The sequence below is a fragment of the Beta vulgaris genome, chromosome 8 (assembly GCF_026745355.1).
Source record: "Beta vulgaris subsp. vulgaris cultivar EL10 chromosome 8, EL10.2, whole genome shotgun sequence".
Lineage (NCBI taxonomy): Eukaryota > Viridiplantae > Streptophyta > Magnoliopsida > Caryophyllales > Amaranthaceae > Beta > Beta vulgaris.
This window is the reverse complement of record NC_079209.1, coordinates 60095300-60216900: the sequence shown is the minus strand read 5'-3', so window position 1 is coordinate 60216900 and position 121601 is coordinate 60095300. Positions and strand designations below refer to the sequence as shown.

The 121601-nt window shown below is 34.6% G+C and overlaps 10 protein-coding genes across 33 annotated transcripts; 5 read left to right on the top strand and 5 right to left on the bottom strand.

Annotated features, from left to right (window-relative positions):
* Nucleotides 1–20837: 20837 nt before the first annotated feature.
* On the bottom strand, nucleotides 20838–29603 carry LOC104902311 (pentatricopeptide repeat-containing protein At4g18975, chloroplastic). 2 transcript variants are annotated; one of them, XM_010690041.4, is made up of 8 exons: nucleotides 29468–29603; nucleotides 28696–28739; nucleotides 28525–28602; nucleotides 27639–27752; nucleotides 26673–26816; nucleotides 25973–26185; nucleotides 22769–22970; nucleotides 20838–21785 (listed from the first exon to the last, which is right to left on the bottom strand). In XM_010690041.4, the coding sequence occupies exons 2-8, from the start codon at nucleotides 28720–28722 to the stop codon at nucleotides 21748–21750; spliced, it is 816 nt and encodes a 271-aa protein (XP_010688343.2). In that variant the 5' UTR covers nucleotides 28723–28739; nucleotides 29468–29603; the 3' UTR covers nucleotides 20838–21747. The 2 variants fall into 2 exon arrangements, with proteins under 2 accessions (XP_010688343.2, XP_048490862.1); XM_048634905.2 differs by lacking the exon at nucleotides 26673–26816.
* Nucleotides 29604–31733: 2130 nt separating this feature from the next.
* On the top strand, nucleotides 31734–33113 carry LOC104902310 (probable 3-hydroxyisobutyrate dehydrogenase-like 1, mitochondrial). The gene has a single exon (XM_010690040.4). It carries the CDS (start codon nucleotides 31805–31807, stop codon nucleotides 32840–32842), a length of 1038 nt encoding a protein of 345 aa, XP_010688342.2. The 5' UTR covers nucleotides 31734–31804; the 3' UTR covers nucleotides 32843–33113.
* A 785-nt stretch (nucleotides 33114–33898) lies between these two features.
* Nucleotides 33899–42332, bottom strand: LOC104902309 (hexokinase-1). Its single transcript, XM_010690039.4, has 9 exons — nucleotides 41627–42332; nucleotides 38806–38956; nucleotides 38542–38724; nucleotides 38024–38098; nucleotides 37711–37866; nucleotides 37376–37474; nucleotides 37167–37297; nucleotides 34958–35039; nucleotides 33899–34728 (listed from the first exon to the last, which is right to left on the bottom strand). The coding sequence occupies exons 1-9, from the start codon at nucleotides 41896–41898 to the stop codon at nucleotides 34381–34383; spliced, it is 1497 nt and encodes a 498-aa protein (XP_010688341.2). The 5' UTR covers nucleotides 41899–42332; the 3' UTR covers nucleotides 33899–34380.
* An 11117-nt stretch (nucleotides 42333–53449) lies between these two features.
* Nucleotides 53450–55623, top strand: LOC104902305 (hypothetical protein). Its single transcript, XM_048634532.2, has one exon. The coding sequence runs from the start codon at nucleotides 53723–53725 to the stop codon at nucleotides 55379–55381; it is 1659 nt and encodes a 552-aa protein (XP_048490489.1). The 5' UTR covers nucleotides 53450–53722; the 3' UTR covers nucleotides 55382–55623.
* A 12738-nt stretch (nucleotides 55624–68361) lies between these two features.
* Nucleotides 68362–81064, top strand: LOC104902303 (hypothetical protein). Its single transcript, XM_010690037.3, has 14 exons — nucleotides 68362–68742; nucleotides 70779–70834; nucleotides 70940–71114; nucleotides 71459–71560; nucleotides 71954–72025; nucleotides 73479–73595; nucleotides 73760–73837; nucleotides 74809–74871; nucleotides 74944–75040; nucleotides 76364–76442; nucleotides 76533–76744; nucleotides 78125–78270; nucleotides 79499–79621; nucleotides 80551–81064. The coding sequence occupies exons 1-14, from the start codon at nucleotides 68656–68658 to the stop codon at nucleotides 80701–80703; spliced, it is 1560 nt and encodes a 519-aa protein (XP_010688339.2). The 5' UTR covers nucleotides 68362–68655; the 3' UTR covers nucleotides 80704–81064.
* A 7139-nt stretch (nucleotides 81065–88203) lies between these two features.
* On the bottom strand, nucleotides 88204–91120 carry LOC104902302 (cytochrome B5-like protein). Its single transcript, XM_010690036.4, has 5 exons — nucleotides 90815–91120; nucleotides 90658–90704; nucleotides 90147–90224; nucleotides 89926–90017; nucleotides 88204–88685 (listed from the first exon to the last, which is right to left on the bottom strand). Exons 1-5 carry the CDS (start codon nucleotides 90894–90896, stop codon nucleotides 88619–88621), a joined length of 366 nt encoding a protein of 121 aa, XP_010688338.2. The 5' UTR covers nucleotides 90897–91120; the 3' UTR covers nucleotides 88204–88618.
* A 1590-nt stretch (nucleotides 91121–92710) lies between these two features.
* On the bottom strand, nucleotides 92711–97101 carry LOC104902301 (F-box protein CPR1). 7 transcript variants are annotated; one of them, XR_007268811.2, is made up of 3 exons: nucleotides 94445–97101; nucleotides 93317–93875; nucleotides 92711–93115 (listed from the first exon to the last, which is right to left on the bottom strand). XR_007268811.2 is itself a non-coding variant. In XM_010690035.4 (2 exons), the coding sequence occupies exon 1, from the start codon at nucleotides 97049–97051 to the stop codon at nucleotides 95804–95806; it is 1248 nt and encodes a 415-aa protein (XP_010688337.2). In that variant the 5' UTR covers nucleotides 97052–97101; the 3' UTR covers nucleotides 92711–93115; nucleotides 95788–95803. The 7 variants fall into 7 exon arrangements, 1 of the variants encoding a protein (XP_010688337.2); XR_007268810.2 differs by having other exon boundaries at nucleotides 93317–95701; nucleotides 95788–97101; XR_791360.4 differs by having other exon boundaries at nucleotides 93317–94754; nucleotides 95788–97101.
* A 2948-nt stretch (nucleotides 97102–100049) lies between these two features.
* LOC104902299 (phosphatidylinositol N-acetylglucosaminyltransferase subunit P) lies at nucleotides 100050–109985 on the bottom strand. Of its 16 annotated transcripts, none has more exons than XM_048634237.2 (10): nucleotides 109834–109984; nucleotides 108903–109011; nucleotides 108642–108738; nucleotides 106509–106584; nucleotides 103643–103779; nucleotides 102556–102762; nucleotides 102273–102345; nucleotides 101229–101347; nucleotides 100994–101121; nucleotides 100050–100179 (listed from the first exon to the last, which is right to left on the bottom strand). In XM_048634237.2, exons 6-9 carry the CDS (start codon nucleotides 102740–102742, stop codon nucleotides 100997–100999), a joined length of 504 nt encoding a protein of 167 aa, XP_048490194.1. In that variant the 5' UTR covers nucleotides 102743–102762; nucleotides 103643–103779; nucleotides 106509–106584; nucleotides 108642–108738; nucleotides 108903–109011; nucleotides 109834–109984; the 3' UTR covers nucleotides 100050–100179; nucleotides 100994–100996. The 16 variants fall into 16 exon arrangements, with proteins under 16 accessions (XP_048490194.1, XP_048490195.1, XP_048490192.1 ...); XM_048634238.1 differs by having other exon boundaries at nucleotides 100174–100192; XM_048634235.1 differs by lacking the exon at nucleotides 100050–100179 and adding an exon at nucleotides 100217–100910.
* On the top strand, nucleotides 105312–112794 carry LOC104902300 (hypothetical protein). The gene is made up of 5 exons (XM_010690033.4): nucleotides 105312–106214; nucleotides 107435–107559; nucleotides 107693–107859; nucleotides 110866–110950; nucleotides 112415–112794. Exons 1-5 carry the CDS (start codon nucleotides 105630–105632, stop codon nucleotides 112575–112577), a joined length of 1125 nt encoding a protein of 374 aa, XP_010688335.2. The 5' UTR covers nucleotides 105312–105629; the 3' UTR covers nucleotides 112578–112794.
* A 687-nt stretch (nucleotides 112795–113481) lies between these two features.
* On the top strand, nucleotides 113482–121131 carry LOC104902298 (hypothetical protein). Of its 2 annotated transcripts, XM_010690025.4 has the most exons (7): nucleotides 113483–113821; nucleotides 114927–115084; nucleotides 115626–116322; nucleotides 118023–118117; nucleotides 119404–119512; nucleotides 120325–120384; nucleotides 120531–121131. In XM_010690025.4, the coding sequence occupies exons 1-7, from the start codon at nucleotides 113545–113547 to the stop codon at nucleotides 120695–120697; spliced, it is 1563 nt and encodes a 520-aa protein (XP_010688327.2). In that variant the 5' UTR covers nucleotides 113483–113544; the 3' UTR covers nucleotides 120698–121131. The 2 variants fall into 2 exon arrangements, with proteins under 2 accessions (XP_048490510.1, XP_010688327.2); XM_048634553.2 differs by lacking the exon at nucleotides 119404–119512 and having other exon boundaries at nucleotides 113482–113821; nucleotides 120531–120671.
* The last annotated feature ends 470 nt before the right edge of the window (nucleotides 121132–121601 follow it).

Below are 121601 nucleotides of genomic sequence, written 5' to 3'. Positions count from 1 at the left end.
GGTGCGGAATCAGAAATATATTTTAGAAGGGACAAAAAATATAATTTGTATTTTTTAAAGGGGGTTAAATATAAAAATTAATTTATTTCATTTAAAAAATTTACATTTTCAACCTTAATTTTTAAGGGAATTCAGAAGTTGGTCGGGGCCGGGACTCCCGCCGGTCCATGTGATGTTCCGCCACAATCTGATCAATTAACCTTATTCGGTAACAAGGTTAGTTATGTGTCCCTAAGTACCTTATTAAAGAACATGAACCTATGCTTCTGACTAACCTTATTAAGTGTTCTTTACTAATTAAATTATCATGGAGTATGACTCTGTAGCCCTAAGTACCTCGTCAGAGAGCATAATGCTGTCCGCCCGTAACCTATATTCGGTAGATGATTTCGTTTGGTGATGGAGGATGTATGAGTATTCGTGATGAAATATTCTAGGAAAATACGTCAAGTACTCCTTACTCAATAAACCACTTCGTTCAATAGATCTTTTTTCAAAAAAAATGTTGATTAATATACGTTTTCAAAGATATCTTTTTTCTCTTGATAGATAAGTTGAAATCCTATTACAAAAATAGGAAAAGATGGCGGCTTGGAATCTCTCTTACAAGAGGTGAAACTCGATCCTAAAATATGAGGAATCAAAGATCATATCGATATTATTAGGCCGGCTATCACATGATCGATCGATGTTCTTTCAAACACTTCTTATTTACTATAACTACGTCTTTTCTGATTTTTTTGCTTCTTTTGTAACCCAAAAAAGTGTCATCATATATTTAAGGGAAAAGTTATATGCAGCCCTAAGGGCTGTATATAATAAGAAGCTAAAAATGAAAATAAGTTGCATTAAATGATCATTTATTACATCGATTGATGCAAAAAATTTCCATAAATTCACAACTTATTTCTATTTTAAGTTATTTATGTCTTATATGAAACCCTAAGGGCTGCATATATATAGCATAAACGTATTTTTAAAGTCATCTATTGCTTTTGGCTCTAGACTATAAATTAGGCCCAACAGAATTAACTGAAAATCGGCAAGAGGTATAACATATAGTACTTAGTACATATTTGGTTCAACAATTTTCTCATGGACAGTTGAAAATTCTCATGAAATCAGTACATTTCAGCTATAAATAACTCAGCTAGTTCAATGATGAACTAAAGTTGTTTGTAAAAAAAGAAGAGAGAGAATTTGAGAGAGGAAAAAGATCAAAGAGAAGAATATTATTAAATGAATTAAATTAATCAATACAAGCTAATCATATCTTTATATATACACATAGAGAAAGCAAGAAACTGAATAACATAATGTAAGAATATATTAGAGTTTGATATGCCGATGTGTCACTAATGTTGTTGTCATTAGCTGACTGTATAAGGAGTGTAGTAGGAAAATCAATAAGTTTAACATCCCCCTCAAGCTTGGCAAGGTTGGAAACATGTCAATCTTGGGTAGTAATTGCTGAAACCGTGCAGAAGGTAGGACTTTAGTAAATACACCAGCTAGCTGTTGACCAGTAGGCAAGTAGGTAAGCTCAAGTGACCCTTTCATGACTTTTTCACTTGTAAAATGACAATCTATGTCAATATGCTTAGTTCGTTCATGGAATACTGGATTCATTGCTATATGTAGTGCTAATTGATTGTCACAATTAAGGGTGACATGAGTGAGATCAAGCACTTGCAATTTAATGAGCAATCTAACCATCCAGGTAGCCTCTGCAGCACTGGCCATGGCTCTATGTTCTGCTATAGAGGATGACCTGGAGATGGTAGCTTGTTTCTTACTCTTCCAACTAATTGGAGAATCATCCAACGTTAAAATTGTAGCCTAATAAAGATCTCCTTGAAGAATCAGGACAGGAAGTCCAATCAGACAATGCTTGAAGCTTGAGTGTAGGTGAGCACCTTTAACAAGATGCATTGACCAAGTGTTTAAGAAACATATATAAGAAAGAACATGATGGAGTGCATCCATGTGAGGTTGTATAGGGCTTTGCATGAACTAGCTTAACACTTATACTGAATAAGAACGATCAGGCCTTGTGTGAGTAAGAAAGTTTAACTTTCCATCAAGGCTCCTGTATGAACTAGGATCAGATATAAGGTCTCTTGTAGATGCAGATAACTTATGATTCAAAGGAAGTGGTGTGATAGCAGGCTTGAATTTTGTAACACCAAAAGTTGAAATAAGTTCCCTAGAGAATTTCTTTTGTGTCATAGTGATCCCCTCGGGAAGGTAACTAATTTCCAAACCAAGAAAGAAAATAAGCTCACCAAGATCTGCTTTAATGCTAAAGGTTGCATCAAGGTATTGTTTGAGAGAACTACTACTGGAGAGATCATTGCCTGTGATGATCATATCATCAACATACACAACATCAATGGTATTGAGAAAACCATTTTATTTGATGATGAGGCTATAATCATTATTGGACTGAGTAAATCTATTAAAAAAGAGTGCTTCAACCAACTTTGCAAATTTTTGTCTTAATGCTTGTTTGAGTCCATATAGGGACTTTTTAAGCTTGCAAACCTGATTTATAAGATTAGGAATGCCTTCAAGTAACTTCATGTAAACTTCTTCATGGAGATCTCCACGAAGAAAAGCATTGTTTACATCTAGTTAGAAGATTTTCTGACTTTTGTAGGCTGCCAAAGCAAGGATGCATCTAATTGTAGGCATCTCGATTAGAGCTTAGAAAGTTTCCATGTAATCAATGACATATTTTAATTTGGTTGTATCCCTTGGCTACCAACCTAGCCTTGTACCTTCGAATTTGTCCATCAGCTTTTAATTAGATCTTGAAAACCCATTTGGACCCAATAGGCTTCTTACCTTGTGGTAAATCAACAACATCCTATGTATCGTTAACATCCAAAGCACTAAGTTATTTGGTCATAGCTTCTATCTAGAGTGGATCGGAAGTTGCTTCAGCATATGTAGTAGGTTCAATAAGGTTAGAAAAGTGTGTAATAAGAGCTTGAGAAGTGTGAGTAAGAGAAGAGAAAAAAACAAGGTTGCACCAGTGAGCAACAGATCTAGGTATTATAGACAAAACCATGCATCCAAGCAGGAGGTTTAGTAGATTTAGACGAGTGTGTTGGTAGAGGTGGAGATGTAAGAGAGGGTAATGTGGTAGTATTTGAAGGATCGTGAGAAGATACAAGAGATGTATTTAAAGGAGTAGAAGAAGGTACAAGAGATGATTGTGGTGAGAATGTATCAAGGATAGAAATAAAAGAAGGGGAAGAAATGTGTGTAGTGTTCGAAGAGGCAGGTTGTATGTGGTGAATCAGGAGAAGAAGTATCAGTTAACTCAAAAGGATCATAAACGATATGATCACTATTATTGGTAGGGAGAAAGAATTGAAATGGAGGTGTAGAAGAAGAAGAATCCATATGATATAGAAAATGTTGTTCATGAAAACCAACATCCCTAGAAACATAGATTTTATGAGTGTAAGGATTGTATACTTTAATTTGTAGGTTTTTTGGTTGGATGGATAACCTATAAACACACATGTTTCCGCCCTTAGATCCAGCTTTGTTCTCCCAGCTTTATAGGTAGAAACATAGCATTAACTACCAATACTCTGAAATGAGAAACATCAGGCCGAGCAACATTGTATAGTTTCTAATAAGGCGAGACATGGTTGAGCACATATAATGGCATTATGCTGATAATATGTGTGCCTGTAAGCACACATTGTCCCCACAATGAGACTGGCTGTTAAGATTAAAAATATAGAGCACTAGCACATTCCAAGAGATGCCTATGTTTTTTTTCAACTAGGCCATTCTGTTAAGGTGTGTGTGGGCAACTCTTCTGATGTAATACGCCTTTAGAATGATAGAACTTCAATACATCACCTTCCACAATAATTCCTTAGCATTGTCACTTCTAATAGTGTTAAGAATGCAAGAGAATCGATTTTTTACATAAGCCACAAAATGAATCAGAATAGGAATAACATCGGACATAGGTTTGATGAAATGAACACAAGTGTACATCTGGTGAAATCATCCACAATAGTGAGGAAAAATTTGCACCCAATGATAGTAGCATGTTTATATGCTCCCCAAATATTAATATGTAGCAACTGAAATGGTATATCACTTTTAAAAATACTAAAAGAGAAAAAACTATGTCTACATTGCTTAGCTTTAGGACAAATTTGGCATATACAATCCATGTCATGCTTAACATTCATATCAGGAAAACCATGTTAAAGCTGACTAAAACGAAGATGACACATTCTCAAGTGCCATAATTTGGCATTATTATCAATAGTAACATAAGCAGAAGCATTATTTATATGCATATCATTAGTTTCAGCAGAGATAGAAGATTGAGAACTAGATGATTGAATGTCAGTATAGTATAGTCCATTATGAAGTTTACCAAGAAGAATTGGTGTTGTCATGGAAAGGCCCTGTAGGAGACAAGAGTCAAGTGTAAACTTCTTAGCACAGGACATATCAGCACAAATCTTGGGCACAAAGATCAAATTAAACTGAAATCCGGGAACATAGAGAACATTTTTCAGAGTGATTTGTTCATTCAACTTTACTGTCCTAATGTGAGTGATAAGATCTTTGTTGCCATCAAGGATGGTAATATGTGTGTTGTTAGATTCAACCAACACCTTGTACTTAGAAAATAATGAAATATCATAAAATATATGATATGAGGCTCCATTATCCACAATCCATTCATAATTCAAAGAATAAAGCAAGAAAAGCTTACTAGCAAATAAGGTTGTAGATGCAGGTGTAGTGGTCTTATGATCACCCAGCAGAGTCAACAAGTGTTGATATTGTTCCACTGAAATAGAAGAAGAAATCTATTTAGCAGTAGGAACTAAATTTGTCTGAACAGCAACAACCTTCTTGTAAGGCTTCCAGTCTACAGATGAACCATGAATTTTGAAGCATCTATGAGATATGGCCTGTCACCTTACAATGAGTGTAATTATAATGAGATCCTCTCTTGTTGCCTGAGTTATTACCAGAACCTCCTCCAGGCTGAAATTTGTAAGGATTATTGAATCTCTTGTTAGCAGCTAAGGCCATCAATTCATTATTCTAATTATTGAGTATAGTCAGATCCTTGTGTTTTTTCTCTTGAAGCAAAAGTCTATACATATGCCCGTGGGATAGGAGGTAGTTTATCCATCATCAAGATGTTTGTTCTGACTTGCTGAAATACTTCTTTCAACTTCATAAGTAAATGAACAAGTCTTTGATCTTGCTATATTTCCAGAAATTGTTTCATAAGATTGCAAGAACACTGTCCACATTCACAATAAGGAATAGGCACAACTTCATCAAGTTGATCCCAAAGGACCTTCATTTTAGTGAAGAATGATGAAACATCATCATTTTCTTGACTCAAATTAGCAAGTTCCGGTTGAAGAGAGTAGAGTTGTGCCACTGAATAGTGACCAAATCTTTATTCAATATCTGGCCATATAGCTCTTGTTATAGGTATGTGTAACACACTTTTCACCATATTAGGTCCTAGAGACTTCAAGATCCATCCACAGACCATGTTATTTGCACGATCCCAAGCCTTTGCTTCTTTCTTATCACTAGGCTTATGTAAAGTTCCATCAACGAATCTCATTCTATTTTTAGAAGAAAATCCAATGATCATCATTCTTTTCCAATCAGTGTAACCTTCTCTATCAAAAATTGTAGTGACTAATTGCTGAGAAGTATTATCAGCGGGATGAAGAAAATAAACAAAAAATGGATTCCGAGTGAGTTCAAGTGTACTAGATGATGACATTTCAAGATGAATTTTGTGTAGATTTAAGAAATTTTCAAATGAATTAATTACAACACTCAATTGTGAATTGATAGCATCAACAATATATAATTAATCAAGCAGAAAATTGATCAATTCAAAAAAATTCATAGAAAAAAGTAGTTAGAGTTTTGGATTTGCATAAACTTTCACATAAGAATAATTTACTTCTTAGACCAATAGAATTCAAATAAAATTAAAGAAGATCTAACCTCATAACAGTAGATTTCAAAGAAATTTAGAGAAAGAAATACGACCAGAATTCAGAAATTGAATTTTAGAAAAGATTCAGATAAATTTCAGCAGCAAACCAGAAATTCTTCAGGTAATGTATGATTTACTTCACGAACATATGAATCGCAGAATTAATTAAGCAAAACCTGCTCTGATACCATGAAATCAATACATTTCAGCTATAAACTCAACTAGTTCAATAAGGAACTAAAGTTGTTTGTAAGAAAAGACGAGAGAGAATTTGAGAAAGAAAAAAGATCAGAGAAGAATACTATGGAATGAATTAAATTAATTAATATAAGCTAATTATCTCTTTATATATACAGAAAGAGAAAGCAAGAAACTGAATAACCTAATGTAAGAATCTGTTGAAGTTTGTTATATTGATGTGTCACTAATGCTGATGTGATTAGCCAACTGTATAAGGTGTGTAGTAGGAGAATCGGTAAGTTTAGCAACAACATCATAGCATTCTTGTGGTGGATTATTTGAAGCGCAAGACTTAAGACATTTCAACACTATTATAGAATAATATCCATTTTTAGCTTTTATGAAACTACCAAGAGGTTTTGATCCAAATTTATAGTAGACGTATGAGCTAAGGCAATATGGTGCCAGACTACCAGTGCCTCTTCCAATTTGTATTATTTATTATTACCTATGCCTCTTTAATTTGGTATTTAAATGGTACTATCTGAGTATTATTGGTACCGTAATTGTATTACCTGATCGAGTACCAATCAAAGGAGGTATAGATATGAAAATATCAAAATTGTTCATGATAAAGTCTTTTAGAAATTCCAGTAGTTCGTTACCAACACTTTCTCGTAGAAGTAATATTTAAGCTTAATTTAAGCCACTAAAATAATATGTACAACCCACTCCAACCTTCCAAGTTCCAACCTCAATCAATGACATTTGAAGGACAAAGGGGAAAAAAGCATTTTCGTCAATTGGACTGAAAAATATGGTACATCATATGTAAGAGTCATATAACCTAAAGTACAATATATATATGTAGAGTATCTAATTATAAATTTGATTGATGTGAAGGCCTCCCAGGTGTTAATATACAAGAAGCACCTTTGTAGCAAAGAAATATGTAAGCTTTGCAATTGGGTTGTTAGTGAGGTGGATCCCACTTTTTGTCCTAGATTTAAAGATTTACTTTATTGGTGATGGGCAGCATGCAGCACTTTGCTCGTAATAGCATGAGCAAAGCCCTAAAGAGAAAAGCCACATGAATACAAGAAGTTGGGAACCAGCTCTGTGGATGAGTATAGAGTGCCATAACTTATTATTGTTATAAGAAAGTCATAACTTAAAATTATTTTAATAACTTTCAAGTTCATTTTATGGTACAAGTATGGAGGACAAGAAATTCTAGTTAGTTAGCTAAACATATTATTGTAAGTAAGATTTCTAGGTAAAATAATTGTGTCTATATATTAGACATGTTGTGGCATATATATAGAACTAACTAGTTCTTCATTCGAATAAGACTTTGCATTTACATTGAAAAGAGATTGTTCTTACTTAGCTTCCCTATATATGTTTGCTTGTTCTTTTCTATTTTCACTACCTGGCTATGATGATATTTATTTTGTGTTAATGCATGCATGAGTATATTATATAAAACATTGTTAGTTCATGATTAAAGCTACAATGGTTCGAATGATGTCACTACAATACATATATATAAACAGTGGAGACTCCATAAAGTGCATGAAACAATCAATTACATTAGATGTGAAACTTATGGTTACTTAACTACGTATATATATTAATGGCTGACATGATTTAGTTGCCGAAGACTCTATATTGGCACCATTTAGACCATATTCTTTTGGGTTGAACTAAACTAAATTAAATTGAAGTAAATTTATGAGAGTAAAGTAGTTTAACTGAATTGAATTGATCTGAGTTGCTGTATCGAACTAAACTAAACTGAATTTTGCCCATATTGTACTATTTATTTTCAAAGAAACAACTACAGATTATGCTTTTAATGTTTTCTTAATCATGTGTATATTTATCGAACCACCTATAATATGATATTTCTATATTCAGTTTTCCTTCATTTATTAATATTTGCCAAAAAGGATGAAACTAAAGCAATTAGCATACAAGGTGTGACTTGGAGGTCATTATTTGTAATGCAACTTGAGCAAGTCTTAAGAAATTATATATATAACATATGACCATGCTAGATGTTGACTAATTGATACACAGAGCTTTGCTTTGTTTCCTATAATAATGCAAGATGTGTTAGATGTTTGATAGATGCATAGTCTCTTTAAACCAACTAGCTATAGCATCTTATTTCATTATATTCCTAACTCTTTATGGGGTCCATCAAACATTATTATTTGAGAGATGATAATATATATTAATTAGTTAATAATAATGTTTATATATTAATATATTCAATCTCGCTCCTATCAAATTAAAGCTGTCTCTAAGTATATGAAAACAACTTAGATTTATGTTTCATCACTTCGCACTTTGCATGCATGGATCATCATCTCTTCTAAGGAACCAAATACAAATATCCCAACAAAAATATTACTCCCTCCTTCTCATAATATAGTGCTTAATTACTTTATTTTTTGTGGGTCAAACTGTAAAATCTTTGACTGAATATTCTGATATATATATATATATATATATATATAGTAATGTGGAATCTTGTTAGATTGGTCTCAGTAGTTTCATCATATCAACTTTTTATATTTTTTATTAATACGAAATTGAAGATATTAAAGGTCAAATTTACGTCTTGAAGATCGTGTAAAAAAGAAACAAGCACTATATTATAAGACGGAGGGAGTACTAAATTAAATATGTAAATGAAAAGTTAAAAATAACAAGTAAAATAAGTTTTATCTAGTTAATGGGACACGTGTAAGCACCCCAAGGAGTTTGTAGAGAATCTTATATAGGTGACTTTATTTACTTGGGATCTCTTGTTGACAAATCAAAATGCTTTGGAATTCAACTTCTTATATATTCTCTACATTCGACTAACCTAAAAAGCAGAAGAATACAAAAAAGGCCTAAAATTGTAATGGGTTACCATTTTTGGTCAGACAGACTCCTCTTTTACAAGTCAGAATTAATCTTTTGATTCAGCTTAGTGCAAGATGTATATTGAGAAAGTGCTTATTAGAGTTCAGCTTTCTCTAACAATCTTAAAATACTAGCTTATGTGCCAATCACTATCTTATTGTGTTATTATTCCTTCCCCCCCTAAACTAACATTTAATTATGTGATTTATATACTTATATTCCATTCTTCCATAAATAATAGTCATGTATTTTGTTTTAGCAAAAAAGTTACAAAAAAGCATGTTTCATGAATTTTTTTGTATAAGGTGAAAAGCTTATCAAGTTTCTTAACGGTGAGTGTGAGTGTGACTACTTAATTTAAGACATAGGGATCTCAAAACATCGTTTTGTAAAAATATGTCATATATTCTCTTTTGTAAAGTGTGTGTAAATATAACAACTATTTGTGAATGGAGGGGAAGTTAATTACGTGTGTCGTCTGATAATTAGTTGTTGGGTGTATGTTGGCGGTTTATTGGGTTGGTGTAGCGAGTTATTTGTATTGACTATTCATGTGGGTCGTGTGACTATTGATATTTACATACTATGTGTTTGGTAAAATCAGTTGACCACTTTTATGCAAATATATGCTAATTTTGAAAGGAAAAGCCTAAAACTAATATTAAAAAGTTATGTAAGATCGATCGTTGATGCAAATACATTATCATGATTCATGAACATTTAAATATGCCATTGCTTACCAATTATTACAATTGAATTACCTGAACATACAACTTTTTACCATAGGGTTGTTTTGAATATGTTTTCAACCTTTTGGTTAATCGATATTACAATATACTTTTTCAGTTTTAAAATATTTGACGCACTTCTTTAAGCATGTTGTCAATGCATAACTTTAACTATTAATATCTTTAATTTCCTACATGTAAATATTATAAAAAGATGATATTATGAAAGCATGTATCGAGACGAATCTAATACCACATGATTATTATTTTTCCTTACGTAAGAATTACAAAACACGATCAAAAGAGAGTGTGTGAATAATGTAAAAGTCAAACCGTGTCGTCTATTTTGAGACAGAGGTATAGTATAAAGTAGATGTTCATCTTGGTGTTCCAAATTACGTGTTGTATAACTTGTATACATAAACAATTGGCATCTTTTTATTTAGAGGAACACAGGAGATGGCTCTTTTAGTGACCAAAGGGCGATGCATGTCAGGTATGTATTACTTCAACATGTATTCACGTCCCTTTAATATAAGTAGTAATACTTTTGTAAGAAAAAAGATGATAATTGACAGGAGCACTCTAGAAACTTAGCTTGTTTATATGGTTCATCAAGTATATGATATTATTCTGTCAAAAAAAAAAAAGTATATGATGTTTATTAAGGTACTAATAGGAGAACCACATTCTGCATGTTATAGATGGTCGAATGTATATAATTATATATTTTGCATAGAAATGTAACACTTATGAGGGGAAAAATCTTTATATAGTTAGTGACTAATCTATTCACGTATAATAATTAAACTTTATCAACACTTAGTGTAATTGAACTCTAGTAACATAAAGTCTTTTAAATATTTTATTTTATGTGGGTTGATAATCACCCACCTGATCGATAAATAAAGGAATCTTCTTTATGAATACTCTTTTCTCTCATATAACCTTTTGGTTGAGTTCTGCCTTTAATTTAATGTTACAAGTTCAAATCTCAACCCCTTCCACCCTCCTCCTTTTTTAGTGGAATATATAGCAGCACGTATGAGGAAAGCGGTACCTGCATCCGAACTTCAAGCTTAATGGATGCATCTTAGTCATCATTAGTGTGTTTAAATAAATAATAAATAAATAAATAAAAGGCTTTCTTTTTAGAAGACTCTACTAAAAGCAAAACGTTGCAACTTGCAAGTATCGTGAAACGTTCCAAAATACATTGCAAGACATATTACGTATCATCAGTGTATTAAGTTTACACATATTTTTTATTAGTTTATACATATATATTTTATATCATCCTACAACTGATAATAATTATGCACAAACTATTATAAATTATACACATAAACTGAACTCAACAAAATCCCAATAACTAAAATTGTTTCAGCCAAGTTTTTCAAAAAAATTAATAGCCTCACATCTTTTTTTTAAAAAAAAAGGGGTAATTCATCCATAACAGTGCCATACATCATAAGTTTGTAAGTGGCAACAAATATAGGTATTAGAATTTCGTATCACAACACGCTTTCTCTCATATCAGGTCTTTTTCATCAAGACATATAACTCAATCTCACCCGTCATTGCTCAAGACAAATGGCTTTTAAACTATACACGTAACAACTAGTTTTTTCTTCATAAAATATATATGTACGAGCTAATAAAACTCTTGTTACTGTTAATTTATTTCTATTTAATTATATTAGCATTAAGTTTGTACTCCAATTTTTAATTAATACAAATTTTCTCGACGAAAGAACAAAGGCATGTGAAATATATCAAAGGTCCAAATGTAGCAAGCCGATGGAATCGTCTACAATTCTCTCTCCTACATGACTACAGCTCATCCCCCATATCCCCAACTTACTAGTTACTACATACTACACATATTCGGCAAAAAAAGTGCTACAATCTCTTAAACCTTTTTCGCAAAGCAAATGCTACAATTGATTATACAATACGTATCAAAATTCTTTCATATTAATCATTCATTATTGCGTGATCCATCTCAATTCCTTTATGTATCAAATTTTTCATTTCGTTTTCGAGATTCATTACAGCTGTGTTTGGTGCATAAATGTACGTAAATTATACCTTCTTGACTATGGTCAAACAGCTCATCATTTGAGGGAATTTATGTATGCAAAAATATAGGGGAGAACAAAGTGCATATTCACAAATCACAATACTGTACTTCTTCTATTTTTTTAAAATATTTGCAATATCTATAAGTGGTTGATGTATTAAGGAGGAGGAGAAAAAAGAGTAAAATATGGTCTATGTGTTTAAATAATAAATAAATAAAGATAACTTTATGGAACAAAGAGGGCAGGAAAGTCGATAATTTAATTTCTCAATAATAATCCTGTGTTTATGGTTATATACCTGAGAAAATGGTATTACATATTAATCATTTTTCATTAATTGTAATTGCTAAAAAAGTTGTTTTTGAACCAAGTAATATTTTTAGTGTCTAGACAGACATAAAGTCCTATTTTTTAAAAACTTATTTTCATTCATCTTTTACTAAAACTAGAATTGGAATAGGTTTTCAATGAGAGAAAAAAACAATTTGTTTAAGGGAACTTATGTCATTCTAGTTTAAAAAACCTTATTTCGTTTACAAAAAATGGTTATTAGAACAACATTTTCAAGTATATAACAAAAAATATAGTGTTACCATTGATAATTAAAATTGGTTAACCTATTATATATCGAAAATTCGAAAATTTAGGGTTATCATTAAGAATTTTTAAAGAGTTTATTATATATCAAAATGCTAACGAGTGCCCCTAGAACGATGGATAAGGAACCTATATGTGTATCAAATACCTTTCAGAAAAAATGTATATCAAATATATATATGGGTGATGAATCTACATAAAATCTTATATTACTGAAAAAGGTGAATGAATTAGACCATCAGGCCATCAATATAGACTCAAAGAGATATTAATTGTTGCAATTTTTGGATAGTCTGTATATTTTTGGATGTTCCATTTTTGTTATATTCACTATTTGTTCAATTAGATTATATATATATATATATATATATATATATATATATATATATATATTGGACAAATTTATTCTACACCCGATCTTATTATTAAACCCTAGTTCTCACATTCTTTACCTGATTGCTCATATGATGAGCACATTATGAAAGAGAATGTGAAATGGTGTAAAATTAAACGTGTGTGTAAGATAACTGTATTTCTTTGAATTTTTGTAAAAGCGGTACCATTATCTATTTTTTTATATCGTTTAAAAAGTGTCTATTTAATATTAATATATATATATATATTATATATATATTATATATATATATATATATATATATATTTTATAGTTTTATGTGCAAAAATATCATTGTAACTTTTGTAAGTATCTCATAAATAAAAGTAACTTCCCATACCATTGAATGTGGAGCATGACAACCAATAATGTAACACATATATATTGTCATATATTGGTGTCCCATCAATGTGACAACAAAAGTTCAGTTATCAATTAAGATATTCCACAAGCCATCTGGATCATCATGAAGACTTAAAATTTTCTTGAAAATCTTCAAATGAGATTTTAATAAAATCACAAATTCACCAAAGTGGTCAATCCTGTATTAAAGCAGTGCAGATAAGTCAACTATTTGTACTACTGTAGTAGCCCCAAAACCAAAGCAAAGAGTTTTTCAGTTTTTGGTGTTTGAATAAGTTGAAAAAGGGATCAATCATGCAGGTGAATTTTCAAGATTAAGGATGATAAAAAAAAGATTAAGCCACTAAGAAAGCTTGTGAAATCATGAGAGTTGGATTTTGGTAGGATTTGGGGGGTCAAGTTACTAGCAATTTACAAGAGTCTAAATGTCTTCATTAATGTTGGAGAAGATCAACTTAGGTGGTAGAGCAAAAGATCTGTGGGCTAAAAACTTGTATCCACAATTACAACAACTTTATTATAAAATGAGGTGTACTGATCATGTATTAAAGCAAAGATCCTCTTAATTATGCAATTGCCTCCATCATTACAACATCTTTGTTGAATCGACTAATGAAAGTATTAACCTAGGAAAAACTTACGTCATTCCTAAATTTTAAGACCAGATTTATGCAAATTAGTTTGTTTTTAAATAGCTGTTCACCTATTGTAGTCTGAAATGAGTTTCGTCCCTAAATTTTTAGTTAACTAAGTAAGAAGTAAAGGAAAAATCTCCATATCAACTAAGAATACAAAAGTGTGCCTCAAAACATTATTGTAACAAAAATTTAGTTGGCTGAAATTAGTCATTTAAAGTTTGAAAAAAAAAAGATGAAAACATTTTGAGTTTTAATTTTTGTGGAAAATATATTATAGTGAATATTCATTTTTAAATTTCACTTTGCCTAATTTTATGAATATGGACAACATACATCAAAATACTCGATTAATTGGCCTACAATATAATCTCTACAATAATCTAAATATGCAAATTTCATCTTCACAAAAATTAAAAACGAAGTAATAAAGATGTTTAATCGTTTTAACCAGGTTCATTGTGAAAATTAGAGAATTACCAAAGACTATAGATCTTCTTAATGATGTGCAATATATTCTAGTTGTGTCAAATTTCAAAGTTACCTTACTTTTGATTGCGTTTTGAAAACTTTACAAATGTTAGTAAAGATGTACCTCTTGTGATAGATGGATTCAGCCAAAAAAAAAAAAAAAAAACCCTCTAAAGTACTTTTTGTTGGTCTTTTAGGGAAAAAAATGTCAAGATGTAATATTGCAATTTCTAGTAGCAATAATAATGATTTTATAATGTATTTTTGTGAAGAACATTACCTATCAATAGGTTGTCATTATTGATGGTAACACTTGTGCATTTCCAAATATCGCTCTTTCTTCAAATCTATTCCTAATTACTTTAGAATCAATTTTGTGTCGTGATGGATATTGTGATCAAAAAATATTTTGAAATGAAGTTTCCTTTCCGTGGATATAGAAACATGAAACTCTCCTCACATATTTGTATATAAATTTATTATCATTCTAATCATTTTTAACCTTATAGCGAACTATAATTCTTAAAGGTCCATCAAAATCTCTTATTTTTCGAAAATTCTTATTTTATAGTCTAGATTAAGTCCAAATAAAAAGTGACGACTAGCATTGCTATTGTAAATCGTTTCCAAAATATAGAATCTCGTTAAGAACTTAAAATCGAACTATAATTATAATAAACATATTGCACTACTAGGATGTGCTCTATGATTTTATTATCTTTAAATGACAAATGGTCTATTTTATTAATACCAAAACTTTGTTAATATTATTGTTCTTTAACTCACTTTATACCAAATCCTTGATAGATTGCGAATGTACTAAATAAACCTATAATTATTTCAACTTGTTTAGTACTTCATTACCTCATAAATGATGTTATGAATCAAAGTAATTAAACTAATACAAACTTTTTCCCTTGATTTACTGTTAACTTGACACTCGTAAACCTTAATCAAAAGTAAAACTTAGGACTAGCTTCTTAGTACATATACTAATTAGTTTTTAATTAATGCGCCGTTGTAATGGTGTTGATACCATTCCATCATATTATGTCTCTTAAAATTAGAGCTTTAAGTATTAATCAAGGGACACCATGTTGTTTTAATTAAATGAATTTTGTTCTAATCTTTGTACGGATGCACCAACATTCTGGAAAAGTAAGGTTTTACGATGAATATTTTGTACATTTTGCATAAAAATTATTGTCATAATGTCATCAACTTTTTCACAAGAATTATTTTTATAAATTGAGTAAAGGAAGGATGAAAGGAAAGGAATGTTGCACAGTAACAGTATAGGTAGCCAGGGTGGTACAGTCTAATTTCATAGTTATAATTGAACCTTGTGAAATATGGGAAAAGAGATCAGAGATAGCATTGTTTTTGTGTAGACCATTTGTGTCTGTATGAAGTGTTAATAAGTCGTTATTGAGTTATTGACCCTTGCATTAACCTAAGAGAAGTGAATTGTGAGATTTAGGGCGTGTTCAGGAACAGTCTTTTTCGTTCGGTACGTTTTAAAGGTTTTGTCGAGGTTATCTTTTATAAAATTGAAATGTTATGTCTTTTTTTTTGGTGAACAATGGAACTAAACAAACTTAAATAGTGTTGTTATAATCCGAGATGTAAGCATTCGTGCAAAAACTAGAAGGATGGGAAAACGGCTAGTTACATTCATGCATTTATCTAATCTACGCGCTTCTTTAGCTAATGTGCCTGCAGTCTTGTTATACTTTCTTGGGGTATGCATAATCTCCACTTCGTGGATTCTTCAGAAAAGTTCCTTGCACTCATTTACATTAGGTCTTTGGTAAAGTATTCTTTTAAAGTCTTATGCAGTTGTGCTAGTATTGTGAAAATTTCAAAACAGAAATTAACTTTCGAGTAAATGTACTTGCTATTTTACTAATGTTTTTTTTTATCCATATGAATCCCAAAAGCAGTAAAAAGTATAAAAAGGGGGAGGGGAGATCCAATTCGAACTTGTGACCTATTGATCAACACATTTATAGCTACCACAACAACTATTTTTATCTATCAAGCTCATAATGTAAGGGGAAGAAAAGATTATATTTAGTATCAAAGATTGATTTCTCACATGTCACACAATCAATCAGAATAAATCTATGAGGCACCTTCGAATGGAGCTTGGTGAAATTCTGCAAGAGGATATCTAAACTTCTCAAGTGTGGCGTTGCCACGCATGATTTACTACTAGGATTTTATTTTTTTTTTTGTTTTTTACAATAAATTGCTTGGATCAAATTTTGCAGTTTTTCCTTCTACGATATCTCGACGTGACATGAGCATAAAAGAGGTTCAAGAATCATATTTTAGTTTGCTTTTGACATCTTTGTTTCTCTCTTATGAATTACAATCCTAACTTCTCAATAGCACTAGCAAGTCTCCTATTTTCGATCTCTCACGCACCTTGTTGTTTGTATTTGTGCCTACTAATTAACGATTTAAAAACCCCGTTTATATATAAATTGTAGCATTTTGAAACAAAATTCCTTTATAAGGTAGTTTTTCATAATTTTTGTCTTGTATAAGGTAGTTTTTTCACCAAAGATTATTATTCTAATGGGTAGTTTTTTAAAATTACAATCATGATTTTCTTAATATACAACCCTTATATGATAGATAGTAATTACGTACATATGATATAGAGGACATATTAGAAAATAAATACAACACATACGCAATTTTAAATGTTTTTAGCCCGTGGCATTGCACAGGTTCAAAACTACGATACTAGATTAGAAAAGTAAAGTATTATTGATGTAATCAAAGGTATTATTTCTAAGGCACAAACGTCAAACCGGCCTATACCATACATCCAACCTAAGGCTACAATTTTTGCTTAATCTTTTGCTCATTTAGATCTTTACAAATGAGAAATGAGCAAAGAAATTAAATACCCTTTAAATGTACAATATAATTACGTATAATATATAAATTGCATCAATAGTTTAGCAAAATAAATTATTATTACACCTAATTTATTTACAAAATTTTATTAATAGAATCAGAACCTCCTTTTTTTAGTTGGCTGGTTGGTAAAGTTTAAAAATTGGAAAATATGCCTAGTCAGTTCTGACATTGTTTTACCAAAATTGTGTTTCATGAAAGAGTATCTTATTCCAAGATGCCAAAACAACTAAAAGTAAATTTATGCGACCTCAAAAAGTGCAGCAATAATCTTATCGTTAGCTTCCCTTTTTGAGATCTGATTATAACTTGACCTGTGTCCATCAGACAAGACAATAGAACATTAACATTAACAATAAATAATAATGTAATTAATATTGCCTTAATCAAATGAGAAATGCTTAGTGGTGGGGTGTGGGAGAATCATTACTTGATCCTTAAAAGTGATTCTATTAGTTTACCATTTCTGATCTTAAGGCTTAAGCGTGTGCTTTAAGAATGTTTATATTGCTAAAGTATACCTTTTGTTTTCCGCTAAACATGGTGGGGTTTATTCGGATACGAGTGTTCAAGTATCCAACTCGGCTATTTTGTAGAAGAAAAGTAAATTTTTAGTTTAACATGAAGTATCAGAGTAAAGTGTCGTCTTGAACACGACACGACATCCCGTTTTTGAGGTAAACGATAATGTCGGGGTAACACTGATTTATAGACTTTAAGTGTGGAAACCATCTAAGTTAATTGACAAAGTCTTGTGGTGGTGGTGGTACCCGAGACCTGATAAATCGAATAATCTTGACGATATCATTGTGCTTAGTCGTTCATTTACTTAAAAAAAAAATACTAGACTTTTATTAATGACTAAGTATTGGGTGAGACGATTTTACGATTAATATATTTTAAAATGTTAAAAATATTATACTTAATAAAAAAATATGTAAAAAGTCAACTAATCTTATGATATTTTATTGTAAAATGGATATAAACAGTTATTTTAGCTATGTACACCATCACAAACTATCACAATTAAAAAAAGGAAAAATTGTCAAGAATAAGTCAACCTTTGCGTTGACCGCTTTTAACAAGTCAACCTTCATTTATTCCAGTAGCAAGTAAAGCTTGTACATGAATTAGCTTTTAACAAGTTTTTTTACTTATGACCTGAACAACCCCTACAATTTTGTTCAGTTTTAACAGGTGTGTATTCTAGAACTCATTAAATTGTTCTCTAGAACATATTTGCACTACTTGAATTTTATGAAAGTTCCGTGAGAAACTTAAAACTGAACAAAATTGTAGGGGTTGTTCAGGTCATAAGTAAAAAAACTCGTTAAAAGCTAATTCATGTACAAGCTTTACTTGCTACTGAAATAAATGAAGGTTGACTTGTCAAAAGCGGTCAACGCAAAGGTTGACTTATTCTTGACAATTTTTCCTTAAAAAAATGAACATACTTAATCCATGAAGATGTTTTTTATAATAATTGTAGCATATTCCTTTCATCCTTTCTCCATTACTCATTATAATTGTAGGTTGAATATCTCTTAATCTTTATTTCATTGGTTTTCATTTTTTTTCGGCTTCAATAGCAACATTCTTCCCGTCCAAAATAACGGTATTCTGTGGACACAAATATAATAATGTGGACACTTAAAACATGATTAAAAATTGGTTGAGATGGTAATTGTGTGATGTTATAATAGCAAACGGTCACGGATTCAAATCTTTTTGCAAGCTAATTTTACTTTTGTTAGTCGACATAGCAAAAAATATTCACTGTATTCAAAAAGTGGTATGTTCCCTTCTTAATATTGAACTTGAATAGTTGCCTAATTGAGGTTGAGGTGGTGGAGTAGTAGTATTGCTTCCCATATGTTATCCATAAGGTATAGGGATCAAACTTCACATGACTCATTTGAGTAACTTTCCATGTCCCCCCCTCAAGTGAGTCCCTTTCATCTTACCCAAAAAAAATGTTTAATTGTAATCTAAAATTAGGCATTTTTTTTGGGTAAGATGAAAGGGACTCACTTGAGGGGGGGACATGGAAAGTTACTCAAATGAGTCATGTGAAGTTTGATCCCTATACCTTATGGATAACATATCAGAAGCAATACTACTACTCCACCACCTCAACAGTGCTTTGGTTCATTTCTCGTGAAACCCAACAGTGCTTCGAAATAAACGTAAATGCATCCACGTATTCGTTCTAAGCCACATGACTTCTTTCCAATGACCTTCCATGCACCTAGGAGGCATCCTGTGGCATTCGGAGCTCGGGTTTCGATTAGTTCGAAAGCGTGTATAATAACCTTCAATTTTGGTTCTTTTTGAGACATTTTAGGACTTCTCCGGGCCTGGTTATATTTTCTCCCGAAACATTCCTAGGAGTGCCGAGGTGACTTGTAATGTGGTGCGGGTGCTTCGCACAATTTGCATTGCCTCGAAAAGCCTATGAACACCCCATTTGTTCATTTCTCGTGAAATCCGTAATTACCTCGAAATGAACATAAAGGCATCCACATATTCGTTCTAAGTCACATGACTCCTTTCCAATGACCTCCCATGTCCCTAGGAGGCATCCAGTGGCGTTCGAATCTCGGACCCCGAGAAAGTCCGAAACCATGTATTATAACCTTCAATTTTGGCTGTTTTTGCAATATTTTTGGACTTCTCCGGACCTGGTCATATTTTCTCCCGAAACATTCGTAGGAGTACCGATGTGACTTGTAACGTTGCACGGGTGCTTGGCACATTTGTGTTGCCTCGAAAAAGTCTTTGAACACTCCATTTCTTCATTTCTCACGAAACCCAAAATTTAGGATTAAATGACTATAGTTGGATAGAAATCTATAATAGTTTTGTTTATTACCAACATAAGATGTATATAATAGGGCATAGACTATAGAGTTAGATAAGAAATTTTTAGTTGGGAAATTATCATTTTGTGACTGAAGATCATTGAGGCAGGAAACTCGCTGGTCTTTCAAAGAAATTTTGTCCTCTCGAGTTTCGGAAATGGGAAACGTGATCTTCATGAGAGTTTTCATGTTAAATAATTTTTAGATTTTTAATATTTATTGATTTACACATCCTTACTTCCACTTCTGTAGTTTTGTAAGTGAGGTATTCTTTTTTCATAATGCAAAGCGATGGCCTGTAGGTTTATTTTTACCAAGAGGGTTGATTCTCGAGTGGCTTCTTATTGTATTGTGTCTTTTGCAAGATGGTAATTTAAATTATTACTGTGGACAATTAAAGCATGATTAAAAGTTGGTTAAGATGGTAATTGTGTCATGTTATAATAGCAAGAGGTCATAGGTTCAAATTTTATTGCAAGCTAATTTTACTTTTGTTAATCAACATGACTTATGTACATATTGGACAATTCTAGTGGAGTAACAGAGATGACACATTGCGTGTACACATTGTCATACACGTCTTTAATGTGTTTGTATAGATATACCGTATACGAGTGAAAGCTAATAATTGAAGTTTACAATATTTAACTACAAAAATCAAATTTTCCTCAATTCAAATGTAATTATAATAAAGGATACAACATGATTTTACCTAACACTAAAAACTTAAAGTTAACCCTAAGATTCAAATCTTAGGAACTGCCCTAACACCCATGGTGCACTTCCATAAAGCTAACACCAGACCTTCTACCCTTACATCTAGTAGAAGAAAATGTTAGTCATCAGCTAGTCCCGACCATCAACCCGGAACCTATCAATATGATAAGAAAATACTACTTCCTCCGTTTCGTTTTAAATGCAACAAATGAATATTTTATATCTCATAAATAATACCCATTTATTGCATTTAAAACGAAACGGAAGAAGTACTAATTTACCATTATGCTAATTGAAGAACTAGTGATTAAGATGTCATGTTCCTAAATATATAATCAATAAACTTTATTTCATTGTATCTTTTTGCTATATCTTTGATTACTTCAAGACTTTTTCCCCATTGTTGTTATCTTGATTCTGGTATAACCAATAATAACATAGTAGCTAAATCCTTTGCTTAACATAGAGAAACAAATTCATGGCTTGCAGAACTTTCCTCATTTTGCTCAGTGTTCTAATTTTGTAAGAAATATGTATAATGTATGAGTCTTGAATATGAGTTCCAGATTCATGGCTTGCAGCAGGATCAAGTTCGACAGGTGTTCAAGAAGGCAGATAGAAAACTCCCGGTCCACATCTTAGCCACTTTGGCTTCCTCCATTTCTGAATAAACCCTTTTCATAGCAATGCCCAGCATGTGTTCGAATTCTAGATCCCCGGTTCGGAACACTCCGAACACTGAACCTGACTTTTAACATTGAACATCAAGCTCACTCCTTTCTGCATTCAAAGATAAGAAACATCTTGAGGTGTAATGGGATCATAGGTATTAGCGACGAGATTCATGCTTTCAGACTTTTGGCAAGATTGCTCCTAGTTCCTGCAAAAATAACATACACAATTATAGTCTACAGAGTAGTAGTACAATTGTAGGCTGAATTCTCTTCTGTCCAACTCAAGCATGGTGTCTTTCTGGTCTCCAAAAACATTACAGTAAGTACAGAACAGTAGTGTGCGACACAATAAAATTATTGTGCGTCACCTAATACATAAGCAATGTCGAACCTAACCATAAACGGTAAGAACTATAGTGTAATGAGCTGAAATCTGAGACTAGTAAATAGTGGAAGATGATGATTTTCATTACTAGAAGAGAATTACAGAAAATGAAGAAGGTTGCCAAGTATTTGAGTGACTTAACACTCTCCCAAAGCTAACAACTAAAATATTCTCCAATATTTTCATCGTATCTCTTCCTCTCACTAATCTGTTCTATATATAGCTAACTTACTTGCTTTCTCTCTAAGCTAAAACTAATTACATTGTACTCCCCATATTACCCCTAAACCCGATGCATAGCACATAGCTGTTAAATTAAACCTGTCAATTCACAGATTCAAGAACTTGAACTTAATTAACCTTCTCAGAGAAGAAACTTCTAGAGGCACTTTCTGGATTAAACTTTCTAGTTCTTGTTGAGTCTTCTTCAAGCATAAAAGCATTTAAGATCAATGGCTTCTATTATCCACCTCAAAACAGCCTTGGAAGCTTTCACTATTTTTGCTACATGATGAATTTGCTTTTGTTGGTTAACCTTTTAGAAGTTGTACTTTTCTAAAATCAGGTTTTAAAACATCATCAATGACATTTTGGTTGTGGAAGCATAAAACTAATAGTTTCTGATTTCTCATTTAACATATTTGGTACTACATCTTACAGCATTTTAGAGACTCAAAAAAATATCCTCTCTTTGTCATCTAGGTCCAACTCCCTTCTTTCTTTTTTTCCTAATGCAATGGAGTAACCACCTTGGTCTGGGTAATATAGTCATGCTGCATAGACATGAGATATAAGAGGCATCACCTGAAGTTTCCTTCTTTCTGGACTTGACTCTATTTGATTTCTTTTTGGACTCTTCATCAGTCTTGCTCAGAAGAGCAGCATACTTTTCCAATATCCTCTCTTTGTCATCCACCAAGCCCAACAATTCATATGCATCTGCCACTTTCTGCACTATTGACTTCTCTGGAGGTTTACGATCAAAAGCCTCGAGGCTTTTAAAGAGCTGCAATGATTTAAAAAATTACACATTAGGCCAGCATGACACAACAACTACATAACACATTAGTAGGAATGCATATATACATAATTCAACATGGCACAGACTGCTATTATCTCATTCTTTAGATTCTTCTTAGCAATTGCTGTCACCAGATAATCAGGTGTCGCATTCAGTCTCTCGACCAGGTGAAATTCTGCTTTATGTGACATTTAATTCTGTCTAATGTCTATTGAGAGTAGATACACATCCACCTATATATTATGTTCATTTCACACAATCAAATTCATATTTAAGTTCATCCATATTATGGCATACGAGATTGAGCTTAAAACTGATAAGAATCCAAGTAGCAAAGCAGACCATGGTTGCGCCTAGAAAGCTCAATCATTCGGAGTTAGGGCATGCTTGAATTAAAGGAAATGTATTGAGGGGATAATGGAGGCAAAATGAAGAAAATGAAGTTTAATTTAGGTGGTGTTGGAAGAGATGATATAGATAATGCAAGAGGAGAGAGATGAAAAGGGGAACTATTATCCTCTTATTAGGAGTAATGCATTACCGTAGGAGGAAGATGAGTTAATACCCCCATAATAAGGGTATTCATCCTCCCCCCCCCCTCCTCTTTGCACAATTAATACCTTATCACATCTACGACCACCTCTATCTACCTTCATGTTCTTTATTTTTTATTCTATTAACCCCTTAATACATTACCGCCCCTTAAATGTCTAGTGAAAGAAGCAACAAGTTGTAAATTCACAATTTAGGGAAAGAAGAGAAGAGATCTATCCATTAAAGCAACATAATGACCAATAATAATTCCATCCCCCCTTCAACTTTCTGGCTTCTTTCATCATTAATTCGCTTTGAGAGTAGGAACCACAAAAAATCATCTGTCATCAACTAGTTCAAATTATTGGCTATATGTAAGTTGCGTTAAAGAAACACATGCGTTGACTAGGATACCAGATCTATGCTTGGGATTCGTCATTTCTGTCCCCGTAAATTCTCTATTAAAGGTAAAGGCTAGCTGATAGTTTATAATGCTAAAGACTATAACTTTACATAAGGGCCGATAGCTAAACTATTCTAAATTAGCTAAAGAGGTCTTAGACATAAGATGGTGAATGAGAAGCTAAAATCAGCAGTCAAGGAGAAAAGAGCATGCTACTTAGTCTTGGAGAAATGTAGGATGAAATATTGCAAAATGTAATGAAGCTACGATGAAGGCGAAATAGGTATCCTACAGTCTAACTGTATATCTAGAGATAAACGACAAAGTAGACTAGAGGGGATGGTGAAAGAGAGCTCTACAAGATAACTATAAGAAGACAAGTGTAGAGCAACGATCTTCCTATGGTTTAGACTTAAGAGTGAGAAGGATTAAAACAAAAGGATGCTGGTTAAGGACAGAAAGATCAAGAATAGATGGTGCAAATAACTGACAAAGAGGAAGTGCTTTGGGAAGCACAATATAATTCTGTTATAGGGATTGCTTGGAGAATCAAAGAAGAAAATTAGTTACAGAAATGGACGAGGCTAAAAAGATGGACACAATCAAGAATGACGAATAAATTATCAGAAGATGGTGATGATTTTTATTGATTAACAGATAAAAACAGCAGAAAACTGAGGACATCTATCAAGCATTCGAGAGCCTTGGCTCTTGAGTGTCTCCCACAGTTAAAACTTTTAACTATATTCTGCATATATTTTCCTTCCTAGTTCCCTCTGTTTATACTACTTTATAGTACTCAAAATCCCAGATCCACCTTTCTCTTACTAACTTTCTTCACTGTATGATGAGACATTATGCTGCCACGATAACCATCATGATCCCTTATATAACTCTTATGTATAATTGTACACTTCAAATTTACTTAAAGAACTTGGGTTTTTTTGGCCATAAATACCTTTTAGAACAAATTTTTCTGACAAAGCACCTTTAATTTTTTATTTTGTGAGAAAGTACCTTTTGGGACCCCAACTTGCTTGATGAGAAGGAGAAGGATGAGGATAGGACAAAATTTCTTGCCCATTATATGGCTTGGGGAGGAGAATCAGGTGTACAAAGGAGACGATCAAGGACAAGAAAATTACTTTATTCTTTGATGTTGGTGATTTGGGTTGGCAATCACAGAGCATTTAATGAATAGGGAGTAAAAATTGGGGAACAAGATGAGAGACAGAGATGAAGAAGACCAGGCTAGAAGATGAAGTTGGGCATGGAGATAGAAAGAATCTGAGAAGAAAACAGGCGGAAGGCCAAAGAAGAGGAACAAAAGGAGATGAGATAGAGAGATAGTGCATGTAAAAGAAAAAATTATGCACTTCCCGCAAGAGAGGAAGAGAGGTCAACTACCTGATTCTTGACTTCATGGCATCTCTTCATTTACTATTCTTCCCAGTTGTTAACTTGTTATCTTCAAAAGCTCGGAGAAGATGGACTCACCCGGGGGTTTGAAGTATCAGTCTCTTTTAGATTAGAAAAGAAGAGATATAAATTCCAGGTATTACCCAAATTACAATGATTTTGTATCACACGATATTCAGATTCTAGAGGAATGAGCTGACCATACTACACGATAGCTGGTAAGTCTTGACAAGTGCCCAATGACACTAACAGGCAATTGTCCTTAAATGAAAGACATATAACAAAATCAATGGAAGCAAGCTTGTGAGCACAGATTGTCCAGTGACAAGTAAATTTCGGGGAAGCAAATTTCAAGGCACCTGGCTGGATAACTTGGTGATAGATGAATAGCTTTTACAGTTTCCATACTTAAGAACATTTATTTTATCCAGTGATTTAGGACAAAGATTTATCAAATATTATTACGGAGAGAAAGAGTGAAAATGAGAGTAAGAGTGAGGATGAGAGGAAAAAAATCCATACTTAAGAACATCTATTTTGTCCAGTTATTTAGGACGAAAATATATCAAATATTATAACACAGAGAAAGATTGAGAGTGAGAGTGAGAGTGAGAGAGAATAAGGTAAGTACCTTAACAAGGCGGTCCAACATATTATTTCGATGATAAACTGAAATCATGAGATGGCATGCTTGCCAAGGCACTGAATGTAGATTATTACCAATCTTCTTCATCCAAATTCTATGAGCTTCCTCAGCTCTATGGTCCATATCCAAAGCCCGTATCAGCTGCTGGTATGATCCAAGTGTGTTGCCTTGACCTTTGCTTAACATCCATTTTATGACCTTAGAACACAAATATAAATATATATAATTATTATTTATTAAGCCAAGATTACACTGCCAACAATGCTAGTCTTGGAAACTGTCTCAGCCTCCTAAGACAAACATACTTTGCTAGCTAATCTTTCAATGTTGCATCAAATCAGCAATGGCACAATGAAACAGAGAGAAGGGATGTTGATGACATCATATATAAACCAGAAGTAATTTCAAAATCTAGTATGATGTCCACTGAGTTTCATATTCCAACGGATTATCATATCTAGACCACATTGTTAGTCTGTTACTCTATTAGACGACAACGAATACTGAAATGCGTGTAGAAATATCTAGTCTTCTTTACATTGCTTCAAACAAATAATTTACTATTTGCTGAAAAGACATCAAATTTTTAGGATTCCGTATATAGCTAAATCCTTCCAAATTCTCCTCTTCCAGGCCCAGGAGACCTGAATAATCACAGCAACAGAAATGCAAATATTTCCAGTACCTGCACAACTCTATGCCATTGTTGCTGCTTTTCTAGAGCCAGCAAGACGTTCTTAAGTGCGGCAATCGGAAAGTTCTGCTCCCATGCTACCCAAGCATCAAGTGTGCCATAAACAGCATCTTTACTATCTTCCATATCAAAAAGCTGCAAGCCCGACCAAATTCAGCTAAAGTATTAATACTATTATAGGTCAAATATCTATCCTAAACTTTAAGTACTAGAGTATCCACAAAAGTAAATAAGAAATGGACAATATCTTGATATAACAATCAGAAGATCAAATAGGCGCATGGAAGGACATACAATAAGCCTATGCATATCCTGCATACGTGATACTGTCCTCAAAACAATACATTGAGTAAAAAAATATAATTAAAACCTAGTAGCTGATGAAGTGATAAATTATAATTGAATCATGTACAGTAGCTTAAATGCCGCTCATTAGCTATATTTATTAGAATTGGGTATCAGTGTCAGATAGAGGTACATATAAGTGTTCGGAACTCCCAAGGGTCAATTTTCACATTTTCAGCACTTTTAATATATCTATAGTCCAACATATTCCTCTCGTTTACTTCAGGTCTAGCAATTCTATTGCAGCGCGAGTTTGCTTTAGACTTTGGGGAAAGGCCGACGGAGATAAGAAAGAAGAACAAATAACTATATGCATCTATATCATTCACATAGCAGAACTAAATCCTTGAAAAAGCTGTGTTACTACAACACATTCATTAACCTTAGGTGTTGCATGTCCTGTTGTGTCTGACACGACATGACACTTGGATACTTCATTACCCAGAAACTTGACATTTTTCTACAAAATGGCATATAGCCCAACACCCGGACGCCCAAATCCGAGTAGACAATTATCCGAGTCTGAGTAACATAGAAGAAAATTACAGCTCACTTTTCTAGCAGTTCATGCAAATATCCAATAGAATGGAGTAATCAACATAACAAACTTACTGCCGTAATCAGAAGATTGATCTTCTCTTTTCTTGTAATCTTCTGTCCTACAAGAAAGTTATGCTCGTTGCCGTTGTCTTTCCCAGCGTCAATACATGTTACCTGGCTTCGGCCCTAGAAAACAATGCAATAATTATTCCAAACAGCGAAAACTTTCACAAAGATATAAGGAGACTAGTCACTCAATACTAGAAAACAGTAAACAGAGGTAATCATCAAATAATGGAAAAACACAATAAAGGGAATTCCAAAACTCAGTGCATGAGGCTCCAGCATAAAAATTGGTACAAAAATCAATCTAGAAGAACTTTGCCCATGGATATATATATATAGATTGACAACAAAATGCGTTCTCCGGGATTTATATAAAAATAAGGAAAAAAGCATTACTCCTTCAAACATTTGTGTAGCATTTGCAAGTGACACTATGTATCCATTTTATGTAAAAAACGGATTTCAGACAAATAACTTCCCATAACTTTTTTAAGCAAACAAAAAGCTTCCTTGATATCATTTTTAGGTGGGAAGAGCTATAAAGCTATGATCCTTGCAGGCCAACTAAGCCGAGGAGGACAAACATGGTACATCCTGCACCTTCCCTAGATAAGAAGAATAGCAAAATATAGAAGATAGAACTATAGTGGCAAACAGGGCATTCGGATCTGGTTCAGGTTGAGCCCCTTCAGAAAATGTTTTCTTAGAGGGTTTCTCCAATAATGTTGCATTAATTTGCCCTAGCTAGACTGCTAGAGATATGATTGAATATTTGTATACATTTATACCTCCCCAGACCTTAAACATCAGAATCCATACTAAGGTGGTTGCTACTTGTAATCCCAAGGAACTCTAGACCCGGAAAAGAAAAGATATAGAAATTGCAATATACCTCAGCTTGGGGTATTGTACTGAAGCACAATTTTGGGGTTTGACGTCTAGCCATCCCAAGCTGCGAGCTATGCCGTAGCTAGAAGAAAGCACAAATTTCAGATTTCTAAATGAATTCTCTCAACAAAAAAAAAAACATTATTGTAATGATTTAAGATTGTTATATACTTACCACATATCGAGCTGCTGACCGCAACATTAATTTTTCAGCAATTCCTGTAAAGGGAAGTGAGAAGGTACTTCAATGAATGGTTTATAATACAATAACTACAATAATTATTACAGAAGTTATATAATCTCCAGTTCTTAATTTCTTATCGAACTAATCACAAAGAAACAAATTTTATCAAAGATTATATACATCAACAGACTAAAATTTGACCAAATATTCCCACCATTTACAAAATTCCCAACAAAATGATTCAACTACATTACAAAAGCTTCAGCTAGTTGATGCACCAAATAATAGCTCATGCATAATTCAAGTTAGCTCAAAAAAGGGGAACATAGATTGATTCATCTTCTGATATCAATTAACAGTTTAGCACAGTAAACATGGCATAAATTGAAAACTCCTACTACAGTCAAATTTCACCTTCAACCTTAGAACATGGAATACTAACACCAATTACCAAATTAATACCAAACTTTGAATTAATTTACACATTCAAAGCTCAAAAGTTTGCACATTCATATCAAAATTAATGCATATAAAAGCCAAATAACACCAAATTTTCACGTTAATGTCAAAATTCAAATTACATAACACTTTGAAACTCAAAAATGAAGTGTAAGCTCAAAACTTGCATAAAAGATATGAATTGGACTCAGATTCAAGCCTTCTTCGAGTCTAATTCAATAACTTTAATCATGATTCAGACAATCCACAATATTTTTCAGCAATTTTTACAAAAAAAAAATCAACAAAAAAAATTAGGGCTTACAGTAATCGAAAGAGAGAAGAGAGACAAAATGCGTCGTTGGCCGGCAGAGCAGACGGTCGCCGGTGGAGTAGAACAGAGAGATATTGGCAAGGCTGCAAGCTGGTCACAATCTCAAATGCATATTAGGCCTAATTAGGGTGCGTTCTGTTCAACTTAAAAAATTAAGTTTCAGGTCCAATAAGTTCAGATAAGTTCAGATAAGTTCAGATAAGTTGCAATAAGGTCTAATAAGTGCAATAAGTTCCAATAAGGTCTAATAAGGTCCAATAAGTTCCAATCAGGTGCAATAAGTTCCAATCAGGTCTAATAAGGTTCAATAAGTTCCAATCAGGTCCAATAAGGTCCAATAAGGTCCAAATAGTCAATGTTTAATAAACATTTGTATTATTGTCCACTATTTTGTTATTCATAATAACATAATCCGCTAATATCACTATTAGCGGATTATGTTATTATTAGAATTATAATTAAAGTACCACAATGATTATATAGTATTATACTTGTATTAGTGTCTATTATTTTATTATTTATTTGTATTATGTCTATTATTTATTATTTATTTGTATTATGTCTATTATTTTATTATTCATATTACTATTAGCTGATTATGTTATTATTAGAATTTTTTATTAAAGTACCACAATGTATAGTATTATACTTGTATTATTGTCTATTATTTGATTATTCATATTGCTATTGAATAATATTATAATCATGGTCAAATAATTAAGGTTAACAATAATAATAATAATAATAATAATAATAATAATAATTACATAATAATAATTAAGGTTAACAATAATAATAATGATTATTAATTTTTTGATTTTCTACTAGTGTTTTATAAAATTAAAACAACACTATTAGATATATTAGTGATGAAAGTTATGTATAGGCAAATATATAAATAGTAATTTTTTTGTTAAATTAATTATCATAAGAGATAATTAATAATCATTATTTTTAAAGGACGAATTATAATAATTATTATTCCATAAAAAATTTTGAGGGGTATATTACGTTAGTGGTAATATTTATGTTATTCATGGTCAATGTTTTTGTCTAATAAGGTCAAATAAGTTTCAATCAGGTTCAATAAGGTCTAATAAGTTTCAATCAGGTCTAATAAGTTTCAATCAGGGTCAATAAGTTCCAATAAGGTTCAATAAGGTCAATCAGGTTCAATCAGGTCCAATAAGTTCCAATCAGGTTCAATCAGGTCCAATAAGTTGAATCAGGTGCAATCAGGTCCAATCAGGTTTAATAAGTTCCAATAAGTTCAGTTCAGGTTCAATAAGTTCAGTTCAGATAAGTTCCAATAAGTTCAGGTCCAATAAGTTGAATAGAACGCACCCTTAGTAATTAGGGGTGTTTCAAGGTTGGTCTGGTTGGTCGAAGGCGAGTTATTTTTAATTGTTATAGTTCGTCTTAGGGTTGTTTATGAGTCAAGTCGAGCTTTGTCTGAATTGAGGTTTGACTAAATGTTAAACGAGTCGAGCGTGAACGATTTACGAAACTCATTATCACTCTCCTAGTTTTTATATATTTTCTTTGTTTTTTTTTTCTTTTTAAGATTTTTAGATTTTGTGTTTGCAATGAAATAATTAACTTCTTATTGTGTAATATTTAGATTAAATATATTTATGCATATACAAATAATTTAGTATTTTTTTATATAAAAGAATAATTAAGTATGTTCACGAGCTTTCGAGCTTGAGTTTTGCGTGACTCTGCTTGGCTCGTTAAGGTCTTGAGTCGAGTCTGAATCAGAGTCGAGCTACCACAAACGGAGTTTTGAGTTTTGACTGAGTTTACAAATTGGGCGTGTTCGACACAAGCTTTTCAAGTAGCTTTTAGTGTCTTGACTTGGTCAAAACACTAATTAGAAAAAATAAGACTATTTGGCAAGGTAGTGGTGTAAGTAACTTTTAGTGGTACAAGTAGTGTTTTAATAGTGTTTGTCAAAAACTACAATTTGTAGTTTTTGGATAGCTTTTAGTGGTGTATAAATTATATGTTAAAGTTTTATTTGAGTTTTGAACTAGTTATTCTTAAACAACTACTTTAACAGCTTCTTTTACCGAACATCAATATTTTATACCGCTACTTGGACAGCTAACAGCTAACAGCTACCAGCACAGCTAACAGCTACTCTCACAGCTAAAAGCTACCACCACAGCTATTGTTGCCGAACACGTCCAATGACCGGTCATTTACCTCACTTCAATAGTCAATCCTAACTATTACGCCAAGACATCGTTGGTACAGTACAACTCTTATGTAATCTTGTGGCACGGAGATGACCCCTACTAGGCTTCTATGAGAACTTAAGATAAGATGCTACGATACTCACGACGCCTACTCAACAAATTCTCTCTCCTCCCCAAACCCACCCACCAAACATTCTCTCTCCTCAAAAAAACCCACACCATGTCCACCACCACCACCACAACCACCACCACAACAATCAACCCAATAAGCCCATCAACCACCAAAGTGGGCTGGATCGGAACCGGAGTAATGGGCCGATCCATGTGCGCCCACATCTTAAAAGCAGGCTACAAACTCACCGTCTTCAACCGAACCCTTTCCAAAGCCCAACCTTTACTAGACCAAGGAGCCCAACTCGCTAACTCTCCTGCCGAAGTCGCTTCTCAATCCGACGTCGTTTTCACCATGGTCTCTTTTCCATCTGACGTCAAATCAGTCACTGACTCCATACTCTCTCTCCTACGACCAGGTGGTATTCTCGTTGACATGACAACTTCTGACCCCACTTTAGCTGTCTCAATTTCATCATTAGCTTCTGCTAAATCTTGTTATTCAGTTGATGCACCTGTGTCAGGTGGCGATCGTGGTGCGCGCACAGCTTGTTTATCGATTTTTGCAGGTGGGGACCCTGATATAATCCAAGCTTTATCCGCTCTGTTATCCTTAATGGGGACCACCCATTATATGGGTGGTCCCGGAAAGGGACAGTTTGCGAAGCTTGGGAATCAAATATGTATCGCTTCGACGATGGTGGGGTTGGTGGAAGGGATGATTTACGCGCATAAGGCGCAGTTGGATGTGGAGATGTTTTTGGATGCGATATCGGGTGGTGCTGCAGGGAGTAAGAGCTTGGAGTTGTATGGTGGGAGGATATTGAAGAGGGATTTTGAAGCTGGGTTTTATGTTGATCATTTTGTTAAGGATTTGGGGATTTGTTTGAGAGAATGTGAGAAAATGGGGATTTGTTTGCCTGGGTTGGGGTTAGCTCATCAATTGTATTTATCACTTAAGGCTTATGGTGAAGGTGGGTTGGGTACTCAAGCTCTTGTTTTAGCACTTGAGAGGCTTAATAATGTTTCTTTAGACTCCAAAGCCGCTGCCTAGATGGTGTACGCGCTTGTACGTAGAGTGTGCGCACATGTGCATGGTTAATAAGCTAAATGAACATATGTACATCTTTATTAGTACATGTTTATTGGTATTAATTTTTGTGTTCATAATCTAGCACTTGAGAGGCGTAATAATGTTTCTTTAGACTCCAACACTGCTTAGATGGTGTACACGTTTGTGTTTGTACGTAGAGTATAGTGCGCGCATGTAGATGCTTTCAAATTTGTGTAATGCATGAGCTAGAAATAAAGATTGCTTTAAACTGAACTATATGATGGGATAATGTCTATAATGGAATTGTTCTACATGATGTATGAATCTTATTTTCAAAAGGATTGAGTTTGGTTTAATGTTGCCAAGGCGTAGGAAGTTTAGTTCTTCAAACATTTCTTCTAACGGATGTCGTCAAATCTCTATTGAAATTGAGCTTTTTGTACATGATTTGATCATGTTAAAATTTCTATTGAAATTGAGCTTTTTGTACATGGTTTGATCATGTTGAATGAAACCTAAGGTATTTCGTTTTGCTCGGGTTTATCGAACATCGTTGTGCTCCTCCTCGACCGAGGCTTGACAATTCTCGGCATCGACACTTGTTATAGGAACCAGGAAACAACATATCAAGAAGTGCTTACACATAAGAGCCGCCTCCTCCAACAAACACGAGGATATCCATGCTAATCGAGGCGTACCAATCTACTTTACGCTTTCCTCCATCGGACAGAAGAGACTTCACATTTAACTCGATCTATTAGCTAATACTTATATGGCAAAAGCTGATGGACGTCCCAGGGCATCCGTTAGCGGAACCGTACTTATATATACATAGCCTCTTCCACTTCAAAGAAAACCAAAAAAAAGAGAGCTAATATACCCTCTTAGAAGATATGATCACTTTACAGTTTACATATAGTTGGTTCATTCCTCCCATAAATCCATCCAACATATTTCTACACTGCTTTAGGTGCTTTAATTCAAGAGTTGGTTATTCTTTTTGTTTCTTTTTATTGTTCCTGTCAATATCTACATCTATCCAATCAATAATAAGAATCAAACAACAAAGATTAACTTCTTTCTTTTATTCCACCTAATTTTCCAAGACACAATAAAGTAGATCAAAGCTGACTAGAAAAGCCCAGCAAATATCAATAGGGAAGCAAGAGCAGTTTCCTGCCAAATTACAGCTACAGAGAAAATTGACACAGATCTAATCCCCTCCCTCATTGCACCATAGCCAAGGATGAAATTTTTCCGGCCAATATATTCTCGAACATCTAACCTGATTTGGAATATACAACCCGTTTTTAAAAACGGGCGGAACAGCAGAGCTCCATGCCATTTTCCCATGTAGCTAGCTGAGCCCCGTTTTGCCAGATTTATTCTTCACAGGGGCAGCAAAGTCTAAAAAAATTCTTTTGGCAAGATCTCTTGAGGATCTAAGAGCTCAAGAAAAGTATTATGAAGCAAAAGTTATACAAAATTGAGGATATTAAGATCTTTTGTGGCTTTTTTTCATACCTAAAACTGCCCCTTCAAGATTCTTCTTCCTCAAGATACTGAGAATGCGATGCTGCTAGGAGAGCAGCCCCGATGCCTGATCCATCATTTGAGTGCTCGACTACGATGGTGTCAGCGATTTCATCACCTAGTAATTCCTTCAAAGAGTCCTCCATGCACTCTCGGAACTTGGCGTAGTGTTCAAACAACCCTCCATCTAATGCAATCACAGACTTCTGATTCTCACCTTGCTTCAATGCGTCTTTCCCTAGTTTCTTAATAATGCCCAAGATCCCGGCTGCAGAAAGGCAGGCCCCACGAGAAGCGATAATGTCACATATGTCAACTATAACCTTTCTCACTTTCAATGATGTATTTGGTATCTGGAAAATATTGGAGAAGAAGCATTATTGAATATTATGGCATGTGGTTATCTGGTAACAGATGCAATATTTCAATTTTCATCAATCATGGCTCAAAAAAAAAAACATCACTAATGGGACCCTGGCAGATGAGTGTCACTCTTGCAATCGAGTTAATGATAAAATTTCCAAGCATATAAAAGAAGGAAACAAGGTCAAGGAAATGCAGATAGTAGCAGAAGTGCATTACCCCTAAGACATCCTTCAGTTTGCTAGCAACAACTTTGAGATCAGGTGATGTGTCATGGTGCATGGCAGACATGTCTGGTGTCCTGCCAAAATAACAAAACCAATCAGTAATTAGTGCTCAAATATACCACATGAAGCGGGAGAAATGAAGGTAAGCTTCCCCAGCAAGATTGGAATCAAGATGATGTTAGAAACTCAAACACAATGTTCAATCTTCAAAACCCTTGTAACTAGGCGTCCTCCTCCCACTTTTTGTCGATAAAACAATTCCACATGGAAACCTAGAATGTAGTTAACTATATCACAATGTTACAACTTACAAGGCTACAATTGCCTCTAAAGAAAATGTGAAGCAGTTATCACATACCGGAAAGCAATATGTTTACTTATGAAGTGTATCCTAAAGAGTAACACAATGTTATTATCGTAAATTGCCAAAGAAAACTCAACAAAAAACTCCTGCCTCCCGCTTTAGATCTAAGGAGTCTGACGCTTGCTGAATTACCAAACAAATAACTGCTCAACCTTGAATGACGTACAACAATATGAGGGAAGACTGGAACTACGAAATTTGAATAGAAACTAGATGTAGAACATCTAATTTTGATAAGAGCATGTATTAAGGAACATGAAAGTGTCTATAGACACTAAGAAAGATTCACTTAACACTCACCCAGACTCTTACACATTAATCTCCTGCCAGACAACATTTATTTTTTAGCTCCACGAAATTTCAAAGATCACTCCCTCAGTTTATCTCTCTTCGCTCTCTTCCCTTTACCCTCCCCCTATACCCCTAGGACTTCATTATATTCAAGTATTTCTATATCTATGTCATGTCAATGGTATGGCCCCCTACACAAGTGTTGGGTCAACAATCTTTGGACTGTGGCAACCATTCTCAAGAATTATCTACCCAAATTATCGGAAAGTCTTTCCTAATATAAAATTCGTTAATGATACTCCCTAAAGACACATTTCATCATAACACATGGATTTCACGGTCATGAAAAAAACTTAGGAAGGTATTGCAATCCCGAAGATATTGTGTTCCATAGAAAGTTAAAGAACCGTTTTGGTTTACAATAACTATGCAAGATGTAGAGCTTTACATGGGGGATTATCTAAGCCATATTCCTCATTTTGAGGGATATAGAACTTCTCGAGAAGATTTTTCCTGTATTTTTATCAACCAAACAATTCTCCATTTTATAATTTCGTGGAAGTACAACTTATTGTGCTCCCTGTCAGCCAAATGACAACTACATCTTACTCAATCCCAAAAAGAAGGTAAAAACTTCTATAATCCTAACCTAATGCTACAGGTTTCTATTATAGTATTATATAATTGAAATCGGTTGTCCCAGATTTGAATAACAGATGTAAGTCTCCTTTGTCATTATTTTCAAAGATGAACCAACAATATTGAATGGAGGGAGTATAATTGTCTTTCTTCTAAGTTAAGACCTTAGAAATGTGAGGATGCCCAAGTTACAGACAGCAAGGAAAAGAATCATAAGAGAGAAAAATCATTGAGGAACATTCCAGGTCGACAAAAACATTAATGGAATCATGTCAAGTCAACTTGCCATGTTATCACCCGATAAGGACGAATGAGGACTGAATTACTGCCGCCAAAATGTTCTTGCCTTGTAACAAAAAGGAGATGTGGGAAGAGAAAGAGAGAGACAGAGTCAATATTCAGCACTTTCGGCAGTTTTCCTTGGAAATTAATGGTTGGAGTTTAGAGTCTAGTGCTACGTACTAGAAAGGCTTGGTAAATTTTCAGATGTTATAAAGCATTGTGTTGGATAGCTTAGTATTTATGATTACGAGTTATGACTATTACGCAAACAATGATAAGCCACAAGACTTCCATACATATGCAGTATGCACAACCTACAAAACTTGTCTAGTCCATCCACTAGTATATACTAAATACTCCCTCCATATTTTTCATATTGTTCCACTTTGACTTTCACCTTTGCCAATGCAAATTTTCTCATAAATATCTTTGACTATCAATAAGTAAAAAGTTGTAAGAAGTTGATATTTTGTAAATATACGTTGATACAACTCCAATAACATTTTTAGTCTATATAAGAGAAATATTAGGTGAGAGTATGTGAATAGTGGTAAAGTCAAAGAGAAGCAACAAAAATAACATGAGTATTAAGATACTAACCCTAACACAAGTATAGAGCACACACCTTAAGATGAATGGAGTTTTCAGTTTTGGTGGGACTGTATCACCAAAGAAACTGGCTTCTTCTGCCATCTTACACAAGACTCTACGCACCATCTCCCCCAAGTACATTCCAGATATCATTTTCTCATAGATCTGCAACAAAAAGTGGTTACTGGTTGCAGTTCAAAAATCAAAAGTTGTAACTGAACATAATGATAACAGAAATTTCACCTGTTCACCAGGATTCAAACTTTCTTCATCTAGCGCAATATCATATTCTGTCAAGGGCAAGTGCGATGAACGGAAATTGCCCCACTCCATGTTAATAACCTAAAGCAAAAACATATTAATGTGCCTGAAATCTTTATTCGGGAACCTCCTAAAGTTCCAACTAAACAATTGAAGTCATGAGCCTTTATGAAGTCAATAATACACAGATGTCTTTATAATTAACAGTACAGATTTCTTGTGAGAGCATTTGAGAGCAAAAGAGAAATGAAGAGAGGAAAACAGGAAAAAAGATGAGAAATTTGGATGTTGGAGAACAAAATTAAAGGATAGCTTACCATCTCCCCTGATCTGGGCAAAGGACCATGCCACTTAGGAATTGCACTAGCACGTTCTACATAAGCTGCATTTGTTCCAGTACCCAATATGACAGCAGCAATTACATTTCCTTTAGTATACCTACCTCCAGCTAAGGTTCCAACTGTATCATTGACCTGCTCATTGAAGAAGGTAAACATGCCGCAAGTATACAGTAAGGTTAGAACATCTAGTGAGAGTAATAAGTAATACAAATATTGTCAGCTCAGTCATCAGTACCCAACTGTAAGATACAATTTAAAGATTACCGAAAATCTCAACCAAGAAACTTACCAAAGCTGTCACACGCATATCTACACCCTTTCTTTTCATGGCCTTGGTCAATTCGGCCACCACGTCTTCACCAACCTATATATTATCACCCACGAAGGAGGAATAAGCAACATAGACATGAAGAAACAACATATACTTCGCTCTTACTAAATTAATGGTCTAAGACTTTAATTAATGGTTTAAAGTCTGAAATACTCTAACGCTCATTGCTCCCTCCACACTGAGTGACTTCAATTCTAATTTGGCTTATCCCTCTTTCAACTGTCATACTAGATTACAGGTCTAAGTAGATTAACAAGTTGACCACCTTAACCTCCAATTTTGCTTCAAAAGAAAATTTGAATAATTTACTAGTAATAGTGAATGTAGTCAGCACAAAGAAGTCAATAAGGACAATCATTATGGAACAGATAGTGTCATGTCTTCTGTCTTTCGCAAATCGCAACTAACAACTGAAGAACACACAACCATTGAGGATTGTAAAAGAAAATGGAGCGTGCGAGAAGTGAGAGACTAACTGTATCTTCTATGCTGAAGCCTTTGGTCCACCTTATAAGAGTCCCTGATGCAATTGATGTCTGTTTAACTGGGAAAGAGAAGGTAAATCCCAGCTCTCTCTGTCTATTTGGTTCAGGATGAAGACCTTCACCTTCCGTTGCGACAAATTTAGCAAGTGCAGCAGCTATGTAATCAAACAGTTCCTGGAAACATATTCACACACTTCAAAAAGAAATATCAGAGTAGACATGGTTAAACAGATTCTGTGAGCCAAATCAACTTACTTCCGACGTCCCAACCATCAACTCGGGTGGAATTGACACTTCGTCAAATTCTTGTTGAACAACACCTTTTTCTTTGCCACCCAATTTCACTCGTAGTACTCGAAAGTTGGTGCCACCAAGGTCTAATGCATAGAATAATCCATGTTCATCCCTAGCATAGGAAGACCAAAAATTAGACCATGTCTTGGCCAAGCACTATAATAAGTAGAAACAACACATGAAAACACGTATCCAGTCTAGTTGTTAAATCAAACTTAAACCAAAAGGAACTAGTAAACCAGATATTCCTGGACTAGGATAAAAATAAACTGCATAAACTTGCACAAAGTGGACCCAGTTGAAAGCAAAATTCTATAAATGGCATTTGAATCTAGCAACTGAACTGTCGAACGAAGAACAACCATTCCTGGACTCTGGTTGGAAACAATCATTCTAGTAGTACTTGCCTTCAGAATGTCAACAGTTTGTACTTTCCATGTTTCTCATGCGAAAATGAATGGAATTCATTACTATTTCGCAAGAGAAAATCGTGCACCAAAAAGCAACTATCCCTATAATTCCATGGGATGTATATGATGAGGTATGCAGCAGATAATCTGCGATAGCATGGAGAATTACTTAAGATCTACACGTACCCTCAAATCCCAATCATTCTAACCTGTGGTTGAATCTACCTACTAATCTATTTTCATAAATGTTTCCCTTTAGAAAGGTTTTCCTCTCTATTGAGCGATATACAAACTGTTCTTAGCCACCACATAGAAAGGAACCTCCCCATTGCTTTACAATAATACTCCATGTTAACTTCTGCATCACAATCTAGGAGGAAGCTATCCTTTTGCTTCAAATTGATACTCCATCTTCAATTCCAACCACTCTCTTAAGACCCTCATTATCAACTGATCAATTCCTCTAGTTGACACCCATACCTTCCACTTAAACAATTTTAAGGCTGTAATTGTAGATTGCCATAAACACTATTGATTCAGGCACAGGCTACAGTAACAAGACTAGCAAGATAGTCCCTCCATTCCTTTATACGTGTATTTTCTTAACATATGCACAGAGATTAGGAAATCGATAGTTACTATGTTAGTATTCAAATACGACTTAGTAACATTCCACTAATATTGGTGCATAGGTATTTTAGTGACAAGTAATATAGAATAAGAATAGTTAGTAACTATGGACTACAAATATCAGAGGACGTAATCAACAATAACACCCTTCCCCTGTCCCAACTCCCAAATTCAATAAACTGTGGAAGTAGAAACATAATGGAGACACCAATTATTACATGATTAAATTTCAATGCAGTTTTGAACTATATATTGAGAAATATAAAATATGGTTTTGCTGGCCAAATCTAAAACATTTCGCCATCTTTTTATGAGGGAACAAATAGCAATTAGCAGAAGCACCAAAAAGAACAAATTAATCATTCATAAGACTGAAGAGAACTAACACAGTTTCACAACTAATAGCAAGGATCGTCAAGTAGGCAAGTATGACCAAAATATGTTTGGGAAGACAGCTATGCCCTATGTCTTTATTTTTTTCATCTCAAAAAGGAAGCTACTGTAGATTCAATAGACAGTCAGGTTTGCAGATAGACACTCTTAAGCTAGTGTATATTTACGAACACCTAACCAGCTGCTGAAAAGCTAACATATAACAGTCACAATGTCCCTAAACTAAAATAAGTAACTTGTAATCTTATACATCTCAGATACAATAAAGCTCAGTTCCCTGTCTTTGCCGACTCAAATGGCACCCCATAACATACTATCCCCAGAGTCTACACCTTAGCGAGTCAATTTACACCATTAACCATAAAGCTTTATGAGGAAGAATCACTACCGAATATACCAACGAAAAGCAACATAACAATTAGGAATTAAACAAATGATGTACCAAGAGATGTCAGAATTTTGAAAAGACTTCAACTTTAAAAAGACAAGTTAAACCAACTTCCAAAGATAAAGAGTGACAACATTGAATAACAAATTGAAGACATGAATGAAGTAAAGGAGGAAAAGTAAGCAATTCCTGATTGCTTAGTTATATCTAAAGTATCATTCTAACTGAAATCTGAAAGTAACGAAAATTTTGTACCACTTCTGAAAGAGCTGTTACTTGGATAGCATAAAAAGCTTCAGTCTTTGTAAAATTTATCAACAAAAATCCAGCTTTCAAATAAAGAATTCCTATGAAAGTGTTCCATAATCCATATTAATAAAACAAATTTCAAGTCAATGATAAATTAGCTAAAATTGAAAAATTAAAAAAAAAAAAAAAAAAAAAACCCACACACACACATCTACCCATCATTCTAAACATTAAATTCTCTACTTCAATCTCACAAAGATAGATCAATTACGCAATCAAACTTTAAAAAAAAACCAATTAATCCATCTACCAACCAACAACTCAAATTAAGCAAAAACATAGATCATTAATTAATCATCAACATTTCCACCACCCACATCAACAAAAATCAATTTACTCCCAACCATTAAAAATCAAAACTTTATAACACACATACACAATCAATCCTAATCCCAATCCCAAAAACCCAAATTCCAAAAACCCAGAAACTCAAATCAATAAAAGAATTACAAACCCATTAAAAATCAAAACTTTATATAACACATATACAATCAAACCCAAAAACCCAAATTCCACAAACTCAAAAACCCAAATCCCAAATCAAGAAAAAAAAACAAAACCCCATCAAAAATCAAAACTTTATATAACACATATACAATCAAAACCCAAATTCCAAAAACTCAAAAATCAAATCAAGAAATGAATTACAAACCCAGTAGGAAGATTATCAACATAGCTGATTAACATCTTAAGCTTAGAACCACCCTCTGATGCAAGTCCAGCATGCATCTCAACTGTCATAGCATCTGCCACTTGTCTTAATTTACCCAAAGGTGTCTCACACTTTTCATCAAGCTCCTTAAGTATAGCCATTGCACGAGCCCACTTACTTGAACTTTTCATCCTTTGACGCACCACCACTGCCGCCGCCGCACACACCGCCGCCGCACATATAACCGTCGCACCCACCGCTGCCTTCCTCATTTTTTTTGAAAAAAATTCTCTCTCTCTTTCTACAATAAATTAGATGGGTGTTTTTTATTTTTTTTGGGTGAAAAAATTAAATTAAGACAGAAATGAAATTTGGAATTTTGACTAATTGGGCATGTTGGAAAATTGTTGTTGATAATGTTTGATTGGTTTTTTATTTTTTTCTCCAAGATGCAATCTAAAAAAGGGTAAAAATAAGAGAGATTTTGAGAAAGAGTAGATCCGAGAGAATTTGATTGGAGAAATTTAGGTGATTTTTTTTTCCTTTTTCGAGGTCCGGTTTAAGTGGAGCTTGCCTTAAGGTTTAAGTGACTTTTATATTTTTTTTTGGGTAAATTGAATTTGGTTTTGGTTTTGGTTTTGGTTTTGGTTTTGGTTTTGAGAATTGGGATTTTATTGAGTGTTGTGGCCTTGTGGGATTGATTTCTTTGTAGAATGTAAGAGAGGATGGATGAAATGAAAGGTGTTTTATACTATGTCAAAACAGTGAAGAGAGTGAAAGGAGTTAATTGTGGATAAAGTTCTTGCACTCTTTTGGAAGTTTTTGAAAAAATGTTTGAATTAAGAATTTTGTGAAAGTTTGATTTTAAAGATGTTATATTTATTGAGGTTTAGTAGTTTGTAAAATTGATTTTGATAACGGTTAGATTTGTGTGAAAGTCCGTAATTTGGAGTGTTTTATGTTAATCAGTATATATAGTGTTACAACTATAATAATTTAATACATGGATAATAGTTTATATGGATGATCCTGACTGTATTAGAAATCCTAACTATATTAGGATAATAATAATTATTACTAATAGAGAATATGTGTAGTTTATATTATTCATAGCGAGGCAAAATAGTATTGAAACGGAAGGAAATCAATCACAAAAGATGAAGCTGGAAACTTTAGATGATTTGTAGAGCGTCTTGCATACTTGCTAGCCACACCTATAAAATATAGGTGTGGTCACGCTCGCGCGCTTTTGTTAGTCCGTCAACTCATTTTCAAATGGTCATATCTCACTCGTTTGTCATTGGGTCAAGCTTTTGACCAAGCTTTGGAAAGCCAATTTTTCATCTCTATCTTGAATTTTTTTTCAAAGAAATTGAATGTGTTATGAGATATAGCCTTTTGAAATTGACCATTGTGCACAAACCCTTATGAACAAATGGAGTTACTTGTATGAGTATGCGGTTACTCTTAACAATATAAAGGTGTTGCTCCTATAAAAAATAATGTGGTTATTTTTATAACAAAAGAGAATACAAATCAGTTTACTCTTATGAACCAATGTGGTCACTCATATGCAGACTAGCGTTATTTCTGTGAACAATTGGAGTTACTCATATGATTAAATAGGGTCGGTGGTTAAATGACATTACTCTTGTGACCAGATGAAATTACTCGTATAAATAAATAGGATTGTCATATGATTAAGTGATGTTACTCGTATGAAGAAATGTGGCTACTTTTGTCAACAATTGGGATTACTCGTATGATCAAATGCGATCGTCGTATTATCAAATGAGGTTATTCTTATGAACAAATGAAGTTACACTCGTATGATTAAATAGGATCGTCGTTTGATTAAATAAGTCATTCGTATGAAGAAATGATGTTACTCATATGAAAAAATTAGGTTAGTATTGTGAACAATTGGGTTACTCATATGATTAAATAGGATCGTCGTATGATTAAATAAACGAGACTACTCTTATGAACGAATGAGGTTACTCGTATGAAAAAATGAGGTTACTTTTGCAAGCAATTGAAGAATTAGGTTGTAGGACAGAACAAGGTAACAGTCCCAACAACTCCAAGAGCTTCCGTGCCTTGAACAGAAGCTCAAGTGCACGAGACCCTCTCTTAAGCAGTGTTGTTAAGCTCGGCCACTGGTTATACTACCTCTGTTTTTATTTAGTTGCAACGTTTTGACTTTCACGCTTGCCAATGTACAATTTCAAATCGTTTTATCTCTAATTGTATGTAAGTAAAAATTATAAAAATTTGATATTATGAAAGCTTACATCGAAACGAATCAAACAAGACCCCACATGACTATATTTTGTTTAACATATAAATCAATAAATGTGGTCAAATAAGAGAACATAAATAGTGCAATTTGTCAAACGTTGCAACTAAAAAAGAACGGAGGTAGTAGTTGCTTAGCGACTGAAAGGCTAGCTACTAGTTGATTAAGAAGTAGAGTTGCTTGGTGCCAACAACAATATTGCATGGTTTGAACCACCAGTGAGAGTGACAACTTGTATGGTTAAATAGGGTTGTTATATGATTAAGTGATGTTACTATTATTAACGAATGAGGTTACTCGTACTAATAAATGAGGGTTACTTTTGTGAACATTGGGTTACTCCTATGATTAAATAGGGTCGTTGTATGATTAAATAAGTCTACTCTTGTGAACGAATGAGGTTACTTGTATGAATAAATGAGTTTAGTTTAGTGAACAATTGGAATTACTCGTATGATTAAACAGAGTTGTTAAGTGAAGTTACTCGTATGATAAGTTACTCGTATGAATAATCGGGTTTACTTTTATAAACGAAAGTCAATACTAATGAGGTTACTTGTATGAGTAAATGCGGTTACTTTTATGAATAATTGGGTTACTTGTATGATCAAATGAAGTTACTCCTGTAATATTCATAAGGTTACACAAAAAATGAACATTTTTGTTGTACCTAGTTTAACACAACATATAATTGAACATTAGTTAGCTTAGCTTGATTTAAAGTTATCTTAAAAGCCAACATCATACCATTCCCTTAACCAACACCACACTCCAACAATCACCCTCTTCTCACCACCACCATAAGTCCACAAGTCCATAAGTCCATTACATCAACAACAACTCTATCTTCTATAAGACTTTCATCATTATCCGCAACAACAACTCTAATGCCAACACCAACACCAACATCAACAACAAAGGCGGCTTGGCTATGGTGCAAATGAACTCGAATTTTTCGTTGCATCAAGAGATTCCCTCTTAGCCACCATTTATTCATCAAGATTCACATTATCCACAAATATCAACCACCGCATCCCCGTTGTACTCTTTAGATGTCATAAAGTACACGATCTCTTATGAAACCAATACAACTTAGCTTGTTACACAATTATTATGCAAAAGAAAGAAATTCTAGTTAAATGGTTCACTTTCTTAATAATTTAAATCATAATTTTTAATAATTAACTTATCACAAGACAACAAAATACCCTAAAATATAATTAATCAATTTGACAAAAATAAAATCCACCATATATGCCTAGACAGTCTCATAAGTTATATCTAAATTAGAGTCAATGTGGAGAATAAGTTTGTGTAAGTTGACATTTCCATTCTTGAAATCCATCCAAATTATATTGCTTCATATATATTACGACATGAGATGATGCATGCCAACTCTGGTGTTTTGAATAAACATGTTTGATTACCTCATTTGATTGAGTTGCTCCAAACAACTAAATTTACATTATTTATCCTTTTGCTTTCTGAGTTCATCTTTGTGTCAATATTCTCAATAAAGAGAATTAGAAAAACACACGACACTAAAAAAGATGATTATTGATCTATTATTTAAATTAGATGGATTATAAATTAATACTAACCTCCGCTTTGAAATAAGTGACACGGTTCTACTTTTTATGTGAGAGTTTTTTGGGAAAAATATTTCACTTATTTAAAAATGTAAGGAGAGTACTTCACTCTAAAACATTGAACAATGCCCGTGGTGGCGTAGTTAAGAATATTTTTCTTATACAAATTAGAGTTTGTCCTGTAAGATACCGCCTACTTTCAAATTAAAATTATGCCATGATAAACCCAATATTAAAAAGAAAATTAGCCCAATAGTGACTAAGTTAATTTCTTTCAATGGCTAGTTAAATCCATTTAGTGACTAGGTCTACTTTTGTCTCTTTTACTAATTTTTGTACAAAAACAGATAATAGGTTATAAAATTTATAAAAGTCGAGTTCATTTCAGATTGACCCAACCTCAATCTGACCCAACTTCTAAATCAAGTTGTTCATGTTGTTCTCAGGTTCAAAAAATCAACCTGAACCTACCCCGTTATATTTTTAGGTCGAGTTGGATCAACCCATTTTTTATTTCAGGTTGAAAATCTCAACCCAAAACTAGAATTTTAGGGTTTTTTTTTTTTTGACAGGAAAGTAGAATTTTAGGTTAAGTTCAAGTCAGATTATCAAATTGGGTCAACTTTTACCAACCTTAATCTCAACCAAATCTAAATATACTGACCAAGTGACCAAAACACTTTGACATCATTAAAAGTTCAAGACTAATTAAACTGGACTTCGAGTACCTTGAAGTTACGCAAAAGATCATCATTCTAGTCGTTAGTTGACTATATGTACATGAATAAAGATGATCATTATTCTAGTCGAAAGCAAAAAGAATGAAATTGTAAATTTAGTTAACTATAAATAATAAAGAGACTAGTAATTTCCAACCACACTAAAGTGATACTACTCAAATACCTCCACACTCATGTTTCTGATTTTAATTAGCCAAAATCTAGCCAACAAGTCAAATCTCGTATTATATCGACACATATCGAGTTAAAGCAAACATAAAAATATATTGTTTTTTATTGTACAATTAACATTCAAAATTATACATCCTCCGTACTAAAATAAGTGCAATACTTACATTTTTGAAAGTTTCGAAACAAATACAACACTAAATTCTCTCTATCCTTCTTCATTGCACGAGCCCCTTTTATTATTTATCTCTATCCATCTTTTGTCCTTGGTTCTTGTATCTCCCCTCATGTTAACAATCATTATAAAACAGAGGAAATACAAAAGAGCGTAAACAACAATTTTAAAAGACGTCTTAGTGAGTTCCCATCCTTAAATATAACAACATTGACAAGAGTAACAAAAATTATTAAAAGAGACGGTCTAATTTTAATATAAAATTAGACCTAGTTACTAAATGGATTAAACTAGTCACTGAAAGAAATTAACTTAGTCATTATTGCGCTAATTCCCTTTTTAATATCGGACTTACCATTGTCTAATTTTAATTTAAAAGTAGGTGGTCTCTTACAAGACAAACTCAGTAAGTAAATAGTAGTATCTCATTGATCAGAAAAACCAGCACTTGTGCATCACATTATAGCCACAATTTCTCACATCATCTTGGCATCTTCCCAATTTTTAGGTAAACATAGCATTTAATGATAGTATATTCCAGCAACAACACAATTGGAATTAGACCCCCACACCTAATTCTGCACTTTGGGACAGTTAAGACTCAGACATATGAATTGAGCAAATTGTCATGCAATAGGAGGAATCTAAGAGGGTGGTCCAAAAGGGATATTTGGGAAACCTGATTGATTTTTGGTTTTCAAGACAAATTGATGATGTTATTTGGCACATGTAACGAAAAGAAAATGAAAGCTACCAGCACATCAATCACTCACACACCCACATCCAAGGAAACTCCCATCCAAAAACATCATATTTTGTTGGCTGTTTTAGTGTGTGTTTTACAATCAAGATTGAAACAAATTTTCAAGTTCCCATAAGGTGCCCATGCTTCATGGGCTTTCATTTCTAAGAATTGTAAATGGACCATAATAAGCCCATGTACCGGGTCGAATAGGTTATTTCCCTCCTTTCATCTTATGGGGTGCATTCTGTTTTCAGCTGCAAGTTGATCATTCTGGAAGAGTGAGGCCGGTCACATAACCGTCCTTCACAAAACAAATAGGTATATTGAAATTCTTATCCGATTGTTTGAGTTAATAAGGGTGGAAAAGGCAATATACCTTTGTTCTATGGAGAATGGTTAGGTGAATAGACTTTCTCTTATAGAAAGATATCAGCCATATAAGAAGGCCTACAACATAGCACTGAGACATTAGTGCATAAGCGAAAAAAGACATTATGATAAAGATAGAAACTAAGAGCATGCACATACGGCATCTTGAATCGGATTAGTAGTATGACAGTTTCATCCAGACAATTCTGCACGAGTTGGTATAACAGGAATCAGAAAGTTGCCGAATGGAGAATCAAAAATCCGGAAATTTGCAGTGCAGCCCTCTTCTTGTGCTTGTGCTACAGCGTAGCTCCTTGCTTGTTGAATGCTGACAGGTGCACCAGCAGGCTACATGTACAGTACCAGAACAGACAGAACATGGTAACAGTAACAAAAAGGAGACATGGTAAAAAAATTTGCTTACCAAAAAGAAACTGCAATTTATTTATGTTGTCTCAAATAGCAATACAGAAAGCTTATCTTGTAATCTGGTGTTCAGTGTGCAAGCCCAAAAGTCAAATACAGGAGTGGGCCTGGAAACAAAAGGTGGGTTTAAGGCTGACTCATGGGAAAGCTTCATGATCATGCAGAAATGTCCATGTCCGTGCAGATATTTGCACGTCCGTGCAGTTCCTCATCCAACACGAATTTGCAGTTTACTTGTTTGCTACAATTGTTTCATATTTTAAATGATTTAGGATCCTAGTGTTTTATTTCCAATTTGATTGTTATTAGTTTCCTATTCCTAGTAGGATTCTAGATCTTGTTAGATGTTAGAACTATTTCCTACTTAGAATCTCTATATAAAAGGGTTTGGGATAATGTTTAGTGACCCCAACGGGTGAGATAATACAAACAATCTTAGGAGTTTTCTTAATGCTTTTGAGAGACGAGGGTTATAACTTGTAACTCACGATGTATTGGGCAGGTTACTAAGTTTGCTTGAATTGATTACTAACATTGGTGCCATGCTTGTTAGAGCGGAGTTCTACACATGCATCGTTTGACAAGGTCTTTAATTTTCGCGCCTTAGATCTGTTCATATCTTATTTGTGCTTTCACTCATAGTCATATCCTGAATGATATAGGTGTCAAAAAATAAATTCAAACAAATGGTCCACATACCGCTGAACTATCATTAGCTTTAGGATATGCTTCTTTCGCTGTAGTGGATGAAGAAATGACCCTGCAGTCACAATCAAGCAGAATTAGACAAGAGACGAATACAGCTTCAATTTATAACACAAGTTTTTTCATGCAAAAGACAACAAGTCAAGAAGTATGAACTTCCCTAAACAAAAATCATTTGTTCCCTTGAGCAATGTAAGAAGGGAAGATGCAGGTAGTCTCAGTTAATGAAAGGATCTTGATCATTCAACTAACAGGAACACGATAAACTTTCCAAAAGTCCTTTCAGAGGAAAGCTAGGACTATTGACTTAAGCCATCTTGAGGAGCTGCAAGCCATTTTAAAACCAATGTCTCCATATAAAGACAATTGTGTGTGCAATCAGGTGTCATCAGTTTTTGCTTTTCAATCAAGGAGAAACTGCGTCCAGCAGGAGATCTGAAGGCTCTATATTATACTGCAGATTGAGTTATAATGGATACCTTCTATTCCTTCGGAAGTGTAAGAACCTGGAGTCTAATGCAGCTGAATCGATGGCTTTTCAAATATCACTTCAAGCTCTGATAATTAGAGCGAACATCGGTTCAAGTCCATGTTATGTTGTAAATTTTTTAATTAATACTGTTCCTTGGGTCACCAATAAAGTCAGGAAAGATTTCAATTTTTCGTACCTCTTAAAAAGATCAAGTAGTCTATAGTTCAGATAAAAGGACGTGTTACTTGTCTTATTAGCAAGAAGACATTCGCTGTTGATATCTTTGTTAAGGTCTTCATATGCAGAGCCTCACATGTGTAACTCTTAAGGGTGGCACTCTTATTAGAGCTGTGTTTTGATTGTAATTTTCATTGTTTTTCATGTGTAGCTCAAGCCCCTTTGACATTCTGCAACAGGACTTTCTTTCAACAGCAGCCTTGGAGCTCATGAATCTCATCTTACAAGTTACAACCCCTTTGTTTTACCCAAATCCTAATGATGGTTTGTAAGTATTGGAAATATAGAAGTGACAGATCCTAATCACTTTCATGTTGTGAGTATTCTGGCAGTTCTGGCTAAAAATAAAATGCAAAATAAGGCCAACATAATCAAAGAAAGGGCAATTTATAGTTGCTAGTCCCAGGACAAAAGTTCCAGCCTCACTGGATTTGGCTTCAATGTGCCTAGATACAATAACATCTCGCAGCGGAATATTATATAGAGGCTTACACAAAAGAAAGGTTGCATAAGATTGGGGTCAGTGATGACCAAGAGTGTCTGCTCTGTGACAACAATCCAGAGACCCATACACAATTGCTTTTCCACTTGCCCTTATAGTGCTAGCTGAGTAGCTGTGTCATTCAGTTGTTCGAATGGCTGCAGATCAGAAGTCAGAGAAGGGAGTTGTTGCAATGTTGACCAGTTATTAGCAGGAAGAAGAGAAGCAATGAATTTTGAACTGGGATTTTAAACATAAAAGGCAGCTGTTGCTGGGCTGATCTACCACATTTAAAAAGCTAGAAATACTGTTCTCTGGGAGCAAAAGCTTCAGCGTCCTGAAGTAATGGCTAGAACTGTAAAATTTGGAATCAAAGCGATATTGGTGTTGTCAAATTTGCCCAAAAAATCGAAAGAAAGGATAGGAGGTGGTTTGAAGCTCTGTAATGTTTGCAATGATTATAAAGCCTAGGTGAGAAGCCCTTCCTCCAAGGTTCCCTCTCCTTCTCACCAGTATTCTAGTGGCATTAGTCTGTTTTTTACCGATTCTTTGTGATGCTTATGGTATGTACTGATCACTCATTATGTTCTAATGAATGTCTACTACTATGCCAAGAGAAGAAATGAGAAAAACAAGGGCCTTACTTCCAATGTAAATATGTAAAAAGGGTGCCAGGGAAGGTTGGAACAACAATGTGGATACTCGTTCTCATCATCCCCTCTCTAGAACCTGTGGTTTATATGCTTTCCTCACATGTGCCATGTCTGTGTGCTAGCCGCGAGAAGGGACTTCTTGCTTGAGAGAGGTGGTGAAGCGCAATTTGATGAAAAAAGATGGTGTGGCTAGCACATCTTGCTTGAGCGAGGTGGTGAAGTGCAACTTGATAAGAAAAGATGGTTTCTATCCCCCCGTTTTGCATGCCAATGCTCCTCACTCCCCTGGATTACCATTTACTTTTGTAGAGGGTGTTGCTAGTACCCATGTTCGAGCTCTTAGGACAGGAACACCATATTGTTGAATTTTACTATAGTGCTAATCAAAATTTCCATGCAAAATCTGAGCTGACGTTGGGACATTACATTGATAATCCTACTAGTGGGTGGGGGTGCGATTGTTTTCAGAGCCACGTTAAGAACCTAGCATATCATCTCCATATAAGAGATAGTCTAGTGAAGGAAGGGTCTGTTACTCTATCCAAAAAACAAATTTACTCTTGAGCATGTGTTGGGCACCAAAATTGTTGATTTTACCTTTGACAGTGCCAGTAGAAAGCATAGTGATGCAGATCTTCATGCATCAGGGCTTCTGTTCATGCAGATGTGGAGATAATGCTTCTCACTGCTAGCGGTGATTATATCCTAGGTCTAAACAAGGAAATATCAGAGGACAAGGACGTATCTCCATGGACAAGCATCCATTGTGTATAAGCACTCACACGGTCACACCAAGCATCCTGCCATTTTGGAACAACTCATACTTGCTCCTTGTAACACAATGCTTAAGAGACTCATACCAAAACCATTTTCCCAGTAGAGAAACATTTTAAGAAACGTTTTTCAAATTCAATATCGAAACATTCTACCCATCCTTGAGACTAAATAACTTTGCGCAAAACCTTTCAGACAACAAGAATCTCTGATAAAGAATAATTTGCTCATCCTAGCAACAACATCAAGTCAATCACCAAATCCATGAGTACTAAAAGAGGCATCTTTGAAGTCATCTTGCAGGTTTAGTTGCCTTTTCTACCAGTTTCCAGAAAATTGCTAAACTTCTAAACTATGGCACATGTCAAACAAATGTGCCCTCCATAAATTTTTTAAGTTCTTTGACATAGCTTCCTCTCTTTTCCAATGAAGCAAAATTAAGGTCTCTTTATGAAAGTTGAAACACTTAACTACAACATCAAAACCAGATAAATAATCTGCACATAAAATCATGACATATAAGAGAAGAAAAAATATATCCTCATAAGTCATACATCCCATAAAATTTCATACACAAGCCAACAAAATTGACATAATTACATTCAAAATCCTCTATTTTGTGTTATTCCATCAGTTAATTTTACACAGGCACTATATTTTTCTCATCACACCCATAAATCAATTCTCATAAGCTAACCAACTAAGCATAAAAGAACCAATCTTGATTTTTTCTCAAATCATGTTGCTCACTAAATATTACAAAATATTCTACAATCTTTGTCACTGTACATAACATGTATCATATATGTCCTCCAAAAAAAAAACAGACGAACAAATTGAAATTAACAGAAAGAGAGAGATACCTTCGAGGTGGTGGGTTGATCTTTCTTTTCTTATGCTCGGACTCCATTGCCTTTCCCTTTCTCTTCTCCTCAGCCTAAGTGACACAATTAGATTGGGTATAGCAAATTATCCCTTTAACTTATTGTTAGGTGTAAAGTTAAAACTAGTTATTTGTTTCGGGCTATGCTTGGAGAATTTTAATGAGGATTATGTTTTTTTAAATTTTTATGACGAGGGTTACGTTATGAGGGTTGTATATAGCTTTTTTCAAAATTACAAGAAGTTAATATTATGAACATATACATTGACACGAATCTAGCAATATATTATATAGTAACGGTTGGTTTTATCTAAAACTAAAAAAGGAATGGTCAAACATAGTAGGTAGATAAATAATACAGGTTTCAAAAGCTTTTTTTTGTCAATCCGTAGATGGTGCATACGTCCGTATAGTGAGTAAGGTGCGCACATGTATATGGTTAACAGACCAAATGTACATGAGTAACAAGTCAAATGTACATGAGTAACAAGTCAAATGTACATGAATAACAAGTCAAATGAACACTTGTAAATGGCTAACAAGCCAAATGAACATATGTACATCTTTGTTAGTATATGTTCATTGGTACTATTAGTCTTTATGTTCATAATCTATTGCTTGATGTTCATCGTGCGCATCTTTCTTACTATTCGAACGTATAGGGGTACTTATCGAACGAGCCGAGCCCGTATAGCACTGTGCACGACTTGAACTCGTTTAACTTTTCATGGGCTCGACTCGGCTCATGAGTTCGACGAGCTTGGGGGAGTCGAGCTCGTGATTAGTTTTTGCTACTCGAGCTCGTTTTCAGGCTCGGCTCGATTATGGGCTCTTAATATAATTTTTAATGTATAATAAATAATTTTTCAATATAAAATATTTTTTTAGTATAAAATAATAATCGAGCTGTTCACGAGCTTCTCGAGCCGAGCTTTGTTTAGCTCAACTAGTTTAAGTCTCGAGCCGAGCCCGAACTCGAGCAGAATCACAAAGAGCATAGCTTTAACCAAGCCGAGCCCAAACTGTTCACAAGCTTATCAGGCTCGTTATCACCCCTATGTGCATCTACTAATTTGCACTATTTAGCGTCATTTCCTTTCTTCTTAGCCTTTAGTCTCCTATTATATTTATAAAGAATGCTAACATGGTCATCAGGGATAAGGCTTCTAATTTCCAACTAGAGTGCTTTACGTTTGTAAAACAAAAAATAAAGCTGCAAATATATCAATTCGCAGAGTAAGGATGGATGGTACGCCATTGAATACCAACTAAAAGTAGAGGTATTTTCTTGTCTACTCTCCTTAGTTTTTTTGCTTCATGTGAAAAATTCTTGAAGAACACTTATTATTACAATAATTTTTGTTGCAAATTACTGCCATTATGTACTGTAATTTGTCAAAGAATCAAGCTTTACCCATGGCATTGAGGGTTTCTTCACAACCCAAAAACCCCAATTCACTTCACACTTCAAAGATGCAATTTTTCACAAATGGGGTTTATCCAAAACCCTCCTTAAACCCTAAATGTACTATTTTAGCTGTCCCTCTTTGTGGGTACTCTCATAGAGCTCAAAAAAGGGTTTATTCACTCAAACCCACAAAAAATTTATCTAGTTTTGCTAGATTTTGGGCTGAATTTGCTTTACCAAAGTCTCAATTAAGAGAAGTTAGGACATTCTCAAATATGCATGATGTTGCTGAGGGAAGTGGTGAGGATAGAAATAGAGTGAGAAAAACTCTGCCTTGGTTAGCTGATAGTAAAGCTGAGGTATCCAAGAGGAGGGAGAAAGTTGTGAAAGTGAATGCCGGTAGTAAATCGTCTTGGGAGGTTTCGGCGGAGAAGCTTCTCAAGAATAGCAGTAGTTCTTTACCTCAGGATGAGCGGAGGAGGAGGAGACCGGTTGAAGTGGCAGAAAACTGGCAGAAGCCGGTTTTTGAAAGGAATGATAATGTTGAGGAAGATGGTGATAGTGAAGTGAGTGATAATCCTAAATGGAATATGATTAAGACTAGGGCTGGTAGAATGGTGAATGATAGAGCGAGTTTCGAGAAGCCTGGTGTGCGAAGGTGGGATAGGCAAGAAAATTGGGGTAAGAAGACGTATAGAGAAGCTCATGAGTCGAGCCTGCCAAAGATGGTTGGTGAAGGGGTTTATGGGGTTGGACCAGTTTTGGCTGCCTTGACTGCTGGGAGAAGAGAATTCTATACACTATATGTTCAGGAAGGGTTAGAGTTGAGTAAGAATAATAAGAAAAGGAAGGATAAGAAGGGTTTTGAGAAGGTGTTGAAGATAGCAGATAAGATTGGTTTAAGCATAAGAGAGATTTCCAAGCATGATCTCAACATGATTGCCGATAACCGCCCACATCAAGGTCTTGTGCTAGACTCTTCTTCATTAGAGATGGTGAGTATCAAGGAGTTGGAACCTATTTCTGATGAACAAGACAAAGGTGTTCTTTGGGTAGCTCTGGATGAAGTGACTGATCCTCAGAATTTGGGAGCCATCATTAGATCTTCTTATTTTTTTGGAGCATCAGGGGTGGTATTATGTGCAAAGAATTCAGCTCCTTTGAGTGGTGTGGTGAGCAAAGCTAGTGCCGGCTCACTTGAATTGATGGAGATGAGATCTTGTAAGAATATGATGCAGTTTTTAACATCGTCTTCTGAAAATGGTTGGCGAGTTATTGGAGGCTCGGTTTCGTCTAGAGCTGTTCCCTTGCGTGAGGTTGTGCCTGGAGAACCCACTATACTTGTTTTGGGGAGTGAAGGAACAGGTTTGAGGCCTTTGGTCGAGAGGTCATGCACCCAACTAGTGAAAATACCAGGAAATATTCCTGTGGATCTATCTTTGACAAGAGCTGAGGATGAGGTGGAAGCAGAAGTGGAGGATCGATCCTCTAGTGAAGAGTTCCACTCCTTTATGGCTGTGGAGAGTTTGAATGTTAGTGTTGCAGCGGGTGTTCTTTTGCACCATTTGATTGGCAACAATTATACAAGTAGTGACCATCAAGTTGACATGGATGCAGACGCCCTTGATTAATACTGAGAAAACTTGGCATCCAACTGTAAGCCATATCAGCATTCATTTCTTGCCACATTTTGTTCTCTGATATTAGTTACTTAGCTTTTTGTTTAATTTTCCTTTTATGGTTATAAGAAACTTATTTTTATGCCTGTGCTCTAATAAGTTTTGTGGTTCTATCAAAATTAGTCTGACAATTGTACTATAACTCACCTGCAATTATATGATATACAAAAGTGATTACCATGCCTCTTAGAGAACCTTCATGTCCATATATCTCTTCTTTTTCTGGTCTCCATAAAAAAATAAAAGAAAGAGGGAAAGATAGTGAAACCGACAAGAAGCCTTTTGTGTCTATTTAGCACATCTGAGTTCTAATTTGTGTTCGTTTAACTTTATTATGATTCATCTGGCAAAGAAGAAACTGAGGCAACAGTAAATTATGTATCAATTTAATGCTACTACTTTCCTCTCCAAATTGTGCCTATAAAGCAAGAAAAACTGAAAAATACAAGGGAGTTAAATTTGGAACTTATTCCAGACAAGCACTTCTAACTAGGGCTTTACATATGCAATGGTTTACTTAGAATTGAATTGTTAAATTAAGCTAGAATACAACTTGCATTTGCTGTATAATGATTTAAGATCAACTAAGTGTCAAGCTTTACTACAAATTTAATTTCCATTACTTTGATTTGAATGCAACGAGAGGTTTATTGTATTTGGATTCCTGTTTGAGACGACAAAATACCCTAGCTGCAAGTGGAGCTTGGGATTCTTGTTTGAACTTGGCTTGATTACTGAGTGGGCTTTGATTAGAGCATACATAGGCAGGGCCTCCCCAAGGGCCAGGTTTTTATAAACAAATCCTCTTATTTCATGAAGAGAAGTTGGAGTTGGTAAATGGCAACTTCTTTAAAATAAAAATTTTGATGCTTAAGATGTTGCATGAACTAATTGTTTAATAATGTATCGTCGTCCTCACTTAATTAAGTGTAATTTGCACCAAGCGTCAAAATAAATTCCCATATTTGTTTTTAGCTTGAGGACTCTAAATATAGTAGGATACCCCTCAATGCGTGCGACTTGCGTCATTAAGCCAATAGCTAAGATGATACACAGAAGCACGGAAGATTAATCAAATGCTCTGAGGTGATCATTCAAATTTGAAGGACCTGGTAACGGCTTAATATGAGCTCAAGACAAGCGCACTCTCAAAGCATTTCGAAACTGCGTGGATCTCTTTAGAGTTTGGACTATTTCTTGGGACAGTCGTACTCGTTTGATCAATCAGAGCATTTCGAATCTGCATGGATCTCTTTAGAGTTTGGACTATTTCTTGGGACAGTCGTACTCGTTTGAGAAGCATAGGTTCACTGATGAAGGGGCGTTAACGTATGTCCTTGGCTGAAGTTTCAAAAGGCTATATAAACTGATTTGCTCTTGTTTTTTATAAAAGTTTGGATTTGTGCAATCAAGTTTAAAGCTTAACCACTCTCTCGAGATTGATTCATCTGCGAGCCTCCTTTCATGATATTACTCTAATATGGCTGGTTCCAAGCATATCCCGCTGTTTTAAGTTAGGTTTGATTGGCTGTCAGCAAAATCCAAGAATAATTGGCTAGAATGACATAAAATATCCTTGCTGAACCTGCAACTGTTTGAAGCAAGATTTTGATCATATATTAGGATTTGACTAAAAGTTCAAATGCAAGGTATAAATCTTCAAGAAAAGTGTTCGCTTGCATTTTTGCCTTTATACACAAGGGTTTAAGGTACTAAGCTATATTTCTTTTGTTTTGATTAGTTTATGCTTTTTTTGTCAGACTTGTATGCAGCTAGTAGAATTTGTGTGCTCTATCCAGAGGGACCTAAGGATGTTACTGAATGCAATTTGGTTAAGTATTCCCAGCCTGCGTTCCAAAGTCCCATCCTCACCTTGCTATTTGTTTCTCTGCTCTCTCTCACCATTGCTTGTGCTCTCGGAGACCCCCTTTTTATCCGTGGAAATCAATTGTATCTTCATCTTTTTCTTCAGAAAGAATTTTGCAAAGTATACACTGTGGATTCTTCTTCTTTCTTTTTTTTTCCAGAAAGATTGAATTGTGGGAATTGAATTAGGTTTTGGCTTCATTTGATCTTCTCTTGCTTTCTCTGTCTCTTAACTTCCGAGCAACAAATCAAAGGCCTGATACTTAGATTTCAAGATAGGTTTTACATGTGTTTGATCTTCTCCCGCTCCTGTCTTTGCTTCTGTTCCTATCGTTGCTTAGAGAATTGTGGATTTCATATTAAGCTTGAAGAATGGTGGATTTGAAATATGACTGACAATGCTGGTTTCATAAGCTTAAACTATGATCAGGTATAAACTCTCACTCTTCCATGGTGCTGTTTGTTTCAAAAGTTATTCCAGGAGTTTTTTGCTTGCTCTGATTTCTATGATTTTTGTATGTGAAGATAATCGCTGGGATTTATTATTGATAATCATAATGTATACCGCTTGATACTTTGATCAGATTTTTCTAATTTGTTCATCATATGCATCAGAATACTTTGACGTTGTTTCTGAACCTCCAGTTTTTCTGACTTTTTTTTCTGGTTTGTTAATTATTTGGATTTTAGAGCTGATTAATTTTTTATTGTTTCTGAATTGAACTAATTTCTGCAATTAGATATGCAGCTAATTTTTACAAGATGAGTTTGTAGTGTTTGGTAGAAGAAGATGGTATTAGTGCAAAAGATTTTTCTTGCTAATATAAAAGGAACATGCCTATGTTTAATTAGAGGCGATTCATTATGTAGAGGGTGTTGAACAAATACACAGTGCAGTCTTGATGTATGAGCTTTGCTGGTCTGTTGTGTTATTTGTTGCTGGTTCAGAATAAAGAAAAGTAAGATATAACTGTGTATGGTTAAATGACTGTATAAATTGAAAAGATGTTCATGGCTGAATCTGAATCTGAATCTGAATCTGTATCTCTCAAGAAAGGATGCATTGTCAAATGTGACATGATAAGATCTTTTTTCCTGTTTACGAATTTCTTATTAGTTGTATCATTATAATGCTTTTAGGTAATTGATTCTTGCAGAAATGCTTTTTTGGCGAGTGGGCTGGCTTGTGCAGGTTTGAATCCATCCTTTTGTTCTCGTTAGCTCAGATCCTTAGTTCTCCACAACAGTTCTAGTAGAGTTGAGCCAGGCTTGCTTCGAGATGCTATTTCATGAAAGGTAATTTCACTTGTTGGCCACTTTAGCATGAAAACTAGGTTTTCCATGTGTGGTTGATTGAAAAAACTCTACTTCTGTCTTTTTTTTAACTTGTTTTGACTTACAAGAAATACCACACAAAGCTCGCTGATTAGCTCGCACCATACTGCAGTGTAACTATCTTTGACACTCTAGACAGAGTTTATGGATCCTTTGAGTAGTAGGCTCAACCTTTTGCTTACATTGCCACTGTATGGCAAGCCCTTGGAAATTTTATACCTAATACTCGATTAGCCTTCCAGTTTCCACAATTTCTTGTATAAGCCTGGGAGTATGCTTTATGTAGCTTTAGGTACACCGAGGACCAGGCATGCTGCATGCGCCTCGTTTTCATGTGTCAGGCACACGCTTGGGAAAACTCAATTTTGATTTTTTTTTTTTTTTCCGGAGGGTGGCATGAGCAAATTTTATGTCTTCCGTTTCATTTTCATTTCCAACTAAGCAATCAAATAATTATTTGCTTTTTGGGGGGTTGGGTACTCACGAGTATATGATTTACGGACTATAAACTTTCAAGTCCAATCGGGATGTAAGCACTAGCAGACCCTTTTCTGTTTGATACTTCGACCCTCTGTACAGGAGTTTCTGTGTGAAGTCGCTGCCTAAAGTCAGGGTAAGTTTATTGTTGAACTGACATGCTTTTGTTTGCAAACCTTCATGGAATTAGACAAACTTCAATGAGGTAGTTCTCTAACCTAAATTCCCTTATATATGCTTTAGAGGAAATGTTCCAAAATGGAGTTAAGTGTCATGGTCCGAATGTTTCAAGGGTGCAAACCTGATGAGGTACAGGGCTTGTGAGCGCACAACGAGCGCAAACAAGAGTGAAGACTAGCGGGTGCGAGTTGGCAAATATGGGACTTTGCGAAAACGTTGAATTAGAGGTTGGGAAGCTTAAAACCAAGAGATGACTCAATGTCATTGTCCATATTGGTAGACAATTACACGCACACTAAAGCAAAGGGTGTGAATCTTATTTCAATAATCATCACCCCCACAAAGAGACTAAAACCATATCCCCCAATGAATACTTTCTTTTTAGGTGAGAACCCCCAATGAATACTGGTGAGAACCCCCAATGAATACTGAAATAGCAGGAATGTCATGATGAGCCTGAACTAGCACCGAGTCATGACTAAGGGTGAACACGCACGAATTATTCAACAAGCATGTCCTGAAGGGGCCTAGGGAAACACAAGGGTAAACGTAAAAAGCATACAAATGCGCATTCTAACAATGAAGAATTGAAGGAATCGAAGCTAAAGACGTAAGTAGCCTTTTCCATATAAGCTAGGTTTCTAAATCACAATCTTCGGATCAGGAAAGGGCACAAAAACAAGTGCTCTTTTGTGCGTTTCACCCCTAGTTTATGAGAAACGTTGTGCTTGAGCCGTAAATTATTCTTGGCTTTGATAGCCTTAAATTACTGCAATGTAAATGTAAAATTGTAAATCCTGTATATGCAGTAGGTCCATGAGAATTGAGATAGCTAGATAAGCACACACTTGGTTAGCAGAAAAGAGAGTCCATATGAGTTTGTGATGTACCATTATCTGCAGTTGTTTATGCATATGGAATATGGTCCCTCTTTGTTTCTGAACGTGTTTCATGTAGCTCATAACATGTCAGCTTCAATCTTCAAAGTCCCTTGGTTGGTTTTTTCCCCCCTTTTTTGCAGTCCCAGAAAGTAGTAATTTCGATATTATTAGGTTATATCTGGTTGAGAGGAAAATTATACTATTGGAAAACCAGTTTTCTCATTTTTCTTTGTTAGGCTTGAAAAGGGGAGAAAGGACTAAATTCATCATACACGCGGGTGAACATGTGCATGGTACAGGTACATTCAAGGCTATCGTTTGTTCATTTACTCATTATAAGCTCTCTCTTTTGTATATATCTTACTCACTTAGAGAATTTCGAATGAGCAATGAGGAAAAATATATCCTTGGATGTACAAAGTTAGTTGAAATTTCAAACTGATTTAACTATATTTAGTAAGATAGTTATCATTAACAACAAACTCAAAGTTTGCCTTTATATTAAAGGTATATGTAATATGCATTTCATGCCTTTTCACGTGCTTGGTTGGCACTTGCAATGCTATGATTGCCATTATTGGTTAATGGAAGACAAGCAGAATAAGCATTAGTGCATTTATAAGGTGCTACTCTTCTAAGTTTCAAATAATTGCATTGTTTTCCAACTAGCTGTTTTTTTTAGTTATCAGTTATGACGCCAATTTTGCTGTCTAATTAAAAGTTGAACTTTGACACTTTTGAACCCAACAACAAGACACAACAAGTATGTACCATTGGCTCATTAAGGAATGACTAATTGAATTTTGAGATCATATAAGGGTTTATATAGTACTTTTTTCTTTAAAAGTAAATCCTTTTTATAATTAAAAAGGCGAATCTGTTTGGATCAACAACTAAAAATAATCACTTACCAAAAAAACAATTAAAAATAATCGTTCTTTCCTCTTGTTAAAGAAATTACAAAGAAAATAAAGGTAAATAATAATAACGTCAACGATTAAACAATCTTTTAGGTGTGATATCACTTTTCTAAAAGTAAAATCAAAGTAATATTCTGATCCTAATCTTGAGCATGTGTTTATGGAGTTCATCTTCAAGATACAAAGAAGAAACAATGATGTTCACACTCATTGTACCATTTAAAGGGAAGTGGGAACGAGTGTATTATAAAATTTGCTTTGATGACAACTTGACTTTGAAATCTTTGATTCTCCAATCAACATGCAAAGAAAATTTGTTCATAACAAGAGAAGTCTCGTATATATAGAGAATTAGAGATGATAAAATATGTCATTTATGTAGTTACATCGACAGAATAATGATAACTGCAAAAACTGAAATACAACACTTCAAAACCCGAGCCATTGCTCAAGTGAAGTTTGTGCGCTCCACAGTGGCAACAAGCTTCTGTTCTTTGTTTCATTGAAATCTCAACTCGGAGCGAGCGCTCCTTCATTAAGCTTGCGTTTCTTTTCAACAAATCTATAAGCCATATCACCTTGACATAGCACGAATTAAACCAACATAGCATAAATTAAACCAACTAAATGTTCAAGATATCGAACATTTCCTCTCCTATAGCACCAAAACGTTTCCCCAACAATTGATCCCTAGTATCTTATCAAAAAGATGAACAATGATACAATTAAAGGTATAGATCTTTATTTGTTTGTTTTTTGATAATTAAAGTATAAATCTTTGTTAATCAGTGTATGTATAACAATTAAGGACGGGAGTAGTATTTAATATTTGCTTTTTTTTCCTATCATGATGAAGAAAAAGAACAATTGATATGAACACATGTGGACTTCACCGTTGACCACTAATTTCAATTTTGAACTCCTCAACTTTTTAAGGTTATAAGTTAAGATAAAACTTAGAAAGCTACCCAAAAAACCAACAATTATTTGAGTTAAGATAAGCATGCTTTGAAAGCAACTGCAGCATATAGTATCTATAAACAGATCAAAATATAAAAACAGCATATTAACATATGACAGCACATACCTTACCAATGACCAATTGTTCTTAGCAATTAGCATATTCCATTCCTCAGTTTCTTGAGAGAATGACTATAGACAGCTGGATCCTTCTAAGTATTATTTTTGTCCACTATTATCATTCACTTGAGTTTCTTTTCATGTAAATTTTCATGTGCTTTATCATGGGACCATTTTCGAACTTGTGTTGTTTTATTCTCAAAACTCATCAAAAGTGAATTTCGGGGTTTATAAGAGACCGCCTATTTTTAAATTAAAATTAGACAATAATAAGCCCAATATTAAAACGAAATTAGCTTAATCTCTATTATATAAGGTAACACAAGGGGGACACCAAAAAATAGAAAATGGAATAAAAGAAAAAAAATAAAGAGACAATTAACTGTTTCATTTGAACGAAAAAAGGTGGGAAAGTAGGACATTTAAAGTAAACATCAGTTTTTGAAGGAAACAAAATGTAAAGGCGATTTTTCTACCTAATTAATTTTATTTCCTACTTCACACATTATCGCACGCATTGCGTGCATGTAAGACCAGTAGTAACTAAGTTAATTTCTTTCGATGACTAGTCTAATACATTTAGTGACTAGGTCTACTTTTATATCAAAATTAGACCGTCTTTTTTAATAATTTTTGTTTCTGTTGCTGGACAACTGTTATATTTACCTCTCTATCTAGTACATGTGATTGTCCTTTGTTTCCTAATTATAGTTAATTTTATTTAAGTAGGAATTGTAAATCGAGAATGTCAAGAAAGGCTACTATTGAGATACTCTAGAATATATCCTTATTACTATATACTAAAAACAATAAAATTTAGGGCCTGTTCTCCCCAGCTTATTTTCAGTTCAGATCAGTTCAGTTCAGATCAGTTCAGTTCAGACCAGTTCAGTTCAGCTCTTGACAATACTTTTACTCTCACATATCACTATTCATTTCAGTTCAGTTCAATTCAGTTCAGATCAGTTCAGTTCAGCTGTTTTATACCGAAGAGAACATGCCCTTATTACCAAAACTGTCTTGGCCTAGTTGTTAAAATTGAGGTGTCCTAAACATGTCGTAGGTTCAAATTTTCCCTCCCCTTCTTTGTAATTTTTACTCCTCTATTTACTTCTTGATATATGGAGAAGCCAAATGGTGGGAGACGCCCGGTGGAGAGTTCAAACATCTATAAGTATAAGGAGAACCATTCAACCATAGTAGTACCAATGTTATACTTTAATACTTCCTCTGTTTCTAAATAAGTGCAACATTTCTTGTTTTCACATTTGCCAATGCATTATTTTAACCATTAATATTTTTAATTATCAATAAGTAAAAATTATAAAAAGTTGATATTAAAAAAATTCACATTTAGATGAATCTAACAAGATCCCGCATGACTATGTTTTTCCTAAAATGTAAATCACCAAAGTTAATTAAAGTCTAAACTGTGAATAGTAAACACTATGCAAATGTTGCACTTATTTAGAAACGGAGGAAGTATACTGTAACTACAATTATGTCCTTTGAATTTGTGGTTTAGTTGATTAGTTGGGTGACAACTACATAATATTAAGGGTTTGTTATCTTCGTCATAAAACAATTAAACTGAATTACACACTAAATTGAGTGCAACTTAACTGAACTGAATTGAACCGAATTAAATTATAATTAATAGTAATGATAATAATTTAGCTATCATTAATATAATATAATATAATATAATATAATATAATATAATATAATATAATATAATATAATATAATATAATATAATATAATATAATATATATAATATAATATAATATATATAATAATATAATATAATATAATATATAATATATAATATAATATAATATATATATATATATAATTAATATAATATAATATAATATAATATAATATAATATAATTAATAATATAATATAATATAATATAATATAATTATATAATATAATATAATATAATATAATATAATATAATATAATATAATATAATATAATATAATATAATATAATATAATATAATATAATATAATATAACATAACATAACATAATGTAATATAATATAATATAATAAACATTTATTGATGATAATAATAGTTTTCAATAATATAATATGTTAATATATAATAATAATTATAATAATAAAAATATTATTTACTTTAATTAATAATAAAATTTATAATAATAAGTTATTACTCCCTCCGTTTCCTAAAGATTTTTCCTTGTTACTGTTCCTACAGATACCAAGGGGGATCCACTTGTGTGGGTGTGGGGTGGGTAAGGTAGGAGAGAGAAAAGGGTTAAGATAAATAAACAAATAAAAAGGGGTTAAAGTAGGAGAGAAAAAGGGAGTAAAATTGAATTAATAATGTAATGGTGGACCATATGATAGGGATATGAGAGGGTAAAAAGGGAAAAAAATTCCAAATAAGGAATAAAGTAAAAGAGGGAAGATCTTTTGGAAACGCACCTAAACAGAAAGAGGGAAGATCTTTAGGAAACGGAGGGAGTAAATAGAATAATAATGAGTTATTAAATAGAATAATAAAGAGTATTAAATAATAATTTTAAGTTGTTAAATAATAATAAATTATCAGAGAAATAAATTAGGAACTGAATTGAAATAAACTGAACTGATGAATTGAATTAATTGCAACTAAACTGGAAATAAGATAGGGACAACATGTTCTATATATTGATTATGATTTGAGTTGTTAAGATTGGATTTGCTTAATTTTTTTTTTTGATTCATATGAGCCACGAAGGCGGTATAAAGTACAAATGAGGGGAGGGGGGGATTCGAACCTATGATCTATTGTTCACAGCACCTCAATCTTAACCACTAGGCCAAGACATCCTTGGTTGGATTTGCTTAATAATAGATAGGTTGAGTATATAGTATGACCATAAAGTGTCCTTATTAGTTGGGTGGACTTTCATTACGTTACATCACACTTTACGATCAGTTGGCAGTCTTCTAGTCTTCCTTGCTCAATTCGCCTAGGAAAGGATCATTTATATTCAAGCTACAAGTTTTGTATTGCTTGATTGACCACAAAGATATTTTAATATTCCAAGATAATGGTAATGGATATTCCTTTATAAATTTCCATTACCATTCAATACCATCTTCCTAAATCCTAAGCGGTAATAGATATTAATGAGATTTTAATAAGAAAATAGATATCTTGAAATGGAGTAGAATTATCACAGGTAATGACATTGGATTTTCCGAACAAATATACACTATAATATATAATCATTTCCACTATTTGTGACTTTTTATCAAACGGGGTTTAAGGTAGTATAGTTTCCCTTATGAATTGTGATAAGTTTCCTAATACTCATTTTGTCCCATAATATAATGTTTGTTTCTTTTTTACATGGTCTCCAAGACGTAACTTTGACCTTTAATATCTTCAATTATGAATAAATAAAAAATATAAAAATTTGATATTATGAAACTACACATTGAGACGAATCTAACAAGATCCCACATGAATATGTTTTTTTATATATACATATGAGAATATTCCGTCAAAAATTTTAAAGTTTGACACACCAAAAATGAAGTAGGCACTAAACTTTGACCTTTAATATCTTCAATTATGAATAAATAAAAAATATAAAAATTTGATATTATGAAACTACACATTGAGACGAATCTAACAATATCCCACATGAATATGTTTTTTTTATATATACAAATGAAAATATTCCGTCAAAAATTTTAAAGTTTGACACACCAAAAATGAAGTAGACACTATATTATAAAACGGAGGGAGTAGTAGTATTATGGGCTATGGCCTTGCATGTTGTACCCAAAAAAATAAAATAAAGCATGGAGTAAAATGAACTAGTAGTGCAGAAAGGTGACAAACGTATGCTGGAAGCAACCGCATTAAGGAATATGAGAATTATTCAATTATTAATTCGAGGAAAAACATTGAGGATGATTGATGGCAAGAATATGTTTTAACTAAAAATTAGGGATGAAGGTCAAGATTCGAATCACATAGCAGCATCTTCTCCCCAAACAGCTATGTTTGCCTATCAATAGCTCAAATGGAACTAAAAGTAACTAGGTTCTATTCACTTCTAAGTTTTCAATTAATGTACGCCCCGTTCTTTTGAACTTAAAAAAATAAAGTTGAACTCTCGACTGAAATATAGAGAGAAAATAAACTAAATTGAAAATAAGTCCAAAATATCTGAATTAAATTATCGAGCTTTTATTATGAATTTTGTCTTATCTCTTTGTTAACAATAATAATCATTATAATTACAATATTTTGCAATTCGTCTTTGAATAACTAGAGATATATAACACGTTTTCGTTACTAATAACAATGAAAGATATAAATGTTATCAATTGATTGATTCATTATCATCACCGGAGTAAAATTTTTTTGTTAAATTATTTATCATAAGAGATAATTAAATAATAATTATTTTTTAAAGGACGAATTTTAATAACTATTACTTCATTTAAATTTTGAGGGGTACGTTAGGGGTAATATATATGTTATTACTCGTCAATTTTTTTGTCTAATAAGGTCAAATAAGTTCAATCAGGTCCAATAAGGTCTAATAAGTTTCAATCAGGTCCAACAAGGTCGAATAAGTTTCAATCAGGGCCAATAAGGTCTAATAAGTATCAATCAGGTCAATAAGTTTCAATCAGGTCCAATAAGTTCCAATCAGGTTCAATCAGGTCCAATAAGTTGAATCAGGTCCAATCAGGTTTAACAAGTTCCAATCAGTTCAGTTCAGTTCAGGTTCAACAAGTTCTGTTCAAATAAGTACAGAGCCAATAAGTTGAAGAGTACGCACCTAAGTTAGATTGTAGTAAACGACTCTTAAAATACTACAGCGTTATAAGTATGCTACTCCCTCCGTCCCAAAATATAGTTCCCATTTCTATTTTGGGAGTCAAATTTTAAAAACTTTGACCAAATATTCATACTAATGTATACAAAAAAACATATTCATGAGGGGTATTGTTAGATTCGTCTCAATGTATAAATTCGTAATATCATTTTTTTATATTTTTTATTAATAAGAAATAGAAGATATTATAGGTCAAAGGTACGTCTTGGAGACTGTGCAAAATGAAATGAGAACTATATTTTGGGACGGAGGGAGTATATCATAAAATATGAACATAAACATTAGATCTACCCTTTGTGAGAAGGCGACAACCGCGACATAATATTTTTCTTCTTACCTTTTGGTGCTAAAATAAATCAAGATTTAATTGATAAAATAGATCTATAATACTAAGGATAAGAAAAAAAAGTAGCGTTTGATTTTCAATAAACTATATAAGTAACTTTTTTTTAAAAATATTTTAGATAAGATGAAGAATCCTTGGAAGTGGAGGGAAATTAGGGATCCTATTTTGCAAGAGGTAAGAGTAGAACCCTTGTAACAGACGCACAAGGTGGAAAGGGGACCTTCAAGTAACTAGGCCAACCTTGCCTTTTTTTTTATCATTCCCACTCTCCTGTAATGTACGTTTTTGAATTTATATATCTTTCATATATTGAAAAAATTACAAAGATTGAATATTAATAAAGTACTAATTGATCAGACGTATCAAACAAGACCCCATATAACTATATATTTTCTTGTAAATTAAGAAAAAATTGAGAAAATTCTTTTTAGATATGAATATTGTCGACTCTCATCAATCCCATATCTAGGGTGTTTGTGTGGATATTTGCTGCTGCGTATAAATACCCAATTTTCAGTCTGCAGAAGTTTTCTTATGGGTTGGTATGCCCTTCTTAGTTCTTACCCCCATAAGTCATGAGAGCTGAACCTGTTTGGGCCAGTAAATTTTCGAATAATAAAAAAAGAGTACTTCCTCCGTTTCATAATAAGTGAAACAATTCTCTCTTTTATATGAGAGTTTTTTTTAAGAGAAGTGTTTCACTTATTATGGAACAGATGAAGTATAAGACTATCAGAGTATAAGACTATACGATCTTACATGAAATTGTCTAAAGGCTCTGTTCTCATATAAAATGAATGTGTCTAAACTGAATTGAATTTTTATTAATTAAGTCCAAAAGAACAAAACCTAATAGCGAATCACAAACTAAAAAACCACATAAGTGACAAAACAAAACAGTCTCAAAACTTCTTTATTGCTGATTAGTATTTTCTCCATTAGAAAAACTTCTAATTAAAACCTCTGGTGCTAATTTTATCTTCCTGGGTAAATTCCTAATTCATCTTCGAAATATAAAAATTAGGCGGTCTTCTTCATTTAACATTTTTTCCCCTCACTTTCTCTCTCCTCTGCAATTTTTTGTTTCTCTCTCTTCTCTCTCTCTTAATCTCTCTTTCTCTCTCCTCTCCCCTCGCTGTGTCGTTAATGGCGATCTGAGAGGAAGAGAGACCTTCTAAATCAGCACTTAATTTTACATAATTACACGAAATTAGGGATTTCGTGCTGATTATATATATATTTTCATAATTTTTTTTATACAATAATGTCTGCGTTAGAATCCTTGGATTTCTTCCTAATTTCTGCTAGCCGAGCTTGTGTTAGTCCTATTGCCACTTTTATTCAGATCCAGGTGAGTTTTTCAGTTAAATATTTGTTGTTTTGCTGCATTTTTATTAGCCGTTATACTTTGCTGAATTTGAATTATTATTTTAGATTATTTTTTGATGAAATATTTTGATTTTCTTGATGAGAATGGAATTTTGTTATAATTCGTTGGAGATTGGTTCAAAGTTGAGATTAAGGAGGTTTTGGATAAAGTTGTTATGTTAATAATTGTAGCTAAAATATGATAGTTTAGGATGTTGAGGTTGAGATTGTGAAGTATGTGTTCAATTGAGTTTGAATTATGAATTTGAGTTTTGGTGATAGAAGTGTTGTTTTAGAGAGTTGATAGTTTAGGATTTAGCGGTTGGAATTATGAAGTATGTGCCGAATGCTCAATTGAACATTTATATTGTTATAATATTTGAGTTTGAATTGTGAATTTTAGTTTTGGTGATAAAAGTGTTGTTTTAGGGAGTTGATAGTTTAGGATTTAGAGGTTGAAATTATGAGGTATGTGTTAAATGCTCAATTAAACATTTATAATGTTAATATTTGAGTTTGGTGATAAAAGTGTTGTTTTAGAGAGTTGATAGTTTAGGATTTAGCGGTTGAAAGTATGAAGTATGTGTTGAATGCTCAATTAAACATTTATATTGTTATAATATGTGAGTTTGAATTATGAATTTGAGTTTTGGTGATAGAAGTGTTGTTTTAGAGAGTTTATCTGTCATATAGAATTATAGATGACCTTTTACGAGTACAAATGCGAAGTCATAAGAGAAAGAGCTTGTGAAAAGTTTGGCTTTGAGGTTGTTAGCTGTTTTTCGGTGGCGTTGGGTGTAGAGGTGGTTATGCTATGGTGATTTGAGTAACGAAGGAAGTAGAATGAGAAGTGAAAACTGCTGGTAGTTTAAGAAACTAGAGTGGACTTGTTGGTTCCTAATCTCAATTATGTCAATTGTTGATTAGCTTTGTAGTTGAGGCGGGCCCATCCAGAAATGTTAATTTGGGATGCTGATGAACATGAAGTTGATAGGTTTTCTCTTTTCGAGACTCTAGTTTTTGTTTTTGACACTTTTTCTCTAACTATTGGAGTGCAAAGGTAAAAAAATTAAGTCAATGGCAATTTTCTAAAAGTTGTCGAAAGTTACTGCACGTCGTTGAGGTTATATAGGTTTGCTTATGTGCAGTTGTAAATTTGTAATGATGTAAGGCAGCCACGTCTCAGGAAGTCGACTCACGGGCTTTTCTTTGCCTTTCTTATGTTGCATAATGTTGTATGATTCTGAGCAAGAATTTCAGATTCAGGTCCAATTTTCCACAATTTGGACTGGTTGGGTGTTTTGGGGATCTGTAGACTAAGAAGGGGGTATTCTTAGTTATTGCTGCCTTGAAATACTTTCGTGTAATGATGTCGATGGGATCATAGTTTGGGATTTTATGGCAATTTGATTATGATAATTTCTAGATATTCACGAACACAATACTTCAAACCAGCTAGATCCAATATGCAAATTTAAATGTTGGTTAAAATGATGAAGGAAACAAAATGTCCTCCATTTCATAATAGTTTTACCATAGGCAGTTCTTTATTGATCCTTGTGTGGTATGACCGTATGAGTTAAAATATTTATATGATCATTTGGTAAGAAGTATGTATTGCTGCTTTTCACTTTCTTTGTAGGACCACTAGACATTCTAAAAGGCAATGCATCTTCAGATAGTCTCATGATTGCGTCCTTCTTTTTCATCATTACTACATAGAGTGACAATATGTTTGAGTAAAGACATGTAGGTTGTACTTACCAAGTGGAAAAAAGGATGAATTTATGGTGTCACTTTCGTCATTTAGATTGCTAGCTGTTTTGCTTCTACCTTGTCTTTTTATCACAATATAGTGGGACCTGTTCTGATCAATTCTTTTCTAATCTCTCCTGGTGTTTTAGTTTTTGCAGCTTCATATTTTCTTCGATTTTTATTTTCGCAGCCACTTTTTTCCTTTTGATTGATGTTGTCTTAATATTGATTACAGCTCCTAAGTTTCCTTGTTTATCCCTGCAGGGATGTTTAATATGTCTAATTCTAGCTTTTGGGTGGGCTTGCGCTGCTTATGTCAGGTACTAAGGTTTGAGGGCAGAAGAATGAACTGATTTATCATTTATGGACTAAACATTTTCTGATTTCAGTATTTCTTGGTGGCAAACTCTTTTTTTTATCTGCAGGAATAGAGAAATCAAACGCATGAAAAATGAAGCACGACGTGGAAATAGCTTTGGTTTCCTTTGTCATGATATTAATGAGCTTGAGCACTCTAATCAGGTCAATCTACCAAGAGTCACAGTTGTTATGCCTTTAAAAGGATTCGGAGAGCACAATTTGCATAACTGGAAAAGTCAGGTGCGAAATAGTATATGCCTTCTACTGTTACAAGTACTATAGATATTTTTAGTAACCTCTCAGTAATGATGCCAAGATCTGGTGAATGCTCTTCTTTGTTGTCTTCAGATTCTCTCTCTCTCTCTCTCTCGTTTCCCTTCTTAGTTTTACCTTTGGTTGAGCAGTAGAATATGATTGGTCAAAATTTCTTGCTCATTTAATTTTGGTCTATCACTTTTAAAACTTAATTTGGGAATTCGGAATTCGCAATTGGTTGTGACATTTCTCTTATGCGATTTCACTTTTTGGATAAGACGAAGTGGAGCACATATTGAGATCAACTGTTGATGTGTGTTTTGATGCAGATTACATCCTTATATGGTGGGCCTATAGAGTTTCTTTTTATTGTAGAAAGTACTGAAGACCCAGCATATCATGCTGTATCCAGGCTTATGAAAGATTTTCAGGTATTCAGTTTATTTTTCATTTTTCATGGTATTTCCATGAGTTGGATGCTTTGTGAGAACAGAAAATATGCCACCTTGTTTTCTTGCATTATATCTAGATTGGTTTTGATGATGTAAAAGTATAAAATAGTAACATGAGATCAGTTTTTTTTTAGTGGTGGAAGATTTTATGATGTGTCTGCAACTCTGTTTTTACTATCATACTAATCTTTTTTGACCTTTTAATGGACGAAGATCACTGTTGCTTTATATCTTATTTGCGTAATATATTTTTTGTAACTTATGAAGGCATATTGGTTCTAGCTTATGCTACATTCCATGCATCTTATTCTTGCTCTTGGAGGAATTTTCTGCATGTGTTTTCTATCCTAACTAATTTGCGCACTACGACAGGATGGACTTGATGCTAAGATTATTGTGGCAGGCTATTCCACTACTTGCAGTCAGAAGATTCACAATCAACTTGTAAGTTACTTTATTTCTGATTTCCTCTGGAGCAGAGTTGCCCTTTTTGCATTACTGCTAATTTGTTTTCATAGACTCCATTTTAGGTGGGAGGCTTATTAATTATGCTGTAGTTTTTGCTGATTTTTTCTTATTTCGACGGAGAGAGAAAAAACTGTATATTCAATTGTTATTCAATATGTCCATGTTGACCTTTTTATGTTCTTCTTTGTTGATACTTCTGTAAGATGACTCCAATTTTCGTTCAATCTATCTTTGGTGATTACTACATGCTGTTGATCCATCTTGGCCTTTTAGTTGTGAGGACATTGTCCTACAGTTGAGCTTGCTATTGGCATTTATGGTACCCAAAAGATGGCCATGCTTTCAAGTCAGAACAATCATCTGGTTTCTGCTATTTCAATGAATGTACACACAAAGGGCTATTACCTTTTTTTTCCCCAATTGTTTAGTATTTTACAAGAGAATGTCTGCAGTACATCTATAGTACTTTGCTGTGTTCCATATAACTCAACAAAAAATTACTTGAAGTATATTTAAAAGAACCTCTGAATTGCATTTAGATATAGAGAGTTTTAATCGTGGTTGATTAATCATGAATTCATGTTTTTTGAAACATATTGCGGATTGAGAAGGCCAGGAATTATGAATGAAAAGCTTTTGAAATATGGAAAGCCCTAAGCAAACTAGATGGACAAAACGTCAAGCCATAAGGATATAACTATCAATATGCACATCTAATTAATGTATGCATATATAGCCTTGGAAATTAAAAAAACTAAAAAGTACATGAGAAGGGGACAAGGTCCTCCTGATAATTTAATACTAGCCGCATATGCGTGCGTCGACAATATTATGTACGAATAGGCATATATTTTTATAATCTAAAATTATTTTGGTGGTAATTTAAATTATTGAGGTTTTTTTGTAGATGTTATTATCTTCTTGAACTAAAAGTGACCTATTTTTAACTGTTAAAAAATTTTGGTCAAGATTTAATAATTCTTTGTCAGCGGCTTTAGTATAATTCTTTAGCGATTGTAGATGTTAATAAACCATATTGTTTAAACTTTGTAAATACAAAGTATTATGTTGTCAGGATATATCACTAACTTTTTTTTAATTGAAGATTCTAATTAATTTTTAGAATTGATTGTGTCAATCTAGTCAAGTTATTAATGGTGATTGCATATTCCATTTTTGACTTATTCCATATGGCAAGTTGCATTGATTCTCATTTGTAAATTTATTATAAAAAATGTTGTTTTAGATTTTAAGAGGGTATTTTAGTCATTTCAGATGGGGACACCACACCTCCTCCCTTGGCTTATATAATAGAGATGTTTATATCTATTTAACATGTGAATTTTTTGTACTTGCATAGTTGCATATATATAGTGTTCAATTTGACTGCTTATGTTACTTTCGTATATGTGAACTTGTTCTTTTGCAGGTTGGTGCAGAAAAAATGCATAAAGATAGCAAGTATATTCTGTTTCTAGATGATGATGTTAGACTACACCCAGGGTCAATAGGTGCGCTCACTGCTGAAATGGAAAAAAATCCTGAGGTATGCTTTGGGCTTTGAAAATGTAAAATTGATTCGAATGGTGTGCATGTTTTTTATATATTCATTATGTGTTTAATTGTATTTAAATTGACTCATTGTATGTTTCGTCTGTGCATCTTTCCTGTATTTACGACTGCTGTCATTCATGTTGCTGTTGTGTGCAGATTTTTATTCAAACTGGATATCCACTTGATTTGCCTTCTGGGAGCTTAGGAAGTTATTGTATATATGAATATCACATGGTATGTGCTATTACATTTATACTTTCATGCTTTTCTCAAATCTGTATTGATAGACACGAGCAATCTTCTGTAAATGTGATATGTTCGCCTGTATGGATTGTCTTATCCCTTCCAATATAGTCTCCTGGACTGTTTTTAACTTTGCATTACAAAGTTTTTTAAGATGCTCTATGGCAGATTTGTAAAGGACGATAGTTAAGGCGGTACATATTTGCCGATAGGTGACTGATAGTTAGTATATGAGATCTATCTTTCCTCATGATGGTCATGTAGATGATTGAATGCCTTTTTGCCTCACTTTGGTGATCTCTCTTATGGCCTGTTTGATAGGTGATAATGTGAATCAACTTATACATAAATCAAATAACTTTACATCCTCAAATACATCTTTTTCTTCATATATCTCCATTAACATCCATGCCAAAGGTGGTACTTAATGGAACTCTGCGAAGAAAGGCACGTGTTTGGGATGAAGTTCTTTTACCATAGACATCGACGTGAGACTTTTTCCAGAAATCTACATATAAATCTTATTACCACTACCACAAATTAAAATTGGCAATAAAATGTGTTCTTAGAGGAGTATTTTCTTTCTAGATGCAACTATGAATAATGGTGATACTATAAAAGCAAATTCAGTTTGCAATGCTGGCTTTACAGAGCTAATGTGAAAGATTGATCATCAAGTTTTTCGAGTGACTTGATACACTCCAAGCTAACAACTGAAATAATCTCCAATATTTTCATCATACCCTCTTCCTCTCACTAATCTACTATATTTATAGAACTAATTCACTTACTTCCTCTACTAGCTAGCCTAATCTACTAGATTTTAGTCTTGCCATAATTATTAACACTTATTAGACATATTCATCAATGCAAATAAATTGGCACTTTTTATTTTCGATTTTTTTGCATTTAAATAGATTCAGTATTCTTTATTTAATAAAAAAGTTTTGTTATCTTTACAGCCTTGTTCAATGGGGTTTGCTACGGGTGGCAGAACATTCTTCCTTTGGGGCGGATGCATGATGGTAAGTAGCTGCAGTAATCTAGATGGCGCATAGACAGTTTTTTTTTCTTCTCCTGATTTTTTACAATATCAGATGCATGCCGATGACTTCAGAAATGATAACTACGGCGTAGTCTCAGAACTTCGAGATGGTGGATATTCTGATGATATGACTCTTGCAGCTATATCTGGTAACATATCTACTGCTACACACATCACATTTCCCGTGTTTTATATCTGGTAATGTTGTTGATATCAATCCCCTTTTGTATTACCCCAGCGGTTCCAATACGTGTTTCTTATCTTTACTCTGTTCTGTTTGCCTAAATTATGTCCAGCAGTTAGTTTTCATTTTTCAAGTTTAAGTGATGAGAAGTTTATAGCAACATCAGTAAAGACTTCTTAAGTGGCTAATGTGAAGTAATTTTGCTGTCTTATGAAGCTGCAAGGTCTATATGTCCTATATCCTCTGGTCATGGACATTACTGTAAACATAGCCGTGTTAAAGAAAACCTTCGACTTTAGGTCAATTATAAAAAAGTGCAAAAGTCAAAGTGTTGCAATTAATAGGGAATAAAGGAAGTATAATTTTAGACTCCCTTTTTCTACCCGTTTTCACACTATTTCTTTTTGGCTCATGCTGTTTTTTTTTCCCTATTACTCTCTTTTACCCCACTTTTCCCTCCTTTGCACACTCTACGGCGTCCGTTTAAACATATAAATTACTTCCTCCCTTTTCAATTACTCGCAACGAGTCCCTTTGTACAAGGACCAAGGAGAGGAGAGAGAGAAAAAAAGAACCACATGTGCTAGGAGAGAGCAAGAGAGTATATATTGCTAAAAAAAAAGAAACGTTGCTAGTAATAGAGAATCACTGAAAATGGAAAACGTTGCGCGTAAAAAAAAAAAAAAAAAAAGGGAGAAAGTACATCTTTGTCTTTCTCTCTCTTTCAAAAGGTAAATTACTCCACATGGGTGGTCCCTTCTCCCTTTTCTCCTTGTTAATTGGGTAGAAGTTAGAACATTAAGATACACAGAGGAAGTAGCTATATATCTTCAATTCTATGTCTTTAAGCTTTTGGCACTGTTTCTTGCTTACTGGTTACAGCATGTAATAGGAATCTGACTGGCACAAGGCATGTACCTTGGACTTCGGTGTTAACAACCTCCTATTTTTTTGTAAGTTTAGGCTTGGTAGTTTAGACTTTAGACCAATTTAGACAATGGATCAAAGTGCAGTTATATATTATTTGAAATGAAGTAGCTCAACCATGTGATGGTAAATTGAATATTGCTTAGTGCGTTGGTGTTTTTTCTTCTGAAATTATGATCCCTGCTAGAATCTTGTTTGCGCATTTTGGTGGAAGCAGAAGCTGTATTACCATGAGTTTGCTTAATGCCTTAAGTGTTCAGAAATTTTGTTGCGATTGCAAAGTGGATCTATATTATATCTTGTTGCGAAAGCACATCTGGGTATTTATATTAGAAGAAGCTGATTCAGTCATCTCTTTCAGGAGCTCACAAAAAACTCATAACATCTCCTCCAGTTGCTGTCTTCCCTCATCCACTTTCAAGTGATCTTAGTTTCTCGAGGTTTGCCATAACATCTAAGTGGCTTTTCTTTATAAAAAATTCATGTTTATATTGCATCTAATGATACTTGGCTTCTTTAACCTGTTATAGGTATTGGAATTACTTGAGGAAGCAAACATTTGTTCTAGAATCATATGTGTCAAAGGTTAATTGGATAATGAACCGGGCATTATTTTCTGTCCACTGCTACCTCTCCTGGGGATTTGTGGCACCATATTTCATGGCTCTGATCCATATTGCAGCTGCACTTCGAATGCACTATAAAGCTCACTCAGTTGAAGAGGAAACTCTTATTTCTGGCGGTAAGTTTACCTTTTCTGTAGGTAGATCAATCAGACATCTTAACATAAATAGCTAATTTACCTTGGTTGTATATGAACGTGATGGCAATGGGTTTGTGAAGTTCAAATCTCAGGAGAGATCTGCTATACAATAGAAAGATTTAGGTTTGGTCTAACATGAAGGTAGTTCACTTCCCTCAGCTGTAACCAAGTTACCCTACTAAATGGAGCACTACGTGCAATTCGTGTAAAACATAGACACACTACGTGTGGGAGGATGTTGCAGTTTAGGGGACTCTTATTTTAGAATAGGTTCTTATTATTTTGGGACAAATTTGTGGATGCTGGAAGATACAGCAGGGGTCATGGTTCCTTGCATGCTACTGAAAATGCGTTTTGCTGATATGATCTTTAATCTCACAGAGGCAGACCACAATATAGTGCTGAACCTTGCTATCACATATTCTGAGGAAGGAATATCAGTCTATGCTCTTTTTGCCAAAAAAAAACCCGACTTGGGCTATGTTCTCTTTATCTGAAACAAGGTACCGTGGTATGGTCTGATCTAGTAGTTCTGCCCCGATAGGTTATAGGTTCCTGAAAGTAGGTGAAGAGAACATAGCCTTACTTTTAGTTGTTAATTGCTTGGTTGCCCTTGTCTCAACATATGTAAACTTAATTAGTTTGGTGATGAACCAAGGCTGTTGTGACCTTTCTGTAATTATACAACACATCAATGTTTCACTTGAAAGGAACAATATCCTGAAATGCATTGTATTTTAACATTGCTTTATCGAACTTGGCTGATCCTTTAGCTTGAGCATCATCAATAAAATAACCTGAAATTCCAGTTCTGGTTACAGCTGAATTGCCTACAAATTGATTGACCATTGTTATGAGAAGCTTTTTGAGATTCTAGTTTGGGAAGAACAAAAGCATAAGGAAAAGATATTGATGCACCTCTTCAGTCGAAAGGATGAAAATATATTTGCTAAAACTTCTGGTGCTTGATCTTCACTTGCTTGAGCTGCGATGGTTTAACTTTTAGCTTGACCATCATCACTAATGATTTGAAGTTGCAATGTTGGATACAACTGAATAGTATACAAGATAAGTGACCGTTGTTAACAGAAGATTTTTTCCTTATGAGATCTTGTTTGGGAGTACCAAAGCCCTTGGTCGCAGATGATTCTGTAGTTTGAGGTTGCTGTATAGAAATGAGTACTTAGAATAAGAGATTTTGTCGTTGGATAGTTTGGACGTTCTCTCTTACTGGCTATAAGTGTGACCTTTTAGCACATTAAATGCTTTTTGTAAATGATGAATAACTAGTCCAACAATTTATAGAATATTATTTTTTTATATAATACGGATACTCATGAGCTTCCTACTTACTCTCAGGGTTGTTATTTGTGGGTTGCTTAGCCACATGCACTGCTATCGAGTTGCTCTCCATGTGGAACTTGACAAGGATTGAAGTTCACTTGTGCAACCTGTTGTCCCCTGAGGCACCGCCGCTGTCACTTGCTACCTACAATTGGTGTCTGGTGTGTTTCTTCTTTCACTTTTGACTAGACAAAACGTTCTTTTGTCATTTGTATATGTATATTGTATCCTTCAGGAGTTAATGATCCTTTATCTGGATGAAAAAATTACCTCTTGTAACCTCGTAGAGGTGTTGGTGATGGAGACCAATAAGAAAATCTTGTTCTTGGTAGTGGAACTATGGGCATCTACCACTACTTGGAACTGGATGAGCTTATACCTAACAAGCTGTCAGGGAATTGTGGACATCAGGGATAGGGGTCTCCAGTCTCCACTACCTAATATTGAGCTAGATAAGGGTGAGGTCTGTCAAGGTGTAAAGTTAAGCTTTTGACCTGGTGCTTTTCACTTCATGTATCTACTTCATTCCCAATTCCTATCGATGTTTGAGTTTTTTTGGGGGGGGGGGGGGGGGGGGTTGGGTTGGGTTGAGGGGGAGCAGAAGTGGTGCGCTGGCTTTAAGTTTTGAGGTGGATTTTTTATTTTCCTAAAATTTCTGACTCTTGCCAGTTGCCGTAAGCCTTTTTAAAATCAGCTTTTTCCTGTTAGATTGTGCATCATTTTAGCAAGATTTGGATGAAAATAATTCAATGGTTTTCATCATAATATAATACGATCTGAGATTTTATCTCAAGTCGTCACCTACATGCTACATCTATAGTTAATCTAGGGCTTAGTGGTTAGTATTCATTGAAAGTTGCAGCATTGGCTAACTTAGCCTTCTTTGGCAATCTGGTGTTGGTTGGTACACTTGGTTTCTTTGATCAATTAGTAGTATTAAATGTTGGTATTGGCTGTTTTAGTCGGCATCAGCATTAGATGTTTGTGAAGTTGCTCCTATATTTTGGTTGGTGAGTTCAAACACCAATTACTTAACATGTATATATTTGGCTGTTTGACCACATTAATAAGTTTTAAAGTAAAAGCCGATTAAAAAAAGTTGTTCTAAACCATCTGCCAAGAATGTCCAATTCTTAGGTTTTCTTGGTTTCAATGCTATACTTTTAAATGCTTTAATGGATGGAGCACCGTCTTTTGTGCCATCTAATCAAGTCCGAATATAAGAGTCTGGAGATGGGTGCTGAGCGTGAAGCTAGTTACTGAACTTCAATCTGTTAATCATCATAGAATCAGAACAGCGCCTATATTTGCTTTTGTGGACTTTAGGAATTATTATCATCTATCATTGATGATGCTAAACTCTACTTATTTGAATGTCATGTTGAACAGGTATTTGTTGCACTGCTTGTGGACAACTTTCTATATCCCATATCTGCTCTGAGATCTCACTTCTCACAATCTATTAATTGGTCGGGGATCATATACTATTTGAAGGATGGGAAAATATATAAGGTATACTAGCTTTTATTTATGTATTTTTCAATAACTTTTACTTAGACTAGAATTGGGTTGTGGATCTGTGGTCTCGTGCCTTTTTGTTATAATTTCTGCTGTCAATTTGGTGGTGAATTGTATGAGGAAGTGTCTATGAAGCTTTGATCTTTTATTTATGCAAGTAAGGTTATAACAAGTTGAAGGGGGGTAGTAGTGGTTACAGAGGGATTGACTATATCTTACTTTGTTCATAATCGACTCTTTCTGTGATATCCTCACGTATTTTTTTGCGGCAGTTGTTGGCAACTCGCCTGAGCCTGGAGGTACTCCACTAGATTACCGATGCTAATGAGCCACCAGAGGCATTTCTTTAGGTTGGAAGAGGGAAGGAACCTAAAGATGCTAGTAACGAGCTACCAGACGTCTTACATATAAATCCTTCCTCATTCTTGTTCCCACATTCCAAATAGGAGTTAAATCGTCGTGTCTCTTCCATCATTTCAGTGTTACTGCTACTCTTTCCTTGTCTCCATGGACCCAACTTGCTATTTTGTTTAAGGTGCGGACTCGCATTATGTGAGGGGCAGAAGAAGTGGTGGGTGGTCAAGATCTTGCTGCCCATGAAATTCAATGCCTGTATTTCATACCCAGTTACCCAAATTCTCCCTTTATTCAACAGATAGTTGGATTTGGAAATTTATCAAAATATTCCAGCCTTACTTTAGGTAACATGCATAGTTGGTGAAATGATTTATGTGAACTAGTCTTTTGGTGCCAGTCTGCGCATTGAAGTGAAACCAGTTTTTAGCTTGCTTTATGTACGTGTTTTGATTTGAACCTGGGGTTATTATCAAGAGATTCATATATCGAACTTAAAGAGCCATGATTACTAACTACGATAAACAAACTTTGGCACGTCTCCTGAAGCTAATATATTTCTTGTGCAGATTGACAGAGGGAAGGATATCGGTCCAAAATATTCGGACCTTAGTGGAAAGAATTTGTACGGGAAAAAGGGATCTCCACCTAAGATCTCATTCATCAGTTCTTTAGCAAGAACTTTGGTTCAGTGGCGGCAGCCCAAAAAGTACGATGTGTAGGATCATTGATAACGTAAATGACAGATTGCAATTATTCAAGACAGCAAGGGATTCCAAAGCCTTGTTTTTCGGCGAATATAACCCTCGCTTGTCGATTTGGCCATATTCTTCATTGATTGATTCATGCATTAGAAGTCTCCATTCTTAGATCGAAGATTTGGCCATTCTTCATTGATTGATTCATGCATTAGAATTCTCATTTTTTGATTCTTCACTCGATTCCATTCTTCAGCTACAGAAGATTTTTGTAATTTGTGCCAATGTCGTCTGTAGTTTTGATGTGAAAAAATTTTCCTTGTATCATTGTAAAGTTCCAATATTCTGTTTTTCAGGTGTGATAAGATTAGTTATTTTGATTTAATATTTATTTTTTTTCTTGCACCTTAAAAGACAAGTTTGATGTACATTTGATCATTTCTAAGATAGAAAGGTTTCTAGATTACAGCTACAAGTCGTGTTTTTTTGTCCCAGAGAATGAGTAATTATTAGAATTCTCAATGAAAAAAGTAAAGGCAATACCATTGCCTTGCATTCAAGTATATATATATATATATATATATATACAAATATATTAAAAGGCGTGTGTGATAATATATACATGTCATGTGTCATTTTTGTTACACCACTAGAATTGTCCAATGTGTATCATTTCAATTAACAAAAGTAAATTTAGCTTGCAACAACATTTGAACCCGCGACCTCTTGCTATTATAACATGACGTAATTACCATTTCAACCAACTTTTAATCATGCTTTAAGTGTTCAAAATAAAATTTAAATTACCATCTAGGAAAAGACATAATACAATAAGAAGCCACCAGAGAATCAACCCTCTTGGTAAAAATAAACGCGGAGGCCATCGCTTTGCATTATGAAAAAAGAAAACCTCATTTACAGAACTACAGAAGTGGAAATAAGGATGTGTAAATCAATAAACATTAAAAACATCTAAAAATCTAAAAATTTATTTAGCATGGAAACTCTCATGAAGATCACGTTTCCCTTTTTCGAAACATCAGAGGACAAAACTTCTTTGAAATACCAGCCTTAATGATCTTCAGTCACAAAATAATATTTTCCCAACTAACAATCTCTTAGCTAACTCTATAGTCTATGTCCTATTATATACATCTGTTGTCAGTAATAAACAAAACTACAATAGATTTCTATGCAACAATAGTTATTTAATCCTAAATCTTGGGTTTCACGAGAAATGAACAAATGGGGTGTTCAGAGGCTATTTCAAGGCAACACAAATGTGTCAAGCACCCGCGCAATGTTACAAGTCACATCGGCTTTGCTGAAAGTTTCGGAACAAAATATGACGAGACCCGAAGAAGTCAAAATTAAAAATGTCCGAAAAACAGCCAAAATTGAAGGTATAATACACGCTTTCGGACTTTCCAGGGGACTGAGCTCCTAACGCCACGGGGTGCCATCTATGGACATAGGAGGTCATTGGAAAGAAGTCAAGTGGCTTGGAATGAATATATGGATGCTTTTATGTTCATTTTGAGGCAATTTTGGGTTTTACGAGAAATGAACATATGGGGTGTTTAGAGACTTTTCCAGGCAACACAAATGGCGCTAAGCACCTGCGCAACGTTATAAGTCACGTCGACTTTCCTAGGAACGTTTCAAAGGAAAAATGTGACCAGGCCCGGAGAAGTCCAAAAATTTCCCAGAAACAGCCAAAATTGAAGGTTATAATTCACACTTTCGGACGTTCTCGGGGTCCAAGTTACAGACGCCACGGGATGCTTCATAGCGACATGGGAGTTCATTGGAAAGGAGTCATGTGGCTTGGAATGAATATATGTGGATGCTTTAACGTTCATTTCGAGGCAAATTTGCGTTTCACGAGAAATGAACAAATAGGGTGTTCAGAGGCTTTTCGAGGCAATGTAATTGGTGTCAAGCACACGCGCAACGTTACAACTCACATCGGCACTCCTACGAATGTTTCAGGAGAAAATATGAACAGGCCCGGAGAAGTTCAAAAATGTCCCAAAAACAGCCAAATTTGAAGGTTATAATACACGCTTTTGGACTTTCCCGGGGCGCGAGCTCCAAACGCCACGGGATGACTCCTAGGGACACGGGAGGTCATTGGAAAAGAGTCATGTGGCTTGGAACGAATATGGGGATGCCTTGATGTTCGTTTCAAGACAGTTTTAGGTTTCACGAAATAAACAAATGAGGTGTTTAAAGGTTTTTCGAGGCAACACTAATGGTGCCATGCACCCGCGCAACGTTAAAAGTCATTTAACCTTTCCTAGGAACGTTTCGGGAGAAAATATAGCCAGGACCGGAGAAATCCAAAAATGTCCCAGAAACAACCAAAATTGAATGTTATAATACACGCTTTCTAGCTTTTTCGGGGTCTGGGGTCCGAATTTCGCGGGATGCCTCCTAGGGACATGGGAGGTCATTGGAAAGAATCATGTAGCTTGGAACGAATATGTGGATGCCTTTACGTTCATTTCGAGGCAATGTTGGGTTTTACGAGAAATGAACAATTGGGGTGTTCAAAGCTTTTCGACACAATGCAAATGGTGCCAAGCACCCGTGCAATGTTCCAAGCCACGTCGGGACTCCTACGAATATTTCGGGAGAAAAAATGATCAGGTCCGAAGCAACTCAAAAATGTCGCAAAAACAACAAAAATTGAAGGTTGTAATACATGCTTTTGGACTTTCCTGGGGTCCGAGCTCCGAACGCCACGAGATGCCTCCTAGGGACATGGTAGGTCATTCGAAAGAAGTCATGTGGCTTGGACGAATATGTGGATGCCTTTACGTTCATTAGAAGACAATTTTGGGTTTTACGAGTAGGGGTGTTAATGAGCCAGGGTGGCTCGCAAACTATTCGAGTTCGGCTCGGTCAAAGCTCGGTCAAAGTTCGGCTCAAGAGGGCTCGGCTCGAGTTTGAGATCGGCTCGAGTCCTTAACGAGCCGAGCTTGAGCCTCCCTAAGTTCGGCTCGAGAGTTCGTGAACAAGCTCGAAAGTATTTTAGATATTTTTTATATAAGATATTAATGTCCTACATCGACATAGAAGGTGAACAACAACCTTATTTTCATTATAAAATCTTACTACCTTTCACTAAACTTCATTTTAAATTATGTCTTATTTGTATTATTGGACTATTTATAAAGTATTTAATTAACCAGTTTAATTATTTTAAAATATTTATATAAATATTTATTTTAAAATATTCATACAAACATTGAACACATTATATCAAAAAAATATTACAAAAAGGTGGCACTAAGTCAGCAACTACATATTACAAAAGAAAAAATAAACTTGCATGCCTCTTTCAAAAAAAAAAATTGCATGCTAGAGCGGTACAGCCTACAGCATACGAAATTGCAAGTGTCCCACATCGGTGAAGTGTAGCATGTGATTGCAAGTTTTGTTATATGAAATTCCTGAAGTCCCACATTGGTGAGGAAGGAAAGGAAAGAGTGAACCTTTTGCATTAAAAGGGCATGTGGATAAAGAGTGACAAACGTCAATGGAAGTTGGGCCTGTTTATTAAATGGGCATGACTTGACTTTCATATTAGTTTAATCTTGGCAAAAGTATGTTGGGCTATATATTTATCAAAAGCCTAATGAATGAATTTTTTGTTGAACTTTTTTTAATATCTGAAAAATTTTGTTTTCGAGCCGAGCTCGAGCCAGGCTTGGGTTTGAGCCTTTCGAACTCGAGCCGAGCCTAGATTTTTAGGCTCGACGAGCTTCGAGCTCGAGCCGAGCTCAATCTCAAACATTTTCGAGCCGAGCCGAGCCTGGATATGTTCGGTCTCGGTTCGGCTCGTTAACACCCCTTCACGAGAAATAAACAAATGAGGTGTTCAGAGGCTGTTGGAGGCAATGCAAATTGTGCTAAAAACCCGTGCAACGTTACAAGTCACGTCGGCACTCCTTGAAATGTTTCGGGAGTAAATATGACCAAAACCGCACAAGACCAAAAAAGTCCCAAAAATAGCAAAATTTGAAGGTTATAATACACGCTTTCGGACTTCTCCGGGGTCCGAGCTCCGAACACCACGGGATGCCTCCTAGGGACATAGAGGTCATTGGAAATGAGTCATGTGGCTTGGAACGAATATGTGGATGCATTTACGTTCACTTCGAGCCAATTTTGGGTTTCATGATAAATGAACAAATGGGGTGTTCAGAGGCTTTACGAGGCAATACAAATCGTTCCAAGCACCCGTGCAACGTTACAAGTTACGTCGACACTCCTAGGATTGTTTTGGGAGAAAATATGACATAGCCTGAAAGAGTCCAAAAAAGTCTCAAAAATAGCCAAAATTGAAGGTTATAATACACGCTTTCGGACTTTCTCGGGCCCGAGTTCTGAACGCCACAAAATGCCTTCTAGAGGCATTGGAGGTCATTGGAAAGGAGTCATGTCACTTGGATCGAATGTCTGGATTCCTTTACGTTAATTTCGTTGCAGTTTTAGGTTTCACGAGAAAAGAACAAATGGGGTATTTAGAGGCTTGTCGAGGCAACAAAAATGGTGCCCAGCACCCGCAAAACGTTACAAGTCACATCGGCTTTCCCAGGTACATTTCAGGAGAAAATATGACCACGCCCGGAAAAGTCCAAAAATGTCCCAAAAACAGCCTAAATTCAAGGTTATAATTAATGTTTTCGGACTTTCCCGATGTCCGAGCTCCGAACGCCACAGGATGCCTCCTAGGAGCATGGGAGGTCATTGCAAAGGATTCATATAGCTTGGAACGAATATGTGGATGCCTTTACGTTGATTTCTAGTAATTTTGGGCTTCACGAGAAATGAGCAAATGGGGTGTTAGAGGCTTTTCAAGGCAACTCAAATGCTCCCAAGCACCCCGAGCGATGTTACAAGTGATAACGACACTTCTAGAAATGTTTCTTGAGAAAAATATGATCGAGCTTGGATAAGTCCAAAAACAGTCCAAAACAACCAAAATTGAAGGTTAATACACGCTTTCGTACTTTTCCGTGTCCCGAGATCCGAACGGCACGGTGTGCCTTCTAGTGACATGGCGTGTCATAGGATAGAGCCAAGTGGCTTGGAACGAATATATAGATGCATTTACGTTCATTTTGAGGCAATTTTGGGTTTCACGAGAAATGAACAAATGCAGTTTTCAGAGGCTTTTCGAGGCTAGGCAAATGGTGTCAAGTACCCGCGCAACGTTACAAGTCACGTTGTCTTTCCTAGGAGCGTTTCGGGAGAAAATACGACCAGTCCCGAAAAAGTCAAAAAAATGTCTCAAAAACATGCAAAATTGAAGGTTATAATACAGACTTTCGGACTTTTCCGGGCCCGATCTCCGAACGCCACAGGATGCGTAAACATGGAGGTTATTGGAAAAGAGTTATGGGGCTTGGAGCGAATATGTGCATGCCTTTATATTCCTTTCGAGACAAATTTGGGTTTCACGAGAAATGAACAAATGGGGTGTTCAAAGGCTTTTTGAGGCAACACAAATAGTGTCAAGCACCAGCGCAACGTTACAAGTTACGTCGGCTTTCCTAGGAACGTTTCGGGAGAAAATATGACCAGACCCGGAGAAGGAAAAAAAATGTCCTAAAAACAGCCAAAAATTGAAGGTTATAATACACGCTTTCGGACTTTCCCGGGGCCCGAGCTCCGAACGCCACGGGAATCTTCCTAGGGGAATGAGAAGGTAATTGGAAAGGCATCATGTGGCTTGGAACGAATATGTGGATGCCTTTACATTCATTTCGAGGCAGTTTAAAATTTCACGATAAATGAACAAATGGGGTGTCTAGAGTTTTCTTGAGGCAATACAAAAGGTGTCAAGCACCCGCGAAACATTACAAGTCACGTAAGCTTTGTTAGGAACATTTCCAGATAAAATATGACACAGCCCTGAGAAGTCCAAAAATGTGTCAAAACAACCAAAATTGAAGGTTATAATACACGCTTTTGGAGTTTCTCAGGGCCTGAGGTACGAACGCCACAGGATGCCTCCCGGGGACATAGGAGGTCATTTTAAAGGAGACATGTGGCTTGGAATGAATATGTGGATGTCTTTACGTTTATTTCGAGGCAATTTTGGGTTTCACGAAAAATGAACAAATGGGTGTTAAGAGGCTTTTTGAGGCAACAATAATGGTGCCAAGCACTCGCGCAACGTTACAAGTCACGTCGGCATTCCTAGGAACGTTTCGGGAAAAAATATGACCAGGCTCGTAGAAGTCCAAAAATGTTCCAAAAACAGCCAAAATTGAAGGTTATAATACACGGTTTTGGACTTTTCGAGGGCCCGAACTACGAACACAACGGGATGCCTCCTAGGGACATGGGAGGTCATTGGAAAGGAGTCATGTGGCTTGGAACGAATATGTGGATGCCTTTACGTTCATTTCGAGGCAACTTTGGGTTTCACGAGAAATGAACATATGGGTGTTTAGAGGGTTTTCGAGGCAATGCAAAATTGTGCCAAGCACCCGCGCAATGCTATAAGTCACGTCGGCACTCCTAGGAACATTGCGGGAGAAAATGTGACCAACGACCCTGTAGAAGTCCAAAAATGTCCCAGAAACAACCAAAATTGAAGGTTATAAGTATTAAAAACTACAGGTGATCCGATATATTGTAACCTCGTCTCATGTACAAATCTATAATATGTAAACTTTTGTGTATTATAGGAGCTTTAGTGTTTTACCATTTAATACTACTGTACATCATCTATTATAAAATAAGTTGTTGATGGAGACTGTAGAATTAAAGAAAGCAAAAGAGATAGAAACAATTGTGACCTATGTGCAGAAAGAGTCGGTCTATAAGAGACCATATAATACATTTTTTTTGGTAAGATGAAGGGGACTCACTTGAGGGGATATGGGAAATTAGTCAAAGGAGTTCTATGAAGTTTGATCCCTATACCTTAGGGATAACAGATGGGAAACAATACTACTACTCCACCGACTCAACCTCAATTAGGCAACTATTCAAGTTCAATATTAAGAAGAGAACATACCACTTTTTGAATACAATGAATAATTTAAGCTATGTCGATTAACAAAAGTTAAATTAGCTTGCAACAAGATTTAAACCCGTCACCTCTTGCTATTATAACATGACACAATTACAATCTCAACCAACTCTTAATCATGCTTTAAATGTCCATATTATTATATTTGTATCTTTTAAATGTTGAGTTTTCCTTAATATTATTTTAGTGGGAATGGAAAAAAATACATATAAAGTTCGAAAACACAATACCAACCAGGGACAACGCCCGGACCCAAATACTAATTTTTCATAAATGTTATCTACAGGTTTCACCTAATGGATTGCGAATAAAAACCCTTGCTCATCATAAAATACCAAAAATTTAATCAAGGAAAATAGAACATTTAAAATAAGAAAAGTGCACAGCTCAAACTGAGGGGCTATTTGCAATTTGGCAAAAGCTAACAAACGCTGTTGGAACATTAAATAAGGTAACTAATAATAAAAATATTAAAACAAAATAAACATTAATTGCACCGATAAAAAACTTATGATTTTGACACATATTCCAAAGTTTATACCAAATTTGGAACTAAAATGAATGATAATCTAAATTACTGAAGCGCTCGTTAGCAAGATCCTTGCAATTTTTCTATCCTAATCAAATTCTCCCAAAGGAGCATTCGTCAATGGAGTTGGACTCAGCCACCCATGTCTTGAAAGAGTTCACAATTCCTAGATTTTGATAAAAGACATTGAATCTGTCAACTGAATATATCCTACTCCTGATAGACTTTAATATTACATCAAGATTCAAGAACTTGCAGATGATAGAAGTAATGGCCGGTTGGAGGAGAAGAGCCTAAGCGAAAAAAATCGTTTTCAACCAAGAACTTGAAACAGTTAATTGGTTGCATAGGTTCTGTCATTGTTCCAATTCTCCAATGCAGAAATCTTCTATTATGTCAAATACTCGTGTACCATGCTGTGGCCTGTGAAGCAATAATAGAAGTGAAAGAGAGCCAATAATATAAAAAGATGCATTAACAGCTACATCAAACCAATTAGTCATCTCCTCAAAATATAAATGTACTACGTTTGCGAAGAATGTTACAAGCATCAATTAACAGCAGAAACATTGCAGCAAGGCAACAACAACGTGAAATACGTATATCAGAAGGAGCCTTTTTTATCCATGGAAGAAGGGGGCGGGGGGGATTTTAGGTTCATATAATATAACAATACTTCTTTCCTTAACAGACCCTGATCTTTGCTTGTAGGTTGCTGTAAATTATGTTTCACACTAAAGGACACACATTCATATTACAAAACCTACACCTAAGGCTGGCAGTTTGGGTCAATGGGTTGAGTTCGGGTTTATGCTCACTTGCTCATAATATACCAAAAATCTCGTAAAACTGGAGTAAGAAAAATGGGTCAATTCATTGAGTTAGTTTTCTTTCAGTAACTTCAGCACAGGTCCAGGTTGGATCAGAGATTGTCAACAAGGCTACAAGCATAATGCCCATAATCCATAAGCATGAGGGAGCCAAAGCATTCTCTCAAAGGCCAAACTAAACAAGTCAATATACTAGAACATGATTCTTCTAAGGAGGTGTTTGGTTGAATGTTTAGAAATGGAATTGGGATGGATGTGATACTAATAAAGATGGAAAAAATTGCTTGGTTGAGGTAATTAGGGTATGGAATTTCATACCCACATGTTGCTCATCACCCCTAAACCCCTTGAATCTCATACCCACCACCCGCTAGGCCGCTAAGGTTGGAGATCTCTATACCTCCCCCTCTAGTAACGTATTCTAAATCCATACTTTGAATGCACCAAACAACTGATAAAAAAAGTAATGGATTCCAAATCCATATCATGGCGTTCTCACTGTATAATGTATATTACTCCATTCCAATTTAGTTAAGCCAAACAGTCCCTAAGTAGTTTGTAATATGTGGATTTCTTCCGAATAGAAATCACTGCAACACAATAGCATTGGAACCTCGAAGAAGCTAGGGAAGGTATATAAATCAAGACTTGTAAGTTTTAGCCTATAATGATTCACCCTAGATCTCACCAAAGGTGAGGACTGAGGCCTAAGTAGATTTGCATATTACTTCCATCAAATCTAATGTAGTAAGAGAGGTTTCTAGAGTAGTTAAAGATGCATTCCTCTAAATTCTCTTAACGACATAGAAGATCGATATAAAAGGTTCTCATACCCATAAAACCCTTCAGTTGAGTCATCCCCAGCGTGCGTTAAAATAGCATCACCACCCGGGTGCTCCTCCACATATGAAGTTACATCATATACCTACATCAAGCAACATCAAAAAAGAACAAGCACAAACAGCTTAGAGAACTCGCAATTAGAGCTTTCGAGATAATGATCACAGTCAAGAAACTAGTTCCATTGGAAGAGAAATGGGAAAAACAAATCAACCTTAGCTTTGATGATGACCCAACAATCAGTCCTTTTGTTGTGCAACGAGACTTCGGCTTTAGTATATCTTCTAGGACCCTTGTTACAAGGTTAAACAAAACATAATCAATCTCTTTTTGACTTATAGACATCAACCTAAATTAGTTCCATAAGTTCATATAATTGAAATTCAAAAAAATCCCACCATTATACCCAAAACTTCAAACTTAATGATTTTATATCAACTTTAATAATCAGAGATTATCCTAACATGTTTCAGTACCCCCAAAAAGAAGCAGAAACCATCAAAGTGACAGAAAAAAATAAAAAGTTCACTAAGATGCATTGTAGTTAAAGAGCAAAGATTCAATACAAGCAAACTACAAAGCTAATAGATTTAATAAACTCTAGTAAAATTACATTCATCTTAAACAATAACTAAAAAAACAAGATTACCCACCAAAATCTGGAATCTATATTCATCAAAAAACTAATAAATCATAATGTCAATGAATAAAATCCTTTGTGGTACCTTGGAGATGTTTTTGGTGTTACTATTTGAAGCTTCATTGGATTGACCTGCATTTTTACAAAAATTATAACAAAATTAATAACTCAAAAAACAGAAAAGATTTTCACTTTTAAAAGTCAAAATCTTCAATCTAAAAAAAAGGAGAGAGAAGAGTTACTGGGTTTGATAAATCGTGGGGTGACAAAGAGAAGGAGTAATAGAAAACCCAATATAATTGTTGCTGCTACAATTATCTCCATTAATACTACTTTCAAGCTTTTTTTTAATTTTTTTAAAGAAAAAAAAACGTCGGAGATGGTTAAGGAGGTTCACCGGAGATAAATGTGGGAACTGGGTAATTAATAAAAAAGAGATCTTGTGATTTGTTTTAGCACATTGATCGATTGTTTTGATGTTCTTGATTTACCAAAAAGAAAAGCAAGAAAAAAAAGAAGCAAGTGGACTTCAGCCTATAGTTTAAGATTAAGTGCTTTTAGAAAGTTATTGTTTTCCCCTAATTACCAACTTACCATGTATTTAACTGTTTATGATGCAACGTGTTACACGCCTTTTTAGTAAGGGAGCGAAAGGTTAGATTTTAGAAAGTCAGCTAATAACGATTCTTTTATGTAGGTATGGTATTATTCGTAGACTTTTTTAACATCGAGTAACTTCGTAACCTTTGTGTAGCTGACCATTTATATTGTAATTTTAATATTGTCTTGATAATGCTCTTATTATGTTCTCTTAGCCCATAAACTTTGTTGATGAGATGTTTATGCATTTTAAAGTCCTATTTAAGGTTTTGCAACTAATTTGATTAGATAAATTTATTATTACAAATCAGGAATAAAGCTATTCTGAATTTTTGTTAAAGTAATCATCGAAGAGATAAATATAAAGAAGTATAGAGACTAACCGAAATCTTTAGGAATATTGTATGTGGAGATTTTGAGAGATGAAGTTAGAATAAAGTTTTTCAGCCAAAAAAAAAAAAAAGCATTATAAACCCTTTTTAAAAGGACTTCATCTTCTTCTTTGTTTTATTCATGATTCTAGGCAGATTTGTCTTTGCTATCTCTTTTGTTTAGGCTTGATTTAGTTTTAGATCATGGTTTTGGAATTTACTATAAGCTTTTTTTTTTCAAGTATATAAGTATATGTTGACCCAAAACGCCCTATCTTAGAGATCAATCCAGCCCATGACAATCCACCCTCCGTCCCTCCCATGGGGCCATTGCGCCACTACAATGGAACCCCTATCACTTGGGAGGGAAGATGAGAGGACCTAATGCTCCTCTCTCTCTCTCTCTCTTAGTTCTCACGCTATACATATTGACGTTTGGTATGTTTAATGAAAACGGAATGGAAAGGATTTGGATGGGGGGAGGGGGGCGGGGAAATGTAAATAATATTTGTTACCTTTAATAGTTGCTTGGTATCCTAGTGGAATGGAAACAATTGAGAGGTTTATGAATGAGAAAGGAAACATGATTTGTTTCCACTAGTTCGATAAGGGTAACAAATGGGGGGGATTGCGAATCCCTTCGAAAAAAGTATTTGTTACTTAGCACTCATATAGTCATACCACACAATTAGAAATGAAAACGCTTCTTTAATCCGTTTATTATATCAAGTTTTTTTATACCAAACACCCTAGAGTAAAGTGTCTAATTTTTCAGTAAAGTGTCTAATTTTTCTTTTTTATATGTAATTTCTCTGTCTACCTCTAGCTTGATAAATCCATCAAAGTTTGGTTGGACTCAAAAAAAAATTCAAATAAAAATGAGTATATCTTGCCAAACTCTACTTTCTATTTTTCTTTTACTTATGTTTTCATGTCAAAACTCCTTTCCTAGATAGATAAATTAGCGTCAAAGAAGAAAACATGAATATCCAAACTTACTTAACTAGCTCCTTTTAGATTTCTAGTACTTCATACGTAACATAATAACTGCAATAAATGGATATCATTTGTAAGGTATAATATATTTATTTGTTTGTTGCAGTTATTATGTTCTGGAGAAAGTAGCATAAAACAATTAAAAGGATTGTCATAAGAACATGGAATATGAAGATCAATTCTGGTTCTGTATATACATAGAGAGCTTCTACTACATTCTGGGGTCTATTGAACACAAAAAAGAACTTGATAATATGATGTAATGCTAACAATCCCTTTGACATCAGGCTGCCATTGCAATAGATCTATACAATATGAACGGTCTAAAGTCTGCTGTAAAAAGTGTTACAGAACCACTAATGTCCACAATATCTCTTATAGCAGTAAAAATCATATATCCAGATATTTGATACTAAAATCATATATCACACCTTAAGTACTCTTGCACTAAACACATGCAAAAGAAAGGTTACATACTACTTAGCCAAATGTATGTATATTCAGGAAATCGAACACGATTGAACTGGGCATTAAGAGGTCTTCATTTGGTTCCAATTCACTAACATGGACATTCCTCTGCAAAATCAAAACAGTGTGTATTAGTGTCCATGTCAGAACATAATGACCTATATATATGTGTGTGTTGTGTATATGAGATAATAAATACCGCCCACAAGAGCTACAGCAATAGTTTAAGTCCAATATTAATAATATACATTGAACCATCAACATTGTCCTCCACTAAAAAATAGATGTTCATATCAAGAATATACTCACCATTGTACAGTTAACCAAACAAGGCTGGGTTGCACCACCTGCTGGCATGGTGAATGCTTCTTTATTAGCAACTGAAGGCTGGGTTGGCATGGGAGTGGTTGCATGTAATGAGAAGGGGGACGTACTATTTGCTGCTACACGTCGAGTGCATGCTTGGTGGCCTCCTGAAATTGCAGACAGCAAGGCTCTTCTACTAGCGATAAGGCTTGCCAAACGCTATGGTTATGGGAATGTCATCATGGACTTGGGTAGCCAAGTGCTTGTGAATCGTCTTCCCAAAGCTGTGGTTTAATTTCAGATTTTGATAATGTTTTAGAAGATATTTTGTCGCTTTGTTCTTTTTTTAATTCAGTAATTTGGTCTCTTCTTATCAAGAGATGGTAATTGTGTAGTCCATCATTTAGCTAAGCTACAGCATTTTAGGTTTCCCCCTATGTGCTTTCAGACATTTTGTCCCTTGATAAATGCACTAGTCGGTTCCTCCCCCAAAAAAAAAAACAAACAAGGCAAGTATAATACAGAAGATTAACGCCATTGAACAAATAAAATAAGAACCTAACTCATAATCTAGGGAATTTTCACTATTTACCCTACAAACGCTAACATCCCTAAAACCACCAGTTAGTAGCACAAGCTTAAGCTCAATGATCCCTCTCACGGCAGAGGGCAGCAGGTGGCGATAAAGTGGGGTGACTGGCGGAACGGGGCGGAAGCCGGAAAGTAAATAAGCAGAGAGCAATACAGACAATGATGGACGTCTTACATCAGACAATCAAAAGATACCAAATATTTGAATCATTTATCATCACAGTCAAGAGGAGCAATTTGGTGACCCCAAATGCATTTGTACTTCGCCAAACGCCTTTGGTATATACTCCCTCTGTCTCATAATATAGTGCTTGTTTCTTTTTTACACAGTCTTCAGGACGTAACTTTGACCTTTAGTATCTTCAATTCCGTATTAATAAAAAATATAAAAAATTATCTAAAAAGTCTCTTAAAAAAGCGTTTTCAGCTCAACGTCCTTATGGTTCCTCTAGGCTCTAGCATTGTTTTTCTAATCTTCAAAATCTGTACTTGATCATATGATTAAGGAACATCCTGCTACTTAGTTCGAAGAAATCAGACCTCCATTACATCCCGAGTGATCTAGAAAATTTTAGTTCAAGCCATGAAAAGATAATAGGAAATAGGCATTAGACGCCTACAGTATATCCCTTGCATCAAACTTTTATAAGTAAATAGATTGAATCAAGGTAGTAGCAAAAGGTGTTAGCAACAACTTGGATCCTTGATCATCAACTATTAAGTTCATCCTCCTAAGCCAAAAGTTTTATGCAAACTTATCATGAAGTCTTCAGGGTGGTATCGGAAACTAGGTTCCAAATCATATCTACATCATTTCCCTTTGTAGGTCTATATATACCAAAAAGAACACCTGATATATTCAAATCAGAGTAGATATACTAAGAAAGTTATACATTAAAATACGACTACATCGTGAGTGTATATAAAAAAGCGTTTTGAACTAAAGAAGTAGCACGACTGCAAATAACTTTTGGTGTATAATATATACTGATCATTTGATAGTCTAATTAGCTTGTAGTTTATAGCTATTGTACTTTCTTTGCTTTTCTAGAGCAACCCTACAACTGGAAAGATATCTACTGCACTTCTCAATTGAAGAAGTAATCATATTAGATGCTTTCAATTACTTTCCACTTTATGAAATCCCAACAAGAAGCAAAGCTTATAAAGTAATCAATCGAAAACGAAAGCACTTCGAGAAAACCTGATTATTATGTAACTAAATTTTGCTTCCAATGATGCTCAGTTCAAATAGAATGATGTTTGTGACACAAAATCAATATGTGTGCAATTCATTAGCTAAAATAGGCACAACGAGAAAATTATATAAGCAGGACACAGTCACACAATCATAAATAGAAAGACTGTCTGCTACGAGCTAAAGCTAACCCGTACTCCGCCAGACCACTGTTTACCTAATAGACAAGCTACAGTGACAGACTGCGGAATTAATTTGCTTCTAATTTCTTGAATGTGCAGAATATTTTCTATGCACAAATTTGCCAACCCAGAAAACCCAATTTCAGAGGGCGCTAAATTCGTATTCACACCTATAATCAAAGTCATATGAGGAGGCCTTGCCCTTTCCTCCTTGCTTTAACTAGTCAATCACCATTTGATCCCTAGTACAAGCTCTATACATAATGCCTTTCCTCGCATTATTCTAACCACTGTTTGTTTCAGCAAATTAAGGTAATGCATCTCATGTTACAGTGTGAGTTGCAAGAGAAAACATATAGTGCAATCCCTATATGCTTTATCTTCAATGTTATAAACTTGTAAGAGAGCATCATCAACCTACAGTGATCCTCAAACATATATCATTGACAAGTACATAGTATAAAACAAAGGAAATCAATATCACAAGCATTCAAATAGCTTACCTTATCCTTCACTTGTTCATCCTCCTCGTCTTACTTCCCTTTGCGCCTCGATTTGACGACCACCCGTAATGTTAACAAGACTCCCAAAACACAACGAAAGAACCTTGAAATAAAGAGGCGCCCCACCCAATTCCAACTTCTTAGTTGTTTGATCACTAAGGTTATACCAAACACAAGTTTCAACCCCTAGTTTATGAGGCCAATCTATGCTAAGCAAAAGTTTCCTCCTCATTCCTTCCCCATAATCAAAAAGAGGAGTATATTGACAACTCGGAGTAGCAATTAACAACTTAGTCCATGACTCTTTCACCCCATACTCCTTCATCACCCATACATCAGTCACATTCGACCCCTCAATCGTAGTTGACAAACACAAACAACCATCAAAAACCCCCAAATTAACAACTTTAGTAGCGCGCCCATCTTGATCATATTCATCATAATCAGGCAATGGCAAAGAAACATCAGCCCATCGATCAAGCTCTACATCAAAACAACCAATCCCAAGTACTTTTTTCGATTTCGACAAGAACACCCAATGAAGTAACTTGCGGTCAATCACAACACCATTAATAGGTAGACATGTAGGCATACCATCCGACAAATCCAAAAATTTCATACGCTCAACACAATTCCATGAATGTTTTTTCATCCCATATACTAAAGTCCTCCCATAAAGTTTTCTACCCCAAATGTTACAGAATTCTATCACAACCAGCTTATAATCGTTATTTTTAGGATCATTCCCAAATCCAAAACCAACTTCGTGACTGCGCACATGTAGAGATGGATAATATAAAGAACAACCAAACATTCTAGTACATGGATTCAGAAACAAGAAGCCTAAACCATTATAATGGGAAAAATGTTTGTTACCAATAGTTGATCGAAGACAAAGCAAACCATTGGAAGAACCTACAATGTCGAAATGGTTGTATTCGCCGTGAAATGGTTCTGGAAGTGGGACATAAACAGCACGTGAATTGGGTGAATCTAAGTCTAAAGAGTAGAGTCTTTGAATTCCGTTTACATGAGCAGTGAAAAAGATGAGGAGGCCATGAGAGGAGGAGGAGAGAGATTGATGGAGGTGTTCATCGATGAATTCTTGGGATGAAATTAGGGTTTTGTAGAATTTGTTTGTGCATTGCAATCGCAATAGGGTTTTTGGGTGTAATTTAGGGAATATATGGGAGATGATTATGTGTTCTGGAAGTATTGCCATTGAAGAAACTTGTTGAATTTCTGCTTTCTTGATCGCCGCCATTTTCAAATTCTTGAAAGATACGGTCTTAAAATGCTCTTTGTTTTCTTTGTCTTATGTTCAATTTTTAATTTGTTTTCTAAGATCCTATTTGTCAATTAGCGGATAGTTGTTTAACTGTTTAAAAATTATTAAAATAGACTGTCTAATTTTAATATAAAAATAGACGTAGTCACTAAATAGATTAAACGTGAAAATTCTATTGTGCCCCCGTGAGCACGGTGCACACCATGCACCCAGTAAATTTGTTCCATTTCCGATAAGTAAATGTTCATTTTAAGCATATCTTTTAGCAAAAAAAATATGTTCTAGTTTTCGTAAAAATTGTTCTAATTTCAATAAATAAATGTTCAATTTCAACAAATGTTTGTTTTAAGCTTATTTTTCAGCAAAACATTATGTTCTATGTTTTGTGAATCTGTTTTATTTTCGATAAGCAAATGTTCAATTTTAAAAAATGTTCTTTTAAAACTTAGTTTCCACCAAAAAATATGTTCTATTTTCACTAAAAATATGTTGTATATTTGATAAGCATATGTTCTATTTAAGTAATTGAATTCTAGTAATGTTCCATTTCAACCAAAAATGTTCATTTTCGTATTTGGATTCTGGTAATGTTCCACTTCAACAGTAAAATGTTCTTTTTCATAAATGAATTCTTGTAATGTTCTATTTCAACAATAAAATGTTCGTTTTCGTAAATGAATTTTGTAATGTTTCATTTCAACAGTTTAATGTTTGTTTTCGTATTCGTAAATGTTCGTTTTCGTGTTCGTAAATGTTCTAATTGTATTATGGGAGCACAGTTCTCATTGTGCTCCCGGGAGCACAATGCACGCATTAGATTAAACTAGTCGCCGAAAGAAATTAACCTAGTCACTATTGGGCTAGTTTCTGTTTTAGATATTGGGCTTATCATTGCCTAATTTTAATTTAAAAATAGGCGGTCTCTTACAGCACAAATTCTTAATTGTTAGCTAATTGTATTAGCTGATAGCTGATTGAATTAATTATTTATTTGAAGGTGTTTGGTAAGTAACTGACAGATTATTGCTACATTATTGTGTAAAATGACCAATAAGGACGTGTGCATAATATATGATTGTAACTTTACTTATTTAGTTAAACAATTTTAGGACATAAATGTAATTGGTTCACTCAATCCCAAACTTCTAATGTCAAAAAGCTCATCTCCCAACTTTTTCAAAAAGAGTTTATTGAGCTCAAAAAGTTAATTGAAACCTCTTTTTACCACACACTGAAATTAGAGGATTGACTAGTCAAATCCTCTAATACGAGCTCAAACCTCTAATTTTACTCAAACCTCACTTTACCAAACAAATTAATCTATTCAATAAATTTAGTCTCTCTTTATTATATCTTCTCTTTATCCTTTGTGATGGCATATGTCCCTCTTTGTTGGGATATAGTCGCCCCATGTTTATCAGGATAGTTTTATTTTTTAGGTGTTTTTTTTTTTTGTAATTGGGTATGTATCTTAGATCCAAATTCTTAAGTTGAAGGTTATTTTGTTGATCGAAAGTTGTACGGACTACAACAAATGTCAATTTTTCATTTACAATTAGTTGAATTAAATCTAATTCTTCTTAAAAACTACACATTAGATCGATAGACCCCGTCGCAGAATGATGCATTAGACAACGACTGGAAAGACGAGGATTTTTTTCAGTGTTAGATCTACTCGACGATCGTTGTTTTGTCATACTAATATTATGTTTATTTAAACTTGATATATACTTGTTACTTTTTTTACCTCTATTGTTGATGTCGTATGACTTCAAATCGATGAATGATTTTTCACTTCAGAAAAAACTATTTTTTCCCCGAGTTACCAACTTACCATGTGTTTAACTGTTTATTGACCATTTACTTTGTACGTTTAATGGTGTCTTGATCATGCTCTTATTATAGTCTCCTAGCACATAAACTTTATTGATGAGATGTTTATGCATTCTAAAGTCTTTTTTGAGGTTCTGCAACTAATTTGATTAGATAAATTTATTACTCCATCCGTTCCAAAATATAGTCCCCATGTCTATTTTGGGAGTCAATTTTAAAAACTTTGACCAAATATTCTCACTAATGTATTAAAAAAAAACATATTCATGAAGGGTCTTGTTAGATTCGTCTCAATGTGTAAATTCGTAATATCAACTTTTTATATTTTTTACTAATAAGAAATAGAAGATATCGTAGGTCAAAGGTACGTCTTGGAGACTGTGCAAAATGAAATGGGAATTATATTTTGAGATGGAGGGAGTATTACAAAACAGAAATAAAGTTATTCTGAATCTTTGTTAAAGTAATCATCGAAGAGATAAAGGTAAAGAAGTATTGAGACTAATCGAAAACTTTAGGAATATTGTGGAGACTTTGAAAGATGAAGTTAGAACAAATATTTTGTGTAATTAAAACCCCTTTCTTAAAGGAATGTTTCTTCTTATTTTCGCATTATTTTTCATGGTTGCAGGCAGCTTTAGTTAGTCTTGGTTCAATCCAATCCATTGCAAATAAGCAATTCACCCATTGCAAATAAGCAATCCAACCCATATTTTATCTCATAAATATGAGTCAAAGATCTATAAATATATCTATTTCATGTCAAAACAAAGCCTTACATTTTTTTTACTCCCTCCGTTCCATAATATAGTGCTTACATTACTCTTTGAGTGTCCCAAAATGTTGTGCCTATTTCTTTTTTATCAATTTGTTTAGACTAAATTATCCTTCATTTCTACATAAAACTTTCCAAAATACCCCTACTTTCTTTTAAAATATGTGCCTATTTATTGTTTTATACCATTCCAAGGAATATTCATTGCTCTTTCATTGTATTTTAAAGGAAAAAGAAGCAAAAAACTAATTCCAAGACAAAAATACCCAATAAACATTTACTTAAATATATATTTTTGTGAAATCCTAAAACTCCTTCCATTTTCCTTAATTCTTGTGAAAAATGAAAAGTAAGCACTATATTATGTCGAAACAAAGCCTTACATTTTTTTTACATCAATTCAATCTTTTAGCACTTCTTTTTTTGAGTGAATTGGAGAGGATACATACTGAAATCTGCACCTTTTTCGATGAACGAATGCAGGGGAAGAGAGCAGCTGAAAAATGAAGCTATACAAAAGTAAAGACATGATATGGGAGAAATTTTAAGCAAAAAGACACTATAATGTGTTACAAGTCTTACAACTTACAACATCAATACATGTGAAACTGGAAGGCAAAAGGCCAAAAAAGACAGAATACATGAAACAAACTAAATCCACAATACCCAAACCAAAAAACCTGATCCAAAACAATTTGTTATCTGCACCCCAAAAAAGTACCCAAGACCACACCCAAATTACCACCTCAAAACCAACTTGGCCAACCAATTCGACACTACATCCAGTAGGATCCTTCGAGTTTGGAGATGTTGATTCTGGTAAACAGGCACAAGGCATCCCACCACGTCCAAAGTAAGGCTTTTCCCCCTAAACTTCCATCTCGAGGGACTGGGTTTAACACTTACCATTACCAGGTACGTGTTTTTCGTTTCCCCTTGCTACCAATTGTTACCATGTGGCTCTCAGAGGAACCGTAGTTTATTGCTGTGTGGTTAAAGTGTTTGCGTATGATACACTGCTATGAAGATGGACCATGAATGTAGAGAAATCATAAGGAAATCCCTCAATGTTGACACGGATTGCCTTTGAACATATAAACATAATCTACATTCAAGCGGAGTGCCTGATGTTAGCGATGTACGGTGGCCAAATAGGATTATTTTCGTCCCGAGACCTTTTACTTTTTTTTCATAATGTGGAGGGAAAGAAACGTCTCTACTCCGCTACTATATCAGCAAAAACCCTTTCAGATATTGTCCATATTCTAGTCCAAGGGTGTACCTAGATGGTTAGATGTCAAAATACACACCTGTCATTTAAAATCTTTAAACATGAGCTCGTTTATGCGGTTGATGCCAATATCTGAGATGGGTTCAATGGGTTGATCATCTTCACCAGTCAACGCCCTTGAGGTTTGTGGCTCTCTGCTGTGCTCATCTGTCAAGCAAAAGGGTAAAACATATAAAATTAGATGTGATCTTCCCTATGCAAGTGTAAGGAAACAGTTGGACAATTTGATATGGTCTTCACACAAGTTAACTTACCAAAGATAACATGTAAGGAAGTTGGAGAAGGTGTTGCCATAAAGTTGAGGCCTATATAAAATGCCAGTCCTAAAACTATTATGACCATGCAATAAGTTGGTACAGCTACAGCCCAATACCTAGAATAACAAGCGTGAACCATTAATATTTTCATCAAGGTGGCAAAACAGCTATTGCTGAACCAATGGCCAGAATACAAATACGAGTAGCAATAGAATTCCAAATGATCAGGTACACGAAAAGAAGACACGGAAATAATAAGCTTTCAGTAGAACATAGATAAGTTGGTAGAGATTGAAAAACTCAAAACACTCAACTAGTTACTCATCATAATTCATATAACACAACTGCAGGAAACATAACAGTAAGGTCATACTTATAAGCTAAACTAACTTGGAATATAAGAAACTTCCAAGAACAAAATCCAAGCAATATTAGATTCTAATTAATGATACAAATATCACCTCCTACTCTTAGTACCATTTATAACTCCTAAAGTACGATAATTGAAGAGATATGTCTTCGGACCGACAATGCATTACCAAAATGACTTCAAGAATTCTACCCTAGGGCGGGACATAACCACTATCATGAGCGTAAGTATATAAGTGACCCTGTATAGAAACAGTCATCACCGACTTCATTTTGCGCTCAAGAGATAGATCCCCCCCCCCCCTCTGAAATCCTTTCATTGTGGGGTTGCATGGAGGCCTTAACTGATACATTACATTACGTTCTTCTACACTAGATGCTTGGTTTGTTAATATTGTGCATATGGATAAGGGAAATTGGAAGGAAAGGCAGAGAGGGGAAAGGGAGGAATTCATTTTCCCTTGCTCAGATTTAACAGAAGAAGAGAATTAAAAGGATCATTATCCTTCTTTTGGTAAACCAATATTTCTGATATTGGAATACTTTGGAAAAAAGGCTGCAACCTCACTCTTCCCTCCCATTCCTGTCCTTATCATCCCTTCATACCTTCCCCTCCATGATTGCTATCTAAACAAAGTGTCAAAGTCAAAAGTATACATGCGTACGACTGACCTGCTAGGATAGTAAGAGATTCCAACCGAATGCAGCCAGCGCTCAGGAACATATGCCCATATGAAGAATATGGCTGTTCAAGGAAAGTAGTGTTAATGCTTTAGTAAATACCAAACAATTGATACACAGAAAGGCAAGCAAATGCGCTACCGTGTACATTAGCAATGAACAACTACATTTGAGGAATACCAACAGAAGCAGGCCTCAACATTCTATTTCAATTTATGTAGCTCAAACAGATCGCAACTAGAACATTCCATAAAACAAAGATTCTGAACTACACCTGTGGCAACGATAATTGTTATAGAACCCACAAATCCATATACTTCAGCTGGTTTTGGTCCATGCTGACCAGATAGACCAAATCCAGAAGCCTTATCATCAACGTCCAGGAAGAAGCCAGCACCTTTCCTCCTCCTTGACAGGCTGAGAACTCTTCTCGGGCTATTAACAGGGGGAGGATCTGCCATATCGTCCTTTGGTACACCACCTGTTACATCATTCAGTACAAGCTCAGCTAATATAGATATTTGAATATCAGCACTCCTTGAATCAACAAGATTCCAGACTTCATTATGGAGTCTTAGTCATCTGGACTTCCAATATAAATATAAAGCAAGTTACCGAACATAAGCTGTCAATGCCACTGTTCTAACAGTCTACATAATTAAGAGGTGCCATTTATTGAAAGAATACTCATTATGTCCAGAATTTTCAAAATTATGAATCATGCTTATAAAATGAAAAAAGAAAAGAAAACATCATTCATTATATTGTTTCTCACTTATTCATTTACTAATTAGCCCGCATGTGGTCCTCCAACTTATGGGAAGAAATGCATCAAAAAGTTTCATATTTTCTGTAATGCATTCATATTCCACAAAAAAAAAAAAAAAAAGTCCAGAGATGAAATAAAATTTTGACACTACCTATGTCACTCGGACGCGGGTAACTACGTCAGAGACGAGGACATGTCTAAGTGTCCAACTCATAAATTTTATGAAAAAGTTCCATGATTTTGGCCCAAGGTGAAGTGTCAAAGCATCCATACCCATGTCAGAGTATTGAAGATCAAACAAGGGTACTTGAGGTAAAATGATGAGTCTACTCCTAGTACCATAGCCTATCAACTAAGCACTAACATAGCCAGCACAATGCAGCATTAAAGACCATATTGCCAAACCTTGTACAATGGCATTGTTCCACAACCCAAAAAAACTTGATATAGAGATCTGAAACACAATGTAAATTATCCTATAGAGCATAAACATTCGAAATATTATTATATTCAATTAAAATCAAACATAATAACAAATTAAAGTATGATAAAAGTTCAATCAAAACAACAACAGACTTGAAAATTTAAATACCTGGCAAAAGAAGCTTCAGCAAGTGAGCAAGGTGCGACCGATTGTTCTTGGCATCTGGATCCTCCTCCTTAGTTTTCTTTCTTCTTCTTATTCTTCAATTAGTATGAATTCTAGAATTTCTGCAAATTATAGAAACCCTTCAAATTCACAAAAAGTTAAAATGTGAGATAATAGAAAGTGAGAACAAAACTGGAAACAATTTGCAACCGATTAGAGAGATTTGAAGAGGATTTCATATGCAATAAGAAAAGATCTGGAAATTGTACAGTAGGAGGAAAAGAGCTTGAGTTTGAGAGGAGGGGAAGTACTATGTTTCTATGAATTAAAATTTTTGTTTTAAGCCTTGATAAGAGAAAACTTAGAGTGAGACAAGGGCTGAGATTGTGGTGCTGGTACCTTTACACTTTTATTACTTCTTCGGTTTTTTTTCAACTTCTAATGCTATTTATATATTGCAGTATTGAGCTTTAGCCATCTTGTAACAAAAAACAAATTTATGTACAAGGCTTATGTAGGATCTTGTTAGATTTATCAACTTTTTATAATTATTACTTCTATATAAATAAATATATTAAGGCTCAAAGTTGAGTATCGGTAAATTTGCAATTGAGCAAATGTTAGAACTAAAAAGTAAAAATGAGGAGCGATTTTCTTCTTTCAACAAGATGAGAATGAAAAATCATTGTAGACAGTATAGAGTTCCCACTTTGAAATTGCAACACTTTGTTGTCGATTTTCAACAATACTAGTATACATATGCCTATTTTTATGTTCATCATAAAATTTATAAAACAACTTTTAAAATCTCAAACCCAAAAACCAACAAATAACAGTGATATGGAACAAGCCCTGGCCGAAGATTTTCAGGTTTGAAGCGTGTTTGAAATTTTTAGACATAAAAATTACATGGGTTAGAGATACATTCATTGAAAAAGACAAAACCTAACAGAACAATATAGTAACATTGGACGGGGCAGTGCAAGCCAACTAGTATCCCAAGCTTAAGGAATATGATTCTATTCCCACTAATGCAAGTGCGCTACTGCATAGGTATCAAAAAGCCAGTAGTGTACTCCTTTGATGAAAGTCTGACTGAAAAGTTAAGCTCCTGATTTATCTTCATGACAGACCAAAAAATGTTTATCTTGTTTACTCTATAGTAGAGGTGATCATGGGCCGGGACGGGTTTGGGCCGAGCCGCGCCTAAAAATGCCCATTGGTCAGTCTACAACTCTCCGCTACCCATGTTATTCTAAAAAATCACTTTTTTCCTCTCACCCTATTAAGTAACTACTAATTCCCTATGCATCTGCCAGCAACTAAATGACTCAATAACTTCACTTTGTTTTTATTAAAATAAAAGCAAAATCTTTAAAAAAAATCAATTAATATTACACTTTTTTCTGGAGTCCTCCAATCAAGAATTTCATGTATCACCCTTGGAACCATACTCGAGAATGAACTCTGAACATCATAGCTTATGGGAATATAAGCAATCCCCAATCACAAGAGTATGAAACAAGGACCATCAAAACAAAAACATTGAAAAAAAAGAGTATGGAACAAGGATAAGAGCCACTAATTTATGAAGCTTTTTAAGATTATTCTTCACTACTTTTCTATAAATAAATCATATAAACCACTAACTAGAAATCCTTTATCCTCAATCCTTCCTTTTCCATAGAGCTATATTGTACTTGCTCTACAAGAATATATACTTATGAGCATATAATCATCTCTGTTCTTTCCTCTTTCCCCTTATATTAAGTATTAACATACCACTATATAGTAATCCTATATCCATAATCCTTTCTTTTTCTTTAAGCTATGTTGTACTTGATATACAAGAATCTTTGCCTATGAGCATATAATCATCTTTGCTCTCCCCTAATTCCCCTTATACTGCATAAATAGCAACTTAGCAAGTAACATTGTTCTTCCTTCCTAAAACACCCAAAACCAACCCAAAAAGAACTAATCAAAAGAAATGATGAAGTCTTTCAGCCGTGTTAGTCCAAAATCAGCCTCATCTTCGCCTAAACCAAAGTCAATTAATCACCAAGAAAATTTTGGAACTAACATGATCAAGCATGAACTTATTCTCCGAATCCCAGGAAGTGTTGTGAACTTGATGGAAGAAGGAGAGACCATAGAGCTAGCACGAGGCGACTTCTCTGTATACGTCCTCTCAGACCAAAATATCTCCCTTGCTACCATCATCAAAGTCGCGGACAACCTCCAATGGCCGCTCACAAAAGATGAGCCAGTGATAAAGCTTGATGCTCTTCACTACCTCTTTACTTTACCCATGAAAGGGGGTGATCCATTAAACTATGGGGTGACTTTCTCCGAACGATGTGACAAAAAATTATTAAGCTCATTAGATTCCTATCTTAAACAACATTCTTGCTTCTCTTGTTCATCTAAATTCAATGGGAGAAACGATCTCGATTGGAAAGAGTTTGCTCCTAAGGTTGAAGCTTATAATGGAGTTGTAGCTCGGGCAATCGCCGAAGGAACTGGTCAGATCGTTAAGGGGATTTTCATGTGTAGCAATGCTTACACCAACCAGGTAAAGCATGCTTTTAATTCTTTTTTCCATAACAATTGGAACTATAGAGGGAAAATTTCCACCTTTTTTCAAATTTTGATTCTAACAGTTTTGATATCTTATAATCACACCCATGTAGCAAGCAGTGATTAAAACAAACTAACAATCAAATTACAACCCTAACTAAACACACAAACTAACCAATTCTTAGCACAAAAAAAAACCAATCTACAGAAAATAACAGCAACCCACTTAATCAAACTTCTGAAATTCGTAAAAAAAACACAAATTAGACACTAACACCAAAGATATTACCTGGTGAAAGATGGGTGTTGAGGGGGCTGGTTGTGGGCGTCGCCTGAGGATCAGCTTCTCATGTAAGTCTTAAGAACTGAAAATGAGAAACTAACACTGAACTTAATGTTGATTTAACGAAGTGATACAAATACGATATAGAAGAAATAAACAGTTAGAGTACATTTTGGAAGGAAAAAAATTAGAGGTACAACATATGAAATGCCAAAATATCGAATAAATTTTAATACTACCTCCGTTTTTTATTATGTGCAACGATTTGACATAAAGTAGAGAGGGAAAATGTCTAATCGTTGCAAATAATAGAAAACGGAGGTAGCACTTATTATTTGACTTTTTTATTTGTCATTTTTGGAAAAACTATTGGATTGTACAATCAAACACTAATCATATTAAAATGAAAAAAGTCATATTAAATCAACATTAAGTATAAAACTCTAATCAAAACTATTGAAAATGAATTATTTTGGTTTAGAGTTTGATTCATACTCCCTCCGTTTCATTTTAATCTACACACTTTGACATTTTACACTATTCTCAACTTTCACTTTGACCATCATTTGTGATTTATACGCGGATGGAAATATAGTTATGTGGGATCTTGTTAGATTCATCATAACATGTATTTTATTAATATGTACTTTTTATAATTTTTACAAATACAAAACTAAAGATATACGTCCTCAAAGTTTTGCATTGGCATGCGTGAAAAGTGTAAGTGTGTAGATTAAAATGAAACGGAGGGAGTATTAAAATGGAAAAATTGATGGGAACCGTCCTAACTATGAGCGTTCCACCATTTTAGTCCCAACTTTTGGTTATTCCTTAGTGGTCTCAACTTGTAATTATGTCAGTATACCTATAAGGTTATGATTAACTAATTTAGATTTGCCATGTTTATATACTCCTAAATGTCCAATTATCAGATGCAAAATGGAGGGGAATTGATTCTTAGCCAGGAGAACAACAATGTGAAAATCACACCAGCAAAAACCAAAAGCAACAAAAGCACTGTATCTAGAAACAACTCCATGAATCAAAGCATAAAGCGGTAATATATCGTGCTATACAATTTTATTTTGTAGTATTTAGTGACAAAACAAGAAGCATCAATACTATTTCTAGCCTTTTTTTGTTATCAAATCTTATCTCTTTACTAAGTCGGGCATATTTGTTGCATGTAGTGTGAGAAAGTTGTCAGATACAACACAAAAAATGAGCAAAACGATGCTAGATGGAGTAGGAATAGCCAGTGGATCAGTGATGGGGCCTTTAGTTAATTCTAAACAGGGAAGAGCTTTTTTTTCTATGATGCCTGGAGAGGTTCTTCTGGCTTCATTTGATGCTCTTGGTATGTTGTTCCAATACCACTATACTAAATACATATATCACCATGTCATATCTTTATGAAATCTCAATGGGTTAACTCGACTGTCAGTTCGCTCGTTTTATACCAACAAAAAGGTAAAAGGGACCGGGGGCGGATCCAAGATTCCGAACCCGGGGTAGCGTAACTTTACATAACTAGAAACTCAAAAAAAAAAGTTTGTCATTACTAAATTTAAAATGTTACAAAATCCAAATACAACCTTGCAATCAATAATAAAAGAAAATTACAATTGTTCACGTCGGGATCTCAAATTTTGGAACCGATTTACAATCACATCAACTTCTACATCACAAATTTTTTTCTAAAATATAGATTTTTCATTCACTAATCATACATTCCCACACTTACAATAATAAACTAACATAGTAACATATTCCACAAATTCCCAATTTCAACAATATATGATATATCACTCCCAAATTTCCACAAATTCAACATGTGAAATATCACTCTCAAATCCCACAAATACAAATATTCAATAACAATCATACTTATTCCTCCAACTCAACAAATTCAAATATCCAAATTCACTAGCAATCAAAATTCACAACTACAATAGAAATTTCAGCGCAACTAACAATAAAAAATGACAACAATCAATCAAAACTCTAATTAACAATCAAAATTTCAACCCAACTAACAATCATACTTCACAACAGCCTAAGTAACTAACAATCAAAATTCAGCCTAACATTCAAAATTCCAACAATGGCAAATCTTCAATCGATGGACAAATGAGTTACCTGAACGGCGAACACTGACTTGAAGCCACTGTCTGTCGGAGTCGGACACTCGGAGTCTCCGACTGAATCGTCGACTGATTTACAAGACATAGCAAAACTGCCATTAGAGAGGAAAGAGAAAGAAAGTTAAGAGGGAACTAAGAAAATGCAGGAATCACGAAATTTAGGTCTAGATTTATCTTCTAACAATCAAAGTTTAGAGGAGACTCAAATTTAGGTCTAGATTTATCTCAGATTACAATTCAGGAAACAGAAACTCACCATTTTCTTCAATTCGACTTTTCCTTTGAGTCTTTGACTGTTGTCAGGATCACGATCCTACTTTGGATTGTGATGAGCTAGCAGGATCGAATCGCAGATTCGTAAGATCCTATGAAATTTGAAAAATTAAGTCAATTTTAGCTAATCTGCTTATACATTCCTCATACATGGAGTAAAATGATGCTAAAAACTTATCATTTATCGATAATAGTTGATATTGCATAATAAAAAGATCCAAACATACAACAACAATTGTTTAGTAAAAAACAAATATTGAAAATGTTAATAATACAAACCAACAATACAAAGACATCTTAATAAAAGTTGATACAAATTAGAATACAAATATGTTGATAAAAATCAGTTCTACTTCCAGATGCATTTTTTCTTTTTTTTTCCCAGATGAAGTTGACATGATCTATCTTCTAAGTTCTAACCGCACAGAAAATTTAAAAAATGAAAACTAATTAGAACAATGAACAATAACACTAATTGAAATAGAGAAACGAAGAAAAAACAAAATAAAAAAAAAAACAGAATAGAAGGAAAATAAAAACGAAAATGAATTATAGCAATGAAACATTAAAACTAATAATGTACAATACTACTGTAATACAGTCAGTAGCACACATCACATGGCTTTAATTTCATAATTTTGCAAAATTCATAGCATATAATTTCAGTGGCAAAGTCGACAGAAGCATGGCAATACATAGCATATAATTTCAATGGAAAAAACGAAAATGGCAAACAAGCACCGAATTAGCTTCGAATTAAATCAAGCACAGAGCGTAAATTAGCTTCGAATAGTCGAATTACTATATACAACAAGCAGTCAAGCACAGAGCAAAAATAGCTTCGAATTAAATCAGCTTAAGACAAATTAACACCATGAAATTAGAAAACAAATTAGAAAGAGAGATAAGCTTACCACAAATTAGAGATTTAGCTGAATTTGCAGAGTAGAAAGAGAAAATGGGAGGAAGAGGAAGACGATTCAAGAAGAGCAAGAGAATTTAGGGATTTCGCATGTTTTGGGCTGTTAAACTAGTTATTAGGCTCAGATTATGCCACGGGTAAGAAAAAATTTCATCTATTAATATAATACTTTACTATATTAACACTAAATATATATAGCTTACTTTAGTGGTTAAGACTTTAGAGTTTAGTATGTGTACTTGAGTTCTCGAGATCAAACCCCTATATTATGCAATTTTTAATTTTTTTAACTGTACATCGATTACATGAACTAAAACTCCATAGGGAGAGGGCCACGTGGCACAATTTCTTGTTTATGCATGCCTTTTAATATATTTGTATAGATGAATGTTTGGGCTGAATGACTTAGGGATTTCGCATTTGGCCACTAAAACCTAGGATCGGTAAAGTCGTATCAGGATCGCGATCCCAACGATCCTAGCGATCCTGATACGATCCTGTTGGATTGCGATTATGCAAGCGATCCGGATCGATGTGCCTCATCTAAATCGTAGGATCGTACGATCCTACAATCCGGATCGCGATTTTAACAACATTGATTAGACTTATTACGAACCCCTCTTTTTAAAAATCACGAACTTGACACGATACGACTTTTCCTTTGACTCATGCTTAGATATGTTTGCTTAGCACAACTCATACGGTCGTACCTGAATACAAGTATGACATAGGGTTTCTTACGGTTTTTAATAACCTTGATCGCTTATAATTTTAAGTATGTATCAATAAAATAATAAAAGGATCATTATTTGAAAACAATTTAAATCATGCATGCTAATGTATTTTTTTTTCATCAATCTAAGTAAATATATTAAGTTTGTGAAGTTTGACCAATTGAAGTAATAATTGATGATATTCTTAATATAGATTGTAGTTTTTCATTAGCTTTAAATTAAGTTTAATTTAAATTAATCGTCGTTGTCAAATATATATGTAATTTGATTTGATTGTCAAAATTGAGCAGATAAGATAATGAATGCCGCTGAGGCTGCTGAGCAACAAGCTCTTTATGCCACCTCTGGAGCTGCAACTAGGATGGTATCTAATAGGTACTCCCTCCGTCCCATAATATAATGCTTACTTCATTTTTTTTAGGTCAAACTTTAAAATCTTTGACCGAATATTCTCATTTGTATATACATCTTCCGTTTTTTTTAGATGTTACACTTTCCTTAAATTGCATGTTTCTAAATAGATGTTACACTTTTTTTTATTTCCTAAATTGGAAAGTTTTATGCTGTAATATTACTCACTTACCTTTACTTATAAGGATTAATCAAAATTAAACTAACTTAATTTAACCTTATTATATACTAATCCAAAATTAATTAAACCTCCTCCCTTCTCTTCCACCACCCCTCCCACACCACCTCAGCTGCCCATCCCTTCCCCCACCTCGCAGCCTCCTTACCCACCACCACAGAAGCCCGGCGAATTCCCACCACCACCCCCCACCCACCCGAAATCGCTACCACCCACCCGAAAATCCCACCCAGTCACCCAAAACCCCACCCACCCACGAAAACCCTCCCCACCTACCGAAATCACCACCCAGCCACCGAAATCCCCACCCCCACCTACCGAAAACCACGTAATTTCTTCGCGCAAAACCATGGCCTCCATTTTCGACGGTAGAGGTGGGGTTTTCGAGGATGGGGTGGAATTTTGCGGCGGTAGAGGTGGGGTTTCGCGAGGCTGGGGTGGGGTTTCGCGAGGCTGGGGTGGGTTTTCGGCGAGTGATTGGGGTTTTCGGGTGGGTGGGTGGGGATTTCGGCGATGGGTGGGGTTTTCGGGTGGGTGGGTAGGGATTTCGGAGGGTGGGGTGGGCTTTTTGGTGGCTGGGTGGGGTTTTCGGGTGGGTGGGGTTTTCGGGTGGGTGGGGTGGGGTTTTGGGTGGGTGGGGTGGGGTTTTCGAATTTCAGGTGGGTGGTGGGGTGGTGGTGGGAGTTCTCTGGGCTGTTGGGGGTGGTGGTGGGGAACCCAAGGGGTCCTCTTTTCTATCTCCTCCCTTCCCTTAAACCCCATGTTAATTCTCTCCTAATTACTCCTCCAATTTTTGTTTAGGGAACCACAATTTTTGAAAGTGTAACATCTAAAAAAAACGAAGGAAGTATAAAAAAGACATATTCATGTGGGATCTTGTTAGATTTATCTCAATATATAGTTTCATAATATCAACTTTTTATATTTTTTATTAATACGAAATTGAAAATATTAAAGGTCAAAGTTTTGGAGACCGTGTAAAAAAGAAACAAACACTATATTATGGGACGGATGGAGTAATTACTACTTAATTGTGACAAACTTGTAATAAGTTATTGTGAGACATCAATGTTAGTGTATGTTCTACTAGTAATATATTATGCCATGTTTTTTTGGACTTATTTACAGTTCAGTTCAGTTCAGTTCAATTTATCTCAATCCAAAAAAAACGAGGCCTTAGTTCGTAATGCATTCATCTTACGCACTTACTATAAGTTGTAGAATGAGTAATGTAATGAGCATGCACACAGGTTCGGAGAAAATGCAGGGGAAGCCACTGAAGATGCGCTTGCCACTGCTGGACATTGTGCTGGCACAGCTTGGAACATATTCAAGATAAGAAAAGCTATTAATCCAGCTTCTGCTGCCTCTTCTGGAGCTTTGAGGACTACAGGAAAGGCCATAAAATCTTGAAAAAGGAGTATAAATCATATAAAAGGGATTGATAATTAGTATGAAAAAAAACTCTATATATATATTTTTGAAGTTAGTATTTGTATAATTTGTTGTTTCAAAGAATTGTTTGTTGAGTGGTATTACTATTATTAAATCTGTATTGGGGATGGATTCCAATTTATATGAGCATCCATTTGTATAAGAATAAATCGAATTTGTCTCTTGTTGAATACTATCTCTCTGTCTTTTTTTTTAGTTGTTACATTTACTTTAGTACACAGACCAAGGGAACATGTGGGGACCATCGAAAAGTTGAGCAAATCTATTTGTATAAGCATAAATCGAATTTGTCTCTTGTTGAATACTACTCCCTCCGTCTTTTTTTAGTTGCTACATTTACTTTAATACACAGACAAAAAGAAACATATGAGGACCATCGAAAAATAGAACAATAACACATAAAGTAGTTGTCCTTTTAAAATTATGAGAACCTTGCACTTTGATAAGGGACCCAAAGTTATCATATAATAATAGAACTTTCTAGAGTTTCAAAACTTAGGCTTATTTTATATAATTGTTCGAAATTGTTTTAAACTAGTAATCACTTGTGTAATCGTGTCACATCTTTTAAGTATATGATATGATGTTTGAAGTAGAACTCAAAAACATCAACAACAAGAGAATATTATATTTTTTCTTGGTAACGCTTCCCGATCCATGAAAACGGTAACAGACTGGTGTGGGTTAAGGTTTTTCAGCCTGTGGATCAACCCACCCAACCCGTGAATTTCACAATTCGATCCCGGACTGTGAAATCTCAACCCGACCACTAGGGCTCACGGGGGCTCACGGACCAGCCTGCTCAGCCCGCACCAATGACCATCTCTAGATCCACCAATAAACCCAACACCACCAAGAAAAGAGAAGAGAAACACAAATTAAAATAAAAGCTGATCTCAACTAATCACACATTTCATTTTCACACATGGAAACACAACAGAGCATATACAAAGCATCAAGAAGCATAAAAAAGAGAGACAACACTTTGTACAACGCCTTACTATCAATCTACCATGACTCCATTTTTGTTGGTGAAATCTCTCAACTTTGGCCTCAACTTCCTCTCCTCGCTAATCTTCGTTGTGGACTTTGGTATTCTTCTCGATTTCAGGGCACCTGTTACTTCAAATCTACTGATGGACACACAAATAATTGGTCTTTCAACACCTCACGCCTCAATCTTCACGTTGCCCTTCTCGCTGGTATTACCAAACATTTGTAGCTTCATTATCTTATTTGGGTTTCTATATTTTTTGTTGTTCATGTGAATTTTATGCTGATTTATGTTTATTAGTAATAGAACTTTGGATTAGAAGTGATTTCTTATGACGATTCATGTTAGCGGACCCCGAATTATCTGGGGACTGCAGCTTTGTTGTTGTTAGTATTGTAATATTGTTGTTGAACTTTGGTTATTACTTATTACCTATGTTACTCAGACGCACATATTGAGTATATCTACTCGAATACGCGTGTCCAACTATACGACTCGGCTATTTTGTAGAAAAAAGTCAAGTTTTTAGTTAAAAATGAAGTATCCAAGTAAGGTGTCGTGTCAGACACGACACCCCATTTTTGAGGTAAATGAAGGTGTTGGAGTAACACTGGTTAGTACTGTTTATTTTGGCACATTAATGCTAGGGGAGTAGGAGTAAACCTTAGGATATCTAAGGTTTTCTTTTCTCCAAGCGGATTGGACCAAAAGTTGAAGCATTTAAGCTTAAGAATGGTTAATAAGTATTCTTATCATAAAATTGGTGTAAGTTCACCTCACTTTGTTCCCTAAAAGGGTTAATTTGTAAGTTAAAAGGGTCAATCTATGAGTTAAAGGGGTCACTTTTAGATAATGGGTCACTCGGTGTCTTAAAGGGGTCACTTGTAACATATGTGACCCTTTTAAGACAACAAGTTACCCATGTCTTACCAAAAATTATGGTGAGACTGTCTTATATGAGACTTAGGGAAGAAGGGTAGAGGTTAAAACTAAAGATCTTTTTTTTTTTTTGCAATTCCTTGCTACTAAAGACATGGCTTAATAATTTTATAATTTTCATTTACCAAAGTCCTCAGTTTTCTTTCATCAGGTAACATTATTACTCTAATAGGGTTGATGGTGATTAATAGCCACTTTATAGAAGGTTTTGCAGAGGTGATTGATAAACCCTACAGCTTAGTTAAGATTATCAGATACTACAGTTCTGTTAGTTTGCTACTGTATATGGTGCCTTTTGCAGTTTTGTACTTAGTGAGTTGTGACTTGGTAATGAGTGATCTTTTATTAGATTTTTTTTTGCTGTTGTTGGATAGGAAACAAAGGTGGGTGTCTTATAGTTGATTCGACTCGGAAAGGGAAGAGGTTCCCAGATAGCATGTCAAAGACAATACCTATATGGACATGTGTGTTAAACCGCACAATTCAGCGGTACCGCAAAAAGATGCATGAAAATGGATCTGTGGAACATATGGTAAGAGTTAAGGCTATTTCTTTTATCTATATGAATTTTTGCTGTATTAATAGGATCTTTTTCGGTGGAGGACTGAGGAGTTGTGATAATGAGCAACTTTAGATGGTTTAGATATTATAATTATATTGCTAAATTACCCTCTTGTCATACTTTTTAATCTAAGTGTCGATTATTTTAGTTCATTTTTCATTAGTCATTACTGCACTTTGGATTTGCAAATATTGTAGTTTTTTTTTTTTTAAGTATTTTGTTTATTTATATAGCTGGATTTAGTCCTTTGCAACAAAAATATGTGTGAACACTGAAACAGCATATATATACTGATGTTTGTATGCACACCTTTACTTTCTCTGTTGGTTTGTTGACTTTTGACAGCTTTCCCGTTCTAAGCTTCTAGGGTATATTTGTTGTAGTAGTTCTCTGTGCAACTTTCCTGCTGTAATTTGTTTACCCCAGATGACAGGCGAATATGTGTCCACATTATTTCAGGCAACGCTTCTAATTGAATTCACTGGCTCTTGTCACTTGTGCGCTTTGACAGAATGAAAACATTTCTCATGCAAATGATGATGAAAGAGCTAAAGAAGCTTTAAATGATTGGGATTGTTCTTTGCATCTACCTTTATGGGTTTCTAAGACAGAGAAAGCTTCTATTGAAAATCGCCTTGATGAATTTACTGCTCTATTGGAAGAAAGTGGTGCTGATATTGCCTCGCTTGCCGCATCCTTAAGAAAACCTCTACGCCCTTTGTGGATTTCACAAAAATCTGTCATCTGGTTGAATGAAGTACCTGATCATGATTCCTGGGATTTCACACCAGTAATACTTGTTTCTGGTTCCTCCTCGAATGGTTATCTTCCACAGAGAACAAGCTCTGAGTTCAGCTGGAACTATATTCCTGGGGCGGGAGATGATGAAGAAAGTTGGGCTAGGGGTTTAACGCCTATTCTTTTCTGGAACCATGTGTATGACCTCATAAATTGCGGGCCTGATTTGTGTAACCAGAAAGTTTCTGAAATTGTTGAAAAGGACAGAGTTTACAGGGCACAAAGAGGACAAGATGCTCCTCAAATCTTGGTCAAGTCTCAAAAGGCATATGAGAAAATTGGAAAGCATGAGTTGCCATTGCACTCAGAATTTGAAAATCTTGATATTGGTGGAAGTCCTTCCACCACAGGAGATACTGCAATATGCTGGTTGGGTTCAACAAAAATTGCTGTAGGCACAACTCAACTTGGTAAATGTTGCTGTAAATTTTCTTCTAAATTTCTTTTGTGCTCGACATATGTGATTTGACATTAAGTCTTGTGTAAGTTCGCCTTACAATGTTCACCTTACAATGTTCACCTTACAATGATATATTGATATTAGTGTAGGACAACCTCACTTTTAGCGCAAAAAGTGAATTTTTAAGTCATAAGGTTCATTTCCTAAGTTAAAGGGGTCACTTTCCTAGGGTCACATCTTAGCTGAAAGGGGTAACTTTTAGGAGAAATGACCCTTTAGGTCAAAAAGTTATCCCGTCTTACCATAAATCACTGAAAGACGGTCTTATATGAGACTGTGTAATGTGATTTTGCTACCTTAGCATTTGCTTTTGGTTATATTATGAAACATATACTTCCAAGTTCCAACTATCCATAATAAGTTGTTTTCTAAATTTATGCAAACAATTTCGGTTTATATGCAAAATGTTCATTGATATTGTATGTTGCTAGGGGTATATATATTTACTTTAGCTATCAGGAAACTAAGCTTTCTATTACAAATACATCTTATAACAATTTGCTCATTTGCTGATCTATGCTCTTAATATCTACATTGAAACAAATCTCTATTCTTTGCCTTCCATTTTTCTTAAGTTATCTCTGCGAGCTCACTCTAAGTAGTCCTTCTCTACTTGATTACCCTTTGCGGTTATTATCCAACTTCTAGAAGACCAGACTGCAGGTATTATTAAATGGACTACTTGCTGCAGTAAGGCTCTTCTCCAAATTGAAGTACTTCACTGCCATGCAGACAATAGGTGCTCCTTTAATTTTGTCAGACATTGACTCGTAACAGGAACTGGATCCATTTGCAACTTTTACTCTCTTTAGTTTCTCAGTTGTTGCATATCTTGTTACAATGCACCAACCTCACTATAAGTACCTTTGTTACATGGACTCTTCTTTTTTTACCTCAAGTACCAACTTTGATCCTCTAGACTCCGACATGGTACGGAGTATGGACACTTCAACACTCTATTTTAGGATAAAACCATGGAACTATATATAGCTGACTCGGACATTTGATCCTCTAGACTCCGACATGGTATGGAGTATGGACACTTCAACACTCTATTTTAGGATAAATCATGGAACTATATATAGCTGACTCGGACATTTGGACAAGTACCCATATTCGTCACTTCTGTCATATACAGTGTCTCCCTACACTGAAAGCCCAATAAATTGCAGCCCTCTTTTTCTTGAGGTTTTAGTAAAGCAGCCTTTTTCCATCTAACTTGATCTGACACATTCAAACCACCATAAACTTTTGACAAAGACACTCTCCCTAGCGACATTAAGGCTCTTCTTGTGGCATCCACTATCCCAGCCCAAAGATATCTCCTACAGGTTTCTTAATAATTTTCAAGACCTTAGGCAATACATAGATCCTGCTCTAACATTTTTGAAGTGGATAGACAGGCAGTTTTGGTAAAAAAATATTATTGTGAAGGATCCTTTGGTTCAACTTATTAAGCATGAGTACATTACTAAGTAATTAAATAATGTTTGGCCAACGCTTATCTAGAATTGGATATAGTTTCACATTAATGTGTCTTTCTTCTCAAAGATTTCATGTTTGCTGTTTCTGTGACGTGGAGTCGAGCTTTTGTGGTTACCTTTTCTCTTACATGCTGCTGCTTTGTGCTGTTCATCTATATGGCTTCAGCTGCAACTAAACCAGACATTGATTGTATACTGAACTGTGGCAAGGAGCTCCTCACTGTTGATCAATCATATTCTTATCTCCACCTCCCTGTAGTGGTAAGCATTAAATAATTTCTATTAGTGACTTGCTGTGGACTCTTTTAGTCTTGGATTCAGGAAGTGTATGACTTTGCAGTGTTAAATTTCTGTCATTTGGATTAAAAATCTATGAATGGCTAATGTTAGTCACCTAGCTTCTGTTAAACTAGTCTTACATGCACGCTTTGCGATATTTTTTTACTTAAGTGTTGTTATTCAGTCATAAAATAACATAAAAGCGGTTGGTTGATTATAATTTTAATTGAATCATTATCATAGACATTTATGGTTTCATCCACTTTAAGTGTGGTTTTAGGAATAATTACTTTTATTTTCGATTTTAAAAATTGCATTGATTTGTATTGTTTTTAAGAGATATTGCACTTAATTAACATTTTTTTTGTAAACTTTTAGGTGTCTTTTTGTCTTTGCATTATGTATTTTTTTATAATGACGGTTATATTATAACCAAAAGTGCGAATTTTTTATTGTAATTTTGCATTGCCTTTTAAAGACTCTTGCGTATTTACGGTTGTGAGTAACACTCATTCTTTTGAAACTTTTTTTACTAATGTTTATCTAACACACTACTATTTTTGTAAATTTAGTAGGGAAGCATGTGTTGTACACCATGATAACAAATTGCATACTTAATGGAAAGCATATAACGGGCCCGTAAAACGTAAAAGTTGTGATGTTCTAAGCCTCTTGAATTTTTTCTCAAGTGGTTGTAATTAAAAATGGAACTTTTTTTGAGATTGTAGTTATTCAATGTATTACTCCGTATTTTGTATATTGTGTATGGTTTAGTACATGTTAACTTTCCATTTTTAATTTTCTTTGCCAAACGTGATGTCCAATATGCCTTGATTGTGCTTGAACTTTAAATTTGTTGATATGCATTGATTGAGGAAGATTTTGAATTGATTGAAAATTTATTTTGGAATGTTTTGTATATGATTATATGTATTGTGTTATTATCTTTTATTATTGAGGGTAAAGTTGTAATTTAATAGTGCAACGCCATTGCTCCCCCCTCTTCACTTATATAATAGAGATATTCTGGAAAATAGTAAAGCATGCTTGAAGTGGGGCCATAAGAGAGAGATATTTGACATTTGAAGCATCTTATCGAGTGTTAGATTGCTAATAGTTAGTCACTTTACCTCACACTAATGTGTAGGACTTAAGGAAACTTAAGGATACTGAGTGACAATGTTATGTGACTGCTCTTAATCTGAATTCTGATTGAAATTTAATGGCCTTCTTTTTGTTGTTTCCCCTGGTTTTTTCTCATTCTCCAGAGCTCAAAATTCGACCGGTTTTCGCTGCTTAATAATCTTCCTGCAGCAGTGAAGTTTGCAAGGTCGAATTTAGTCCAAGGAAAATCCCTTCTAGTTTGTTGTCATGATGGTAAGTATATTGTTTCAGTTGTGCAAAAAACCTGGAAACCATATCGTTGATATTTTCCAGAACATCGAGTATTTAGTGTGCCTAGTAATGCAGAACTGATCGAGACTTTATTTCGGTTTCTTTCCCCCTAATATCGTTAAACACTATTCTTGCAACTCATTGGGTTAGTTAGCCTGGTGTTGATTCTGTACGGGATTTGTCTTAATGGCATGTTCAGCAAAGAACATATCTATACCAGAACAATGTCTGTTATTTAAGAATTCATAGCTGATCACTGCTTATGCTACCGATTTCTTCATTCCATTTCAAAAGTACCTCCCATGTCTAGCCCTTCGATATGAAGTGGTTACGACACCTAAACTTGTCAAACTAAACCAAGTGGTGTAGAAAATAATTTGTTTCAAACATAAATTGACACCTATTTTCGGTTCCTCATGGAGCTTGAATTTTTTCATCAAACAATATGGACTATTATATTTATCTTTATGCTTTCGTTTCTTTTTTCCTGATATTGTATCTATTTTGTTAGGGAGATTCAATATTTCAAGGATCTAACAAATGCCTATGATCTATTACCTTAATTACTCACTAAGCAGTTCTAGGCTCAGTGGTAAAGGATGTTCCCTATGACCATGGAACAAATCTCACTAGGGGTTCTTTGGGTTGTCTTGCGAGACATGTCAGTCGAATAATGTCGTTCTCCTTACCCTATAAAAGAATTACTACATAAATATAAAAGTTTTCCCTAATTACTTTATTTAGCCGTAGTATCTTGATAGTACACTAAGTATTATAATTTGTATCTTTTTCAGGAGAAGACATCAGCGTGTGTGTTTGCCTAGCTATCTTAATCTTATTGTTCAGCGAAGAAGGTACAGTCTTACCTCTTATATATACAAGCTCAAGAATTGATCAATTCTACAACTTTTGTCTTTGCATCTTGCAAGCCAATTACCGCGCTACATTGTTACAAAATTTCCTATTGAAGAACTTATTACTCTGTACATCTAATGCACAGGATCCTTCGACGATGGGAAGTCCTTCTATGAGGCCCAAATTACAAAATGGGAAATGCGGAAAAGACTCGTATTTATATGTAAGTTTTCTACGAATGCCCGGCCATCCAGAGGGAATTTAAGACAGGTCTTTGGATTTCTGAACAATGGAACAAGCTTAAATTCTTGAGCAAAATTTTCTCTGATAAAATCATCAACGTTCCTATCCTATCGCGATGTTTACAGTAGAAGTTGATTCAAAGTTTGTACATCATTTGGTAGTATTACTTATCAGCTTTGAAATCATATCCAGCTTCAAAGATGTAGTACGTACATCGCTGGCGAGGTTTCGATCATCACGTTTTTTGAGCAGGCAACCATGTTGCTCTTGTGAACGAAGCTTGAATCAATTGATGTTTATTCTGAAGTAGCTTTTCAATTAGTTCTTGGAGTTTTGACTATTCAAGTATAACTTCAGTGGTTGAGTTAGTAATCTAGAATAGCTAAAATAACGAACTTTTGGAGATAGAGGTAGAATTTTGGTTTTGCTTTTACTACTCCATACGTCCCTAATTCTATGCTCCGTTTCCTTTTTTCGGAGTTAATTATTACCATCTTTGATCACGCGATCCTATTAATTTTATTTTTAAGGTAAGAAAAAAGAATATCAGTAGACTTTATGTGGGAGGGGAGATCTTATTAAGACGTTTATAGTGATAGAACGTAAAAGAAAATTGCTACATGGATTTTTGAAGAAACAAGTTTTGACTAGATGAGTAGATGACTCGTATTTGCTATCTAATTATCCACCTTGTTTGCCTCTCTGAAAATGTGTGTGATTTTTTAGTCTGAAAAATTCTGCACTAGAATGAGGATGTCTTCGATGCACAACCTTATTCATGTATAAAGAAACATTTATGATGTTGAATCTTGTTAGACTCGTCATGACGTATTGATGTGTCGTTACAAAATATCGAATTCCATTCTTTCCACTAACACTTTCTTAATGATATTACTGGTAAAAAAAATACACGTTGAACTTTTTATCGAATACGAGTCTATTACAAAATTTACAATGCTAATTATCAAGTTCT

Coding starts and splice junctions, on each gene's coding strand:
- LOC104902311 (XM_010690041.4), bottom strand. CDS start 28,722: ATGTTGCGGTCAGCAGCTCGATATGTG. Junction 28,603..28,695: donor GGTCAGCAGCTCGATATGTG/GTAAGTATATAA, acceptor GCTTTCTTCTAG/CTACGGCATAGCTCGCAGCT. Junction 27,753..28,524: donor GTACAATACCCCAAGCTGAG/GTATATTGCAAT, acceptor ATTGTTTTCTAG/GGCCGAAGCCAGGTAACATG.
- LOC104902305 (XM_048634532.2), top strand. CDS start 53,723: ATGTACTGTAATTTGTCAAAGAATCAAGCTTTACCCATGGCATTGAGG.
- LOC104902303 (XM_010690037.3), top strand. CDS start 68,656: ATGTCTGCGTTAGAATCCTTGGATTTCTTCCTAATTTCTGCTAGCCGA. Junction 71,561..71,953: donor GGCTTATGAAAGATTTTCAG/GTATTCAGTTTA, acceptor GCACTACGACAG/GATGGACTTGATGCTAAGAT. Junction 75,041..76,363: donor GACTCTTGCAGCTATATCTG/GTAACATATCTA, acceptor CATCTCTTTCAG/GAGCTCACAAAAAACTCATA.
- LOC104902309 (XM_010690039.4), bottom strand. CDS start 41,898: ATGAGGAAGGCAGCGGTGGGTGCGACGGTTATATGTGCGGCGGCGGTG. Junction 35,040..37,166: donor AAAACTCCATTCATCTTAAG/GTGTGTGCTCTA, acceptor TTATTTTGGCAG/GACACCAGACATGTCTGCCA. Junction 34,729..34,957: donor AACTGAAGGATGTCTTAGGG/GTAATGCACTTC, acceptor AATATTTTCCAG/ATACCAAATACATCATTGAA.
- LOC104902310 (XM_010690040.4), top strand. CDS start 31,805: ATGCTACGATACTCACGACGCCTACTCAACAAATTCTCTCTCCTCCCC.
- LOC104902302 (XM_010690036.4), bottom strand. CDS start 90,896: ATGGAGATAATTGTAGCAGCAACAATTATATTGGGTTTTCTATTACTC. Junction 90,705..90,814: donor CCCACGATTTATCAAACCCA/GTAACTCTTCTC, acceptor GTAAAAATGCAG/GTCAATCCAATGAAGCTTCA. Junction 90,018..90,146: donor GGGTCATCATCAAAGCTAAG/GTTGATTTGTTT, acceptor TGCTTGATGTAG/GTATATGATGTAACTTCATA.
- LOC104902300 (XM_010690033.4), top strand. CDS start 105,630: ATGATGAAGTCTTTCAGCCGTGTTAGTCCAAAATCAGCCTCATCTTCG. Junction 106,215..107,434: donor GCAATGCTTACACCAACCAG/GTAAAGCATGCT, acceptor TCCAATTATCAG/ATGCAAAATGGAGGGGAATT. Junction 110,951..112,414: donor ACTAGGATGGTATCTAATAG/GTACTCCCTCCG, acceptor GCATGCACACAG/GTTCGGAGAAAATGCAGGGG.
- LOC104902299 (XM_010690028.4), bottom strand. CDS start 102,742: ATGGCAGATCCTCCCCCTGTTAATAGCCCGAGAAGAGTTCTCAGCCTG. Junction 102,346..102,555: donor AACAATTATCGTTGCCACAG/GTGTAGTTCAGA, acceptor TTCCTTGAACAG/CCATATTCTTCATATGGGCA. Junction 101,348..102,272: donor ATCTCTTACTATCCTAGCAG/GTCAGTCGTACG, acceptor TTGTTATTCTAG/GTATTGGGCTGTAGCTGTAC.
- LOC104902301 (XM_010690035.4), bottom strand. CDS start 97,051: ATGGCGGCGATCAAGAAAGCAGAAATTCAACAAGTTTCTTCAATGGCA.
- LOC104902298 (XM_010690025.4), top strand. CDS start 113,545: ATGGAAACACAACAGAGCATATACAAAGCATCAAGAAGCATAAAAAAG. Junction 118,118..119,403: donor ATCTCCACCTCCCTGTAGTG/GTAAGCATTAAA, acceptor CTCATTCTCCAG/AGCTCAAAATTCGACCGGTT. Junction 120,385..120,530: donor CTTATTGTTCAGCGAAGAAG/GTACAGTCTTAC, acceptor TCTAATGCACAG/GATCCTTCGACGATGGGAAG.